The sequence below is a fragment of the Oryctolagus cuniculus genome, unplaced genomic scaffold (genome assembly GCF_964237555.1).
Source record: "Oryctolagus cuniculus unplaced genomic scaffold, mOryCun1.1 SCAFFOLD_35, whole genome shotgun sequence".
NCBI classification, from domain to species: Eukaryota; Metazoa; Chordata; class Mammalia; order Lagomorpha; family Leporidae; genus Oryctolagus; species Oryctolagus cuniculus.
This window is the reverse complement of record NW_027208301.1, coordinates 1,779,611-1,907,525: the sequence shown is the minus strand read 5'-3', so window position 1 is coordinate 1,907,525 and position 127,915 is coordinate 1,779,611. Positions and strand designations below refer to the sequence as shown.

At 42.2% G+C, this 127,915-nt stretch overlaps 1 protein-coding gene and 2 pseudogenes across 2 annotated transcripts; 2 read left to right on the top strand and 1 right to left on the bottom strand.

Annotated features, from left to right (window-relative positions):
- The first annotated feature begins 16,580 nt into the window (after positions 1-16,580).
- On the top strand, positions 16,581-18,527 carry LOC103346720 (la-related protein 4B pseudogene; annotated as a pseudogene).
- A 17,655-nt stretch (positions 18,528-36,182) lies between these two features.
- LOC127486769 (NIF3-like protein 1) lies at positions 36,183-37,300 on the top strand (annotated as a pseudogene).
- Positions 37,301-60,853: 23,553 nt separating this feature from the next.
- On the bottom strand, positions 60,854-118,712 carry LOC127485255 (zinc finger protein 585A-like). Of its 2 annotated transcripts, none has more exons than XM_070067766.1 (4): positions 118,587-118,712; positions 68,447-68,573; positions 68,110-68,202; positions 60,854-64,689 (listed from the first exon to the last, which is right to left on the bottom strand). In XM_070067766.1, the coding sequence occupies exons 1-4, from the start codon at positions 118,605-118,607 to the stop codon at positions 62,195-62,197; spliced, it is 2,736 nt and encodes a 911-aa protein (XP_069923867.1). In that variant the 5' UTR covers positions 118,608-118,712; the 3' UTR covers positions 60,854-62,194. The 2 variants fall into 2 exon arrangements, with proteins under 2 accessions (XP_069923867.1, XP_051684012.2); XM_051828052.2 differs by lacking the exon at positions 118,587-118,712 and adding an exon at positions 98,370-98,670.
- Positions 118,713-127,915: the final 9,203 nt, after the last annotated feature.

Sequence of the window (127,915 nt, the reverse complement as noted above, 5' to 3'; positions counted from 1 at the left end):
CTGGGATCTCACTCACAGAGATCTTTCATTTAGGTGTGGTGTTTTTTTTTTTTTTTTTTTTTTTTTTTTTTTTTTTTTTTTTTTTTTGCCAGAGTGTCTTGGGCTTTCCATGCCTGAAATACTCTCATGGGCTTTTCAGCCATATTGGAATGCCTTTAGGGCTGATTCTGAGGCCAGAGTGCTGTTTAGGACATCCGCCATTCTATGAGTCTGCTGAGTATCTCGCTTCCCATGTTGGATCACTCTCCCCTTTATTTATTCTATCAGTTAGTATTAGCAGGTACTAGACTTGTTTATGTGCTTCCTTTGACTCTTAGTCCTTTCATTATGATCAATTGTGAACTGAAATTGATCACTTGGACTGGTGAGATGGCATTGGTACATGCCACCTTGATGGGATTAAATTGGAGTCCCCTGGTATGTTTCTAACTCTACCATTTGGGGCAAGTCAGCTTGAGCATGTCCCAAATTGTACATTTTCAAAATTTGTATTTATTAAAGAAAAGTTTTCTAAAAACAAAATAAAATTTTGTTGTTTAATATTTGATCCATTTATCTAATGCTTCCATTTTGTTGTTTCCTTTTCCTGACTACACTTCTAGTACAATGTTGCAGAAATAGAATGGAAGGAGGTAGCTTTGTCAGAGTAAACTCCCAGGAAAAGAGCTTTCATTGTCTTATCTTAATGATACTGATTGTTATGGGCTCCTCAGAGACAATTTTGATTATAATAAAAAATTCTGATATTTTACTTCTCTTCTAACAGTTTCTTTAAAGCTTAGATGCTGAATTTAATCAAATGCTTTCTAGCAGTAAGCTTGAATATTTATGCATTTTATTCTTTTATTTTTAATGATTTATTTGAAAGGCATACTGATAGAGAACTTTCATCCATTGGTTCACATCTCACATGATGACAACAACCAAGATGGACTTAGCTGAAGCCATCAGACAGGAATACTAACTGGATCTCACACATGAGTGTCAGAGACTCAAGTATTTGGGCCATTTTCTGCTGCTTTCCCAGGTGGAACAGCAGGGAACTGGGCAAAATGTCAATTATTCAGAATTTAATCTAGCACTCTGATATGGGACTCCAGCACCACAGCTGGTGGGTTAACCCACTGTGCCACAAGGGGAGCCATTGATTTTGAGTGTTTTTCTTTTCTTTTTTTTTTTTTAGGCAGTAGCTTGATGTACTATATATATATTTACATACATACATATATATATTTGAAAGGCAGAATTACAAACACACACACAAACACACACACAGAATCTATCAGTGATGGCTAGGTCTGGGACAGATTGAAGCAGGAGGCTTGAACTCCATCTGGGTCTTCCACAAGGGTGCAGAGGCCCAAAGCCTTGGGTCATCTTTCACTGCATTCTCAGGCCTATTAGCAGGGAACTAGATCAGAAGTGCAGAAGGGGCTGGCGCTGTGGTGTAGCAGGTAAAGCCACCACCTACAGTGCCAGCATCCCATGTGGATGCCAGTTTGAGTCCTGGCTGCTCCACTTCTGTTCCTGCTCTCTGGGAAAACAGTAGAAGATGGCTCAAGTCATCAGGCAGCTACCCTTGAGTGGGAGATCCAGAGAGAGTTCCTAGCTCCTGGCTTCAGATCAGCTCAGCTCCATCCATTACAGCCATCTGGAGAGTGAATCACTGGATGGAAGACCTCTTTTTCTCTGTTTCTGCCTCTCTGTATTTCTGCCTTTCAAATAAGTAAATAAATCTTAAAAAAAAAAAAAAGAAAGAAGTGTAGCAGTTAGTACACGAAGCAGTGCCTATATAGGGTGTCATCATTTCAGACAGTGGACCCAAGATATATTTTTAATAACTGTAATGCTTGATATCTTGGGGATATTTGAATAGGTAAACACACAGGTAAATAACATACATCCCAGGGTTCATCCTTACCTTTTGGGTAGAGCTAAACATCAATGGCTCCTCAGCACTCCAATTCAGAACCACTCTCAGAGGGCTTATACACTGCACTGATGAGTAAACTTGCTTCGAGTGTCCCACAGAGAGAAATTACTGAAATGTGTCAACTGGACTCTCTAGGGAGCAATAGTGACGTGCAGTAGAACTCCAAATCCAGTGATTGGTTGGCACCTGTCTGTTGGGTCTTGTGCCTACTCATGTGGGTTAAGGGAGCACAGGAAGGCTGCAAAGACTGCAGCTGGCAAACCTGTCATTTGGAGGTTCAGAAAAGGGAGCAGCAGCATCTTTCTGTAACTTGGGGTCCCAGCAGGAAATCTTGTGATGTTTCCTCCCAGTAGCACAGAGGCTGCTTCTCTCCTCCAGGGTCAGGCCCCAGATTTCAGGTCTCTGCAAAATTGAAATGTTCTTTTGCACCCCCAGCCAGTGCTGAAGTGTTCTATGACCCCTTGCTAGCTGACAGCTGCTGTCATCTCAGCATCCCTTGTGACCTGGAGGATGGATGGGCTCTTGTGGTACAGTGTCCTGTTCAGAAACTCAGTCTCAGAGGAAACAGGTTTGGAGGAGTGGTGACTCAGTTTCTGAATATGAGGGACACTCATAACATGTTGAGGTACTGTAGAGTCTGACACATACAAACCCCTTGACAAATACTTGCCATCCCAGGAGCACTCTCAAAACATTGGGGGGGGGCACTGTTGTGACATAGTGGCTTAAGCCACTTCCAGTGATTCTAGCATCCCATGTGGGTGCCAGTTTGAGACTTGGCTGCTCCATTTCTGATCCAGTTCAATACTAGTGTGCCCTGGAAAGCATCAGAAGATGGCCCAGGGGCCAGTGCTGTGGCATAGCAGGTGAAGCCACAGCCTGCAGTGCTGGCATCCCATATAGGCACCAGTTCGAGTCCTGGAAGCTCCACTTCTGATCCAGCTCTCTGCTATGGCCTGGAAAAGCAGTGGAAAATGACCTAAGTCCTTGGGCTCCTGCACCCACATGGGAAGACCTGCAGGAAGCTCCTGGCTCCTGGCTTCAGATGGGTGCAGCTCCAGCCATTGTGGCCAACTGGGGAGTGAACCAGTGGATGGAAGACCTTTCTCTCTCTCTCTCTGCCTCTCCTTTTCTCTCTGTGTAACCCTGACTTCCAAATAAGCAAAATAAATCTTAAAAGAAGCTGGCCCAAGGACTTGGGCCCCTGCCTGCCATGTGGGAGGCCTGGATGAAGCTCCTGGCTTCTGGCTTCAGCTCGGCCCATCTCTGGATATTGGAGGCATTTGTGGAGTGAACCAGTGGAAGGAAGGTCTCTCTCTCTCTCTCTCTCTGTCTCTTCTCTCTCTCTGTAGCTCTATTTCAAATAAATAGATTTTTAAAAAGACTTAGAAAACAACCTACCAAATTCTACATGCTGGGCACAGGATCAATTCCCAGTGTCTGGGTCCCTGTTCATTGTAGTGATGTTATCACACCATTGCATTCATTGGCTAGATGATTTCAGACACAAACAGGAAGATACTCAAAGATTTATTTTTTAAAAATAGATTTATTTATTTATTTGAAAGGCAGAGGGCTGGCTTTGAGGGGTAATGGGTAAAGTTAGCACCTGTGATGCTGCCATCTTATATGTTTATGTTCTGGCTGCTCCATTTCCAGTCCAGCTCCCTGCTAATGGCCTGGGAAAAGCAACAGAGGATGGCACAAGTGTTTGAGCTCCAGCCACTCGCATGGAGACTGGAAGAATCTCCTGACTCATGGCTTTAGCCTGAACCAACACCAGCCATTGTAGCCATCTGGAGGGAGTGAACAAGCAGATGGAAGATTTCTCCCTCTGTCTCTGTCTCTTCCTCTCCCTGTGCAACTCTGACTTTCAAAAGAAACAAATAAATCTTTAAAATATAGAAGGCTGAGTGACAGAGAAGGAGAAAGATAGATAGTTGAAAGAGAGAGAGAGAGATCTTCCATCTATTAGTCTACTCTCCAAATGGCCACAATAGCTGAGGCTGAACCAGAACAAATCCAGGAGCCTGGAACTCCATTCAGGTCTCCCATGTGGGTGTAGGGGCCCAAGTACTTGGGTGATGACTCCACTGCTTTCCAACATGTATTTATAGGGTGTTGGATTGGAAGAGGAGCAGTAAGGACTCAAATGAATGCTCATACAAGATGCTGGCATTGCAGGTTGAGGCCTAATATTTGCACATAGTGCTGGCCCTGATTTTCACAGATTTCTATTGGTCACGATGGATGTCACATAGAACGCTTGTTTTCTTGGAAACAAGCAGTTAGACAGTCACTCCAAAGACACCATGCTAATCTGTCATACAGATCTGGACGTACTAGGAATCTCACATCAAGTATGCCCACTGTCACAGAATTTCAGACAATAGTAACATTTACTATGACACTACAACAGATGTTAAGCAATTTAGAGTGTAAACCAAGCTTTGAAAAGTTGATGAATGTTGGTGAAGGATAAAGATCTGGATAGTAGAAATTCCTGTAATTTTAGTATTTGTCTAAGAAAGATACATGCTTTCAACAGCTTGAATTAAAGCACCTCCCTTAGTCTTATCTTTCTGTTGAAAGGATTCTGGGATGCAACAGTGACATAACTGCTGAGGGTTTGCAATATACTTAGATTCTTGATCCACAAATCTGCACATCTCAGCTGACTGGTGTGTGACTTGTCTGTGGGCTTTTTTGTTGGGTCAGTCCATGTTGGGCTGTTTTGTGACACTGGAGTTTACCCATGTCATGCAAAACTGGAAGTGATAAGTGATATCACATGGAGGCTGCTAAGGTGGCATGTGTGGCACTTTTCCTGCACCAAGCCAAAAGCCTATGCCCTCATTTACACAGTGAGGAGAGTTAGAGACAGTGGGAGGATGTTAATAGGTGAGGAAACAAGAGCCCTTGGAACAGACAATCCAGAGAGGGGAGCACAAGGAGACTAATATGTGAAAGACCCTGAGACACTGGAACATCTAGAAGAAAAGTCAACCAAAGAAACAACCTGAGATGTGTTAAATAGCCTCCAGGAACAAGTCTGAGTGAAACCTACATTTGTTCTCAGGAAAATAAACTTTTCTCTGCCTTCTACTGCAGTTTAGTTCACAGGTTCCAATGCAAAAATGGAATAAGAAATAATCATCAAGAATATAAACATACATAAAACTCAGTTGCTGGGACTGGCATTGTGGTACAGCACATTAAACTATCACTTATGATGCCTGCACTCCCTATCACAGTGCCAACTTGAATCCTAGCTGTGTTCTTTCTGATCCAATCCTCTGAACCTGTGCCTAGGAATTAGCAGATAATGGCTCGATTACTTGACTCCTTGCCACCCACATGAAATACTCAGATGAGGTTCCTGACTGCTAGCTTCAGTCTGGCCCAGGCCCAACTGTTGCAGCCATTTAGGGGAGGGAACCAGTGAATGGAAGTCTCTCTCTCTCTCTCTGCACTCCTCCTTCATGTATGTGAATCTCCTTCCCTGTTACTCTGCCTTTCAGCAAAATAAAATCTCCCATCATGATCAAGCATTTGGGGATACTACACTTTAGGAGGAAATGGATTGATTTGGTCAGAGTACTCAAAGCAGCTTTTTTATATCGCACACTTATGTTTTTATAGCACTTATTATGGCATCAGTGTGAATTTTCATTCATTTTCTCGTATCTAGTCTGTGACCTATTAAAAAGCAGCCTTCCTGATTGTGTCTTTTTGCTGCTCCATCCCATATACTTAGAATAATGTCTAGTGCCTGATATGTAAAGAACATATGCTGAATGAGCAAACTGAGCTATTTACTAAGTGTTATGGGGGAGCTCATGTATAATCAATCCATTTATAAAATAAAGCTCAGCAGACTATGGAATGTTGATATTTTAAATAAAATATAGATGACTTTGCAGTCTGCCTTTGAACTCGGTCATAAGCATCAGCATCCTGGTCTCCTAAATTTGTTGTGGGCAGTAAGAAGACTTCTGTCTGCTCTGTTTAAAGATCCCCATGGTTCTCAGTGTTCAAAGAGCTTTTCTACTGGTGACCTTCCATGTCCACCTGGTTTCTCTTTGTACCCAAGCCTGGACTTGAGGATTGTGATTGTTGATATGGGTCCCAGCTCAAAACTCAAAATAGGGGCTGGCGCTGTGGTGTAGTGGGTAAAGCCACCACCTACACTGCTAGCTTTCCATATGGGTACCAGTTCAAGTCCCGGCTGCTCCACTTCTGATCTAGCTCTCTACTGTGGCCTGAGAAAGCAGCAGAAGTTGGCACAAGTTCTTGGACCCCTGCACCCATGTGGGAAATCTGGAAGAAGCTCCTGGCTCCTGGCTCAGGATTGCCTCAGCTCCGGCCATTGTGGCCATCTGGGGAATGACCAGCAGATGGAAGACCTGACTCTCTGCCTCTCCTTCTTTCTCTGTGTAACTCTGCCTTTCAAATAAATAAATAAATCTTTAAAAAAACCCAGAATGTACTCACTGAAATATTTTTTATTTCCTTTTTCATTTCTTCTTCAAGCCAATGGCTGACAGTGTGGATTGAGATCCACGTATGTGTGACTTTTCCAGTTTTTCTCAAATAGATTCCTATTTTTATTCCATTGGGGTTATGAAAAACAGTGGTATGACTTCAATTTTCTAAAAATTGTTGACATATTTTTTTCTGAATTAGATGATCCCACCTGGAGAATTTTTGACAGCTGTTGAGAAGAACACATGTTCTGCTGCTGTCGGGTAGAATGCTCTCTGTGTAACTGTTAGGAAAAGTTGATTTACAGTGTTCAAATCTACCACTCTCTATTGATTTCCCACCTAGATATCCTCTTTTATTTTGAAAGTGGAGTATTGGCCTCTTCTGTTTGTTCCATTGCTGTTTACCCCTTCAGACCTGTCAACATTTGCTTTACATATTGTAGTGCTCTGTGGTTGAGTATACATGTTGTTCAACCTAGAAAATTACACAGGTGGACAACTCAATATCAAGAATAATATGGGAACAAAATGAGGAATTCAAAATATACATAGAACCCTGAAGAAGACTCAATAAATTTTCAAGATGTAGAAAATGATGAATAAAAAGAAAAAAATAAAAACTTCTACTCCAAGGAAACACAACAGAAGAAATATTTTGTTATGCAGAAATGGGGTTGGGCTTGTATGATCTTCAAGCTCCGATGCTTTTCCCTGGCACAAATCCATGTCTTCTACTGAGAGCATCATCCCAGGACTTCTTCAGGGAGTGATCCATCCCACCTGTCAGTGCAAGTGGTAAGTGAGGATAGAACTAGCTCCTGCTGCAGGGGCAAGGGTCATGCTTGTTCTTCCTGCTGTGGCAGTGTTGGTGCATGAGGAGTTGGGGCTCAGGCATGCACATCTTATGAGGGAATGCACAGGCCCCAGGATTTAGCCCTGGCTGTGAACAAATGGTCTCTATGTTCATAACAAGGCACACCTGCTTCCACCTAGTGTAAGATGCCAGGGGTGACCAAATTATGTTTCCCTCAAACACAGCCAGGAGGGAGGGGATCCAGGCCTCACTCACATTGAACATGGCTTCTGCACTCTGTCATCAGTGTCCTTAGTGAGAGAAGATGGCATCTGCTGATTCCTATTAAAAAAAATCAACATAGCAGCTCATCAAAATGGAATCAGAAATGTTATTGTGGAAATGGGAAAATATAAGAGATTTTACAAAATTAGTAAGTATTAATGGCACTTCTGAGAAAGCATAACATGTTACCTTTTATGAGATGTGTATTTGCCTTTTTTTTTTTGACAGGCAGAGTGGACAGTGAGAGAGAGAGAGACAGAGAGAAAGGTCTTCCTTTGCCATTGGTTCACCCTCCAATGGCCGCCGCGGCCAGCACGCTGAAGCCGGTGCACCACGCTGATCCGATGGCAGGAGCCAGGTACTTATCCTGGTCTCCCATGGGGTGCAGGGCCCAAGCACTTGGGCCATCCTCCACTGCACTCCCAGGCCACAGCAGAGAGCTGGCCTGGAAGAGGGGCAACGGGGGTATTTGCCTTTTTTACATCAAGAGTTCTTTTTTGTTTTAAAGACAGAAGTGTCAATTTGTAAAGTCAACAACAGGAGTCACTGTGCACTTACTCCTCATGTAGGATCTCTGTCCTTAATGTGCTGTGCATTGAGATTTAATGCTATAATGAGTACTCAAACAATATATTTCACTTTGTGTTTCTATTGGGGTGCAAACTGTTGAAATCTTTACTTAATGCATACTAAACTGATCTTCTGTAAAAAAAAAAAAAAAAGAAGAAGAAATTATCAATTCCCAACTTGACTCTCACTGGGATTAAACATGAAAAAAAAAAAAGATTTGTTTATTTCAAACACAAAGTTAGAGAGGTAGAGACAGAGAGATCTTCCATCCACTGCTTCACTCCCAAAATGGCCACAATGGCCTGAGTTGGGCCAATCTGAAGCCAAGAGGCAGGGGATTCTTCCAGGTGCCCCGTGTGTGTGCCAGGGCCAAATACTTGAGATATTTCCCACTGCTTTCCTAGGCACATTAGTGAAGAGTTGGATGGAAAGTGGAGCACCCAAGACTCAAACCGGCATCCATATAGCATGTAGGCATCACAGGCTGGAGCTGTGCCATAGCTCCAGCCCCTATTTGATCACTTTTTAAATGTACTGTTAGTGTGGTACTGACAAAACAAAATACAGCTGATGAATTTTATCATTTAAGCATTTCTAAGTGTATGTTGAGTAGTGTTGAGTATAAGCACATTGCTGTGTTTGTTGAGCAATGTGGAGGATAAGCACATTGCGGTGTGACCAATATTTAGAACTGTTTTTCCTTATGAGACTGAAACTCTACCCAATGAATGAAAATTTCCTATAATTCCACTCTCCCTAACTCCCAGTAACTGCCATTCTACTTGCCATTGCCCAGGCTACAGATTCTTTAGGAGGTACAGTGATTTCTCAGGGTCACATAACTGAGCATTTAGAGGGAACCATGTTGGAACTCAGTTCTGTCTGCAAAGCTGGGTCCTGATTGTACCCAGCACTCCCTGGGGTTTTGGGATTCAGCTATGTGATTATGGACACGGCATGAGCCAGAAGGAGGATGAGACTTTGGAGAGGTCTTTCCTGCTGAGGAATCCTATGAAAGTGGATCCCAAGAAATGAAATCAATTTCTTGATGAAAGTCAACAATAGAACCTGGAACTCATCATGTCAAGCTTTCTTTGCTGAAGACCCACTGGAGAAAGCCATGTGTTCTGCTATGTCCTGACCTTCCAGGTGCCCAGACTCAAGAAATCCTGCAGATATTGGCTCAGCTCTCACTATTGATACCTCGGACATTTGGGCAGGAAGGACCCCATGGTGACATGGGTTGTCCCAAAGAAGGAAACTCTAGGCAAGGTCACCACTCTGATCCCACTTGGGCATTGCAACACTACTTCCCCTTTTGTGTCTGTTTTTTGGGAGCCTCATGTAGGGTGTTCTGTCCCATATAGGAATGCTTTATTGGAAGAGTTAAAATATGGGTCAGCCTGATAGGTCTACACTCTAGGTCATGGCAGACAGAATGGGAAGAAGAATGATGTGATGGTGCTTATCTTTTATGTGAATCCTAAGCTAGAGAAATGTTCAGACAGAAATCTGTGTTTGGCCTTACTAACAGAAAGTTACCTGGAACAGAAACAGTATTGATAGCCAGATGGGGTTATGATACCACCAGACCTACCTTTAGAACAATTGCACAGGGGCCAGCGCTGTGGCACAGTGGGTTAACACCCTGGCCTGAAGTGCTGGCATCCCATATGGATGCTGGCTCAAGTCCTGGCTGCTCCACTTCCCATCCAGCTCTCTGCTATGGCCTGGGAAAGCAGTAGAAGATGGCCAAAGTCCTTGGGCCCCTGCACCCACATGGGAGACCTGGAAGAAGCTCCTGGCTCATGGCTTTGGATCGGCGCAGCTCCAGCCATTGGGGCCAATTGGGGAGTGAACCATCAGATGGAAGACCTCTCTCTCCCTCTCTGCTTCTCCTTTCTCTGTCTAACTCTGACTTTCAAATAAATAAATAAATCTTTTTTTTAAAAAAAAAAGAACCATTGCACGAAGTTGAAAATGTACTTAACAGAGTCGTATACTTCTCCCTGGGTGAGGAGCAATTGCATCACATTGACAATGAAGCCCAATGCTGAATCACTTTGAGTGCACATGCAAAGAGATCTTCATAACCATGGCCTGGAAATGGCCAATAAGATCTCCTGCTCCTGTTCTTTAAAAAAAAAAAAAGAAATACCCAATTGTGTTGGTGAAGATACAAAGATTTTCAGCCACATGTGTGTTGTTTGTGGTAACGTAAAATGGCACAACCACCACAGAAAACAGTGTCTCTTAATTACATTAAAAATAGAATTTTTATGTGATCTAATACTCTCACTTCTGAGTATACATCTAAAAGTATTGAAAGTTCAATATAAGCAACATATAAATATTATTCACCACAGCATAATTCACTGTAGCCAAGATTTCTAGTGTGGCCTGTACTCACAGTGAAAAGTTATGCAGGCACAGAAGAAAAGGAAATCCTGTGACATGGATGAACCTTGAATATATTTTACTAAATGAAATTAGCCACAAGTATCAGTCCCCAAAGGAAAAATACTGCAATATTCTAATCATATGAAATAAATAAGGTAGTCAGAGGGACTGGCACTGTGGGGCAGTGGGTTTAAGCTCCTGCCTACAGTGCCAGCATCCCATATGGGTGCTGGTTCTAGTCCTGGCTGCTCCACTTCTGATCCAGAACTCTGATATGGCCTGGGAAAGCAGGAGAAGATGGCCCAAGTCCTTGGGCCCCTGCATCTGAGTGGGAAGCCTGGAAGAAACTCCTGGCTTCTGGTTTCAGATTGGCTCAGCTCTGGTTATCTCGGTGTTTTGGGGAGTGAACCAGTGGATGAAAGACCTCTGTCTCTGGCTCAGTTCACAGTTCAGTTCTGTGTGTGATTGGATCCTCCTTTGTAAGAAAATGGGCAGCCTCTCATCTTGGCCTGAGACTTGGAAATGCATCCAACAAATATAGTTCTAGTTTTATTTTTGTAGGACCTTTGTCCAAGTTTATCAGGCCAGAGGATGATCAATAATATCTTTCCAACATTTACATTAGCACTTCTTTCTCCATGAAGAATTTTCCTACAGAGAAAAAACATGAAAGACTGTGATTTTTCTCTTCTATGTCATGGAATTGCTAAGGAAATAATTCCCTCATTAACCATTGGAGTGATTGAAGTGAATCTAAGTGAGCGGTGCACACAGGAGATAGAGCTGAGTGAAGGCAGAAGCTCATAGTGCAGTGGGGAGGCAGACACTCCTGCAGTGAGCACAATCAGTGTTAGAGGGACTGGGAGAGGTTGAACAACATTGAGTGAGGGAGAAATGAGAAGGTTGGATAGAAGAGCAAGATGGAGTTATTCATTTGTGTTCACCAATTTAAACTTAAAAAATTTATTGGATGTATAGGAACATTTGTATAAATTCCTTTTTTCTCTTTCAACATTTCAGTTATTTTATTTGCAGTTTGTATTCAGTGCAAATCAATTCCATAACATGGGGAATTACTATGAATCAAAGCATAAGCCCACAAACATATATGCAATCCAAAATAGAGGAACAGCATTAGATATGAAGCAAACAGTCACGTTCATTCACACACACAGTGGACTCAGATCTGGTCAACCTGGTTGTTTCCAGGCAGGTTTGTAAAGATGATAAAGTGTGACTGTGGAGAATAAGATTTCTGCCAGAGCACTCTTAGTGAAGACATTTTCTTCCTAGTACACAGAGTGTGACCTCAGGTACTGATTAGGATAGCTTATGACCTACTAACAAGAAGAGCATTGAGCCCTTGTGAGAACGTAGGCTTCACAAGAACATGCAACTGCTTTTTCAGACATGCTTGTTAGGGTTTGCAACCATGACTGGGAACTACAACCAAGACCATGCTGAACAAAGAAAAAGTTTTAGGGCGAAGAACTGCCAGGAGTATCCTTAGAGGGAGAGGCGCTCTGGGCTCAGGTGTAGGGCTGGGGTTTCATAGGGAACTTTTCCCAAGGGAGGTGGGAGATAGGTGGGAGATGGATTGGAGCAGCCAAACAAATGGATGTGGCATGTGGGCTGGAGCAGCTGGAGAAGATACCTGATACCAGGAGGTACAGTATGTCTGCCTGATTTATAACTGGGGGCAGTTGTGGGAACAGTGAGGCACAGAAAGTCTCTCAGGCCTGATTTGTGGGAAAGATGAGGCTCTCCATAAGCACAGCACCTCTGTGCTTTTGCTTTCTGATGCCAAGAAAGAGTGGGGGAGATGCCTCAGGCCAGTGTGGATTCAGGACTCTCACAATGTTTATCTACTATATCTTGCTAAACGTGTTTCAGAGAATCCTTAGTTCTATGAACACATGCATGTGCTCTACAATAGGCTGTTGTAATCCTTATCAGTAAAGAAACCACACCTGGTTAGTCTGTGCACACTTTCTGGAGGAAGAGACCCCATGTCCTGTTTTTCCTTTCATTTGCACACCCCAACATGTAACCTTGGTTATCCAGACTACTGTGACCAAATTAGATATTGGAACATCTAAGCATCAGCGTGTGAGCATGCAAACTAAAGATTTCAGGGATGGTCTGGTTTTGAAAAGATTTCTGTGTGTCAAAGTAGTTGTAAAAGATTGGCTGCAGAATAAAATCGACTATTAGGCTTAAAGCTCCCTGTCACTGGTTCACTCCCCAAATATCTACATTGGTCAAGATTGTGCCAATACTAAAGGTGGTGTCAAGAACTCTATATAGGTTTCCCAAATGGGTGACAGGAACCCAGTTAGTTGAACCATCACCATTGCTTTCCAGGGTCTGCAGTAACAGGAAACTGGAGTATGGTTCTGGATGAAGATATCAAACTTATGCAGTGTAATGTAGGATTCAGGCATCTAACTACTAGACCTGCCTGCTTCTCTTATCCATATTTTTAAAATACATATAATATATGAAGAGTAATTTTATTTACTTTTAGCTGTGGATTTAAGATTTTTAAAAATAATTATTTATTTATTTGAAAGAGTTACACAGAGAAAAAAAGAGAGAGAAAGAGAGAGAGAGAGAAAGAGCAAGAGATCTTCTTTCCACTGTTTCATGCCTCAAATGGCCACAATGCTCTGGCTGGAACCAGGAGTCAGGAGTTTCTTTCAGATCCCTCACATGGGTACAGGGGCCCAAGCACATGGACCATCCTCCACTGTATTTCTGGGCATACTAGCAGGGAGATGAATTGGAATTGGAGCAGCTAGGTCTTGAACCAGCACCCACAAGGGATGATGGTGTCACAGGCAGTTTCTTTACCCACTATGCTATAATGCTGGCCCCCTAGCTGTAGATTTAAAATGCATGTAACAATAAAAAATAATGTTAAATGACAATTTTTCTAATGACTGTTGAGATGACATTAAATTGGAAATATTCTGTTTTCCATTTAGTAGATAGACTGGATTAAGAGACAAGGAGATGGGACAGGCACTATGGTATAGGAAGCTAATCCTCCTCCTGTGGTACTCATATGGGCACTGGTTGGTCTCCTGGTTGCTTCACTTCTAATCCAGCTCCATGATAATGGCCTGTAAAAGCAGTGGAAGATGGCTCAGGTGCATGGGCCCCTGCACTCACATGGGAAACCCAGAAGAGATCCTGGCTCCTGGCTTGGGATTGGCCCAGCTCTGGCCATTGTGGCCATTTGGGTAATGGACCAGATGATGGAAGAGCTGCCTCTCTCTTCTCTCTGTCTAAAACTCTGCCTCTCAAATAAGTAAATAATAATAGTAACAGATACAAGGAAAATGATAACTGATGATTGGAAACCCCAGAGAAGAGAGAAATGAGTCCTCACCACAAAAGAAATCAGGCTAAGACCATCATATTGCAGCAATTCAGGAATCTGAGCCTGTCCGGAACTGCTTCTTATTTGTGACAGTGAACACGACGGAGATAGAGGTGAAAGAGCTGCACCTGCTGAACCCCAGGTTTTGTATTTCGACTGTTCAATCTGAATAGTGCTGGTCACTGTTTCATCATCCTCTCCACCTTAACACAAACAGACATAAATCCCATTTATTATTTGCTACATAAGCAACACCATATACTTTAGCTCTTCCAGTGTTCAGTCATTTTGTGGAGTAACCTAAGATTCATATAAGAGAATAGTTCACTCATGGTCATAGTTGATATGTCAGAATCAATTCATGTTTAGCTGCCACATAATGAGTTAAGAGATGCATTTGAAACTGATAAGGAAATAGTTTTGTATTCTTAAGTTCAAAAATTTATAATCATGTATAATTTCCCACTTTACTCAGACATCTACAGGTTATTTCACAGCATAGCTGTGACACTCCCATATATTGAAATCACTGACTGTTCAGATTGTGTACCTATCCCAGTAATTGTGTGGGAAAGACATGTGGAAGGCCAGCACAGGGAAATACTTGAAGGTAATCCCAACCATGGTTTAAATTTTCTGTCCATAGAGCCACCCCCTTGGTACAGTTACGACCTTCTCTCCTAGACGTTGGTACAGATGGCCTTGGCTGAGCAAGGATGTCCATATTTTAGGAGTCACATTCAAGGATATGATTATGGATGTACCAATGAAGTTCAGGCCCTGCTTGAGACATCTGAGGGAAAGCTGTAGAGGATGTGATTCTGAAGAACATCTGCTTCATGAGTACTAAGACATATGGATTCTAATTCAACAAAGACTTTTTAGGAAAAAAATGTAGCATTCACTTATCTAACATTTTAACCCTCAGGTATTCACCTGAGGTAGTGAAAATACATAATATAAAACATTTTCCCAAATCTGCCAGTAGGCAAGGAGACAAGACCAGAGAGTCCTGGATTATATAAAGCAAAAGGTCATAAATGAGATTAAAATAAAATCAGAGAGATGTTTTTCAGATGCAGAATAGGATTGCAAATTGGGAGACAGATTCAGTTTAAGGTGAACCACGGTTCTTCTGAGGTGGAGCAGGACTGAGGCTTTTATAATAAGGAAAGGGAGGGGATGTCCAGCTTTGCATTCTTTGAATATATACAGGGTAGGGTGAGTGCACTGGTTTGAATTGATACAGGGACTAGCATGTGATTCAATAGGTCAAGCTGCTCTTCTGACATTGGCATCTCATACTGGAGTGCAGCTTTGAGTCCTGGCAACTCCTCTTCCAATCTAGATTCTTGCTAGTTGGTCTGAGATAGCAGTGGATAATGGCCCAAGCATTTCTGTCAACCATATGGAAGACCTGGATGAAGCTCCTGGCTCCTGTCTTTCATCTAATTCAGTCCTGATTGTGGTGGGCATTGTGTAGTAAGCCAACAGATGAGTGATTTCTGCTGCTTGTCTTTCTCAGTCTCTCTGATTCCCAAATAAAAACTAAATTAAAAATGAAGAAGTGGCCATTTGACATAGTGGTGTGACCACTGCTTGGGATGCCTGCATCCCATGTCAGAGAGCCTGGGCAAAGTCCCAGCTCTGCTTCTGACTCCAGCTTCATGTTGGTGTGCATTCTGAGAGACAGTGATGAGGGTTAAAGGAGTTGAGTCCATGCCACCCTTGTAGAGACCCAGATTGTGTTTCAGGTTGCTGGTTTGGGCTTGGTCCTGCCCCAGTTGTGGCATAAAGTTGGGGAGTGAACCAACAGATTTGAGATACACCCCATCTCTACTTTTCAAGTACAAAAATAAAATAATTATTTTAAAAGAGCAACAGGGTTTTCAAAACCTTTAAAATAGAAAGATCAAGCTGTTTACAAATTATCACAAATATATTCACAAAAAATGTATTGTGAATAGTATTCTATTTTTTGTGCAGTCTCCACACATGTAGATGCTTAGCAGGGGACAAGTTTTACAACTTCGGCCTAATAGGAATTGGGTAAGGTTTAGCCTTTATAGTATTTGATGCTGTCCCTGTTTTACTAACATGATGTGGATATTGTCATCTTACAATCTGGTCATTTTAAGAGTAGTTAATTTTGAAATTATTTCAAACTTACAGAAATACCATGAGTGAGTCCCATTCATTGAGAATGCCCAGTTATTATACTTTTAGCACTTTTGCCTCTGACCCACCTCAAGCTGGGCCCCTCCAGTGTTCCTTTCTGAGAAAATGTGGGCCCTGTATTCTCATCAGAAGCACTATGGTTCGATGCTGGGCTCTGCTCAGTCTCCCATCTGCTCTATGATGGATGCGATCAACTTGGTACTTAGTGAATTTCTGCCAGATTGATTCACACTCAACCTTTTAAGGATTTATTTAGGTGTGTTCTCATGTGAAGGGAAGGAATGTTGGGGATCCAGAGTCTCGAGGTTGAGACATTTTCGGTCCCAAAGAGGAAGAAGCTACTTTTGCCGCTGCACCGGCCCATGCCGGCCCTTCCTCCCTACATCCAGCCTGGCCCCGCAGCGCTGCCTCTTCCTAGTCTCCCTCCTCGGCTCTCCCTGCATGTTGCGGGGTCACCAGGCACCTGGGCTGTTGCAAGGAGCCCGCCGGAGGCCAGTCGGGCGGGGCAGGTGGCGCGGGCAACATCCTGAAGTTTACATTAAACTTCTCCGAGTGGAACCCATGACTTCTGATGAGGACGCTAAAGTTGTGGCTGAACTGCAGGCACAGCGAGGCCAAGAGGGCAAGGACAGCTCTCATCTGATGAATGGTCCTGTATCTCAAACCACTTCTCAAATTCCATCCCAGCTTTGAGTCAGGTACCAACAACTAAGGTTTCAGAGCTAAACCCTAATGCGAAAGTGTGGGGGACTCATGTTACACTTGGAAGCAAGTAGTGCAGCTGTCGGTTTGAGTGCTACATGGGAGGAGACAGCTGGCCATGGTGCAGACTGCAGCCCGCAGGGATTGGATGTCAATGGTGATGGTGACAAAAGTCATGAGAATGCAGCATTACCAGATTTACCTGAGTCAAATCAGACACGAACGCTTTGGCTCTGGATCATGCAGAATACGAATCTCTACCTGAAAATAGTGAAACAGGAGGAAATGAATCTCAACCAGAAAGCCAGGAAGACTCTCAAGAAGTACTTAAAAAAATTGGAATTCTGTTTATCTAGGGAGACTCTTGCTAGTGCCGTGTATCTTACCTCACAGATGGACAGTGAGCAGTATGCTCTAATTACAATGGTAGCTACCCTTGACTATATCAAGAAACTCAGTACTAGTGTAGATTCGATTGTTGAAGTGCTAAGATCTTTACCTTTAGTCCCGGTGGGTGAGAAGGGAGAAAAAGTAAGGCCAAATCAAAATGGTTGCATAGTAATATTGTGAGAAATATCTGAATCTACCCCTGGGAAAGAAGTAGAAGCACTATTCAAAGGAAATAATTTACTGAAATTTATTAACTGTGAATTTGCCCATAATGATAATTGATTTATTACATTTGAAGCAGAAGCTGATGCACAACAGGCTTACAAATACCTGTGAAAAGTCAAAACTTTTCAAGGAAAACCAATTAAGGTGCAGCTAAAAGAAAGGCAATAGCTATAAACCCATTTTTGCCAAAGAATGGATTTAGGTCTCGACGAACCTTTATACACAGCAGTGTTACACATCATTTATTTACCTCCAGTATACAGTCCCCAACAACAGTTTCCTCTGCACAGCCTGACTGCCCCCAGACATTGTCAACAATGCGTAGCTATTTCGATCCACCCTTGGTAACTCTATTTCCAAATACTAGATTTATACATGGGTTCACGTCTCCAACCTTCAAGCCTGCAGCCTCTCCTCTGACTTCACTCAGACAGTATCCTCCCAGAAGCAGGAAAAATTCCTTTGGCTATAGGAAGAAAAGGGAGGAGAAGTTTACAAGCAGCCAAACTCAGTCTCCAACATGACCAAAGCCTCCATCACAAACTTTGAACTGGGGCTGTCCAACTTCCCCCCATTACCTGGAGCTGCAGGCAATTTGATGACAGGACTTGTCTGAAAACAGGCCATCTAGCTCGGTAATAGGATTAGCAAAGGAAAGGAGCCTCCATGCAGATGCAAGTAGGAACACTATTCCTGTAGTGGTCCCCAGAGAGCCCTCACTGCTGGCTTCTTGTGCTGTATCAGCAACATATGAATGATCCCCCCCACCAGCCCATTTACCTGAGGATCCCAAGGTGGTAGAAAAGCAGAAGGAAACCCACAGTGTGGACAGACTCCCCCTGTCCTTACTACAACTGCGTGTAAATCGGTGCAGGTGCATGGAGCTGCCACAGAATTGCGAAAGCCCAGTTACGTGGAGATTTGTCAGAGAACGTGTAAAGAGCCACCTTCTTCCCCACTGCAACCCCCAAAAGAGCAAAAGTCAAACCCCCGCAGTTGTAGGAAGGAAGAAGAGAAGCTCACTGCACCTGTGGAGAAACAGAGGGAGCCCCTGCCCTCAAGTCCACTCCCAGAGTCTCCAAAGACAAGGGAAGGCAGCCTGGGCACTGGCTCTCACCCCCAGCTGTTGGAAAGTGTCTTCACAGAGGACAGGACACTCCCCCCAAGTCTCCTCAGTGAAAATCCTATGTCTGGGAGTGGTTGCATAGAGCTGTATTAGCCACAAGTGAAACACTTCCCACTCAGTATGAGAATGAGCCGCTGGTTAAGCACTTGCAGTGTCTGTGAGCCCCATGGAATGTCTGCAAGTTATTTTTTCTTCTGTGAGTCAGATTCTCCCCTTCTAAAAAAAAAACTTTTTCAGGATTTAATTAATATAAACCTTATTTTTGGTTGGTGCTTAACTGCAGGTGATGTGTAAGTCTGATTTTTTTCAGGATAGAAAATGCATTTATCTCAACAGATTCATGTTTTTATTAAGCCTCTGTGTGGTTCTGAATGCAAGCTATATATAGTAAATTTTTCTAAATTAAGGGAACTATGCTGCTTTATTTTTCAAAATAATATTGATCTACAAGTGCATATCTCAGATGCTCCAGCAGATGGTGACCTCGGCCTCAAGCTGGAAGGGGGTTGGCAGTGTCAGGTCGCTGACACACTGGCATGGGAGCTGTGCTTTCATCTAAACTGTTAACAAGTGAGTCCAGCATTTAAAAATACATATAAATGTACATATAGGCCTTTTTGGATCCAGTGGGCAGAAAGAACCTGCAGAGAGCACCCTAGAGAAACCTGAAAGCTTAGAGCTTTGACATCCAGCCAGCAAGTACCCAGCTTCTCCCCTCAATTGCAAGTGGCTATTAACTAAAATCAATTCAAAACATGTGAATAGAACCTAAATGAAAATATACTTTTTTGGCCACTGACATGTTGCCAGTATGTTGTATCATGAAATGGTTTTGATCCCTGTGAGCTGGCTGCTTTGGCTCTTGGCCTAGTGCACCTGTTCCATGCACATTTCTGTCCATGTTCCCCTGCCCCCAGGCACTCTCTGGGAAGGGTCCTCATCTTAACTCCATGGGGATGTCTTCCTGAACCTCTGCATCAGCACATGGATTTAAAAGTTATGTAATGGTGAGAGAATGGTGTTTGTGGTTTTCCCCACTTTGGCTGGTGGAGGACAAAAATTGTTGCTCTTTTTACCTCCAAGATGAGGGTCTCATTGATTCACTTCTAGAAGTGTTGCACTTCTGAAGAACAATATAAATTATCTTGTTTTAAAATGCCTAAAAGTATTCTCTTTTATTTATTTGACAGATAGAGGTATACAGTGAGAGAGAGACAGAGAGAAATATCTTCCTCCCATTGGTTCACCCACCAAATGGCCACCATGACCAGAGCTATGCTGATCTGAAGCCAGGAGCCAGGTGCTTCCTCCTGGTCTCCCATGCAGGTGCAGGCGCCCAAGCACCTGGGTCATCCTCCACTGCCTTCCTGGGCCACAGCAGAGAGCAGGACTGGAAGAGGAGCAACCGGGACTAGAACCCGGTACCCATATGGGGTGCCATTGCTGCAGGTGGAGGATTAACCAAGTGAGCCACGGTGCTGGCCCCCATCATTTTTCTTTAATTATTCTAAGCAACAGACATTAAAATATTTCCTGCTACATGTAACCATACAGTTTATTCCATGAAATGTTATTTAACAAGATTGAGGTTTTTTTAAAAAAATTATTTCCATCCAATATTTAAAGGCTTGAATTGCATTTAAACTTGAAAATGAATTTGCCTTAACTTTTGTATAAGACAGCTTAGTGTCACTCCCCCATTCGCGGAGGAATGACACAGGACCCTGCGCTGTTCTTTTGTCTGCTCGGCCCTTCCCGGGTTTGCTGCTGGTTCTTCCCAGGTTGTCTGCTGATCCTTCCACCTCCATGGAAGGGTGGTTCCCCCTGCCACTTTCCCCACTTCTGCGGGGAAGTGGCACACCGCCGGCCAGCTCTCTCGGGGGCTGCTCAGATGTTATCCGGATGTTCCCCTTAGATGTTCTTGGTGCATGTTGTCTCTCTCCTCCTTTATAGTCCTCCTCCACCAATCCCAACTCTGCTACCCACACGCAGAGCACGCTGCTCTCCTACAATCAGGAGCAGGATCAGCTCCTGCAGGTTATTGGTCAAACTGGAGGCAGCTGTGTAGAAGCTGTTTACTCCTCTCCCAGCGCCATATTGTGGGAGAGCAGATGCATAGAATAAGTCTTAATTCCAGTAACTTAGTCTAGTCCGAGTTGCTCCCCACAGCTTAGAGTTCATGGAGACACCCCGGGTTGGCATGAGTGGATCAGAATTACTCAGTTACTGTGTGGATATTTTGTTGCTAGTTTTACCGAGTAAGCATACCACAGTACAAGAACTAGCAGTTTTTGTAATATACCTTAAGGATCTTAAACAGTTGATCTTTTTTCTGATTGTTTAAAAATCCTGTAAATGCAAATAGTTGATACTGTATTAAATATGTGCACTTTGGGAGTGTGCTTTGCTTGTACAGTTGTAAATAATCAGAACATATTAATAAAGGCTCCCTACAGAGAAAATCTGATAAAATTACTGATGTATTATAAATGCTGATGTTGAGCTGGATGTAGATATGCTTAATGCTGTGGTTTGAATATTATTTTAATTTGTTGAGTTTTTTTTCCCCCTCTCATACTGGTGTGTTGAACTGATTTTGTCTCTTTGCTGCAAAAGGGAAATGGAAAGTTTTATTAAAAGCTGTGAGATGTTTTTATACTCTTTCAAAATATGGAAATGCATATTAGTCATATTTAATGTGAAAGAGTTCTGAAGTACAATGTAGTAAGCAGAAACTGGGAGAATCTTTAAGTCAAAATGGAAAATGATCTACTAATTCAAATCATATATGACTAAGTGTGATTTACCCTACCAGAGAAAACCTGCCTGGTGTCTCTCACTGTTTCCTTCAGAGAAGTAGTCATTATTCAAAGATGTAGAAATACACATATTGCTAATAAGTTTCAAATGCCTGATTAAGGAATGAGAGAATTAATTTCTTGGTAGCTGTCAGATCGCTGGACCGAAAACCCAGAAATAATTGACCTCTTCAAACCAAACCAAGAGATGCTGTAAACACTCGAAGGGCAAGCTCTGAGACCTGGGGCCCTTTGTGTCACTTCTTAGGAGCAGGTGCCAGGGTGTGCTCAGCCATCCCCGACCCACACACCAGTGGGCTTGTAATAGTAAGTCCTTTCTCAAACATGTGGTATTTGCAGCATGATGTGTGTGTGTGATTAGAGCCAATTGTGGTTGGTTGGTTGTAAACTAAAAGGCTAGAGCTGAAGAGCAGCATGCAGGAGGGCAGTGGGCACGTGGAGTGGTGTCAGCACAGAAAAGGGGCTGTTCTGGTGGGTTCTGCTGCCATCTGGACAAGGTCAGTGCACTGTAATTACTGCTTAGCCAGTGACCATCTGTGGCATCCAGAGCCAAAGCCTTGCTCAGATGTGATTTTTATAGTAAAGGTTATATGCCAAATAACTTTTTTAAAAAAGATTCATTTATTCAAAAGTCAAACTAACACAGAGAGAGGAGAGGCAGAGAGAGAGAGGTCTTCCATCTGATGGTTCACTCCCCAATTGGCTGTAACGGCTGGAGCTGTGCCAGTCGGAAGCCAAGAGCCAGGAGCTTCTTCTGTGTCTCACTTGTGGGTGCAGGGGTCCAAGGACTTGGGCCATCTTCTACTGCTTTCCCTGGCCATAGCAGAGAGCTGAATCACAAATGGAGCAGCCAGGTCTTGAAGTGGTGCACATCAGTGATGCTGGCACTTCAGGCCAGGGTGTTAACCCACTGCCTGATATTAAAATAGTGCACTCAGAGAATTTCATCATGACAGCCTCCATTTCGGACTACCCCTTCAGCACTGTAAGTTTCCACAGCACCAGCAGTGGTGTAGGCCATTAAGGATTCTTGCTGGGAGAGATAAGAGGGAACTTTCAGCATCAGTGATCCATGCAATAGCAAGACAGAATTTCTGCAAATAATTTAAATCCATAACCATCAGCTTTGTTCAAAGCTTTGTTTTCCATAACTGTGAAAGTGAAATTAAGGGAGAGATTTGAGACAGAATTCTTAAAGATACGTGAAAGAAGGTTACTGAGTGGTACATAAAAATTGGCAAACCCACAGCAGCAGGTTTTATATAAGGAACAGATCACCCATAAACAGCTCACTCACACCATCAGAGTGCTCAATCTTGTCTTCCTTCTCATCAGCTTCACCTCCACTATCAGCAATTTTATTCCTGCTTTAGAATTTAGGCTCTCTTTAGTTCAATTTGAAAGTATAATCAGAGGATATCACTACTCCCAATCTAGGTAATACTAGCAAGCAAAAACACAGTGTCTTCAGTGTCAAACACCGTTCAGTATTATGCCAAACTTATTAAAAAACATGATACAGGAATTTTTACAATGATGAATAAAAATCATTAGAGCAATTTATCAGGCTTATAGTACACACAAAAATTAAGTGTTGTTAGTCTGTTAAATGTAGAGCACAGTGTGCAAATTGTTGAATATTGTCAGGGAGAAGTGAAAAAATTAAGACAAATCATGCTGGGTAAAAGTATATGGGAACAAGATTTCAGCAGGCAGTGTTAAGCAGAGAAGCACCACATAGAAGTATGGAATCATTGTTTATTCAATGGATGCCCTAGTCTGGGTTCACAGCTGGGAGGTAGAAATACACTTGGAGATGCAGAGGTCCCTGATCCTCTTCATGATGACTTTTACCCAACCCAACCAAGACAGTATTCTTAGTCATTCTCACATGGAAGCAAGTGTCTTTTTGCCTTTATCTCAGCTGTGGGCTCTTTCAATTATGCTTCCGCCAGTGCTGGACTTAAGTATCCTGCAAGTGAAGCAGATTTTCTTCCCCAGCAGAGCAGCTGGAGACAACAGTGGGGAATCAGGTGTCAATGATTGTGAAAATGTAATTGACCCTACAGAGCCCTCTAGTGGTGAATAGTCACATTCCCATGATTCATGACCCATTATTATATCCCAATGAGGACCCCGGCAACACTCAGACCTCCCAGAGTTAATTAAACCAAAGATTCTCTCCAGTTAGCACACCTTCTCTCGCTTGTTATTGAGAGAGGCGCTTGAGGACTTAATCTAGGAGAGCTTCCTTGTCAGATGCTTTGACCCTCAAGAGGAGAGTTCTTGCACAGAGTAATCATAAGCCTCTCTCCCTGGTCCATGTCCTTGGATGCAGTGTGCAAGAATCATGACACAGAAAAATTAACAGAAAGAAAAAGAAAGAAAGAAAAAGAATGAACAAAATGAAATAAATTGGAAGAAACAAGAAAGAAGAAAAAGAGAAAAAAGAGAAAGGAAGGAAGAATGAAAGAAAGAAGAAAGAAAAAGGGAGAAAAAGACAGGCAGGCAGGCAGGTAGGAAGGCAGACAGGAAGGAAGGAAGGCAGGGTGGCAGGCAGGAAGGAAGGAAGGCAGGTAGGCAGGCAGGCAGGAAGGAAGGCAGGTGCTGGGTCTTAGTCCACCCAAAGGAGGATGGACTGGGTCCAAAGAAAGGTAAGTGCGCCGCTCGCCCGTTCCCCAGCCTCCCGATCCTGGAGACAGTCAGACGCAGCAGTGAGTCAAGTCAAGCAAGCAAGAACTCCATTTATTGGCACATGGCAAAGCCTTTTAACGCACAAGACCACATGATTACTGGGGCAGGGCATAAGGGCCAATTACTTAAAAGGTCATTTTAAAGGGCAACTTTTTACAGGACCAGTAATATGTCTGTACACATCATCAGTTGTCACCTCCCCTGATGCTGCGCGGCCAATCAGCTTTGGTGGTAAATGACTTTGGGCACCGCCCACCTTACTTCCTTTGGGCGCCATCTTTGAATTGCCATGTGTGCCTAATTTCCCTTCAGCCACCATCTTTGAATTGCCTCCTGTGCCTAATTTCCCCACAGGCAGGCAGGAAGGAAGGCAGGTAGGCAGGCAGGCGGGCAGGCGGGCAGGTGGGCAGGAGGGCAGGAGGGCAGGAGGGCAGGAGGGCAGGAGGGCAGGAGGGCAGGAGGGAAGGAGGGAAGGAGGGAAGGAAGAAAAAAATTGTGTTGTGCAACTCATGGGTTTACCATAAATTTAGATAAAGTGGGGGCCAGTGCATGCCACAGTCATTAAGCCTCTGCCTGTGGCTCTGCTATCCCATATAGGTGCCAGTTCATGTCTTGGCTGCTCCATTTCCAATCCAGCTCTGTGCTAATGAACTGCAAAAGCAGTGGATGGTGGCCCAAGTGCTTGGACCCCTGCACCCATGTGAGAGACCCAGAAAAATCTCCTGGCTCCTGGCTTTGGATTGGCCCAACTCTGACCATTGTGGCCATTGGGGAGTGAACCAGCAAAGGGAAGACCTCTCTGTCTCTCTCCTGACTTTGTCAAATAAGTAAGTAAATATTTAAAAAAAAATAAAGTGAAATTATTCTATATAAGTTCTGTTCTATAAAGTAAATCAGAAATTAGAGACTAAGCATAATTGGTTTTCCAATGTTCTATAAAACAAAAATTTACCTCTTGTAGATTCTGTCACTCCCCCTCTTCGTGGAGGAACGACACAGGACCCTGAGCTGTTCTTTTGTTTGCTCGGCCCTCCCCGGGTTTGCTGCTGGTTCTTCCCAGGTTGGCTGCTGATCCTTCCACCTCCATGGAAGGGCGGTTCCCCCTGCCACTTTCCCCACTTCTGCAGGGGAGTGGCACACCACTGGCTGGCTCTCTTGGGGGCTGCACAGGTGTTCCTTCAGATAATGTTCCTGGTGCATGTTGTCTCTCTCCTCCTTTATAGTCCTCTTCCACCAATCCCAACTCTGCTACCCACACGCAGAGCACGCTGCTCTCCTACAATCAGGAGCACCTCCTGCAGCTTGTCAAGTTGGTGAAAGGCAGCTGTGTAGAAGCTGTTTACTCCTCTCCCAGCGCCATATTGTGGGAGAGCAGATGCATAGAATAAGTCTTAATTCCAGTAACTTAGTCTAGTCCGAGTTGCTCCCCACAGATTCATGCACTAAAGTTTACTTTTTCAAAGAGGGACAATTTTAACAAGAGCCTTCAAAGAATTTTCTATGATGAGCCAAATTCACTATTGTCAGAAAAAAATTAGTAAATTTTAGGAAGGCCTATTAGAATAAATCAGATATGCCTTCTATTCACATGACTTTGTGAGACTGAGAGTGCTTTGTTTCAACCTTTTTTTTTTTTTTTGACAGAGTTAGAGAGAGACAGAAAGTTCTTACTTCCATTGGTTCACCCCCAAATGGCTGCTATGGCCGGTGTTGCATGGATCCAAACCAGGAGCCAGGTGCTTCCTCCTGGTCTCCCATGCGGGTGCAGGGCCCAAGCACTTGGGCCATCATCCACTGCCTTCCTGGGCCACAGCAGAAAGCTGGACTGGAAGCGGAGCAACTGGGACAGAACCAGTGCCCCAACCAGAACTAGAACCTGGGGTGCTGGTGCCACAGGTGGAGGATTAGCTTAGTGAGCTGTGGCGCTGGCCTGTTTCAACCTTTTTCTACTAGGCTGATGAATATTGTCACTTGAAATGTTTTCATTTGAAACTAAATTCTAATTACCAATAATCAATCATTCAAATTAGTACATGATAATACACATTATTTTTCTTTTAGTACATCATAGTGACAAAACTGCAGTAGTACCACATTTATAGTCTGTTCTGGAGTCCTTATTAAAATATTTATTTTTTTCTTGAATCTGTTCTGCTTTCTTAGTTTTTTTTTTTTTAATTATTGATTTACTTATCTGAAAGACTTTTCAGAAGAGAGAGAGAGGGAGAAAGAGAGAGAGGGAGTCAGGGAGAGTATAAAGTACTGTTTGAAGATTACTTTTACAGTTAATTCTCATAGTACAACACATTAAGGACAGAGGTCCTACATGGGGAGCAAGTACACAATGACTCCTCTTGTTGATTTAACAATTGACATTCTTATTTATGATGTCAGTAATCACCTGAGGCTCTTGTTATGAGCTGCCAAGGCTATGGAAGTCTCTTGAGTTCACAAACTCTGACCTTATTTAGACAAGGCCATAATCAAAGTGGAAGTTCTCTCTTCCCTTCAGAGAAAGGTACCTCCTTCTTTGATGGCCTGTTCTTTCCACTGGGATATCACTCACAGAGATTTTTCATTTAGGTCATTTTTTGCCACAGTGTCTTGGCTTTCCATGCCTGAGAAACTCTCATGGGCTTTTTAGCCAGATCTGAATGCCTTAAGGGCTGATTCTGAGGCCAGAGTGCTGTTTAGGGCATTTGTGATTCTAGGAGTCTGCTGTGTAACCTACTTCCCATGTTGGATTGTTCTCTGCTTTTTAATTCTATCAATTAATATTAGCAGGCACTGATCTTATTTATGTGATCCCTTTGACACTTAATCCTATCTTTATGATCAATTATGAGCTTAAACTGATCACTTTGACTAGTAAGATGGTATTGGTAAATGTCAACTTAATAGGATTTGGAGTCCCATGACCTATGGCAAGAGAACAAGTTTTTCAAATGCTGTTTAATTAAAAGCATATCCATGGGGTCTTGTATATTTTTTCTTATTTAATCTTTCACCTCTACTTATGGATTGAATTCTTTTTTGTTTGTTTTTTGTTTTTTGTTTTTTGACAGGCAGAGTTGACAGAGAGAGAGACAGAGAGAAAGGTCTTCCTTTGCCGTTGGTTCACCCTCCAATGGCCGCTGCGGCCAGCGCATTGCAGCTGGTGCAGCACGCTGATCTGATGGCAGGAGCCAGGTGCTTCTCCTGGTCTCCCATGGGGTGCAGGGCCCAAGGACTTGGGCCATCCTCCACTGCACTCCCTGGCCACAGCAGAGAGCTGGCCTGGAAGAGGGGCAACCAGGACAGAATCCGGTGCCCTGACTGGGACTAGAACCTGGTGTGCCGGCACTGCAAGGTGGAGGATTAGCCTAGTGAGCTGCGGCGCTGGCTGGATTGAATTCTTAATTCCATGTGAGGAGAAATGTAGGTCAAAGTTTTAGTAATATAACAAAATTGCCTTGCAAAATATAACATGGCAAGAATTTGCATTCATGTGTACTTCTTTTCAAAGCTCAGAATCATAAACATGTACATCTTTAGGGGTACATATCAGATGCAATTTTTTTTTTTTTACAGGCAGAGTGGACAATGAGAGAGAGAGACAGAGAGAAAGGTCTTCCTTTTCCATTGGTTCACCTCCTAATGGCCACTGCAGTTGGCGTGCTATGGCTGGCACACCACACTGATCTGAAGCCGGGAGCTAGGTGCTTCTCCTGGTCTCCCATGTGGGTGCAGGGCCCAAGCACTTGGGCCATCCTCCATTGTACTCCCAGGCCACAGCAGAGAGCTGGACAGGAAGAGGAGCAACCGGGACTAGAACCTGGTATGCCGGCGCCGCAGGTGGAGGATTAGCCTATTGAGCTACAGCGGCACCCAGATGCAAATTTTATCTGGAATATTACCTTCTAGCTTATTCACACTATTGTTCTATATGACTCATTTGTAGTACTGCAAGGGGATCCCCCCTCTATTGGACCCATTTCCAATAACACCAACCTCTTATTCACATTTTCCAGTTCACTGTAGTTATTCATTTAATCATACATTGAAAAAGACTCTAAATTCTCATTCACCATGTCTTCTGGTTAAGGATGTAAACTTGGTAACTCCAAACATTTGCAGATCCTGTGGCTGCATCTGACAGAGCATATGACTAGTGTATTTATATTGGTCTAAATAAACTCATCTTTACAAAATCACTTAATATGTGTATCTGTCTATATCTAAAAGTTACACAATTTTTTGTCCATGAATACTTCATATCATCATGCATAGATTGAATATTTTCACATATTCACATCACCATTCCCTGTTCATGTGGAATGGATAATATGACATAATGTCTCTACTGATGTCATAAGATTTATACATAGGGGCTGGCACTGTGGCATAGTGGGTAAACCCACTGCCTGCAGTGCCAGCATCCCATATGGGAACCAGTTCAAGTCCTGGCTGCTCCACTTCCAATTCATTTCAATAATAATTTTATTTTGCACATTGGAATCGAAGGGTGAACCCAACCACCACTCTCTCCATTCATCTTCTCTTCCAGTTATGATCATAAAGACATCTATATATTTCCAAGATCAAAGAAAATTAATTTTTCTCCAGTAAGGTGATTACTTAATTATTCTTCAGCTTATTTTCAGTTTTCTCTTATTTTTAATTCAACTTTCTGCAAACTTTTTGAAATATGCTTCTTATGTTGGTTGCTAAATAATATGAGCCTGGCACTGTGGCATAGTGGGTAAAGCCACTGCCTGCAGTGCTGGAATCCCATATAGATGCTGGTTCAAGTCCTGCCTGCTTCACTTCCCACTCAGCTTTCTGCTATGGCCTTGGAAAGCAGTGGAAGATGGCCCTAGTCCTTGAGACCCTGCAATCACGTGGGAGGCCCAGGAGAAGCTCTGGATCCTGGTTTCAGATTTTCTCAGCTCTGGCTGTTCATAGCCATTTGGGCAGTGAACAAGTGGATGAAGACTTCTCTCTCTCTCTCTCTCTCTCTCTCTCTCTCTCTCTCTCCCTCCCCCCTCCCTCTCCTTCTGCTTCTCTGTAAATCTGCCTTTCAAATAAAAAAATAAATATTAGAAAAATCCTTCGCTATTCTCATTAGAGAACATACATGAACTAAATTGAAAAAAAAATGGGGCCGGTACTGTGGCACAACCGGTAAGCCTGTTGCTGGCAGTGCTGGCATCCATATGGGCACCAGTTCAAGTCCCAGGTGCTCCACTTCCAATTCAGCTCTCTCTATGGCCTAGGAAAGCAATAGAAGATGGCCCAAGACCTTGAGCTCCTGCACCTGCTTGGGAAACCTAGAAGAAGCTCCTGGCTCCTGGCTTCAAATCAGTGCAGCTCCAGCTGTTGCAGCCAGATGGGGAGTGAACTAGCCTGTAGAAGACCCCTCTCTCTCTGCCACTCCTTCTTTCTCTGTGTAACTCTTTCATATAAATAAATAAATCTTTAAAAAAATTTAAAAATAAAAACTCAATAGTCTCATGGCTTTCTAAAGTTCTGTGCATTTTCCTTCTCTTTTTTAAATTAACATGATATCCTCCAGAAGCTAGTGTTCTGTTTTGTTTTAAATATTTATTTATTTAATAGGCAGTATTATGGAGAAGAGAGGGGAAGAGACAAGGGGGGGAATAGAGAGAGAGGGGGAGAGAGAGAGAGAGAGAGAATATTCCATCCATTGGTTCACTCACCAATGGCTGCTATGTCCAGGGCTGGGTCAAGCTGAAGCCAGAAGTCAGGATCTTCATCCAATTCTCCACATGAGTACACACTCTCAAGCACTTAGGGCATCTTTTGTTGCTTTTCCAGGCATGTTAATAAGGAGTTATCAGAAGTAAAGCAAGCCAGGACTAGAATCAGTGCCCAAATAGGATGCCAGCACTCCAGGCAGCAGTTTAACCTGCTAAGCCACATGCTGCCTCTCCATTTTCCTTCTCTCTTTCCTAAAGAGGAGAAAATATGTATTGATCTATTTTCAGTCTTAGTCTGTTTTGTGTTGTTACAAAACCAGTGTACAATGTGTAATTTATAAAGAAAAAGTGTGTCTTACAGTCATATGAGAAGTCCATGATCAAGAGGCCCCATCAGGAGAGGGCCATATTCCTGTAACTTAACTTGGCTGAAGTCATTACATGGTGAGAGAGAGTGTAAGAGATAAAACTTATCACCTCAAGGTCCTTTCAAAATTGGTGTCAATCTATTCCTGAGGGTTGAAACTATTGTCTTGGGGATTTTTTTAAGATTTTGTTTATTTGAGAGGTAGAGCTACAGACAGAGAGAGGGAGAGACAGAGAGAAAGGTCTTCCATCTGATGGTTCACTCCTCAAATGGCGACAATGGCTGGAGCTTGGCCAGTCTGAACCTAGGAGCTAGGAGCTTCCTCCAGGTCTCCTATATCAAGGTAGGGGTCAAAGCACTTGGGTCATTCTCCACTGCTTTCTCAGGTGGCAGAGAGCTAGATTGGAAGAGGATCAGCCAGGGCATGAACTGGTAACATATGGGATGCTAGCACCACAAGCAGAGGCTCAGCCCACAGTGCCACAGCACCAGTTCCAGGTATTATTAGGTTTTCCATACATCATCTGGGATGATACATGTTAAAGTCAGACCATTTTTAAAATTATATTGCATTTTTATTACTATTCCAATTTATTTGGCCTATAAGTAGAATTTTTATTGTAGTTATTCTATTTCACAGCTATTGAAATTAAATGTCAGTTTTTAATTTTTTTTAATTTAAGGTAAACAGATTTCACGTATTTCATATATACAGATTTAGGAACATAGTGATACTTCCCACCTTATCCTCTCTCCCACCCACACATCCCCTCTCATCCTTTCTCTCTAATTCCCTGTCTTATTTTTCCTTAAAGATCTATTCATTTTTTATTTGAAAGGCAAAGTTACAAAGACAAAGGAAGGAAGAGACAGAGAGAGATCTTCCATCCACTGCTTTACTCCCCACATGGCTGCGATGGCTGGAGATGGGCTGGTCCAAAGCCAGGAGCCAGGAGCTTCTTCCCAGTTTCCCACGTGGTTGCAGGGGCCCAAGCCCCTGAGTGATCTGATCTTTTCCAGGCGCATTAGCAGGGAGCTGGATTGGAAGTGGAGCCTCTGGGACTGAAACTGGGCACAGTTCTCCCCACTACACCACAGTGTCAGCCCTACTTCTCTTACTTTCTACACTGATCTACTTTCAGTGGACTTTTTACTCTTAAGATTCACCCTATACTAAGTAAAGAGTACAGCACTGTTGTTCAGCAGTAGAGACAAGGGCTGTAAACAATCATAAACTCTCAAAATATCAATTTCACTCCTATACATTCCATTTTTTGCTGCTCTATTAGTTACCACAGATCAAGGAGAACATAGGAATTTGTCTTTTTGGGATTGGCTTATTTCACTAAATTTAATGGTTTTCGATTGTATTCATTGTGTTGCAAAACAAAGGATTTCATTATATTTTATAGCTGAGTAGTTGTTTATTATATATACATATATATGTACATATATATATATATATGTATCACATTTTTTTATCCAGTCATCAGTTGATGGACATCTAGGTTGAATCCATATCTTGGCTATTGCTAATTGAGCTGCAATGAACATGAGGATACAGTTAGCTCTTTCATATGCCTATTTCTTTTTTTAAGATTTAATTTATTTGAAATACAGAGTTACAGACAGAGGTAGAGACAGAGAGAGAGGTCTTCTACCCGCTGGTTCATTCCCCAGATGACTGCAATGGCCAGAGCTGTACTGATCTGAAGCCAGAAGCCAGGAGCTTCCTTCAGGTCTCCCATGTGGTGCAGGGGCCCAAGAACTTGGGCCATCTTCCACTGCTATCCCATGCTATAGCAGAGAGCTGGATCGGAAGAGGAGCAGGCAAGACTAGAACTGGTGCTCATATGGGATGCCAGCGTTTCAGGCCAGGGCATTAACCTACTGCACACAGTGCTGGCCCCTCATGTGCCTATTTCATTTCACTTAGATTAATTCCCAGGATTAAGATTGCTGAGTCATATGGTATATCTACGTTCAAGTTTCTGAAGTGTCTCCATACGTCTTCCACAATAGCTGTGCTAGTTTATTTTCCCACCAATAGTGGATTAAGATGCCTTTTCCCCACATCCTGGCCAGCATGTGTTGATTGTTGATTTCTGTTTGAGAGCCACTCTGACAGGAGTGAGGTCAAACCTCATTGTGATTGTGATTTGCATTTCTCTGGTGACTAGTGATAGTGAGCATTTTTCACTCGCCTGTGGTTTTTAAAATTCTCTCTTTTGATAAGTGCCTGTAGAGCAGCTCACATTGGTTGCCCAGAGAACCAGCTATATCCTGTGCCTTCTTATGCAGTCACAGAGTTTCCACAGTCTCAGCACACAGGGCTCCCACTGTCAATGGGTGCAGAGGATTTGCTCCACCTTGCTAGACTGTCTCATTCACAGAGACGCAGACATTCCCAGAGCCTCGATAGTTTGAGCACTGGAGCCTGTGACATGTTGAGAGATTGGGGGGACCTCAGTAATATGTGGGTGCACAGACTCTAGTGAATTTGCCCAGCCAGACTCAAAGTCAGTGGGAAACATGGAGTTTTCCTTCTGTTAGAATCTCTGGATCTCACACATGCACAATAGCCACCAACCAAATGCTTCCTTCTCCCCATCAGTAGCAAGTTGCATGCATTCAAGCTGCTGCCACTGGTACTGGTAGTAGATGGCCTCTTGTCTCAGCCAGGTGCTGGGCACGTGCACAAGAGCTTCTGCAGCTTCTGTTTCTGTCCAAAATGGTGCCCACCTTCTCTCAACTGATATTGGGCACCATTGCTTAGTGAATGTAGTGAGAGAAACATGCCCCCTTGTTTTTTTACTGGGTCAGTGGGTACACTTTCCCCTCAGAGCTCCAGGCCAGGCTCATGTCAAAGTCTCCCTCTGTCTATATCACCAGTGGTATGGGTTGCTGCAGTCTGATCTCACCTCACTCTCCAAAGCTGGTGCTTTCTCCTCCTCTTGGCTGCTGGCATCATGTTGTGTCTGTGTTCATGCTGCATGTCTGCATCTTCCACACAGATCCATGGCATTTCTCTCCTGTAGAATTTCCACCACAGTTTTCTCTAACTCTTCCCCAATAATGTACTTCCAACATTTTTTGAAACTAGTTACCACTAGTATATGCGCATCCCCATTCCACCATCTTGGAATCCTCCAACATGCATGCTTTTTATGGAATTTTAGGTATATAAAATCTGGAGATACTCTATTGAAACATGCTAACATGGCATCCCAAGGGTGTCCCTGTATTAAGAGGAACATAGTTAATATCATTGATTTATTTTTCCATTGTTCAGTTGTTAGTGACACATGATCTTTCTTTGGAATTCTGTAATTAATTTGGGTAATAATTCTTAAAATTATATTATCTTTACTAACTTAAATTTTTTAAAAAATCAGTAGCAAATGAATGTCTTCATGAAACTAAGTTGTGTTTAATCATACCAATTAATAAATTGTGAGTGTCCTTTCAAGAATGTCTTTCCAGCCTGTAATCATGGTGAAACACTATTTTTGCAGAGGGAGGTTTATTGTTTTTGTTCTTCCAGCTTATATATCTGTTTTTCTGTATACATTTCTATCATAATCTTGTTTTGCACAGTAGAATGTAGGTACAATCCTGACCAGTTCTCTCACTACCACCTTCTTTCATTTTCTCTTCCAGGCATAGTTCTATTGACTTCCACATGTCTACATGTTTCTAAGACCAGATAAATTAATATATCTCAGTAACTTGCTTACTTCATCATTCCTCAGCTCATTTTACATTGTGCTTTAGGACTTTTATGAAAATTTGTTAATTAAAATGGAAAGGCAAACACAACATTCATCATTAGAGAATGCACATGAACAAGATAAAGTTGGCATGGTTATAAGACAATAGAGCCATGTAAGCTGAGAGCAAATTAGTATCTTGTCTTTCTCCCATCCATGTACTAATCAGGCCTGACCCATCTTAGTTTCCAAGATCAGATGAGATTGGGGGTGGGAGGTTCAGGGTTGTATGGCTTTAGACAATCTCTTGTCTTTCTGATGCTATAGCAAAAAGACATATTTGTTACATTTCAAATTAAAAATTAAGAGGAAATTTGCTAAATACCTATGAGATGTATTCTGAAACAGAACCTTTATGAGTCATAAAGATGATGTTGTGCATAGTGTTTTAGTTCAAGCCTGGAAATAAACACTCAATATGCTGCAGAGCCAAGAATTATCTAGTGTTAAAACATAAACAGGGGTCAGTGCCATGGCTTAGTCGGTTAATCCTCCACCTGTGGTGCCAGTATCTCATATGGGCACTAGAACCCATCTGGGTTCTAGTCCTGGTTTCTCCTCTTCCAGTCCAGCTTTGTGCTGTGGCCCGGGAAGGCAGTGGAGGGTGGCCCAAATGCTTGGGCCCCTGCACCTGCATGGGAGACCAGGAGGAATCAGCTGGCTCCTGGCTTCAGATCAGCACAGTGCCATCTGTAGCTGCCATTTGGGGGCTTAACCAACAAACAGAAGGAAGACCTCTCTCTCACTGTCTAACTCTACATCAAATTTTTAAAAAAAGCATAAACTGGTTATTTAGGTTATTTTGGAATTGCTAAAACAGTATGATCTTTGAGAGCTTTTTGGAGCCTGTACTTATATATAGATAAGACCAGGAATGTGTGGAGGACAGAATCTATTGTGTGGCCTTAAATAATTCTCCTTTCATTTCTCTCAGTCTATTAATGTAGGTTGCACAGACACCTTTTAATGTTATATTTTCAGGCAAATCATTCTATTATACATTTGAATTTTAACCTACTCAAATTAGGCTTAATTGAAGCCCTGAAACCCTTACCAGTAACATAAATTATAGTCAGAGCCAAAGGCTATTCTCTAATCATTGCATTAATTGAAACTTTTGTCATGTCTAAAAACTAGTTTTATCTTCAAGAGAAAGGGAGCTAGGAAGAATGAGACATATAGGTAGAGAGAACACTTTTTTGCATTAATTCATTCCTCAACACCCACAGCAGCCAGTCCTGGGCCAAGACTGAATACAAGAGCCAGAAATGTAGTCCCAGTCTCTCAGAGGTGTGATAGAAGCCTAGTTAATTGATTCTGGAAGTCACATCCAGGCACTCTAAAGTAGAACTAGGGTATCTTAATAGGCATCATAGGCTGGTGCTGTGGCTCACTAGGCTAATACTCAGCCTGCGGCACCAGTACTCTAGGTTCTAGTCCTGGTTGGGGTGCCGGTTCTGTCCCGGTTGCTCCTCTTTCAGTCCAGCTCTCTGCTGTAGCCTGGGAAGGCAGTGGATGATGGCTCAAGTGCTTGGACCCCTGTACCCATTTGGGAGACCAGGAGGAAGCACCTAGCTTCCGGCTTCAGATTGGCACAGTGTGACAGCCATAGTGGCCATTTGGGGGTGAACCAATGGGAGGAAGACCTTTCTCTGTCTCTCTCTCTCTCACTGTCTAACTCTGCCTGTCAAAAAAAAAAAAAAGCATCATAACCACTACACTAAATGCATAATGCCCATTTAAATGTTTTTCTTTGTCATATTTGAAAGTACTATATATGATTTTCCCCTGGTAATTCCTCTCTGTTTCTATCATAACTCTACTGATGGTTTCTTGTATTTTTCTCCTGAAGCCATCTGCATTCTCCTTAACATTACCCATCTAGGTATTCCCTCTAATCTCCCATTCATCCCAATCTCTGATTCTGCCTGACTGATTTTGCCATTTGTAATCAGACACTTCTCTTTCCAGTATGAACGTCTTCCATGACCTTTAGACTATAGTTCCTTCTCCATCTTGAATGCTTCTTTGTAGCTGTTCAAATAATACCTCACATTTGATGAATCTCAAATGAATCCTGCAGCATTCATTCTTCTTTTTTATTTGTATATGGTATTAGTACAGGCCAGCCATGTCTTAAATCAACATAATGGGATTTTTGTTGGACTCCTCATTTTCTATCAGGTCTAATTTCAGATCTTTCTGTTTCTTTGCCTTTAAATTTGTAAACTCATTTTTTTCATTACTCGATTTCATTTTTACACTAGGTGGACAGAAAGCAATCCTCCTTAATAAAGTTGATAATTAGCTTCACTCAGAACATTTTTAGCAATGCACGTTAAAAATTCATCTTACAAACTGTTCTGCAATCCAAATATACAACAACTTGAAAAATGATGTTTAGAAAACAAAAGCCAATGTAAAAAGACAGATTAAAGGCTATGGAGAAGTACCTGGACTCAAATTGAGTTTTGTCCAAAAATTGCTGTATGTTGTCATCTTGCTTACTCCTGGTCCCCATGACAGTCTGGTTTATGTAATCTCTGAACTGCAATTCTTCCTGTTCCTTTATGGGTCTGAAGACTCTCATTTCCTCCTTGAATGACTTTGCATCCCTGTCTTCTGCTGAGAGTTGGGACAATGTTGGATTGCTGGTGGAACCAAGCCCACCACAAACTATAAATACACTCTTCCTGACCAATGACTTGACTGAGCAGGTGATGGAGGAGGCTCTGCATAAGAAGGCAGATCTCATCTTTTCCTGCCTTCCACCTATCTTCCTACACATAAAGCATATTACCTGGATGTCCTGAAAGGAGCGCCCGGTGTTCTGGGCTTTGGAGAACAGAGTTGGCATCTACTCTCTTCACACAGCCTATGATGCTGCACCCCAGGGATTGAAAAACTGGTTTTCCAAAGGGCTTGGAGCCTACACATCCAGGCATATATATCCTTCCAAAGCTCATGGCTATCCTATAGAGGGAACCACTGAGTACAATTCAACATTAAGCATACCCAAGATATGGACAAAGTTGTGTCTGCAGTGAGAGAAGTTGAAGGTGCTCCTGTCACTTCTTTTTCTGCTAGGATTGATGAGAAGAAAAACAAGGATCAGCCTGAATTGTACTGAGAAGTCTTTGATACAGGTGGTGGCTCAGCTCTCTCAAAACAGATAACTTTACCAGAGAACTGAAATTGTGTCACTGCAGAAGCCTTTGCTCTACATACTGGAATAGGTTGATCATGCACCCTGGATGAATCTGTTGCCCTGGCAACCATGATTGAGTGAATCAAAAGACACCTCAAACTAACTCATATTAGCTCTTGGGGTAGGAAGGACCTTAGCATCATGAGTCAAAGCTGTGGCCCTGTGTGCTGGTTCTGGGAGCAGAATCCTGCAGGATGTGGAAGCAGACCTGTACCTCATGGGTGGGATGTCCCATTATGATGGTCTGGATGCTACTTCCTAAGGAATAAATGCCATCCTCTGTGAACACAGTAACACTGAATGAGGCTTTCTTTCTGACCTTTGTGATATTCTGGGTGCCCACTTGGAGAACAAGATTAATATTATCTTGTCAGAGACAGACAGGGATCTTCTTTGTGTGGTATGAGGCATACAGAAACATCAAGATGATACAACCTACAGATTGCATCTCCACTCCTGTGGATGTGTAACATGAGTCAGTGGAGTTGATGTATCATTCTGGAAGAGTATCTTAAGATGTATGAGGATGCTTCAAAAAGTTCATGGAAATGTTTATTTTGAGAAAACTGCATAGATTAAAAAATTCACAAAATAAACAACTTTTAAGTCCTTTTTCTGCAAACCTTTTGAACTGCCCTTATATTATCTTTTCTAGTTTATCTGGTTCAACAAATGTTTTCTAGTTCATAAGGAAATAACTGAACTACCATAATGAAGAGCAAATATTAAGAAAGATCAACTAAAATCAGTTTACTAAAGATTCTTGGGAAGTAACCAAGTAATTCTCTCCTTAGTTTAATTATAGTTGGGATATGTTAATCTAGGTGTCTCTGCCATTGATTAGTTTTAAAATGTCCTTTAAAACTTGGAATTGAACACCAATTTTTAGGCAGTAGCCAGTTTGGGATGATATGGTCTGTCTCTGTGTCCAGTTCTGTAGATCCACCTAAATTCCAGTCTTTCACCTCGGTTTCAGAATCAACATGAGATTTATTAGGAGGAATTTTTAAAAATATGATTGCTATTCATATTACTATGTCTTTACTGCTTTTCATTCTATAAAAATAAACCAAATTAATAACATTAGTTCAAGCCCTAATCCTTACCCTGGCCCCAGCCCTAGCCTTAGTCCTAACCCTAACCCTAAACCTAATCCTAGATCTAAACCAATTCTGAAGCCTAATACTAGGTCTATCCCTAGACAAAGCATTAACCCTAAATTTGGCCCTCATCTTAACCATAACCATACCTTAACTCTATAGTTAGCCAAAATCCTAATTGTATCCCAACATGGTGCTTTAACCCGATCTAAACTCTAATTCCATCCCTAACTTTAGCCTTAATAACTCAAGTATTAACCTTAATCCTAATATGAGCCCCAACTCTAACCCTAACACTAATACCAAAACTTAAACTTAACCCTGCCTTAACCCTAACCCTAACCCTGGCCTAAAACCTATCCATAGTCCTAACTTTAACTATCACATGAGCTCTAACCATATTCCTAACTCTGGCTCTAACTCTAAAATTTACCATAGAACTAAATATAACCCTAATCTTAAACTAATTTTAAATCTCTCCCCAACACTAATCCTATCCTTCTGCTTAGGCCTAACCCTAAAACAAACTAGCATTCAGTGTGAACTTGAACATAGTCCTGAAGCTAATTTTAATGCTATATCTAACACTAGCCTTAAACTAACCATCATGCTAACCAAAGACTAAGCTTCATCCTAGTGATGATGACCCTAACTTCAACTATAACTGTATATTATATATAACAGCTCTCACTCTATATTATACATAGATATATAACCATTTATAACCATATACATTTATAACCATATATAAATATATATATTATATATATATATAATGTATATAAAACCACAGCTCTAACTCTATCCCTAACCCTACACCTAAACTTATCCCTAATCCTAGCTCTATCCCTAGGCCTAACAATAGTCTTAACCCTATCTATAACTCTAGTCACAAATCTAATCCTAAATATAACACTAGTCCTAGACCTAATCCTTATTCTAACCCTAAAGCTAAACATAACTCTATGTGTAGCCCTAACCCTAAGCCTAGCCCTAATCATAACCCTAACCATGGCTTTTAATCTAACCTAGACCTAAGCCTAGACTTAACAGAACCCTAATCCTAAAACTAGCCCCGACTCTTGCCATAAGCCTAATACTAACACTGACACTAAACATAAACCTAGCTCTAAATCTTACCCTAACCCCAACCCTAACAATAGCCTTAATAATAGCACTCATTCTAAACCTTAACACCAATCCTAGCTCTCACCCTAGTCCTAATACTAACCCTAACACTCATCCTGTATCTAGTCCTACACTTACTTCTAACCCTAAATGACAGAATTTGCATTCACATGAACTGTCAGGGTTTATATACACTTGAGTAACTGAAATGGTCAGAGAAACAGAAAGAGAGCCCAAGCCCTTTTGTGTTTGAATGGTGCCATCATTAGTCACCAATTCTGAAAACACCCCATTTTCAAGCAAATTGTTGTTAAACTTCTAGGTGTCACTGTGGTGATACCTATGGGAAGGCTTGTGGCTTAGGATGAGGAAAAACTGCAACTTGGCAAAAAAAATTCAGAAAACATCAGTCAGTTATTGAAGTCTAATAGAGGCTTTATGAGTAACTGCCATGGATTGGCCCTCCAGTCCTAGTGTAAAATTTGTAGCAGGAGGAAAGCAAACAAAATGCTGAAAATGTATCATTTGAAACATACTAAGTGGAAAAATCAAATATAGAAGGCAGATCAAATGAATTTTATTGTCTACAGATAAAAAAAATGAGCTGAATGCCAACAGTGGCTGTGCTCTATGATGCAAGATAATATCTGAGTAGTACTTGTGAAAATAAACTGCACCCTCTCAGGGAGGCCGGGAAAAGTGATGCTCACAGTCAAGCACGTAGATGTAATGGCTAAAACACTCCACAGAAAAAGAAAACCTTGAATTTGATCCCAAGTCCGGCTCTAAATAACTCTTTTTTTTTTTTTTTTTTGACAGGCAGAGTGGATAGTGAGAGAGAGAGAGAGACAGAGAGAGAGAGAGAGACAGAGAGAAAGGTCTTCCTTTTGCCGTTGGTTCACCCTCCAATGGCCGCTGTGGCTGGCGCACTGTGGCCAGCACACCACGCTGATCCAATGGCAGGAGCCAGGTGCTTCTCCTGGTCTCCCATGGGGTGTAGGGCCCAAGCACTTGGGCCATCCTCCACTGCATTCCGGGCCACAGCAGAGAGCTGGACTGGAAGAGGGGCAACTGGTACAGAATTCGGCACCCCGACTGGGACTAGAATCTGGTGTGCCAGCACTGCAAGGTGGAGGATTAGCCTAGTGAGCCACAGCGCCAGCCCTAAATAACTCTTCAAACCACAAAAGAGAAAACAGGCATTTTGCATTTTTCCCCATCAGAATAGCGGCAAAATATGCAGTCATGGGAGCAGAGAGGAAGGGGAGGACTGAGAAACAATGAGCAAACCTAAATCTGTTTGTGATTTAATGGTGCTGTGACTTTGCACCTGTTCTCAAAACTGCCCATTTTAAAATAACTTTATCTTTTTATCTTCTTGTGGTGCATTGGCTTTGGGAAGTGGGTTGGCATGGGGACACAGGAAGTCACCTGGACCATTGGCCACCTTGTGGGCTGCCTTAGATGCTGGAACTGAAGGCATCAAGATCAGCAATGGGGTCCAGCTCTGAGATTAGACCCAAGAACTCTAGGGCTGGCCAAGGTATCTCAGCTTCCCAGCAGGTCCTGGAGGCTGGGGTGCCTCAGCTTGCCAGGCTCTGCCAGATTTCCCCAGGTGCCAAAGTCTGTGCTGCAGGACAGGGTGCTGATGCGTCCCTGCCCCCACTCCTGGCTTGCTCCCACCACTTGCCTCATAGCAAGCAGCCCTGGTTTCTTGAATGGATTCAATATTGTGTACATGGCAGTTTAATTTTCTGACTTTGTGTTGACTCTGAAACCAGATGCTATGGAATTATAGAGATTTACTGTATTTACCCAGAGTAACTGAAATGCTGTTTGTAAAAATTCACCTGAGTATTTATTTTAAATACGTAATTCAAGGTTTAGATGGTTTCATTTTTAGATGCTTAATTTTGGTAGCAACCACAATATTTTGACAAAACTATTTGTACAGAGTTCTTTCAACCATGAATTCATATAATATAAATTGGGTGTTGTGACTGATGTTATCATTTGCTGCTGACACTGTAAGCTCATGAAAACCGAGGAACTCAAAAGCAAAACCTGCCCAGTTCAGTAAGAGGTGGAGCTCGCTGTGCTTTTCATTCCTTTCCAGCAGATGTCTCCCAGACTTGTTTCCATTACAGAAAAGATCCCTTTTTTGCAACATTTTATGTTTTCAGGTGGGAATGCTGCTTTCATTTTATAACCACAATGCTCTTCACAAGTGCCAGTAGTGGAGGATTGAATAAATGCTGAGATCCCTTTCAATGCCAGCTCAGTAAAGTAGAATGAACAGGAAATCAGATGTCATTTAAGGAATTTTTCCCAAATGTACAAGGTTTTATATATATAATGTATTTTATTATATTTATATAATTATATTATATTTATTATATTATTATATTAATATGTTTTGTAATATTTATTTTATTATATATATAATAAAAGAACAAGCACTTGCCAAAAACAAATACAGTGCCAATCTTAAGTGATTTGGAGTGCTAGTTTATTGTGTTTTATATCTCAGCATATCAATTATATTCTTTTGTATGCATCAAATATTACATAAGAATGTAAAATAGTCTTTACAAAAGAGAAGTAAATATAAGAAAAGTAAATATTACTAATATGCAGCAGTACATATTTATTATTTGCAAATGGTTCAAAGATTACAAGGCCCATTATTAGTAACAACACATGTGAATCATGACTTAGCAACATAGAGTGTAAAGGAAGTTACATATTTATATTAAAATACACATGCAAATGTATTCCAGTCTCTCTCAAGCACTCAGCATACACTGCTTCAGAAGCAGGAGGCATGAAGCTGTAGCAGTTTGAATATACACAGCATACTGAAATCTCTCAAGCATAAAAACTGCACCTAATTTGCCATAATAGTTTCTTTCTTCAAGTATTTGGATCTGAACTCAAGCAAAGAAAATAATGAACACCAATGATTTTCATACTATGAAAATAGAAACAGGTTAACAGTTGTAAAAATCTTGAAAAATATGGAGCTTATGAGAATGAGAAATGCATTTCATAAAGAAGGCCATAGTGGATCTATTTCATTGGGGCTGTATTTTTTTTTTTTAATTTAAGATCTCTGTCTCTTTTTCTTCCCCCTCCCTCTTTGTAACTCTGCCTTTCAATTAAGTAAGTAAACCAATCTTTAAAAAAAGATGGACAGATATGGCTGCACATACCCAAAGGAATAGATACACAAAGGGAGAATGTTGGATACATGTAGTCTCCAAGTGCAGGATTTGACTGGTACTGAACAATCCGTGGTAGGATGACAGCTGCACTGCAGTTATTTTCAGATCAGTGGCAACCCTCAATTCCACAATCCAACTTGAAAAAGTTAGAATTTAAAACTCTCTTTTCCCACTCAGGGATTACCTGAGCCACATGTACTGAAAAGGAACTAAGAGGGAGGATCTTCAAGCACATGTAGTCATCATTCAATTTCAAAGTCAGAGCTTTAAATGCTAAGGTTAGTCTGAAAGATATCAGGCCCTTTTAGCTTCTTAGGGAACACACACTATATCTTTATTTTTTAAGAAAGCTTTTATTTAAGAAATATAAATTTCATAGGTACAACTTTTGGAATATAGCAGTTCTTCCCCCCATACCCACCCTCCCAACCCTAGGTCATCCCACCTCCTACTGCTTCTCCCATCCCATTCATCATTAAGATTAATTTTTAATTATCTTTATATACAGAAGATCAACTTCATACTAAGTAAAGATTTTACCAGTTTGCACCCACACAGACACACAAAGTACAAAGTAATGTTTGAAGACAAGTTTTACTATTAATTCTCATAGTACAATTCATTAAGGACAGAGGTTCTACATGTGGAGCAAGTGCACAGTGACTCCTGTTGTTGATTGAACAATTGACACTCTTATTTATGATGTCAGTGATCACCTGAGGCTCTTGTCATGCGCTGCCAAGGCTACGGAAGCATTTTGAGTCCACAAACCCCGTCAGTATTTAGACAAGGTCATAAGCAAAGTGGAAGTTCTCTCCTCCCTTAAGAGAAAAGTACATCCTTCTTCGATGGCCCCTTCTTTCTACTGGGATCTCACTCACAGAGATTCTTCATGTAGATCATTTTTTGCCACAGTGTCTTTGCTTTCCATGCCTGAAATGCTCTCATTGGGTGTTCAGCAGCTCTATGTTTTTAAGAATTATAATTCTTGGGCCAGCGCTGTGGTGCAGTGGGTTAATTCCCTGGCCTGAAGCGCCGGCAGCCCATATGGGTGCCGATTCAGGTCTCGGCTGCTCCACTTCCTATCCAGCTCTCTGCTGTGGCCTGGGAAAGCAGTAGAAGATGGCCCAAGTCCTTGGGTTCCCGCACCCATTGGCAGACCAGAGGAAGCTCCTGGCTCCTGGCTTCAGATCGGCACAGCTCCAGCTGCAGTGGCCATCTAGGGGGTGAACCAGTGGATGGAAGACCTTTCTTCTCTGTTTCTCCTTCTCACTGTCTGTAACTCTAACTCTCAAATAAATAAATAAAATTTTTAAAAAATGAATTATAATTCTCTATACAAAGCTGCAAGTAAAGCTAGAACAAACCTGTGACAACATCTGAGAACATTTGTACTATGAGGTTCCTGAGTTAAAGGGATTTAAGTAAATAGATGTGGTTGATTTCCAATGAATCTTTATTCACAAAAAGAGGTGAATCTTGTTTTTTTCAGAATATCTTGCATGCATGTTATTACCCATTTTACGGATACCAATGTGTACCACACCACATTTTTCAAGTGAAACTTCAAATAAAACTTTCAAATCTTTAATTACAAAATAAGGTTTCTTTCTGCTTTTTTCTATCATTTTTAAGTAATTCAAAATTTAAATATGATTAAGAAATTTTATATTTGACTAGGGTAGAATTACCAAGTCTTTAAGATTTTCAAACATTTTATGGTATCTACAAATCTAAGCAAGATGATAAATAGTATACATAATACATATTTGGGAATTTTGAAGAAGTCATTTTATTCTTTCACTTTAGATGTGTATCATTTAGTACCTTGATCTGCTTGTTACTCATAATTTAAAAGCTTTGAAGTATTGCCAATATAATTTGTAACTGTTATTTAAGGATTAGAAAACTCAGATAAAGTAAAATTAGATTGTGTATGATTACATCACTCAGCAATGATGACTGTGAAAGGACTGTCTTTACGCATTGTCTCAAATATCCTTTTCCTTTACTCCTTAACTCATTCCAGTAATTTCCACTCCCCTGACCATTCAAAATTTGTTCTCTCCAGGTTGACAGTTATTTTTATAAAATTAGAGGTCATTTCTTCAATGTCATTTAATATAACCTGTCAGTAGTATTGTTCTCAACAGAAAACTCTTCTCCAAAATAGCTTCCTCATTTGTCTTCCAAAATATTTGCATCTAGGGAGTGATTTTAGCTCATTTGTCAAATGTTAGTTGGTTGTCAATGTGTGTGTTCATTTCTGGGGTTTCTATTCTGTCCCATTTGTTTACATGTCTATTTTTGTTCCAGTCCTAGGCTGGTTTGATTACAGCAGACCTCCATTATGTCTTGGAATCTGGTATTCTGATGCCTCCAGCTTCGTTTCTGCTTAAAATTGAGTAATTGGGGTCTTATTTTTTTCCATATGAACTTTAAAATCAGTTTTTTCCATAATTGTGAAGAATGTCCTTGGTATTTTGATTAGGATTGCTTTGACTCAATCAATTACTTGGGGTAGTATGAACATTTTGATGATATTACTTTTTCCGTTCTATGACCATGAGAGATTTTTCCCATTTTTATGTCTTTTGTTTCTTTAATTAAGGTTTTATAATTTTCATTGTAGAGATCTTTCACATTCTTGATTAAATTTATCCCAAGGATCTTTTTTTTTTCTACTGTGAGTGGGCCTAATCTTACAGTTCTTTCTCAGGCAGAGACTTGTTCATGTATAAGAATGACACTGGTTTTTTGTGTGTTGATCTACATCCTGAAAATTTTCTTAATTCTATCATGAGTTCTAATAGTCTCTTAGTGGAGTCTTTTGGTTCCTGTATATAAAGGATTGTATTATCTGCAAACAGGGATAATTGGAATTCCTCCTTTCCAAATTGTATCATTTTTTTTTCTTAATGCCTGACTAAAAACTTTCAGAAGTCTACTGAAAAAATAATAATGAAAATGGTCATCTTTGGTTCCAGACTTAGTGAAATTCCTCACAGCTTTTCCTCATTCAATATGATGCTGCCTGTGGTTTCGTCATATATTGCTTTGTGTCAATGTATGCTTCTTCTATCCCGAATTTTAAGAGTTTTTATTATGAAAGGATGTCATTTTATCAAATGGTTCTCTGCATCTATCGAGAAAATCAAATGACTTTATCTTTCATTTTATTGATTTTAAATAACATATTTATTTATTTGCATATGTTGAACTACCCCTGAATCACTTGAATAAATTCTACTTGGGGTCTTATTGATGTATTATTGATGATTTTATTTGAATCTATGTCCATTATGGATATTGGTATGTAGTTCTTATTTATTGCATCTCTGTGCTTTTGTAATTGAGCAAATTCTTGTCTCAAAGAATAGATTTGGATTGATTTTATCCCTTTCAATTGTTTTGAATAATTTAAGAATGGGGATCAGTTCTTCCTTCAAAGTTTGATAAAATTCAGCTGCTTCTGGGCTGGCTCTGGGGCATAGAATGTCAAGCTTCCACCTGCAGTTTCTGCATCCCATCTGGGTGCTGGTTCAAGCCTCAGATGCTCCATTTCCAATCCACCTTTGTTCTAATGCACCTTGGGTCCCTGCGCCCATGTGAGAGACCCAGAAGGAGCTCTGTGCTTCTGGATTTTACCTGGCCCAGCCCTGACCATTGCAGCCATTTGGGGAGAGAAACAGCAGACTGAAAATCACTTTCTCTGTCTCTCTATCTCTCCCCCACCCTGTATCTCTGTCTTTTAAATAAATAAATAAATAAATATTTTAGAAATGAATTCTGTCTCTTCCATAAATGATGTTTGGAAAGTTGGATTTCCACTGCTGTAGTTCAAAATCAAACCTATGTCTTACTCCCTATACAAGAATCACAATGGATCAAGGATCTAAACCCAGTACCTGAAACCATCACATTACTGATGAACAACATAGGGGAAAGGCTATTGGCCTAAGCAGTGAATTCTTGAATAAGATAGCAGAAGCACAAGTAATAAAACAAACACCAATAGACTAATGTGATTACATCAATCTAAGAAATTGTTTCACAAAAAAGAAAATAATTAACAAAGTGAAGAGGTAATCAAAACAATGAGAGAAAATATTTGAAAACTATGCATCCAATAAAGGATTAATATCTAGAATATATAAGGAGTTCCAGAAACTCAACAACAACAAAATAATCCAGTTAAAAATGTGCCAAGGCAGGAACCAGCATTTTCAAAGGATGAAATAAAAAGGGCCAACATAGGGCCAGTACTGTGGCATAGCAGGTAAAGCCACCTCCTGCAATACCTGTATTCCATATGAGTGCTGGTTCAAGTCCTGGCTGCTCCACTTCTGATCTGGCTCTCTGCTATGGCCCAGGAAAGCAGTAGAAGATGTCCCAAGTCCTTGGGCCCCTGCACCCACATGGGAGACCCAGAAGAAGCTCCTCGCTCCTGGCTCCGGACTGGTTCAGCTCTGGCTATTGCAGCCATTTGGGGAGCAAACCAGTGGTTGGAAGCCCCCCCTTCTCTCTGTGTGTAACTCTGACTTTGAAATAAATAAATAAATCTTAAAAAAAAAAAAGGCCAATAGACAGATGAAAAAACTCCAGGATCACTGCCATCAGGGAAATGCAAATACAAATTACAGTGTGAGTCCCCTCACCCCAGTTAGAACAGCTGTCATTCAAAAATCAAAAATGAAAAATGCTGTCATTATCACTCATAAACATTCTGAAATAAGCATTAAAACTATCACTCACCTAGTTTTCCTATTGCTTTTCTAGTGTATCCATAATGGCCTGTTTCTTTTGATTTTTTTCTCATCTCCTCCTTTTTAAACAGAAGTGCTGTAGAGCTCAATCTTTGATATTCTTTCTAATGACTTTTACATCCTTGTTTGTACTAATGGTTTCCAAATTTGTATCTCCAGCCCAGGAACCCCTCCTTAATTTCAGATCGGTATATCACACTGCCTACTTGAGACCTCTCTTTGATTATCTATTGTGTATTTAAATCCCAACAGGTCCAAAATATTATTAATGTTATTCTTTCTCATACCTGTCCCTTAGGTAGTTTTCCCTATGTGAGTTAATGGCAACTTCTGCAGTTGCTGTGCTGAGATCCACAGTGCAATTATTTATTTATTTATTTATTTGCCAGGCAGAGTAGACAGAGAAAGAGAGACAGAGAGAGAGAGTTATAGACAGTGTGAGAGAGAGACAGAGAGAAAGGTCTCCCTTCCATTGGTTCACCCCCCAAATGGCCACTACAGCTGGCATGCAGCACTGATCCGAAGCCAGGAGCCAGGTGCTTCCTCCTGGTCTCCCATGCGGATGCAGGGCCCAAGCACTTGGGCCATCCTCCACTGCACTCCTGGGCCACAGCGAAGAGCTGGACTGGAAAAGGAGCAACCGGGACAGAATCCAGTGCCCCAACTGGGACTAGAACCTGGGCTGCCTGCGCTGCAGGCAGAGGATTAGCCTAGTGAGCCACAGCACTGGCTCACAGTGCAATTCTTGATTAATCTCTCTTTCACAACCCCTCTCTTATCTGTAAACAAATCCTATCAAGTTTACCTCAAAAATGTTTCCAGAGGCGAGAAATATCTACCTTTAGTTCACCAACAGATGCAGTCTATATTAGTAGGCTAATTGCTTTTCTTCATTGTTTTTTTAAATGAAATACTCAGTTAATTGATTTTAATACAGGAGTCTGCTACAAGTGAATGATGAAAACTGTTTATGTGATCAGGATTAAAAAAAGGTAAACTAAATTTGTCATTTTCTTTTGCAAAAATGTTAGCAGTGACAACTTTTCTGGAAATAAAATGGGACTGTATCTTCCCTGGGTCATAGCAAGAAAATATTTCACTATATCAATGACCTTGAATGCTTTACAGGTAGCTGATAATTGAATTTGTTAAGGAACCATTTCAACAGATGGTTGCTATAGAATTTTGACTGACATGGTTAAGTTCAGAGAACTTAAAACAGTTTTACTAAGAAAGGCAATAGAAAAGTTGGTGATAGTTGAGGAATGTGGAATTCTAAGAAGTTTTCTTTTAAAAATTAATCAATTACAATATGTTTTTACAGTGCTTTAAGTGATCTGGTAGAGAAGGCTGTGTTTATTCTATATACTTTTGTTTGCATGTGTAGGAGTACAAATCTTGAAACATATTTTATAAATTTACTGTGACAAAATATACATATGTTAGCAAAATTGAGACTTTAAAATGTGCATATTGTTTACTGCCCTTGTCTATACTCTTGAAGAACAGTGGTTTTCTTACTTGATATCTATTGAATTCTTTACTTAGTGGAGTTTTAAAAGCATGTCATTGTAAAAATTAAAAGAAAAATTAAGAAGAGAAGGAAGAGGGAAGATGGGAGCAAGGGCAAGAGTGAGAGTTGGTGGGAAGTATTACTATGCTCCTAAATCTGTACATATGAAATGCATGGGATTTGTTCACCTTATAAAAAATTGAAAAAGAATTCTGTTTATAACTTCAATTGCTTTATAGTTCATGGTTAGATGTGATTCTTTATTAAATGGCTCAGAAATAGAATTACTGTCATTTTTTAAATTTGGAAGGCATAGAGACAAAGAGATAGGAATGTAATGAAAGAGCTAAACTCTTCATGTCCACTCCATGAGTGCCTAAACACTTGGGGTTAGGTCAGCAGAAAAGGCACTCAATCAAGGTCTCCTAGGTGGGTAGCAAGAGCAGTTATCTGTCTCCCAGGGTCTGGATTATCAGGAAGCTTGAGCCAGGTTCTAGAGCCAGAAATGAAACCCAGGGACTCTGACATGGGATGCAGGCATCTTAACTGCTAGGTACATACCTGCTCCACAAATGAAATATTCTAGCACAACTGAACACTGAAATGCTGAACTGAAAGTTGACCTATCATAAATTTATGTGATAATAAACAGAAACACTAAGGACATTCTGAATATAATTTAGCCATTTCTTTCCCTCCCTAGGACTCCTGGAAAAGATGACATGAGGCAGCTGTGGGAATCTCTTTGGTCTAGACACTTGAAAATTAAGTTTTTTTTTTTATTGGAAAGATAATACTGGGTTATGCTGCAAATTTGGGCTTTAGGTTTTGTAATTCACTTTCATGAAATTAATTTTATTTTCCATTTAGAGTTCTGATGGTTTCTTGTAGTAATAATTATTCCTTTTTATGCAGAAGTGTAAGTTTACCTACTTAGAGCTTTCAATGTAATAAATAATCCAAAGGAGATAGCTGCTGTTGAGAGCACTGCATTTCTAGTAATAATGTCTATTACTGTATGAGTGTCTCTAGAGTAGTTGCCACAGACTTGGTGTTCTTTTCCTTTTGAGAATTACCCTAACAGTTGCCTTGGAAACCCCAGGAGGCCAATGAAGTGATCCTAACCACCCCCAAACTTAGAGAAAGCAAATGAGGACATTGATTTCATCCTGGAAGGTCTTTATTTGTGGTGAAGAAATAAGCATAACTCATCATACATTTTGGTTATTAACATCAGTTTTGTTTAGATAATTCTGATTTCCTAAGCTGGGAATTTGTACAACTGTTGCATGTGCATGTATATTTTGCTGCATCAAAGTGGCTGCTATATGTTATTCAGATTTGATTTTTTTATATTCTCAGAGTTATATTGTAGGATTTGTGTCTAGTAAAATCTAATTCTTGCCTACGTGCATTTGGGATTGTCTTTTTTTTTTTTTTTTGACAGGAAGAGTGGACAGTGAGAGAGACAGAGAGAAAGCTCTTCCTTTGCCATTGGTTCACCCTCCAATGGCCACTGCTCTTAATAAAGAAATAAGAATTTTAATTACTGTTTTCTGAAGGCCAAATTCATATGTATTTAAATTTCATAGTAGCTCTGCAAAGTCGGTGTTTTATCTCTGCAGATGAGGAGACAGATGCTGAGGAGCAAGATAATTGGCTCTAAGTCTTGTGACAGACTAACATGTTGTAGGACCTGGATTGGAACCAAGACTGGTGAGTTAAGTACATGTTGTCTCTACTACTCAAATCTGAATTACACACTTCTCCATATTTCTTTTTATTGTGCCTTGTCTTCACTCAAGTTTAGCTTACCAGTCTCTCTGGTCCATCCAGCTACAGAAGCTGGGGATGTTGAAGTAGGGCTTGGGGATAGGGTATAGGCTTCAGTGCTGCTGACCAGGGTAGGGGCCAGCCAATGAATGATGATGGCTACAGTTCAGCTGGCATCTGTTTGATGGCCGACATTACCAAGAAGGCACCAGACCCTGGACAGATGCTTCATGAGGTGGAGAACATACTTCAAGCATCAAGTTGAAAAATGTGTTTCTCTTCTTGTCTCATTGGAGTCAGCCTAACTGGATTCTTTAGCTGTCTTTTCTTCCTGGGGCATCTCAGTTTCTGGGAAGCTTGTTTCTGAATTTTGGAAAGCAAGAATTTTTGGTGTGGACCATCACTCTTTCAGCTAGGGTTGGCTTTTGCTGGTTCAGAGCTTGCACTCTTGTCCAAACTCTTTTCTTCCTCAAACTGCCAGCTGCCTCCATGAAAAAAGGAAAAAATAGCAGCACCCTAAGTTCATTTTCTTATTCATTCCATGATGCTATGTTATCTCTTTGTACTAACATAGTAAGTAGCTGAACTAATAATCTAACAAATTTTAATTGGCTAACACAAATGTGTTAGAGGAAGACCTGACCTTTTTTTTTAACTTTTATTTAATGAATATAAATTTCCAAAGTACAGCTTATGGATTATAATGGCTTCCCCCCCATAACATCCCTCCCACCTGCAACCCTCCCATCTCCCACTCCCTCTCCCCTTCCATTCACATCAAGATTCATTTTTGATTCTCTTTATATACAGAAGATCAGTTTAGCATACATTAAGTAAAGATTTCAACAGTTTGCTCCCACACAGAAACATAAAGTGAAAAATACTGTTTGAGTACGAGTTATATCATTAAATCACAATGTACAGCACACTTAGGAAAGAGATCCTACATGAGGAGTAAGTGCACAGTGACTCCTGTTGTTGACTTAACAAATTGACACTCTTGTTTATGGCCTCATTAATCACCCTAGGCTCTTGTCATGAGCTGCCAAGGCTATGGAAGCCCCCTGAGTTCACTGACTCTGATCATATTTAGACAAGGCCATGGTCAAAGTGGAAGTTCTCTCCTCCCTTCAGAGAAAGGTACCTCCTTCTTTGATGATCCGTTCTTTCCACTGGGATATCACTTGCGGAGATCTTTCATTTAGGTTTTTTTTTTCCCCCAGAGTGTCTTGGCTTTCCATGCCTGAAATACTCTCATGGGCTTTTCAGCTGGATCTGTGTGCCTTAAGGGCTGATTCTGAGGCCAGAGCTGAATCATAAGTTGAGTAACTGGTACACAAACTGGTGCATATATGGGACGCTTGTACTCTAGGCAGAAGCTTTACCCACTATGCCACAGAGCTGGTCTCATAGTATATTTTTCAAGGATTTTTTTTGCTTTGACTTTCATTCTTTAAACAACATTTAGAAAAGAAGTTTTTGGGGCCATGCTATGGCATAGTGGGTAAAGCTGCTGCCTGTAGTGCTGGCATTCCATATGGATATGACTTTGAGTCCTGGCTGCTCCACTTCTGATCAAGCTCACTGCTATAGCCAGGGAAAGCAGTAGAAGATGGCCCAAGTGCTTGGGTTCCTGTACCCACATGGGAAATTCAGAAGAATCTATTGGCTCCTGACTTCAGATCAGCCCAGCTCTGGTCATTGTGGCCATCAGGGGAGTGAACCAGCAGATGGAAGATCTCTCTCTCTCTGCATCTGCCACTCTGTAATTCTGCCTTTCAAATAAATAAGTCTTGAAGAAAAGAAGTTTTAGACTTTGATTAAGTGCAAATTATCCCTGTACTCAATTATAGATTTTAATTTTTTCTTGTATCTAGGAAATCTTTGCCTAACTTAAAGTAAAAAAAAAAATTTCTTCTATGATTTTTTTTTTCTGGAAGTATTGTAGTTTTCAGAACTACAGTTAGATCTGTGGCATATTTTCAATTTTGTAAATAGAAGCTATTTTATTGGAAATTAGTATCTCATTGTGCTAACACCAAGTGTTGAAAATGCTATACTTTCTCCCCTGCACTGCAATAGTGCCTCTGTAGAAAACCTGTTCACTGTTTGTGTTTGGATCTTCTCTGGAACCTCTTTTGTGTTCCAGTCATCTGGCTTTCTGTATGACAACAGCACACTTTAGATTAGTATAAATTTATAACACTTAAAAATCATCCCTTTGATTTTATTATTTTTTCAGAGTTATTTTGGCTATCCTAGATTCTTTGCATTTTCATATGCACTTATATCAGCTTGTTACTTTAAAAATAACCAGGTTGCTAAATGAAAGATCTCTGTGAGTGAGATCCCAGCAGAAAGAATGGGCCATCAAAGGAGATACCATTCTCTGAAGGGAGGAGAGAACTTCCACTATGATTATGGCCTTATCTAAATAAGACCAGAATTTGTGAACTCAAGAGGATTCCATAGCCTTGGCAGCTTGAGATAAGAGCCTTGGGTGATTACTGACATCATAAATAAGACTGTCAATTGTTAAATCAACAATGGGAATCACTGTGCACCTGCTTCCCATGTAGAATCTCTGTCCTCAATGTGTTGTACTATGTGAATTAATGGTAAAACTACTACTCAGGCTGGTGCCATGGCTCACTGGGCTGATCCTCTGCCTGTGGCACCAGCACACTGGGTTCTAGTCTCAGGTGGGGTGCTGGTTCTGTCCCAGTTGCTCCTCTTCCAGTCCAGCTCTCTGCTGTGTCCCAGGAAGGCAGTGGAGGATGCCCAGGTGCTTGGGCCCTGCACCCGCATGGGAGACCAGGAGGAAGCACCTGGCTCCTGGCTTTGGATTGCAGCAGTGCACTGGCTGTAGTGGTCATTTGGGGGGTAAACCAATGGAAGGAAGTCCTTTCTCTCTGTCTCTCTCTTTCTCACTGTCTTACTCTGCCTGTCCAAAATCAGGCAGACTTTATCGTGTTTTTTTTTTTAAAGATTTTATTTATTTATTTGACAGGTAGAGTTACAGACAGAGAAAAAGAGAGACAGATAGAAAGATCTTCCATCTGCTGGTCACTCCCCAGATGGCCAGAACTGGGCCAATCCAAAGCCAGGAACTTCTTTCCGAGTCTCCCACCTGGGTGCAGGGGCCCAAGGACTTGGGCCATCTTCCACTGCTTTCCCAGGCCAAAGGAGAGAGCTGGATGAGAAGTGCAGCAGCAGGGACTCAAACTGGAGCCCACATGGGATTACAGCACTGTAGGCAGAGGCTTAGGCCACTACACCACAGTGCCAGGTCCCAGACTTTATCTTGAAACTTAACTTTACTCTGACTGAAGTTATCCCATCTCACAGATATTCATCTGCATGTTCAGGCTGTTGAAACAAGATGTCGTGTAAAATGCTAATGGACCACGTGATTTGTGAGCTCATTTCCTTTAGCAATAAAATTTTTGTATGATATGTTATGCCCACTTAGATTGTCCCCAAAGACCACCAAGGGGCCTATACCATTGTAAAACACATGAGTTTTATTGCAGGTCTGGGCTTGGGCGATCAACTATCACTGATGCCATGGGTCTGGTTGAAAGTCCCAACTTTAGTGAAGGGGGTTTTTATAGGGTTTTCAGAGACAATCTATACATTCTAGCACCATTCAGCAAATCATCTCATTCCACGGGAAATTCAAAGAACATCTCATAAAATTTATTAGTGCATCCAGTGGCAGGAATGGACCTATTAAAGGTGGTGGGTGGCTTTTGGGGTTGATGCCTTTTAAAATGATTGGCTGAAGTATAGGGTCTGAGCCACTAGGGTATATGTGCCAAACTGCAGGGTCTCAGGATGTTATCAATTACCTTAAGTGCCTGAAAAGACACCTGAAACTTTAGGTATCTCCCTGCTATCTGATGATTGGCTGTTTCTAGGCGGGGTTTATTGCAAGGGGAGTTCATTTATTTTTTCTTTCATGAGCTTCAGGGTTCAGGGCTGGTCAGGCCTGAGTTACAAGATGGAGGCCTATTCTAAAATAGCTGCACCTTGATCCAGGCTCAGGTTTCTCAGAGATACAACACAGTTTACTCGTACATTCACCTATTGAAGAATATCCTGTTTCAAAATTTAGTTTGATTTTTATATTATTGCTCATGTGGAAATTTGATTTCTTCAATCATTGCAGTTGGATAATGTTTGCATTTTGGATTAGTCCAGATGTATTCTTCCTCTTAGTCTTTTGAAAACTGTGTAGAATTACATTGGTTTTTCCCACTTTTTCTCTAGTTTTATTGATGTCTTCATCCTGTCACAATGAAATTGATTATGAAAACAGGCTGGTGTTCAGACATCAGGACAGACAAGTGCTTTTGGGAGCTTGGCTCAGGGGCAGTGGTGTGGCTTCTTTATGTTGACACTATCCTTGCTGACAGAGGCCATGCCATGCACTGAGCAGTGCTGTGGGGCCTGCTTGGCCATGTCTGAGATTAATTTTAGGCAGCCAAGGCATGAGCCACGTTTTGCATGGAGCTAAGGCCTCACAGCCAGCATGATTCATGTAGTAACCAGTCCTGAAGTGAGCAATCCTTTGCCAGCAACAGGAAGTCCACCAGAGGCACACTCACTGTCCTCTGTGAGACATGGGGAACTCCTGGCCACACTGCCATGGGTCCTTGCCCCTTGTAGAGACTCCAGCTCCAGGCTCCACCTCTGTCACTGTGGGACTGTCCTTGTTCTCTGCAGTGATGCTGGCAACCCAGTTTCCTGTAACAGAGAATGGGGAGCCATGCCGGGGTCATGCTGAGGTCAAGGTGGTCAAAGTCAGAGGGGCCTCTGGGTCCATGCAGGAGGTGCTGCAGATCCTCAGGCTAAGTTTTACTGATTTTCAAGTACAAATGATCTATGACCTGACCAGAGTCACTCCATTTTGTCCCTGATTGTCCTGTATTTTTTTCTAACCAGTCCCACAACTGCTAGCTACTCAAAAACTAATCTTCTGAGAGGTTTTCTGTAAGTTTATTTACATTAAGTACTGGGAAACTTGTTGATATCCCCAAGATAAGCATAATGTTGCTTGCTCTAGCTCCTGTAACAAATGCTTGGCTTTGTAATTAACTTCAACAAGATATGTTTTTGGCCTTTAGAAGCTTAACCTTGAGCTCCTTCAGGGCAGTATGATTTGGAGAGCACACGCCCCTGTGCAGCCACTGGCTTTTAGAAATAAAATACTCCATAATTAGGCCCTGAGACTTCAGCACTTATTAATATTTCTGAAATTAATAATCTGTGTGGGTTCTTGCCATGAATTCAGAGACAAATTCTGAATACTGGCTCAAATAGACCAGATGATATGCTGAGTTTTTAAGCTTTTATTCAGTGAGAGAAACACATAGGAGAGTGAGGGCTCTATCTAAAGGAGAAAGGAAAGTCTGGAAATTAAGTAGGGGCCATACCAAGCAGGGAGCAGGCCAAGAGCTGTGGACTTGTCCTGTGAGGCCCACACCATTGGGGAGGGTGAGGCAATGGTGTTCTTCCACAGGAAGCACCAGGGACAGGCTTCAGTGAACATGTCCACCTTTATTAATGACCATGTACACTTTCAAAGGGCAGGCAGAAGGGGCATAACTAATTCAGGGCAACCCTAACTCTATAGGATAGAACCAACACTGGCACCAATATGCATCTCCAATTAGCTTGAAGGTCTCATAGTTAGGGTAGCTTTCCAGGTGGGCCTGGAGCACCCCCAGCAACAGTTTACCTAATTGGCAGAAGGTGGGGGTGGGAGAAAATGTGCCTGAGGCTCCCACCTCCCACCATCAGTCAGGCTAGCCACATGGGCTAGGCAGAAAGTCTCACAGGATCACCCACATCTCCCCCCTTTGTTTTAGGGCAAGTGTGACTGCTTAGTGTGGCACAGCAACAAGCCGCAGCCCACAATAAGCTTTAAATTAAATTGAAGAATGCCTAGCATGGGGATTAAGGGCAGGGAGGAAAAGAAGGGCAAAGGGAAAAAGGCCAGGCCCACCATGTTTCAGGCCTTTGTAATTGGCAGGCGGTGCACAGGTATGGGAAAGCAGGGGCATGAGATCACATGGGGGCTGGGTACAGTGTGATGAAGGCATAGCCTTCCAGTTCTCAAGTCTAATGATATATGACTGCCTGCATCATCCCCCCTTCAGAGACTCCATTCCCTTAATCCTAGGGATGTTGAAGGGTGTAGAATCATCACATCTTCTATAGCTGCTTCCTGTTTATGAGGGATGTAGTGCAGGCCCTGCCTGTCCTCAGTCTGGAAGTCTCTGCCTATCTCATCTAACAAATTCTCTTTGTGAGCTGGAGCAATCTTGGTCACCACCAATGTCTGTGTCCCCTGCATGGTCAGTGACTCCCAGAAGTTGTTGAGTTCTGCAACATATAAGTTTGTAAATACATATGAGCAAAACTGGAACATGACCAATTGTAACTGGAGTACCCCTTTAAGATGAAAAGACCACATCCTACAGACTCCCAGATAGTGGGTGGTGATACATTATAAACACATTTAGCTTGAGTATAGAGAATTATATTAGAAGAACACATTAGGAGTTTTATTGTTGATAACAGAGAGAATCAAAGAGGCAGGTACACCATGCCTGCCTTCAGGCACAGCACTCTTGATGTGAGGAAAGCAAAGGCTTTACTTTTCTTTTTGCTTAAGATCTCTGGCTTACAGGAATAATCAGGCATGTCTTTTGAGTACACCTGTGAGGACTTGAGAGGTAGACATTAATCTTAATTTTACTGAGGTAGTCATGTTCAGTAGCACCTGGTAAGGTCCCTTCCATTTAAGCTGTAGCCCATCTGAAGAGGATCTTTCTATGAAAGGCTTGTTCAGGGAAAGGTGCTGAAGTTGTTTTGTAGAGGGTCAGCTTTCAGAGACTGGGTCCAGGGTTTGGCATTTCAGGTTGCTATCCACACAGGCTGCAGAGTGATCTCTGGAAAGCACAAGCAAAACCTTTGCCCATCATTATGAGAGGATCAGGCCCCTTCCATTGTTGGGTGGTTGGGTCCCTCCATCAAACCAGAGGCAATTGGGTTGCACCTGTGAAAGGTCTCCAGTGTTTCACTGCTGGTGGCTCTCCAGGGGGTGAGACCTGTAAGAACTTTACGGTGAAAGGAGCAAAGTTAATACACTCATAGTGGGGGTACCGTACTCTCCCCTCTGTTTTTTAAGCATAGTCTTATGGTCCTGCATGGGAAGTTAATGCACAGTGACTCCTATGGTTAATTTCACAATTCACACTCTTTTGTGTGCTGTCAGTGATCACCCAAGGCTCTTGACATGAACTGTCTAGGCTATGGAAGCCTTCTGAATCCACAAAATCCATCAATATTTAGAGAAGGCCATAAGCAAAGTGAAAGTTCTCCCTTTGAAGAGAGTACATCCTTCTTTGATGACCACTTCTTTCCACAGGAGTCTCACCCAGGGAGACTCTCCATGTAGGCACACCTTTTTGCACAAGTGTCCTGACTTTCCATGCCTGAAATGCTCTTGTGGGCTTTTTAGCCAGACCAGAATGCCTTTAGGGATGACTCTGAGGTCATTGAGCGTTACTTAGAGCAATTGCCATTCTATGAGTCTGCTGTATGGACTGCTTCCCATGTTCAAGCATTTACTACTCTTTAATTCTGTTGATATGATCACTTTAACAGTGCCTCCTACATGATCAACTTAAAACTTAATGCAATCAAATACAGTCACTTTTAAACTTAAACATATATATATATATATAAATATGTTAAAACTTAAGATGTCACTTTCACCATCTAGCCCAAGGGTCAGATTTGATCAAATCATAACTCCTTTAAAACTCAGTTGTTTTAAAGAATTAGAACTTAAGAGGCATTAAGAGAACATAGTAGATTACTTTAAAATAACACAGAATCTGTCCCTTTGGTTGTTGAAAAGTCAGAAATAAAACCTTAAATTTAAGGCCTGGTGCATTGAATCAAATCCCATAATTTGGAACAGTTTTAAGAGTCAGAACTAGGGAAGAAAGAATAGCACCCGCATGGGAGACCAGGAGGAAGCACCTGGCTCCTGGTTTCAGATCAGCGCAGCATGCTGGCTGCAGTGCACCAGCCGTAGTGGCCATTTGGGGGGTGAACCAATGGAAGGAAGACTTTCTCTCTGTCTCTGTCTCTCTCTCTCTCACTGCCTAACTCTGCCTGTCAAAAAAAAAAAAAAATCAACAAATGACAAAACTGATGAGGATGTGGAAAAGTTACGCTGGTCCACTGCTGGTGGGAATGTAAACTGATGCAAGCCACTGTGAAAAACTGTATGGAGATATCTTACAATTCTGATTATAGGCCTACCATTTGATCTAGCCATCCCACTCCATGGAATTTACCTAAACGAAATTAGCATATGCAAGAGTTATCTATAACCCCATGTTCATTGCAGCACAATTCACAATAGCTGAGATCTGGGAACAATCCAGATATCAATTGTTGACTTGATAAGAAAATTATGGTATATACACACTATGGCGTACTATGCAGTTATTAAAAAAGAAAGAAAGAAAAAGAAACCCTGTCTTTTGCAACAAGATAGATGAAGCTGGAAACCATTATACTTAGTAAAATAAACAAGTCTCCAAAAGACAGATATCCTATATTTTCCCTGATCTGAGGTAGCTAATAGAGTACCTAAAATGTAATGTATTGGAGTTAGATACACATTTTGAGATTTGATGATTGTTTAGAGTCCTTGTCTCTTCCATTGAGTAACAGTGATTTTTTTAAATTCATTTTTTTTCTTCATACTATTTGCTGACTTGTTGAACTCTTACTTAGTGTAGGGTTAACTATACAATCATTAAGTAAACTGAAAACAGATTTTGTAAAAGTTAAGTGGGAATGTGAGAGGGAAGAGGAGAAAGGGTTGGACTGTGTGTGGGAGGGAGGGTATCAGGGGAAGTGTCACTTACATTCATTAGTCTGTATATATGAAATATATCAAACTTATCTTAAATAAAATTTTAAAAGGAAGTAAATATTTAAAATTCAAAATATTTATACCAGTAACAAGGAGAATTTTAAAGGTGTTTATATATATAATATATATGTGTGTGTGTTTACTTTATGACAATATAAATGTACATATATATAATTTGTAATATAAATATATAGAGCAACCTTTTGAAATTTTTATAATGTATTTATCATCAGAAAAGAATAGCTCAGCTTTCTGTAATAATCCAGTTTCTGATCATTACAAGAATGAAGAGTAAGCCACCAAGTTGTAGCTCATAATCTCTGTTTCTCTGTGTCTCCAAGTCTACCAACCTCTAAAATTAAATAAACATACCTAATTCAGGGATAAAAATCACATTAAGATCCCACTATTTTCCCGCATAATTTTCAGGAAATATACTAGTATCTAGACACACAGTGGCAAATTTATCTATGTATAAAATATATATATGTTATATATGTTACATATATTCATATATATATATATATATATATATTACATTGAGGAGAAAGAATTATTACTCTTGGCTAAAATGGCCCTGAGACACTGTGTACCTCATAGTTTCCAGGGCAACTTACAGAATGTTGGGGATGATGATGATCTTACAATAAAAGTGAAATCACCATGGCCATGGTACATGACTTTTCTATGCACATATGTTTTCTCATTTTGGAGTCTCTTCATGTGAATTGATTAATGGCAGAAAAATTTTTTCACATTCATTAAATTGACATTTTACTGTATGAATTCTCTGATGTTAGTTGATGTTTAATTTCTTGTTTTTTTTTTTTAAATATTTTTATTTATTTGACAGGTAGAGTTACAGACAGTGAGAGGGACAGAGATAAAGGTCTTCCTTCTGTTGTTTCACTCCTCAAATGGCCGCAATGGCCAGACTGCACTGATCTGAAGCCAGGAGCCAGGTGCTTCTTCCTGGTCTTCCATGTGGGTGCAGAGGCCCAAGCACTTGGGCTGTCTTCTACTGCTTTCCCAGGCCACAGTAAAGAGCTGGATTGAAGACGGGCAGCTGGGACTAGAACTGGCACCTATATGGATGCCAGCATAGGTGGAGGATCAACCTATTGCTCCATGGTGCCAGCCTGATGTTTAATTTCTGGCTATGGTTTTTTGAGATCTGTTGCACTTGAAGGATATCACCTTTTTTGAGTTGCATATTTATGCAAGCCTGAATTCTATGAAAATATACTTCCACATTCATTACACTGCTAAGAAACCCCTTGGGTGAATTTTCTGATGTATAATGCCATTTCTGACAAATGGCTTTTTGTCACACTAATAATATTTCTGAACTTCTTTTTTTAACAATTTATTTTTTTTATTTGAAAGACAGAGTTAGAGAGAGACAGAGAAGCAGAAAGAGGTCTTCCATCTGCTACTTCACTCCCCAGATGGATGCAATGGCTGGAGCTGCAGCGATCCAAAGCCAGGAGTCAGGAGCTTCTTCTGGGTCTCCCATGTGGGTGCAGGGCCATCTTCTACTGCTTTCCCAGGCCATAGCAGAGAGCTGGATCAGAAGAGGAGCAACCAGGACTAGAACCAGTGCCCACATGGTATGCCAGCATTTCAGGCCAGGGCTTTAACCTACTGTGCCACAGCGCTGGCCCCAACCTTTCTTCCTTATGGGAGTGCCTATTGTATGGGATGTAATTTCCAGCAAAAGGCTCTGTCACATGGTTATGTTGATTTTACAAAAAGTCCTTCATATTTACTATATTCTTAAGTTCTCTCCCTTGTTTGATCTACATGTTATGAGGTATTCCTTCTGACAAAAGGCTTTCCCACATTTATTACAAGATTTCCACCATGTAATAAATTCTCTGATGTTATATTGTGTGATTTTGGCAGAGTTTTCCAACATTCATTCCATTCATAAGGTTTCTCCCCCATGTGAATTCTGATGTTTTATGAGGTGTTACTTATGGATAAAGGCATTTCCATATGCATTATACCCAAAGTGTTTTCCCCCATATGAATTAGATGATGTGCAATGAGGGCTGAATTATGGGGAAAAGCTTTCCAAGTCATTATGTCCAAAAGGTTTCTCTTCATGTGCATTTTCTGATGCATTCTGAGATGTGACTTATTGCCAAGGGCTCTTCCACAGTCATTGCATTCATGAAGTTTCTCCCTGGTGTGAATTCTCTGGTGTGATATGAGCTATGATTAATAACATATAATTTATAAAGGCTTTTCCACACTTACTAGATTCATAAGGTTTCTGCCCTGTGTGAACTGTTTTGATATGAGTATAACTTATAGAAAAAGGCTTTTCTGCAGTCATTACATTTATAAGGTTATTTCCCTGTGTGAATCCTCTGAAGAATTTGGAGTTGGAGATTAAGTTTTTCCACAGTCATTACACTCATGAAATTTCAATACTGTGTGCATTCTCTGGTGCATTCAGGTTTGACTTTTGTCCAAAGGCTTTTCCAGTCATTACATTCATAAGGTTTCTGCCCTGTATGAATTCTCTGATGCATGATGAAGGTTGACTTATGGCTAAATGCTTTCCACAGTTATTACAATCGAGTTTTCTACCCTGTGTGCATTCTCTGGTGCATTCAGGTTTGACTTTTGTCCAAAGGCTTTTCCACAGTCATTACATTCATGAAGTTTCTGCCCTGTGTGAATTCTCTAATGTAATATGAGGCATGACTTGTGTCCAAAGGCTGTTCTACAGTCATTACATTTATGAGGTTTCTCCCCTGTGTGAATTTGCTGGTGTATGAGGAGGTCTGACTTTTGTCCAAAGGCTTTTCCACAGTCATTACATTTATAAGGTTTCTCCCCTGTGTGAATTTGCTGATGCATGATGAGGTTTGACTTTTGTCCAAAGGCTTTTCCACAGTCATTACATTTATAAGGTTTCTCCCCTGTGTGAATTCGCTGGTGCACGATGAGGTGTGTCTTTTGTCCAAAGGCTTTTCCACAGTCATTACATTTATGAGGTTTATGAGGTTTCTCTCCTGTGTGAATTCGCTGATGTTTCCTGAGGCCTGATTTGTGTCCAAAGGCTTTTCCACAGTCATTACATTTATAAGGTTTCTCCCCTGTGTGAATTTGCTGGTGTATGATGAGGTGTGACTTTCGTCCAAAAGCTTTTCCACAGTCATTACATTCATGAGGTTTCTCCCCTGTGTGAGTTCGCTGGTGTATGAGGAGCTTTGACTTTTGTCCAAAGGTTTTTCCACAGTCATTACATTTATGAGGTTTCTCCCCTGTGTGAATTCGCTGATGCTTGATGAGGTTTGACTTTTGTGTAAAGGCTTTTCCACAGTCACTACATTCATGAGGTTTCTCCCCTGTATGAATTCGCTGGTGTATGAGGAGCTCTGACTTTTGTCCAAAGGCTTTTCCACAGTCATTACATTTATGAGGTTTCTCCCCTGTGTGAATTCGCTGATGTTTCCTGAGGCCTGACTTGTGTCCAAAGGCTTTTTCACAGTCATTACATTTATAAGGCTTCTCCCCTGTGTGAATTTGCTGGTGTATGATGAGGTGTGACTTTTGTCCAAAAGCTTTTCCACAGTCATTACATTCATGAGGTTTCTCCCCTGTGTGAATTCGCTGGTGTATGATGAGGTTTGACTTTTCTCCAAAGGCTTTTCCACAGTCATTACATTTATGAAGTTTCTCTCCTGTGTGATTTCGCCGATGTATGAGGAGGTGTGTCTTTTGTCCAAAGGCTTTTCCACAGTCATTACATTTATGAGGTTTCTCCCCTGTGTGAATTCGCTGGTGTTTCATGAGGTCTGACTTTTGTCCAAAGGCTTTTCCACAGTCATTACATTTATGAGGTTTCTCTCCTGTGTGAATTCGCTGATGTTTCCTGAGGCCTGACTTTTGTCCAAAGGCTTTTCCACAGTCATTACATTTATGAGGTTTCTCTCCTGTGTGAATTCGCTGATGTTTCCTGAGGCCTGACTTGTGTCCAAAGGCTTTTCCACAGTCATTACATTTATAAGGTTTCTCCCCTGTGTGAATTTGCTGGTGTATGATGAGGATTGACTTTCGTCCAAAAGCTTTTCCACAGTCATTACATTCATGAGGTTTCTCCCCTGTGTGAATTCGCTGATGTATGAGGAGGGATGACTTTCGTGCAAAGGCTTTTCCACAGTCATTACATTTATGAGGTTTCTCCCCTGTGTGAATTCTCTGGTGTTCTATGAGGTCTGACTTCCACAGAAAGCCTTTTCCACATTCAAGGCATTTATAAAGTTTCTCTCCTGTGTGAATTCGCTGATGGTTTATGAGGTATGACTTTTGTGTAAAGGCTTTTCCACAGTCACTACATTCATGAGGTTTCTCCCCTGTGTGAATTTGCTGATGTTTCCTGAGGACTGACTTTTGTCTAAAGGCTTTTCCACAGTCACTACACTCATGAGGTTTCTCCCCTGTGTGAATTTGCTGATGTTTCCTGAGGACTGACTTTTGTCTAAAGGCTTTTCCACAGTCATTACATTCAGAAGGTGAATTAAAACTGAGTGATTTTCCACAAGGTTTACATGTGTAAAGTTTTTCCCTTGTATTTAGTCTCTGGTTTATTGCAAGATGTGACTGGTGAATGACAGGTTCAACATACATAATGTACTTATAAAATTTCTTTCTTGTGTGAGTTTGTTGATGCATATTGAGGCTAGAATTTTCATGGATAGCTTTTTCTATTTGCGTTGCTTTTCCAAAAGTGACAGTTGACTTATTACAGTTTTCTGCCATATGAACCCTCTCAGATTTACAGAACATCTTTCTTGTGAAGACTTTTGCTTGTCCAGTGGGTCCAAATGGCTGCTTCATGATGTGAATATTGTCAAGCTGGCTAAGAGGCTCACAGAACTGGAGAGATTTTCCAGGTATCTTAGTGTTATCAAATTTCTCTCCAGCCTGTAGTTGATCAGGCCCACTTGGGGGATACACAGTGTGACATTTATTGCATTCCTCAGGCTTCAATCCTGAATAGATTCCCTTTTTAATAATCAGTGTTGGAACATGGCTTGAATTTAAACTAAGTGTTTTTCTTAATTCAATTCCCTTGAGAGCTAATGTCTTGTTATTTTTCATAAAATCCTGATTCAGATTTTTGTCCTGACTTTCCTGGTTGATCCTAATCAGGTCATCCCTTTTCATGACCACTGAAATGAGAAAAAAGCAATCATGTCACTGAATCACATGTAACTGTTTCTCCTGACATACTCATGTAAAGGGAATGAAGTTACTTGTAATCCAAGTGGCATAAGATGTTCACAAAATCAGTATGAGGTACTTATTTGTGACCATTATATGGTTTTCCTCCTTAATACATTAATATACCATGAGGTTTCCCAATGTTCAAACATGATCCTTTTTACTATGGGAATTTGTCAAGGATGGTAGAATGACTTTTGTGCTATGATGTGTGGGATGCCTGCATCTCAAAACAGTGTCGGTTTGAGCCCTGGCTACTCTGCTTTCAGTACAGCTCTCTGCCTATGTAAACTGGAAGGAACCAGATAATGGTTCATGTGCCTGGGAACCTGTGAGAAACCAGGGAAGACTAGAGGGATTCTAGAGTTTTGGCTTCAGACTAGTTAGACCTAAGTGTTGCAGGCATCTGGGAAGTGAGCTAATAGAGGACCTCTTTCTCTCTCTCTCTTCTCTCACTATCACTCTGCCTTTCACAAAGATGAAATAGCTATAAAATATTTTAAAGAATGGGCAAATATTTAATAAAAATATTCACCCACTACCTAGCAACCATTTTTTCCCTGTGCTTTTTCTCCAGTTTATTTTTATAAAAATTGTGTGCTTTTTGCTTCTCTGATATCTCAACCATAAACATGAAAAGGTTGTACTGATCATTTACTTGCAGGTGGAGAAGAGTGAAATGTGCCTGTACTTTAAGCAGGACAACATTTAAGGAGTAGGATTTGAATCTATGAGTGTCTCATGCTCAGTCTTCCTAGGTAAACATCATTTGTGGGATTTTTCAAATGAAAAACGACTTTGTCTCTACTCTATGACAGCTTCCCCAAATTCCTAAGGACACCCAACACCTTCAGCTTCTCAGAAGTACAACAGGTACAGAAAATTCCCAATATACCACTTTAGTTAAACACTCCCAATCAATTTGAAGAATTTGTTTCTGCAAACCGGAATGTGCTCATCTTCTTTGAAAAGTGTTTTCTAACACATTCTGAAATCATCAGTACTGGTTACCTCCTTTAAATTCTTTCTAGAAATATTCCTGTGTGATAATTTGAATTTCTGGAGGCTTTTGATCAGTTGCCTCCTATTTTCACTGAAAGCTTCATTTCCTATGCTTTTCTTATCTTTTTATTGGCTTATTTTCAATGATACTGAAAATAAGAGAGAAATCATACTTCAAACTCCACCCTTAAAGAAATCTGGCTACTTGACCTTGGGTCTCAAAATCTCATTATTTTCTTGGTGAGTCCAGGATCACTTATTTTCATGTTTTATGTAAGTTAATGCTTAGTTTAGGATTTCTTTTTTTCAAAGATTTACTTTATTTGAAAGCTAGAATTATAGAGAGAGAGACAGAGAGAAGTCTTCCATCTGCTGGTTCACTACCCATATGGGCACAACAACCAATGCTGGGCCAAAATGAAGTTAGGAGCCAGAGTGTCTTTCTTGTCTCCCACATGGGTACAGGGGGCCAAAGACTTGGGCCAACCTCTGCTCTTTTCTCAGGTGCATTAGCAGAGAGCTGGATTAGAAGGGGGCCAGCTGGGACTTGAACTGGCACCCATATGCAATGCTAGTGTTGCAGGCTGGAGCTTTAACACACTGCACCACAGTGTCATTCCTAGCTTCATAATTTCTGATGTCACAGCACAGAGGCTTACTCATGACCATCTTTTATTTTTAAAGATTTATTTATTTATTTATTTATTTGAAAGTCAGAGTTACACAGAGAGAGGAGAGGCAAAGAGAGAGTAAGGTCTTCCAACCAATGGTTCACTCCCCAGTTGGCCACAATGGCCAGAACTGTGCTGATCTGGAGCCAGGAGCCAGGAGCTGCTTCTGGGTCTCCCTCAGGTGCAGGGGACCAAGGACTTGGACCATCTTCTACTGCTTTCCCAGGCCATAGCCAAGAGCTAGATCAGAAGTGGAGCAACTGGGTCCCAAACTGCTGCCCATATAGGATGCTGGTGCTTCATGCTGGGGTGTTAATTCACTGTGCCACAGCGCCAGACACATGACCATCTTTTAGCATTTACTTATTTACTTACTTGAGAGTCAGAGAGACAGAATGAGAGATAAAGACAGACTGAAACAGAGGTTTGCCAACTGTAGGCTCACTCTTCAAATGTTTCCAACAGACTATAAGTTTCTTATTTATTTGAGAGGCACAGAGGAAAAAAAAGAAAGAGACTAAGAAAGAGAGAGTTCACATTTATTGATTCAGTCCTGAGCAAGTTCGATGCCTGGGCAAAATCATGAGGGGGAACGCAATCTGAGCAATGAGTTAGAAATAAGTTTCTGGGGGCTGGCATTGTGGCATAGCAGGTAAAGCCACCACCTGCAGTGCCAACATCACTTATGGGCACCAGTTTAAGTCCTAGGTGCTCCACTTCTGATCCAGCACTCTGCTATGGCCTGGGAAAGCAGTAGAAGATGGCCCAAGTCCTTGGACACCTATACTCATATGGGAGACCTGGAAGAAGCTCCTGGCTCCTAGCTTCAGATCAGTACAGCTCCAGCCATGACAGCCAATTGGGAAGTGAACCAGTGGATGGAAGACCTCTCTTTCTCTCTCTGCCTCTCCTTCTTCTCTCTCTCTGACTTTCAAATAAATAAATAAATCTTAAAAAAAACCAGAAACAGGCTGGTGTGGCAGCTCAATAGGCTAATCCTCTGCCTGCGGCACCAGCACACCAGGTTCTAGTCTCGGTCGGGGTGCTGGATTTTGTCCCAGTTGCCCCTCTTCCAGGCCAGCTCTCTGCTGTGGCCCAGGAGTGCAGTGGAGGATGGCCCAGGTCCTTGGGCCCTGCATCCGCATGGGAGACCAGGAGAAGCACCTGGCTCCTGGCTTTGGATCAGCGTGGTGTGCCAGCCACAGCACACTGGCCATGGTGGCCATTGGAGGGTGAACCAATGGCAAAAGTAAGACCTTTCTCTCTGTCTCTTTCTTTCACTGTCCACTCTGCCTGTCAAAAAAAAAAAAAAAAAAAAAAACAGAAAAATTAATCTTAAAAAAAATTAGTTTCTGTATGTTACCTAATTAACAAGCACTGAAGGAACTAATAAGTGCATGAAGGGAAAGGTATGAAAGTGTAGAGAAGGACAAGTTAGAATTGGGGGAATGTATCAAACCTAGATAAAAGCCTTAGTAACATCAGAAAATGACTGGATTTTTTTTTTTTTAATCAAAGAACATCTTCACTAAGAACAAAAGTTAGGAAGATACTGGTATCTCTAAATGCCTGTGTCTGATGCACAAAAGCAGCTGTCATCAGGAGTAAGGCTTGAGAAAATTTCATGGAAAGAACACCAGTCAACATCTGCACACTTTCTGCCTTGGCCTCCCTGTCTCTTATGTGCAGACTGACCTGAAAGGCTCTGATTCAAGCATTCATCCACCATCCATGGCTCTTCTCCTCGCTCCAACTTGAAGATCAAGTCAGGTTTGGTAATGCAGTGCCCTATTAATGGAAACAGAGTGAGACTTTGTAAAATCACTATCTTGGATTATTTAAAGGACTACAGCTTGGTTCAGGAGCTATGCAACAAATGTTCCAATCTGAATCTTTTGTTAGATGGTAGATATTCAGATTATTCATGGACTCAATTTCTAATCCTGCCCAATATTAAACATTATAAAGTGTTCCCTTATTTGTCAAATAGCAAGAAAATGTTATCACTGGGCATGTGATGGGTGTCACTCACCCAAGGAGAACAGGCTGCTGTAGGTCTCCAGCATCACATCTCTGTACAGGATTTTCTGAGCATTGTTCATTTTCTGCCATTCCTCCCATGTAAAGTACACAGCCAGGTCTTCAAATGCTGTCATCACCTATAATAATATACTTCCAGTCAACATGTTAACTCTGTCACAAAATAAACACTGACAGTTGTGTATGGATATGAAGGAAAAAAGGAAGGATATGGTTTCACATTAGACTTGTGGAGTGTTTAGAAAGCCACACGGAGCATTCAACAGAGTCAAACCCATGATCTACTGGCTGTGAGAAATGCCCATGCTGGAGGGAAACAGGAGGTTCAAATCACAAAGGCCACATCTGTCAAGGGGAATTGCACAGCAGGCTAGAAGGGGGGCAATACTGACTCTTGACTGGGCAATGTTAAGGAGAAGTATGTAGAAGCATTGAGAAAAAAGGCAAGAAACCATCAGTGAAACTACGATGGGAATGAACAGAAAACAATTTCCAGGAAAACACCATGCATATCATTTCCAATATGTCAGAGAAAAAATATATTAAAAGACAGGGCAGACATTTAGCTTAGTGTTATTTATGATGCCACCTCAGAGTGTCTGTGATTTCCAATGCCAGCTCTAGTTTCTAGCTCCCAGATAATGCAAACCTGGGGAAGCAATGGTGATCTCACCAATGAAGGAGGCCTAGACTCCATTCCTCAATCCTGGCTTCAGTCCTGCCCCACCTGTTTGGTATGGTTATCTAGGAAGTGAATTAACGTGTCAAAGCTCTCTATCTCTCAGTCCATCAACTTTTTTCTCTATCAAGCTAATAAATATTTTTAAGTAAGAGAGAAAATACAGGTAAGACAAAGAATACAAATTAGCTTTTGCCCTTGTCTATGATTATTCTACTGATAAACAATTGAAATAACATTATACCTAATTAAAGTGAAAGCAATGGAAATACTTGCCCAAAACATTCAAATGATAAACATTTGAAATGACATTATACATAATTAAGTGAAAGCAATGGAATTATTTGCCCAAAAAGAGAACCTGGGAATGTCTGCAGTACAATCTGCATTTGTGACTCACTGAGAAAAATGCTTAGAGATTTGTTTCAGAACCTGCAATAGTCACCAGAATTGTGATCCAGCAGGCTAAGCCTCCACCATCAATGCTGGCATCCCATGTAAACAGAGGACTTGAGTCCTTGCTATTCCACTTCCAATCTAGTTCCCTGCTAACCTGATTGAAAGAACAGTGAAAATGGCCTGAGTATTTGGACCCTTCCACCAATGTGGGAGACCCATGGAGTCCCAGGCTCCTGGCTTTGGCCTGGCCCAGTCCCAGCCATTGTGGGCATTTGGTGAATGAAACAGTAGATAGAATATATCTCCTTTTGTCTCCCTGTCTCTCCCAATCTCTGCAAGTCCACCTTTCAAATAAATAATCTTAAAAAAATAAATGAGCCTCCAGTAGATTCTTTTCTCCACACATTCCTTATCCTATTCCAGAATCCAATTCAACTTCTCAAAGGTATTAAGAACTCCATTACTCTAACAATTTGAAAACAAACTTAACTGATTTGTGTTCCAGCACTAGGTAACTCTTCCTCTTGCAGAATGCTAAGTGTTTACTTCATAGGTAGCACTAAAACACTGTTCAGTACATCATCTATGTGTAGAATGTTTCAGACATGACCCCAAAAAGGTAGCATATTGTGCTTAGTTTCAACTCAATTCATGTAACAAATATATATTTTGCTATAGCAACAGAAAGACAAGAGACCAAACTGCATTATTATAGATGACAGTAATGTTTCATAATCATGCCAAATTCATAATTCATTTCTGTATATTCTGTGATAACAAATTTTATGTTTATTTTTCTATTTTAAAATTTTGTAAAGATTTATTTATTTATTTGAAAGCCAGAGATACACAGAGAGAGGAGAGGCAGAGAGAGAGAGAGAGGTCTTCCATCTGCTGGTTCAGTCCCCAGTTGGCTGCAATGGCTGGAACTGTACCAATCTGAAGCCACGAACTAGGAGCTTCTTCTGGGTCTCCCACATGGGTGCAGGGGCCCAAGGACCTGGGCCATCTTCCACTGCTTTCCCAGGCCATAGTAGAGAGCTGGAGCAGAAGTGGAGCAGCCGGGTCTCAAACCGGTGCCTATATGGGAAGTTGATGCTTTAGACCAGGGCATTAACCCACTGAGCCACAGAGCCAGCCCCATATTTTCCATTTTAATTAACTAGTATACTGGGACTGGCACTGTGGCTAGCAGGTAAAGCCACTGCCTTCAGTGCTGGCATCCCATATTGGTGCCAGTTCAAGTCCCAGTGGCTTCACTTCCAATCCAGCTCTATGCTATGGCCTGGGGATTCAGTAGAAGATGGCCTAAGTCCTTGGGCCCCTGAACCTATGTGGGAGACCCAGAAGAAGCTCTTCACTTCTAGCTTTGGACCAGTGCAACTTCGGCCATTGTGGCAAACTGGGGAGTGCACCAGCAGATGGAAGACTCTCTCTCTCCCCCTCTGCCTCTCTGTAACTCTGACTTTCAAATAAATAAAAAAAATCTAAAAAAATAAATAAACTAGCATTAAACACCTAAAATGAGTACTGACAAGCTGGGGAATAATTAAAAAAAAAAAAACACTTACAGGTGATATATTAATTTTCTTTCCTCTTAGAAACATGTGGAGGACCCAGAATCATACCCGGGAGAGAAGGTGAATGGCAGGAGTTCAAAGAAAACTCGGGAGGCCAACGCTGTGGCATAATGGGTAAAGCTGCTGCCTTCAGTGCCAGCATTCCATATGGGTCCTGGTTCAAGTCCTGCCTGCTCAACATACAATCTAGCTTTCTGCTATGTCCTGAGAAAGCAGTGGAACATGGTCCAAGTCCTGCGGCCACTGCACCTGCATGGGAGACCCAGAAGCTCTTGGGTCTTGGCTTTGGATCGGCTGAGCTCCGGCCTTTGCAGTAATTTGGAGGGTGAGCCAGCAGATAGAAGACTTTCTCTCTCTGCAACTCTTTCAATAAATAAATTAAATCTTAAAAAAAAAAAAAAAACCCTCTGGTTTCCTTCTGCACTGAACAGTGGGGAAAAAAGGATATAATAGAATGAATAAAGAATAATAAATACATTAACCAAGAAAACATCAGCTTCACTGTGGAGGAATAAACCTCTAAAAATAGAAATACATAGGAAAATGCACCCACCTATATTAAGTGGCAGAGATTAAACAGAAGTTATCATTGGTTTAACGAAAGCATTATCTACAAATTTTGTAAAATAATAATGTAAAAGTAAAAAGAAAAGTTGAGTGTTCAAATGAATAAGGTTATCAGAGATAAACATTATGTTGTTATTAAAGTTTATACTAAAGAAAGTTAACAAATACACATAATGTATATTTAATGCAGTGCACTTTACCAGTAATGATTCCAAGTAGCACCTTTCGCTGTATTCATCCCTTCACAAAACCCTGGATTGGGGCTGGCACTGTGGCCTAGTGGGTAAAACTGCCACCTGCAGACTGGCATCCCATATAGGCACTGGTTTGATTCCCAGCTGCCCCACTTCTGATCCAGCTTTCTGCTATGGCCTGGGAAAGCAGTAGAAGATGGCCCAAGTCCTTGGGCCCCTGTACCCATGTGGAAGACCCAGAAGAATCTCCTGGACCCTGGCTTTGGATTGGCACAACTCTGGCCATTGCAGCCAACTGGGGAGTGAACCAGCAGATGGAAGAGCTCTCTATCTCTCTCTGCCTCTCCCTCTCTCTGTGTGTAACTCTTTCAAATGAATAAATAAATCTTTTTGAAAAAGACCCTGAATTTCACCATTTCAATTGATTTACCCCATGAGATACCAGTAAATGTGATAGAAATAGACAATTTGTTAAAATATTTATTTATATGAAAGAGTTACACAAAGAGAGAAGGAGAGGCAGAGAAAAGAGAGAGAGAGAGAGAGAGAGAGAGAGAAGGAGGAGTAAAGAGAGGTCTTCGAACTGCAGGTTCACTCCCCAGATGGCTGCAATGGCTGGAGCTGTGTAGATCCAAAGATATGAACCAGGAGCTTCTTTCAGGTCTCCCACAAGGGAGCAGGGGCCAAAGGACTTGGGCCATCTTCTACTGTTTTTCCTGGCTGTAGCAAGAGCTGGATCAGAAGTGGAGCAGCTGAGTCATGAACTGACACCCATATGAGATGCTGGCACTGCAGGCGGTGTCTTTACTTGCTATGTCACAGAACCAGCCCCAGAAATAGACAATTTGTAAAGTATTTGCCTTCTCAGCTTTTCTTTTTCTGACAGTTATCTTCTGAAAAACCCTGGGGCCTGCCTGTTGAAGAGATAGTATGTAGGCTGGCGCCGTGGCTCACTAGGTTAATCCTCCACCCGTGGCACTGGTATTCCAGGTGACAGTCCCAGTTGGGGTGCTGGTTCTGACCCAGTTGCTCCTATTCCACTCCAGTTCTCGGCTGTGGCCTGGGAAGGCAGTGGAGGATGGCCCAAGTGCTTGGGCCCTGCACCCACATGGGAGACCAGGAGGAAGTGCCTGTCTCCTAGCTTTGGATCAGCACAGCATGCTGGCCATAGCAGCCATTTGGGGGGTGAACCAATGGAAGGAAGGCATTTCTCTCTGTCTCTCTCTCTCTCACTAACTCTGCCTGTCAAAAAAAGAAAAAAAGAGATAATATATAGCCAAGATTCACCACAACCCCAGACACTTAAGTGAAGCCTCAATCAGTTCCCCAGATGACTAAACTCTCATTTCTGCTCCTGGACTGATCATAGGAACTGCCCAGCTGAGTACAGCCCATAACTCAGAGTCAGAACTGCAAATCAAATGGCTATTTGTTAAGCCATTGTGTTTTCTGATTTGTCCTACATCAAATGCTGATATATATCAGTAAGTATGGCAGAAAGTTGAATTACATGCAAACTACAATGCATACAACTTCAAAATTTCATTTCGAAGTTCCCATAAAACAGGGCCAGCATTGTCACATAGCAAGTAAACCTGCCGTCTGCAAGACAAGCACCCCATATGAGCACTGGGTCATGTTCTGGCTGTTCTGCTTTTGATCTAGCTTCCTGCTGATGGCCTGAGAAAAGCAATGGAAGATGATCCAAATATTTGGGCAAATGCTACCAATGTGGGAGATCCAGGTGAAGATCTTGGTTCCTGACCTCATTCTTTCCTGGCACTGCTCAATGCAGCCATCTGTGATGTGAACAAGCAGAAGGGAGATCTCTCTGGGTCTCTCCTCTATATACAATACTTTCAAATAATTTTTTTTAAAAAACTTAGAAAAAAGCTCCTATAAACAGAATCTTTGCCTATCAATTAGACCTTAGAGGTTTCACCTCACCCTGGTTAGAATGGCTCACATACAGAAATCTACCAACAACAGATGCTGGCGAGGATGTGGGGAAAAAGGGACACTAACCCACTGTTGGTGGGAATGCAAACTGGTCAAGCCACTATGGAAGTCAGCCTGGAGATTCCTCAGAATCCTGAATATAACCCTACCATTCAACCCAGCCATCCCACTCCTTGGAATTTACTCAAAGGAAATTAAATTGGCAAATAATAAAGATGTCTGCACCATAATGTTTATTGCAGCTCAATTCACAATAGCTAAGACCTGGAATCAACCCAAATGCCCATCAACAGTAGACTGGATAAAGAAATTATGGGACATGTACTCTATAGAATACTACACAGCAGTCAAAAACAATGAAATCTGGTCATTTGCAACAAAATGGAGGAATCTGGAAAACATCATGCTGAGTGAATTAAGCCAGTCCCAAAGGGACAAATATCATATGTTCTCCCTGATCTGTGACAACTAACCAAGCACCTAAAAGGAAGCCTGTTGAAGTGAAACAGACACTTTGAGAAACAGTGACTTGATCACCCCTTTTCCTAACTATTGATGAACAACTTAATACTTTATCCCTTTTAGTACTTTTTTGTTCTACTTAATACTTTGGTTGAACTCTTTAATTAACACACAATTATTCTTAGGTGTTTAACTTTAACTGAAAAGTGGTCCTTGTTAAATATAAAAGTGTGAATAAGAGAGGGAGGAGATGTACAATCTGGGACATGCTCAATCAGACTTGCCCCAAATGGTAGAGTTAAAAACGTACCAGGGGATTCCAATTCAATTCCATCAAGGTGGCATGTACCAATGCCATGTCACTAGTCAAAGTGATCAATTTCAGTTCACAATTGATCATAATGATAGGATTAAGTGTCAAAGGGATCACATAAGCAAGACTAGTATCTGCTAATATTAACTGATAGAATTAAAAAGGAGAGAACTATCCAACATGGGAAGCGGGATACACAGCAGGCTCATAGAATGGCAGATGTCCTAAACAGCACTCTAGCCTCAGAATCAGCCCTTCAGGCATTTGGATCTGGCTGAAGAGCCCATGAGAGTATTTTAGGCATGAAAAACCAAGACACACTGGAAAAAAAAATTAAAAAAATAAGAAATAAAAGCCTAAATAAAAGATCCCTGTGAGTGATATCTCAATGAATAGAACAGGCCTTCAAAGAAGGAGCTACCTTTCTCTGAAGGCAGGAGAGAACTTCCACTTTGACTATGACCTTGTCTAAGTAAGATCGGAGTCGGTGAACTCAAAAGGCTTCCACAGCCTTGGCAACACATGACAAGAGCCTAGGGTGATTACTGATGCCATAAACAAGACTGTCAATAGTTAAATCAACAACAGGAGTCACCGTGCACTTACTCACCATGTAGGATTTCTGTACTTAATATGTTGTTCAATGTGAATTAATGCTATAACTAGTACTCAAACAGTACTTTACACTTTGTGTTTCTGTGTGGGTGCAAACTGTTGAAATCTTTACTTAATATATGCTAAATTGATCTTCTGTATATAGAGATAATTGAAAATGAATCTTGATGTGAATGGAATGGGAGAAGGAGCCAGAGATGGGAGGGCTGCAGGTGGGAGGGAAGTTATGGGGGGGGAAGCCATTGTAATCCAAAAGCTGTACTTTGGAAATTTATATTTATTAAATAAAAGTTAAAGAGAAAAAGAATACAGTGCGCAGAAGCATAGCCCAGGTACCAAGTATATAACAGACTAGATTTTAAAATGATGCTTGATCTTACCTATTAAAATAATTTGTGGACCATCAATGGATTATATTTTACAGTAAAATAGTAATAATTTGGTGCATTAATATGGCTGGAAAACAGGGTGAATGCCTTGTAAAGTCTTTGTGAATATTTAAAACTGCACTATCTAGAAATTCTTTACCCAAAACATCCTGAATTCATCTATCCATCACATCCAGTTATCTGTATATTTTTAACAAAGCTATATTTAAAAAAAAAAAACTGCACTTAAGTAGTGGTTTCTGACACAAATTAGGCAAGAGACAAATATTAGGGTATCATGGAGCTCCTGCTTTTACTCCTCTTCTAGTCTAAATGAGAATTGCCATGAAATTATAGACAAACTCTTAAGGATTTGAGTGATGGTCTCATGGGCCATTGACTGTTGGCCCACAGCTACTGGTCATTTTTTCTATGTATAGTGTATGAATTGTGCCTTGCAAATGCCTGTATCAGCACTTATCTGGTAATTGCCTTTCAGTGACTTCATTCTGCAAATTGAAGGACCTCAGTCTTGAACTTCAATCTTACATAACTTCACCTCAGACCCAGAATAAAATTATTACTTAGTTCCCAGCATCATACAATGTAAACAGAAAATGAAGTTGTAGGCATCAAACAAGAATAGTATCATGAAATAGTGAATTCCCTTGTCCTTTCTAAAAATTATTGCTCCCCACAGTGGTAGCCACACACTTCTGACAGCAGGAGTTGCTGATTTTAGAATTATGCTGGAAAATTCTGTGGGGATTCCTGAGAAGAAAGTGGGAAGGCAGCATGCAACACTCAATTGTTGTTGATTGATCTTTTACAATTCATTTTCTCTCACTGATTTTAAATACACCTTTGTTTTTATTTGACAGGTAGAGTTACAGACAGAGAGAGACAGAAAGGTCTTCCTTGTGTTGGTTCACTCCCCAAATGGCCGCTGTCACCAGTGCTGCATTGATCCAAAGCCAGGAGCCAGGTGCATCTTCCTGGTCTCTCATGGGGGTGCAGGGGTCCACGCACTTGGGCCATCCTCCACTGCCTTCCCTGGCCACAGCACAGAGCTGGACTGGAAGAGGAGTAACCAGGACTAGAACCTGGTGCCCATATGGGACGCCAGTGCCACAGGTGGAGGATTAACCAAGTGAGCCATGGCACCAAACCCTAAATACACCTTCTGACCAGCATTTATAATTTCAAGCACTTAGAAATAGGAGCTCTAACACTTGATTTTACTGAATCAATAATGAAAAATATAGTCCCTAAGATATAAAGAGAGTGAGGATCACAGACTGAAACTAATTCAGGATCCTACAAGGACTAAATTTGAGGTCAAGCTTGAGCTACTTATCACTAATAGAAGCAACCAGTGTTATCTGATCAAGTTTTACTAGATGGGAATGGTATCCCATAGTTGTGCCAGTTTGTGTCCCAGTCTCTCCACTCCTGATCCAGCTCCCTGCTATTGAACCTGGGAAAATAGCAGCAAAAGATGGCCCAAGTGTGTGGGCCTCTGCCCACACCAAGTGCCAGCCCTAAGAAGTCTTAAAAACCTAAAGAAAGAAAATGTATAATATAAAGTACATTTCATCCTTTTTGTCGTCTAAAACTTATTTGTAATTATATAATTTAAAAAAGATAAAAAGACATTGATTCTTATGTCTCTTCAACATAAGACATCAACTTTTCCAGGTTCTAGATGCACTTATTCACAGATTTTCATAGAAGTAATCAGTAATTTGGCTCAAATAACAGTCTTACCCAGGGAATCCCCCTAAATTTAAACAGGGTGCTCAATACCATTTTAGAAAAGTTCCAAAATATGTATCAGAAGAAAAAAATTATTTATTTGGTACATCTCATTTTAATTATAGTATTACCTAAATTTCCAATAGTCAGTTGTACTCAAAAATTCCCACAGGTGGGAGAGATGGCCTAACACAGCAAGTAATTATTAAAATACAAATGTTAAGCTACAACTTAACTAGGGAAAATAACACTCCACAGGTCCCAAACTAAAATAATTAAGATGACATAATAAAAGGAAACTCAATGTCTTCATGCATTAAAATGTATTACATTAAACTTAATAAACAAAAAGGTGATTATTCCAGCTGTTTCCCACTTGGCAGCCCAATTTTACCTGTTGAATCTGGAAAAAAGTAAATGGCATCTCATGGTAGATTACTAAAATCTTAATGCTATATGCCATCGATTATGTCCACCATACTTTATATCTAATATTAACATATCTGATGCCTCTTAGTAGATAAATGACCTGTCTTAACTATTACAAAAGTGGCAAATGTGTTTTTGCTCAAAGCTTTTCCAACAGCTCCTCAGTCTAGTTTGCCTTCACTTTGGAAAGACACTTTTTCTAGGGTATACATGAGCATCTCATTGACTTGGCCATCAAACATAATTTTTGCAAAGAATTTAACTGTACCCAGCTTTTATCAGGAGCACAAGAATATATCACATTGATGACTTCCTCCCTTCATGAGACTATTTGACACACTTGTGAAGAACATACAATGCTAATACCTTTTAGTCCTTCCTGGGTTTTGGTGCAATGCATGTCTCATTTAAAAAATTAATTGTCATGGATGCTACAAATCAGTCCAGCTTATATGGCCCCCCTTCCAATGAAAAGTCAAATTGAATTCTGTAGGCACTATCCTTAGTGCTCTCAGTGACTTCTTCACTCGTGGAGCTCATATGCCTTCTAAATTCTCTGGATCATTTGTGATATCCACTGCTTCTCAAGGGCTATGATGCAAGGAATAACCTCTCTTGGAACCTTGCTATGTGCCAGTAAAATTAAATTAGATTTCTATTAATTGTGCTATACTGGAAAAACAGTCACCTACACACCTTGAGCCTGTGATTCTCCAAACCTTGTTATCTAGTAGGACTTTGGCCATGGATATAGAACAGTAAAACATGAGAATGGCTACTAAGGCCTCCTTAATAGATGATGGACCCAAACTTGGCATACTCCATTTGGCAAAGGGGATGGCTTCCAATGTCTGCTGTCTATGTCCAGATGCCAGGGTACAGCAGGAGGTCACTATTCTAACAATAATAAAGAAAAACCATTTAAGTTCAGCTGGACACCATTCTGCTGACTGTTGATTTCATTACTATTAATCTGGATGCCTTCACTGGTGACAATCCAGAGACCCAAAGTAGTCACAGCATAATCTGCTAACAAAAGCTTAAACCAGGAGTTATGGATTAATATCTGTTATAACACGATTCCTCAGAACCCATCTAGTCCAAACCTTGAGAGTTGGAAGCTGTTATACTTGGCCCACCCATATATAGGACGTAAATTGTGCCAGATGGGCTCTATATCCTTGTACTGCAAGGAAGATGTCATAGATATTGATGCTCCAAACTTATCCAGCTCCCTGCTAATGTGTCTGGGAAAGCAGCAAAGGCTTGCCCAAATGCTTGGGCCCCTGAACCCATGTGATATCTGGAAGAAGCTCCTATCTCATGAGATCAGCCTGGTCTAGCCCCAGTCATTGCAGCCACTTTGGAGAACAAACCAGAAGGAAGATCAGTCTCTCCCTTTCTCACTCTAACACTGCCTTTCAAATATATAAATAAATCTTTTAAAATGTAATCATTTCAATAGATTCCTCAGTGCTCAATCATGATGACTTTTACTATCTTAAGGACATTTTCATTTCTTTTTTAAAGATTTGTTTATTTGAAAGGCAGAGAGGAGGACGGTGTGCTGCAGTATGCAAAGCTGCCATCTGTTATACTGGCATCCTATATAGGCACCAGTTCAAGTCACACTTGTTCCACTTCTGATTTAGCTTCATGCTAATGGCCTGATAGAGTGGAAGATGGCCCAAGGACTTGGGCTCCTGCCACCCCCATGGGTGACTCAAAAGATGCTCCTGGTTTCAACCTGGCCCTACACCGGCCATTGGAGAAACCAGGGGTGTGAAACAGATGATGGAAGATCTCTCTCTGTCTCTCTGTCTCTCTCTCTCTCTCTCTCTGTGACTTTCAAATAAAGAAGTAAATAACTTTTAAAAGGATTTTAGAAAGGGCAGAGAAACACACAGAAAGTGGGTGAAGAGAGAGAGGAAGAGAGGTCTTGCATATGTTGGTTCACTCTCTAAATGTCTGCAACAGCTATGGCTGGACCAGGCTCTCAGGTCCCCTAATAAGTAGTAGATCTTGCATTTAGGTGAAAGGAACTTAAGAATTTGAGCCACTACCCCATGCTTCTCAGAGATATTAAGCAGGAAACTAGTTTGGAAGTGAAACACTGAAAACTTAGATTAGCACTGCAATATAGAATGTGGGCATCACATGCAATGACCAACAAATTAGAAAACCTGGAAGAAATCAAGACACATGCTAGGTAAAAAAATTGAGCCATGAAGACATATAGAAAACCTAAACAAACCAAAAACCAAAACAGATATTGAATCAGTAACAAAAACCCTCCAAAGAAAAGCCCAAGACCAGAAAGCTTCACTGCTAAATTCTACCAGACTTTTAAAAATAGAACTAATTGGCCAGCGCCGTGGCTCAATAGGCTAATCCTCTGCCTTGTGGCACCGGCACAACGGGTTCTAGTCCCAGTTGGGGTGCCGGATTCTGTCCCAGTTGCCCCTCTTCCAGGCCAGCTCTCTTCTATGGCCCGGGAGTGCAGTGGAGGATGGCCCATGTGCTTGGGCCCTGCACCCCATGGGAAACCAGAAGAGGCACCTGGCTGTCGCTCCCCCTCTTTGTGGAGGAACGACACTGAACCCTGCCTAGGCTTCATATCCTAGTCACGGCACCATTATGTCGCTCCCCCTCTTCGTGGAGGAGCAACACAGGACCCTGCGCTGTTCTTTCGTCTGCTCGGCCCTCCCCGGGTTTGCTGCTGGTTCTTCCCGGGTTGGCTACTATCCCTTCCACCTCCGTGGAAGGGCAGTTCCCCCTGGCCGCATTCCCCACTTCCGCAGGGGAGCGGCACACCGCCGGCCGGCTTTCTCGGGGGCTGCACGGGTTCCCTTAGATGTTCCCCATAGATGTTCCTGGTGCATGCCGTCTCTCTCCTCCTTTACAGTCCTCCTCCGCCAATCCTAACTCGGCTGCCCACACGCCGAGTACGCTGCTCTCCAATCAGGAGCAAGTCCTACAGTTTATTGGTTGAACTGGAGGCAGCTGTGCGGAAGCTGTTTACTTCTCTCCCAGTGCCATATTGTGGGAGAGCAGATGCATAGAATAAGTCTTAATTCCAGTAACAGTATAGTCCGAATTGCTCCCCACACCTGGCTCCCAGCTTCAGCATGCCAGCTGCGGCGGCCATTGGAGGGTGAACGAATGGCAAAGGAAGACCTTTCTCTCTGTCTCTCTCTCACTGTCCATGCTACCTGTCCAAAAAAAAAAAAAAAAAAAAAGACTAATTCCAATTCTCCTTAAGCTATTCAAAGCAATTGAAAGAGAAGAGTATTCCCAAACTCCTTCTGTTTGATAAGTGTCACCTTATTTTCTAAACCAGAAAATGATACAATAGAGAAAGAGAATTAAAGAACAATATCTCTGATAACCACAGATCCCAAAATTCTCAACAAAATACTAGCTAATAAAATCCAACAACAGATCATAAAGATAATTTACCTGGACCAAGTGGAATGTACCTATGGTATGCAGGGATAGTTCAACATATGCAAATCAATAAATGTGATATGTGACACTGGCAAACTAAAGAATAAAAACCACATGATGATCAATAGATGAAGAGAAAGTATTTGATAAAAAACAGCCTTTCATTATAAAAACCTTAAGCAAGTTGGGAATAGAAGGAACATTCCTTATCACAATCAAGGCAATATATGACAAATCTTCAACCAACATCATATTGAATGGGAAATCGTGGAAGCATTTCCACTAAGATCTGAAACCAAAGTTGCTCTCCCTCACTACTGCTGTTCAATACACTACTGACAGTTTTAGCCATGGCAATAATGCAAGAAAAAGAAATCAAAGGAAAACAAATTAGAAAGGAGAAAGTCCAATAATTTGTTTGCAGATGGCATGATCCTAAATATTGGGAAACCAAAAGACTCCACCAAGAGATTATTGAAACTCACAAGAAAGTTTGGCAAAGTTGTAAAATATGAAATCAACACACAAAAATCAATAACCTTTATATACACAAAAATGCCATGGCTGAAAAATAACTTATCAGATCAGTGCCATTCTCGATAACCATAAAATTTTTTATTACCTTGGAATAAAATTTAGTCAAGGGTGTGAAAGATCTCTATAAGAAAAATTACAAAACATTAAAGAAAAAAAGAAAACACAAAAAAAGGAAAAATCTTTGATGTTCATAAATTGGAAGAACAAATATCATCAAAATTCCCATTCTACCAATAGAAATTATTTTTAATTTTACTTTTACTATCATTTATTTATTTGAGAAGAAGTTATAGACAGAGAGACGGAGAGACAAAAAGCGATGCCTTCTAACTGTTGGTTAATTCTCCAAATAGCTGTAATGGCTGGTGCTGGGCTGATCTGAACCCAGGAGCTAGGAGCTTCCTCCTCATCTCCTATGTGGATACAGGAGCCCAAGCACTTGGGCCATCTTCCACTGCCTTCCTAGGCCACAAGCAGAGAGCTGGATCAGAGGACCAGCTGGGACCCAAACTGGCATCCATATGAGATGCCAATGCCACAGACAGAGGCTCAAACTACTATTCCACAGTGCCAGCCCCTCAAAAGCAATTTACAGATTCAACATGATCTCAATCAAAATACCAACAACATTCAGAAGGAAGACCTTTTTCTCTCTCTCTCTCTCTGCCTATAACTCTGTCAAAATAAAAAAATAAAATAAAAAAATTTAAAAAATAAAAGAACATACAGCATCACCTGATGGTTCAGGAGCATGACAAGTAGGGCCCTGTGGTGGCCTATTACTGAATAGTTGCTCAAGAATTGATCTAAGGGTGTTTGTTGTCAGCCATTGTTTGATCATTATGTATTTCACCAAGGGGGTCATTTATATGCCATGCAAACTAGAATGAAGATTCATAATAAAACTCATGAGTGTCATAAATTTTTTATCAAAATTAACAGGTCAGTTAGGAGCTCTTAATAAATAGTTGGGGGGCTGGCACTGTGGTGCAGCAGGTTAAAGCCCTGGCCTACAGTGCTGACACACCATATGTGCTCCAGTTCAAGTCCCAGCTGCTCACTTCTGACTCAGCTCTCTGCTCTGGCCTGGGAAAGAAGTAGAAAGATGGCCCAAGTCCTTAGGCCCCTGCACACATGTGGGAGACCTGGAAGAATTTCCTGGCTCCTGGCTTCAGATCAGCACAGCTCTGGCCACTGTGGCCATTTGGGGAGTGAACTAGCGAATGGCAGAGGCCGACTCTCTTTCTGTTAGACCGAACTTGGATGGGACTCAATTATCCCAATGAGAGACTTCAATGATGCAAAAGCAAAGAGGTTTATTGTTCTAGCTTGATCTAGGGTCCACTCCAATCATCACAGTGGTCATCTGATGAGGACCCATCCCATATACTTTGTGGGGTTTATATAGAGTTTTCAGAAACATTCTACATATTATAGCACCATTCAGTAAATCATCTCATTCTGCGGGAATTTAAAGAACATCTCTTAAAATTGATTAGTAAATCCAGTGGTGGGAATAGACCTAGTAAAGGTGGTTAGATGGCTTTGGGGGTGATGCTTTTTAAAATGATTGGCTAAAGTGTAGGGTCCAAACTGCTAAGGTGTATGTTCCAAACTACAGAGTTTTGGGATGTTATCAATCGCCTTAATGGCCTAAAAAGACACCTGAAAAAGATTCAGATTCCTTTTGAAGCATTCATCAGTAGCCTCAACCAGTTTTTATTGTCCATTTAATGGCTCCAATAATTTATGGGTACATAGGGCTGATGTTGGCAAGATCCTAAAAACACCCTTTGAACCCTGCTTCAGCAAATGAAAATACAGAAAATATATATTGGAAATAAGCTTTATTAATTTACATACATGAAGAGAAGTTTTTAAAAGGCATACTATTTGGACAGATCATATTACTTTGCTGTAAAACTCTAAATCTAATGAAAGAGTCCAGAATTGTCTAGATTAGAGATTATCTTTTTGTTTTCCTTAAGGCTTATAAAACAAATACAAATGTCCTAAAGTGCTAGATTAACCTGAAAAAATTATGTTCAAAACACAATTTTTATTCATTAGAGTTTAACACTGACAGAAGGGAAAGTCATTCAGTAAAGAGGTAGAAATGCTTTCAGACTTAATATTAAGAATGTTGGTTTCCCAAATGCTTTTTCTTATCCATTCAGCTTAAGGTGAATTGGTATTTGCTGCATCAGCAGTCTGACTGCATGTCTTAGGGAATGAAAAATAGAGGTCTGTAGAGATGCCTGAAGAGTTGGTGCTTTTAAGTTAAGATTCTTCTCAGCTGCTGAGGAGTACGTTCCATCGAGTGCATAACTATGAATAATTCAGAAGATTTATAAGACTTAAGATACTCAGTTGTTAACTTTATGAATTCTGTGGGAAATTATGGACTTACTGTGTCACCTGAGTTTCCTGTGTTAAAAAATAAATACAAAGATTCTTTTTAAATAAAACTTAAAAAAAGTATAGGCTTGTATTGAACAAGGTGTATCTAAACTTCATAAAATGCTGTTATTTTAATACAAAATATACATAAGCATATGTTTTAAACATAAATAATTGATTATAAAAGCTTGTGTTTCTACTCAAATACACTTGTGAAAAGAAATTACAATTTATCCCCAAAATAATCTAGAATTTCTAACAGTATCTAACTTAAATAATGAAGGAAAACATCCTAAAACATCTTTTGTTTGTGTGAACTTAATTACAGTACCTTAAATTAGCATTCTCCATCCCAAAGGCTATTAAAAGTTTTGAAAGGGAGATAAACTCCATGAGTTTGGTAGATTTTCTGTTCTAAATTCTTCATGTACTTGGGGCTGGTGATGCGGTGCAGAGGTTAATCCTCTGCCTGTGGTGCCAGCATCCAGTATGAGTACCAGTTCTAGTCCCAGCTGCCGCTCTTCCAGTCCAGTTCTCTGCTATGGCCTGGGAAAGCAGTGGAAGATGGCCCAAGTGCTTGGGCCCCTGCACCTGCATGGGAGACCAGGAAGAAGCAGCTGGCTCCTGGCTTTAGATCCATGTAGCTCTGGCCATTGCAGCCATCTGGGGAGTGAACCAATGGAAGGAAGACCTTTCTCTCTGTCTCTCATTCTCCCTCTGTCTGTAATTCTACCCCTCAAATTAATAAATAAAATCTTAAAAAATATATTCTTTAAATATTCATATTAATTACAACCTCTTATTTTAGAAAAATGAGGGTTAATAGTTTATGACTTCTGCTAGTCTGTGATTACTACAAAGTAAAACTCTAGTCAAGGTATGAATTTGTAAATTCCTTATTGGCAATCAAATTATTATAACAAAAATTGTCATACTGAGTTAATAGTCTTTAAATAAATACAAATTAGGAGAATATTCAGCAACTTAAAAACACCTGGCGGCTGGCGCCACGGCTCACTAGGATAATCCTCCACCTTGCGGCACTGGCACACTGGGTTCTAGTCCCGGTCGGGGCACCGGATTCCGTCCCGGTTGCCCCTCTTCCAGGCCAGCTCTCTGCTGTGGCCAGGGAGTGCAGTGGAGGATGGCCCAAGTGCTTGGGCCCTGCACCCCATGGGAGACCAGGAGAAGCACCTGGCTCCTGCCATTGGATCACCATGGTGCGCCAGCTGCTGCATGCCAGCTGCGGCGGCCATTGGATGGTGAACCAATGGCAAAAGGAAGACCTTTCTCTCTGTCTCTGTCTCTCACTCATTGCCCACTCTGCCTGTCCAAAAAAAAAAAAAAAAAAAAAAAAAAAAAAAAAAAAAAAAAAACCACACCTGGCTATCAAAATTATTCAGATGCAGACAAGATAAGACTCCTTGTGGGGTAACCACATGCTGAATATCTGCTTTTTTATTTACATGTCACTGTCACAGGCTGAACAGCAACAGAACACAGTATGAGAATGATGAGCGCTCCTCTAATTCTAGAGACATATGTGCCTTGTCAGGACTTCATTGGCCTAGCTCATCAAAAGACTCAGGAATAAATGTTTCTGTTTTGAAGAGAATTGTGGGGCCGGTGCCATGGCACAGTAGGTTAATCTTCCACCTGTGGCACTGGCATCCCATATAGGCACTGGTTCTAGTCCCAGCTACTCCTCTTTCACTACAGCTCTCTGCTATGGCCTGGGAAAGCAGTAAAATGTGGCCCAAGTGCTTGGGCCCCTGCACCCATGGGCAACTAGGAAGAGGCACTGGCTCCTGGCATTGGATCAAGCAGCTCTGGCTGTTGTGGCCATTTGGGGAGTGAACCAGTGGATGGAAGACCTTTCTCTCTGTCTCTACCTCTCACTGTCTGTAACTCTGCCTCTCAAAGAAATAAACAAAATCCTTCAAAAAGTCTGTTAAAGTGAATTACAACCACCATTGTATGTTTTCTTTCACAACTTCAAGTGGACATAGCTCATAAAATAAAATAAATCATAGGCTGATGCCATGGCTCACTTGGCTAATCCTTCACTTGTGGCACCAGCACCCCAGGTTCTAGTCCCAGTTGGGGTGCTGGGTACTAGTCCCATTTGCTCCTCTTCCTGGGCCCAGGAGGGCAGTGGAGGGTGGCCCAAGTGCTTGGTTCTCTGCACCTGCACAGGATAACTGGAGGAAGTACTTGACTTTGGCCCTGGATCGGCAGAGCACTGGCCATAGTGGCCATTAGGGGAGTGAACCAACGGAAGGAAGACCCTTCTCTGTCTCTCTCACTGTCTATAACTCTCTCAAATATAAATAAATAAACAAATAAATAAATAAATCATTGTTTCATAAACACTAAAGCTTAGACAATTGGTACCAATGAATAGCTTCTTTCATAGTCTCTCTTTATAAATAATTAATAAACCAATTATTTTCTTCCTACTCTGCAAAGCCAGTCAATGTAATTGATTTCAAATTTAGAGTTTCCAAATCACCCAGAAATGCACAATGTTAATGCTTTTGCAGCGTTATAAGAGTATAAAATAATAGCAATTTTTAATTCTTGCACTTTTTAACATTAGAGAGTTCTAAGACATTAAATGGCATTTTTTTCTAACCCATGTAAGACTAACAATGTGCAGAAAAACATGAGGATTTTTGTTATGCAGATAAATAACTGTGCTTTGCCTAGAATCATGCTTCAACTGTGGTTATTTTTCCCCTCCACTGAAGCCAGGAAGAAGAGAGTCCTGTGAAACTAATGAAATGCCCCTGGTGTTCTTAAATGATTACTTTTTGGCAGGAACTTCCAAGGAACAACACCACAGTCATAGTGAACTTCTTCTATGGTTGGAATCTTCTCTTTGCTTCCAGGAGACTAAGAGAAGCCACCTGGAGATCTCAGGGGAAGGTCACGTGGGAATGGAGAGTCATTCATCTCCTCTGGAAGCAGTTGTGTCTGTGAAATTTTTTGCTCATAGTAAATTTGACAGGTCTCTATCCAGTGATAAAGAAGAGACTCATCATAAAAATTAGTATTACAGAAAAAAAAAATCATTGAAATCTCATTTTTTTCTGCCACAGGCAAGTGCAACAACATCTCTCACAGTAAAACAGACTGTAAAGAGTCTATCCAATATCTCTGGCTCTCCTCACATTCTAAGGCCAGACCTCGGAGAACTTCCAGCTGCCTCTTCCAGAAAGGTAAATCAATACATAAATTGTTAATAAAAAGAAAAAGGAAGTAACTTTTTTCTGTATTTCTGGATAGGATTCCTGTCTTTGAATCAGTATGTCATGATTTTTATTCATTTTTCCTTCTTTGGAATTGGGGTAGGAGTAGGCAAAAACATGCATGAAAGAAGGGGGAAAAAAGCTTAAAGTACTAGATTATAAAGTAAGAACAAATGGACAGGAAGGCTGGAGGTGAAGGGGTAAAGACTAGGTTAGGGAAAAAAAGCCAGCTTATTAAATCCTTAAAAAGAGAAAGGAAGAAAGGAGGGGGCAATAGAGAAGTATGGTTATGTTCTTCTGGAATTACCATCTTATGCAATCTGTTCTCTTTGTATTAATAAAAATAAAAATGTTTAACAACTGAAAGTTCATTCCTTTATTGCATCATTACTGCCTCATTCCAACACTCTATAAAAGCAGAAACCAAAGGCAGGCATGGGTTGCAGGGTGGAAGTGACAGTGCTAGCTTTATTTCTGTAATGTCAACCTCTGCACCCCAACTTCTGATCCAGCAAAGTTCTATACAGTACCCAGAATCAGCTTCATAAAATAAACCACTTAGGGCAAAAGCTCAGAAAAAATCAATGTCCCCATTATTCTTTGCCTATGAAGCACTCATAAAAATTAGCATGCTGCTAAAGAAAATGAGATTGTGGCCCAGCTATGTATAAAGAATGTAGGGATGTAAAGTCAGGAGGCAGTTTGGTGTTTTATGAGCACCCAAAGTGAACTGCAGATGATGGAAGGGGGTGCATTACAGAATGGGAGCTGAGTAGGCAGCACAGCCAGTAGTGACCACCAAGCCTTTAACCTGAGATTTGTGAGTATTTGTGAAGTGTACAAATGAGTTCTACCTATAACAACAGTAATTACTTTTGCCTTAGGACACAAGGCAAAGCACACTTTTTCCAATTTTTATCTGTTTTTCATTTTATTTGAAAGGTAGAGGGAGATGGAGAGGGAGAGAGATTTCTTCCATTTTCTGGTACACACCCAAATGCTCACAACAGCAGGCAATGTTCAGCCTGAAGCCAGGATCCCAGAACTCCATGCAGGCCTGGGTGAGTTCAGTTGATTCTGAGGACACACAGTCTTCAGTGACACCTGTCTTTATAAAGACACATCTCAATACAAAATAAAACTCCCTACTCAGGACTCTTGAGATCCAAGAGAAAACTCAAATATTTTCCAGATGAATGCAAAACAGAAATCTGGAGCCAACAAGTTCCCTGCCTACCTGAGAATCAGCCTGGTCACCAGGGAGATCTAGGGAAGAGGACCAAGCAAAGCCACTTGGGACCTGTGCCCAGAGTCTTATCTCTTGAGTGAGCATAAAGGCAGCATTGGGCACTGGCAGTTTTGGACCACCTTAATCCTGAAGTGGCTACACAAACTAGTCAACTCCAGTTTGGGCTGAGTTATCAGACTGGCAGTCTGGCCAAAGATTGTCACCCATTAAGGAATCTGGACACAGGAATGGCCAAAAAAGAACCATCAGGAGATGCGCACATTAGCAGTCAGAGTACTAAGTGGGTAATAAATGCACAGATCCTAGACCAAGGCAACAGGCAATGCCAACCTTCTCTTTTGTTGCAAAGTTTTCTTATTTTATCTTAAAGGCCTTGAGAAACAGATCTGTAGACATCTCATGTGTAAGACAAACATGCATCATTCCTAATTGGCCTATAAATATTAGCATTCTTGGCCTGATCAATCAGCCTCAGGAACTAGCTCAGGGAGGGGCAAGTAAAGGGAATCACTTCTGTCTCATTTCTAGGGAAGTACACTTCCTCCATGAACTGCTTCTTACAAAATATTTCTCCAATTTTCCAGGAGAAATACATCAACTCTGAAGAGGCTACTTTTTTTTTTCCATAGAGCCCAACACCTGTCTTGGGAATCACCTGTGATGCCTGGTAGATGGATAAGAAAGCCAATTGGAATCATCTACTAGAAGACAAGATACTTTACCCAAATCACTATATTTTACTCTACAGAAAAATGCAAACTGAATCACAAAGAACTCCAGTTGATCAATCCCCTGGTTTAAGCAAAGGGCATATTTGCATTACTCCAGATATGCAGGCCTCTCTTTCTGCTGTACCTTCATGTGGACTATCTGCATAGGGATACAGAGTGAGGGGGAGGCTGCAGCAGTAAAAATCATCAATGTGTCAATTATGAAACTGATTTTTAATTATCTCAAATTCAGTCATAAAAATTCTGCTCTAAGCAAGACACACATAAAGCCAAGCGCATCCCTTTCTCAACAAAAATTTAATGCTAACTGCATATTTAGGAGTGTACTATTGCATTTAATTCCAGTACTTCTCTACATCTTATTTTTTAAGATTTTATTTATTTGAGAGGTTGAATTATAGACAGTGAGAGGAAGAGACAGAGATAAAAGTCTTCCATCTGCTGGTTCATTCCCCAAATGACTATAACTGATGGAGCTGCACTGATCTGAAACCAGGAGCCAGGAGCTTCTTCTCTGTTCCTCCTTGGGTACAGGGGCCTAAGCACTTGAGCCATCTTCTACTACTTTCCCATGTGATAGCAGAGAGCTGGATCAGAAGAGGAGAATCTGGGACTAGAATGGTGCCCATATAGGATGCCAGTGCCACAGGCAGAGGATTAAACTACAAAGCCACAGTACCAGCCCCTCTACATCTTATAAGCACATCTTATCTGTAAGAAGAAAACTGAAAAGTGAGTCCAATATATCACAAATTATGTTAGAAATTATCTCTAATTTAAAAAAAAAAAAAAAAGGAAAACCCTATAATAGAAACCTGCACAAATGACCTGTGTCCTATTACTTTATCCTTTGGAATACTTTTCAAGATTTCTTCTGGCCTTCCCATCTTCCCTTGTTCCTCACACCCTTTCAATATCACTGCCTCTCTGTCCCTGCTGCTCTCTCCCTTTGGAAGCAGTCTTGTGGACTGTCAATCATTATTTCAAAATGTTTTGTAGGGAGGGCCTGAATGGCCTTCTAACATCCCTTAAATACATATTTCCATAAAACAGATGATAGAGGGGCTGGTACTGTGTCCCAGCAGGGAAAGCTGCTGCCTGCACTGCTGGCATCCCATGTGGGCGCTGCTTTGAGTCTCAGCTGCTCCATTTCTGATCCAGCTCTCTTCTAAGGTCTGGGGAAGCAGAAGATGACCCAAGACCTTGGGCCCCTGCACCCATGTGGGATAACTGGAAGAGGCTCCTGGCTCTTGGCTTCAGTTCAGGGTAGCTCCAGCCATTGCAGCCATCTGGGAGTAAACAAGAAGATGGAAGGCCTTTCTCCCTCTCTCTCTCTCTCAAATAATAATAATAATAATAATAATAAACAGACAGTAGAGCATAGTGGGAAAGCTGTTGCCTGTGATGCTGGTATTTCATGTTGTGCACGAGTTCATGTCCCAGCTGCTCTACTTCTGATCCAGCTCTCTCATGTGCCTAGGAAAGCTACAAAGTTTGCTGCCTATGCTCCTACTCCCACATGGGAAATGTGGAAGAAGATACTGGCTCCTGACTTTAATCCAGTTCCAACCCCAGGTGCTGTGGCCATTAAGGGTGTGAAACAGTGGATAAATGATTTACATCTCTCTTTCTCTCTTTGTAACTCTGCCTTTCAAATAAATGAATATTTTTAATTTTTTAAAAAATTTAACAAATGGCCCTAAATATTCTGACTCATCTTGACATGTAACAAGAGCCAAGAAAGTCACTGCTGACTTTATGTAGTGCCTCCTCAATCCATTCTATAAGGAAAAAAACATGTATTTCTTTTGCTCTCCAAGCACTCAAATCCAAAAGAAATAATACTACCCAGTACGGCTCTCTTTAAGGCTGCTCTTGCACTGAAGAAAAGTAAAGGAGCAAGGGACCCAAACCCTGTGTGGCAGGCTGGCAGTCCCCTCCTCACTCTGCATCTGAGTTTCTGGTTAGAGATGGAGACAAAGGCAACTCCAGATGCTGCAGTGGTTCACAAACAGCCTCAATCACAGACATGACTTGTGTGTGTGCATCAGAAGGAGAGCACAGAGCACTATGTAAGGGAGGAATACAATGATCAAAAAGGAAAGGATGTGAATGGACATAGCCAAGAATTTCCCCACTCTGCTGATCATGATCTCGAGGATGTCCAGGCCAGAATTCCATTTCACTTTGGAAAACCCACTCCTTGAAGTTTTCTCCTCCTAGGTGTATTCTTCTGTGAGGACTCTGTCCTCCTGTGAGAGAGGGCACCACCACAAATTGAAAACCAGTCAAAAAGCAGAGTGATGGCTTTAATTCTCAGAGGTGAATGGACAACCACATCTATGAATTCTGCATTAAAAAATAAGCTTCCTTCTGCTCTAGGAATCTGATGTAGGTTTGGGCTAAAATGAGAAACACAGAGACCAGCTGGGTCTGTTAGGTGGGAAGAAAGGAAGCTTGATTTCCAGTTGTTACTTGTAGCATGTTAGTTTTGAGAGGATTTCATTTTCCACTTCTACTTGAAGAAATGGAAAGGTAGAATCAGTGCCAGCCTAACACACAGCAGCTTTAGCCACTGATGACATCACAGCTTGCTCCCCAAAAGTGGCAGCCAAAATAAACTCAACAAATGAGAACCAAAATAAAACAGAAGAGTCTACCATAATACCAACAGTTGTTCAGCAGATATTACCCAGATCTTGACACACAAGTCACCAGGATAAAGGGTAGGGCTGGCTTTGTGGCACAGTGGATTAAACCACCACCAAATAAAATGCTGGGATCCAATATGTGTGTCCATCCTTTAAAAAAGATTTATTTATTTGAAAGTCAGAGTTTTGGGGGCCAGTGCTGTGGCACAGCTGGTTGAGATACTGGCCTGCATCCCATATGGTCCCTGGTTCAGGTCTTGGCTGCTCCACTTCCAATCCAGCTGCCTGCTAATGTGCTTGGGAAAGTGGCACAGTATGGCCCAAGTCCTTGGTCCCCTATATCCATGTGGGAAATCCAGAAGAAGCTACTGGCTCCTGGTTTCAGATCAGCTCAGATCTGGTCACTGTGGCCATTTGGGGAGTGAACCAGCAGACTAAAGACCTCTCTATCTGTCTCTATCTCTATCAGTAACTCTGTCAAATAAATAAAATAAATCTTAAAAAAATGTCAGAGTTATGGAGAGGAGGGAGAGTCAGATGGGATGGCATTGTGGACTAGCAGGTAAAGCTGCTGCCTGCAGTGCTGGCATCTGGTATAGGCACCAGTTCATGTCCTGGCTGCTCCACTTCTGATCCAGTTCTCTGCTAGTGGCCCTGGAAAAGTAGAAGATGGCCCAATACCTGGGTCCTTGACAGCCAAGTGGGAGACCTGGATGAAGCTCTTGGTGCCTGGCTTGGGCCTGGCCCAGTCTTGGCCATTGCAGCCATCTAGGAAGTAGACCAGCAGATGGAAAATCTCTTTCTCATTCTCTCCCTTTCTCTATCTCTGCCTTGTAAATAAATAAATAAATGCTAAAAAAGAGAGAGATCTTCCATCTGAGATGGCTGCCATGGCCAGGGCTGAAGCACACAGAAACCAGGAGCCAGGCACTTCATCTGGGTCTCCCACATGGGTTACAATGGCCCCAACACTTGAGTCATCTGCTGCTGCTTTTCTCAGACCATCAGCAGGGAGCTAGGTTAGAAGTGGAGCAACTGGGACATGAACGGCTGTTCATCTGGGAAGCTAGCATTGCAGATGGTAGCTTTCCCCATTGTGCCACAATGCCAGCCCCATGAGTGCCAGTTTAAGTCACAGCTGTTCCACTTCTGATCCAGCTCCCTGTAATGCAACTAGGGAAGCAGAAACAGATGGCACAAGTACTTGGGTCCTTGCACCAATGTGGGACACTGGGTTGGACTTCCAGGCTGGGCCAGCATTATTCATTGCAGTCTCTTGAGTGAACCAGCAGATGCAAGATCCCCATCCTTCTGTCTCTGCCTCTTTCTCTGTAACTCTGCTTTAAAATAAAATTTTTAAATCTTAATAAAATAGAGAGGGTGAGAGAGTAGCCACAGTAAAGCAACAGAGCAAAGCTACAGTTGTGCTGTCCCTCAGCAGCCTTCTGCCTTAAGTGGGAAGTCTCCGGCTTACAGACACTGACATAAAAGACACATTCACAACACATTCCAAAACAAGAGATGAGAGGTTTACAAGGCATATTGATTTTATGATGACTTTCATTCATTAGGTACACTGGGTTTAGATATATGCCTTTTGTGCAGCCAAGTTAACCCAGGGTCTAATTCAAAGAGACGTACTGAGGAAGATGTGCTGCCAGGGGAGAGAGCTGCAATATCCCACTGCTCTTGTAACATCATAAAGAGAAGGAAAAGAAACGGCGCCATGGCTCACTAGGCTAATCCTCCACCTTGCGGCACCGGAACACTGGGTTCTAGTCCCGGTCGGGGTGTCGGATTCTATCCCTGTTGCCCCTCTTCCAGGCCAGGTCTCTGCTGTGGCCCAGGAGTGCAGTGGAGGATGGCCCAAGTGCTTGGGCCCTGCACCCCATGGGAGACCAGAAGCACCTGCCTCCTGCCTTTGGATCAGCGTGGTGTGCCGGCCACGGTGGCCACTGGAGGGTGAAGCAATGGCAAAGGAAGACCTTTCTCTCTGTCTCTTTCTCACTGTCCACTCTGCCTGTTTAAAAAAAAAAAAGAGAGAGAGAGAGAGAGAGAAGGAAAAGGGCTACTTATGTCCATGCTTGTAAGGAGGACAGAAGCACAAACATTTCAGAAAGGGGGAGCAAATTACAAATATAGTAATTTTAGGAAAATAAAAGGAAGTAAATTTCAGAATATAATGTGGGGTAGAAACACACCATCAGCTCATCAATTCTCACAGGGATCCAGGAAAACTGCCCTGCCTACCCACAGACCAAATGTTTCAAAACACATTTTTTGATTAAATTCAGGAGATTACGGGACTCAGCACTCTGGGTGTTCAAATGCCAAATTAAGTTTTAGTTTCCACTATGGGCAGATGTAGCCAATCACTCAGATCATGAGAAAAACTTTTCCATAAGAAGGAACATGAAATATTCAGTCACACAGAATAACTGTGCTTAGTGTTCAAAGTGAACCCCAAGATAAGCACCCAGAAAACCTGTTAGGTCTTGGGGCCAGCACAGTGGTGTAGCATGTAAATATTTATTTATTTATTTAAAAGGCAGAGTTACAGAGAGGCAGAGGCACAGAGAGAGGTCTTTCATGCACTGATTCACTCCCCAAATGGCTGCAATGGCCAGAGCTGGATCTATCTGAAGTCAGGAGCCAGAAGCTTCTGTCAGATCTCCCATGCGGTGCAGAACCCAAGAACTTGGGCCATCTTCCACTGCTTTCCCAGGCCATGGCAGGAAGCTGGATCTCAAACAAGCACCCATACGGGATGCCAGCACTGTAGGTGGCAGCCTCACCTGCCATGCCACAGTGCCAGTCCTCAAAATAAACCTATTTTAAAAAGCATTTTAAATGAGGGATGGGAGAGTTTGTTTATCCAAAGCAAGGATAGCATAAGATAACTACTACACAGAAGAAGCTCCTGGCTCCTGGCTTTGGATCGGCACAGCTCCGACCACTGTAGCCAACTGGGGAGTGAACCAGCAGATGGAAGACTTCTCTCTCTCTGCCTTTCCTCTCTGTAACTCTGACTTTCAAGTAAAATAAATAAATATTTAAAAAAAAATAACTACTAGTACTCATTAACTTCAAAAATATAGAAATTTAATGAAACTCAAAATATAACCAAAATCATCATCTACTACACATTATAATCTTTATTTTGAGAGTCCTATTAGAAAAAAATTAACCCCTCCCCCATTGAAGAAATGCACATGGGACTGATATAGTAAGTTAAGCAGACCCTGGCAGTGCCAGCACCCCACATGGGCACTGGTTCAAGACCTGGCTGCTCCATTTCCAATATAGCTCCCTACTAATTCACCTGGGAAAGCAGAGGATGATGGCCCAAGTGTTTGGGCCCCTGAAATCAAGTGTGAGAACCAGAAGAAGCTTCTAGCTCCTGGGTTCACCTGGCCCAGCCCAAGTCATTGTGGCCATTTGAGGAGTGAACCAAGGGATGGAAGACCTCTCTGTGTCTCTCTGTAAATCTGCCTTTTAAGAAAATAAAATGCATTAAAAAAAACCCTATATAATGTAGTATTTTGGTGATTCCCTCATACAAGGAAAGCTCAGATAAACTGTAGAGGAATCCTCCTGGCTTCATGCAATTCAGAAGGAGGATTGCTTCTGTCACCCTGTGGTAGACATCAATGAGAGTTATTAATGGGAAGATGAATGGACACATCAGACTGCTTCCTCACATGGCACCTTTTCTTAAAGACATCACTGCTGCATTACCAGATTATGTCTCTCATGTGAAATATGTCTCTCCTAAAAATTTTAAAGAACTTGCCAGAAACTTATTGCAGAGCAGGGAATGATGTGCCAAGGACAGTGAGTTAGCCTGAGTAGTCCAGGAATCCTGTTCTTGGCTGTTTTCAAGTTCGTATTAATGTACACACAACACAGTTGCTGAGAAAGTGTCTTACAGTTGTTTCCTGGGTATGAAGCAGCTCTTCTCAGCAGAAACACATAACTGCTTGCCCACTCACAAGCACTGTGATAGGGAGTACATGCGAGAAAAGGTCAAAACACACTGGGTTTCAGAGGAAGAATGCTGTCACCCTAGCAACCTCTATCCAGGATTCCCTTTCTATTCTTACTTCCTAGGTAACCTTACTATGCTAAATGAGTTTCACAGATTAGTAATCTGGTGACAACAGGACTCTAACAGAGTCTATGAATCACTCAGTTAATCAAGTGAAAACTTCATTACACTGAAAGTTAGTCTATAGCAATAGTTTTCAGGGCCACATTTCTCTTTTTTTAAAACATGTTTATTTGAGAGGTAGAATTACAGACAGTGAGATGGATAGACAGACAGAAAGGTCTTCCTTCTGCTGGTTCACTCCCCAGGTGGTCAAAATGGCCAGAAGAGATGCACTGATCTAAAGCCAGGAGCCAGGAACTTCTTCTGGGTCTCCCACATGGGTGCAGAGGCCCAAGCACTTGGGCCATCTTCTACTGCCTTCCCAGGCCATAGCAGAGAGCTGGATCAGAGGAGCAGCTGGGACTCGAACTGGTTCCCATATGGGATGCTGGCACCACAGGCAGAGGATTAACCTACTGAGCCACAGTGCCAGCCCAAAGCCACATCTTTTACCATACTGTGTGGGCATCTCTGTGGGGGAGAGGGGCACATTTTCTCTTTGCTTCCTTACCCTCTTCACATTAACACCTTGTACAAAGGCTTCCACAGACCAGTCATTTTGAAAATCTATCACTAATATCCTCCCATGTTGAAAATGTCATGGGGTTAAACTCAGAACCCAGAATAAGAAAAGTAACTTGAAGCTGGTGTTGTGGCTGAGCGGGTAAAACTATATGGGTGCTGGTTCAAGACCTGGCTGCTCCACTTCTGATCCAGCTCTCTGCTATGGCCTGGGAAAGCAGTGGAAGATGGCCCAAGTGCTTGGTCCCCTGTACCTGTGTGGGAGACCTGGAAGAAGGTTCTGGCCTCTGGCTTCAGATCCATGCAGTTCTCGCCATTGTGACCATCTGGGGAGTGAACCAGCAGATGGGAGCTCTCTCTCTCTCTCTCTCTCTGTGTGTGTGTGTGTGTGTGTGTGTCTTTGCTTCTCTGTAACTCTGCCTTTAAAATAAATAAATAATTTTTTTTTTAAAGTAACTGGCCGACACCGTGGCTCACTTGGTTAATCCTCTGCCTGCAGTGCCGGCATCCCATATGCACACTGGATTCTGTCCCATTTGCTCCTCTTCCAGTCCAGTTCTCTACTGTGGCCCAAGTGCTTGGGCCCCTGCACCTACGTGGGAGACCAGGAGGAAGCACCTGGCTCCTGGCTTCAGATCAGCACAGTGCGCCAGCCATAGTGGCCATTTGGGGGGTGACCACCAGAAGGAAGACCTTCCTCTCTAACTCTGCCTGTCAAATTAAAAAAAAAAAGTAACTGGCCCCCTTAATTAAAACCGTATGGACTGTAAGATAATCAGCTTGGTGGAGCATTGAGTGACTGTAAAGAACTAGACAAGAAAAACTGATACTTTTCTGTATTTATGTTTTTGTAGCTCTCCACTATGAAAATCCAGCTTGAAGTAGCTCATTATTAACTCACACGGTAGACTTGCATTAATTTCAGTTCACTTCTCACTTTGCAAAGGGATTAGCAGCAGGTAATAAAAGTTCACATCCCTAATAACATGAGAAGAAAGAAGGGTTGAAGACAGAAATCGAAACACAGGAAAATAAATCAGCTACATTTCCATGGCCTCAAGCTCCAGATTGAAAAAGAGTCTGTTAATTAAACACGGAGGAGCGATCAATCCACAAAGCTACTGCACAAGCTTCACGTGCTGCTGGGAAAGTCAGCCAAACACACAGCGCCCCAGCTGAAAATGTGTCCGCGGGGTCCAGCATGGGGGCCAGGAGCCAGAGCCTACTCTGATCTGCCATCTCCACCTCTCCACTGCCTCAGGCTCTGGCTGAGGGCCACTGAGCCCCGCCCAGCTGGAACTACCAGGGGATATAGCCGGAGGCCCAGCCACAAGGCATTCTCTGACCCACCCAAGTGAGAACTGGGCTTATTTAAATCTAGGGACTCCTTCCTTCAGTGTGCTCTCAACTGCCCTGCTGGTGCCGTTCCTCGTCCAGTGTACTTTAAGGAGAATTTGAGCGAGGCAGCCCATGGGACCGGCCGTGCATCGGGAGACTGGGAAGTGGTGGTGGGAGACACAACACCTGGGCCCCAGACTTGACTCGGCCGGAGAAGCTCCCAGCATCACTGAGAAGCAAGTGATCGAGGTCTGGGAGCCGCCACCCGCCACCCTCCCCTCTCCCACACACACATCTGTGCCCCTCCTGTTCTCCATACTTGCTGTGGAAACTCTCGGGAGCACGTCCCCTTCCTTCAGGACACACAGGGAGCAAAGCGGAGAGTGTGGGACAGGAGAAGTCGCTGGAACTTGGGGCCCACGGTGGCAGATGCAGAGGCACAGAAGCAGCGGGCGGCAGGTCTGGGGTGTGTGCTCCCGAACCGCCTGCAATTGCACTTGCACAGCAAGTCTCCCCAGTGAATGTGGGAGAAGGAGCAGCGCGGCCTCTCAGGGACCTCTCTGATCAGTAAAAGAACTTCTGTTCCCAGCCCCGAGCCACAGGGAAAGGCACGCATGCGCACGTTCTCCCACATGCACACGCACAGGCATTCAGAGCAGGAAACGTTAGAGCACCGGGTGACTCTGGGAAATGGAGTCCAGGCCAGGGCATTCCTAGATAGACTTACTGGCCCTCTCCTAGGGCTTCAGTGCGGGGTGGGTGGAGACAGGCTGGGAACCAGAGAGCGTTTGCTTTTGTTTCCATCCCTCCTTCCCTTCCTTCCCACCCCAGATCTCAAGGGTCAGCTGCTGTTCTTCCTTTCTTGAACAAAATATTAAAAAGTGACAGCCACTGCTGCTGAGTCCCAAATCCCAGTTCCCTCACACACGCTGTTTCCCTCAGGAAAATCCCCTGCTGCTTTATTCCTGGACAGCTTCTCTCAAGTAACGAATGACAAGGATTTCAATGTAACTCTCAGCACAGGTGTACGCAGCATAGTTTAACATCTAGATTTGAGAATATGATTTTTACTTCTGTCTTTTATTTGTGGTTCTTTTCAAAGTATTTTACACCACCCTCTAATTCACCAAGTACAAAAAAAAAAAAAAAAGGAAGAAAAAAAGAGAACTGGATACAGGACTAACATTGCCAAGTATCTTCTAGAGTCCAGATTAACAGAGTAAATGCCTTACTTTGTATCAATTATACCTTGGGTTAATTCTGGAGACCATATTCTCAATTTACAAAGAGAAAGCTGAGGTGAAAAGAGATTAGAATTGAATTTGCCCATGGAAGTATGGTAAAAAAAAAAAAAAAAGTCTAGCTTAAAGGCCAACCAACATGAAATATTGGTTTAAGAAGTCTTTCGGGACCAGCACTGTGGCATAGTGGGCTAAGCCTCCGCCTTCAGCACCGACATTCTATATGGGGGCTAGTTCAAGTCCCTGCTGCTCCGCTTCCAATACAGCTTTCTGCTGTAGCCTGGGAAAGCAGCAGAAGATGGCCCAAATGCCTGGGACCCTGCATCCACATCAGAGACGCAGAATTTCCTGGCTCCTGGCTTTGGATCTGCTTAACTATGGCTATTGCAGCCATTTGGGGAGTGAACCAGTGCATGGAAGACTTCTCTCTCTCTTGCTCTCTCTCTCTCTCTCTCCCTCTGCCTCTCTGTAACTCTGCCTTTCAAATAAAAAAAAAATCTTCTTTTAAAAAAAGAAATATTTCTTTTATCTTGGAGCTCAGTTTCTAAAACCCCAGATTTCTCATTTCTAAAATAAAAAGTGAGGGAGAGGAAGAGTATCTACAATCCTAATCTTCACTGTAGAGAAACACATAGTATTATAACTTATCTAAAAAAGAAAGGAGGTTCAAAATTGCTATTGCTGTATGGTTATTTTTCTCATGCTTAATATCAAGATAGCATATAAATATTATGCATTCTTAGGTATATTTGTGGTGTTTGAATTTTAAGATTTTAAGTAGAAATGTAAATGGAAGCAGGATGACATGGAGTTCTGTTTGTGATTACTTCTGTCAATTATAATTCATGGGATTAGAATTGCTGGATTAGGAATGCTTAAATGTATCCATTCATTTCACACTAATGTTTATTATGTCAGGTGATATTCTTTGTGTAGACTGCTTTTTCTTGCAGATTGAAAATTCAGGAGGGCAAGAAACATGTTTGCTTTGACATTGAAACTCAGCATCTTGATAGAGTCATTCTTTTAGTTCAATGAATAAATGAGGCTATAAAAATTAAAAAAATACAATTTCTGATCCCCAATAACTACCTAGTTGAAGAGATAATGAAATAGATATCTATTTGATAACACACACAATTAGATGAATGTATAATTTGTTGCTCAGAGACAACTTTGATAATAAAAGAGACATATTCATAATGACACAGGGTTGAAATGTATAAACAGAAACCATCGAGGACCAAGCAGGTTAAATGTTCACCCTAGCTTTGTAAGGCATTCCATTCATTATTTAGTAAGCATTTACTGAGCATTCTTTTGTGTGGTGTGTTGAAAGAACTACCAGCCACATGATTTTCCTAGATATTGGAGTAAGAGAACCTGAGCAATCAGAAAAATGTTTGGATGAACTAAGAGGCTTTACACAAAGGTAAGAAAAACAAAAAGCAGAGAGGTCAATTAAAAAGTATATCAAAGGTAATTTAGTAGGACCTGAACCAAGGTATGGTGGTAGTGGGAATGAAGAAGAGGCAACAGATTACAGGGAGATCCAAAAGGCAGAAACAACAGGATTTCAATGGTAGATGAAGGCAGGAGGGAACTCGTGTGTAAATCTTCATTTGGATTTTATTATTTAATGGATAAGGAGTTCTCAGTACATTCATGTTCATCAGTAATTAAAGGCTACCTCCAACTGACATAAACTTCCCCTAAATCCAAGACACAATCTCATGGGTAGCTACTATCTATAAGCCTTATGTTGATCATCAAGCCAAATATTTTTCACTGCTACAATCTACAATGGTCCTCATTATGATGCAGTTACTTAGAAACTAAAAGACATAATCCATTTCTATAAGAAAGGTCTAAATAAAAAAGTAAAATTCAGGGGCTGACGCTGTGGTGCAGCAGGTTAACACCCAGGCCTGAAGTACCGGCATCCCATATGGGCCCCTGTTCAAGACCTGGCTGCTCCACTTTCAATCCAGCTCTCTGCTATGGCCTGGGAAAGCAGTAGAGGATACTTGGTCCCCTGCACCCACATGGGAGACCTGGAGGAAGCTCCTGGCTGCTGGCTTTGAATCAGCACACTTCTGGCAATTGTGGCCAATTGGAGAGTGAACCATCAGATAGAAGACCTCTCTCTCTCTCTCTCTCTCTCTGCCTCCCCTCTCTCTGTGTAACTCTGATTTTGAAATAAATAAGCTAATAAATATTTTTTAAAAGGAGTAGTAATGCTCAATATTTATAAAAAGGCCAGCACCGTGGCTCAATAGGCTAATCCTCCAACTTGTGGCGCCGGCACATCGGATTCTAGTCCCGGTCGCGGCGCCAGATTCTGTCCTGGTTGCCCCTCTTCCAGGCCAGCTCTCTGCTGTAGCCTGGGAGTGCAGTGGAGGATGGCCCAAGTGCCTGGGCCCTGCACCCCATGGGAGACCATGAGAAGCACCTGGCTCCTGCCTTCGGATCAGTGCAGTGCGCCGGCCGAAGCACGCTGGCCTCCGCGGCCATGGGAGGGTTTAACCAATGGTAAAAGGAAGACCTTTCTCTCTATCTCTCTCTCTCACTGTCCACTCTGCCTGTCAAAAAAAAAATTTATAAAAAAAAAGTTAAGTTAAAAAACCCACAAAATCATATATTTCAAAGCTAAATTTGGAATACCTCACTAATTCACAATTTATAGATTCATCAACCTTAGGTAACTAAAGCACAATTAAGCAGGAAAGAAGTAAAAAAAATTCCTTGGGGAGGGGCCAGCACTATGGCATTGTGGGTAAAGCTGCCACCTGCAGTGTGGCATCCCATATGGGCATCGGTTCAAGTCCTGGCTGCTCCACTTCTGATCCAGCTCTCTGCTATGGCCTGGGAAAGCAGTAGAAGATGACCCAAGGCCTTGGGCCCCTGCACCCATGTGGGAAACCTGGAAGAGGCTCCTGGCTCCTGGCTTCAGATTGACACAGCTCCGACCATAGCAGCCAATTGGGAATGAACCAACGGATGGAGGACCTTTCCCTCTCTTCCTCTCCTTCTCTCTCTGTGTAACTATTTCAAATAAATAAATAAATCTTTAAAAAAACAATTTCCTGGAACAGCCAAAATGCACATTATAAAGTCCAAGTAAGGTGTCTAGCCACTGGCTACCATCATGACTCATAAAAACTCACTGTCCTGGCTATTCTGATATGAGTGGATGGACACAAAGCAGAAAAGAAAGCAATAGGTTTGAGCAGTGAATAAATGGAAAGGGCTCCAACAACAATGCTGCAGAGCTCTGTGGCTCCTAACTGAATGGGATATGCAGGCAGGCATCTCCTTAATTCCTGCGATGTCCTCAGTTGTCATAGGACCATAGAACTGAGCACAAGAATCGGAGCTTCCAAGGCCAACATCCACAATTCACTTAGTGATAGTGGAGCTCTGTAGCTTCGCTTCATGAGTACAACTAAACCTCCACACTTGATATGTCATCCTGTTAGGATCCACTGGAACTGGAGAGCGTATGGGGTCAGAGGGAGTAGAGGAGCATGGTGTATGGGTCTCATGGTGGTGGTAGCTGTGCAGAGGGAGGGGTGGAGGAGGAGAAGAGCAAGAGCCCCTAGCACTGTGGGAACGAGGAGCAAAGGAGGAAGGGAGACAGGGGTGACTTGTCTGCATTATGCCTGGTACTCTCCTGGGTATGATTGATGCAATACGAATACTGTGAATATCATGATTACCCTAAAGGTGATTTCAGTCCTGGTGGACAAATGACAAGGACATAGATAATTAAAAACAATGTGACAAAAGTTGTGGGTGCAGAATACAGTCACCTACATCATTTGTGGATGCCATGCCCATCAGGTAGGAACCCACCAGGTTAAGGTCAGATCTCAGGCTGGCATTGTGGTGTAGAGGGTAAAGCTACCCCCAACAGTGCCAGCATCCCATATGGGCACTGGTTCAATTCCCAGCTGCTCCACTTCTGATCCAGAACTCTGCGGTGGACTGGGAAAGCAGATGGCACAAGCCCTTGGGCCCCTGCACCCTCATGGGAAGACCTGGAGGAATCTCCTGGCTCCTGGGTTCTGAGCAGTGCAGCTCCAGCTATTCCAGCCACCAACTGTGAAGTGAACCAGTGTATGGAAGACCTCTTCTCTCTCTGCCTCTCCTTCTATCTCTGTGTAACTCTGACTTTCAAATAAATAAATAAATCTTTTTTTAAAAAAGAGTCAGATCTCAGAGGTAGCAGAGCCCAGAAATGACACCGTTGTATGAAATGAAAATAGGCAGATGGTAGGTAGAAGCTTGGTAACTAAAGCTGGGATCAGCACATGGATCTTGACTGGCAGGCTGTCAAACCAATCATCAACTTGGACTAGGCTGGGATCTCCCAACTTGTATCCTAGTGCCCATGTCTTGGCAGAGAGGCATAACCAAGAAAGAGAAAATCATCTCTGGCCTTGGCTGAGGGGACTGTGGGAGCTCCCCACATTTGAAGCCAGAATCTTTTTAACCCTGAGATTCCCTCTTTCATAGGAAGGCTCATTCCTGACCTTGTCTTCTTAGCATAAACCTCTCAAGCCACCAGACCTCTGTTAGCCCCACATCACCGGGCACATGTGAATGTGAATGGCTGAATGAAGAGAATCTTGAGGTATCATGTAAATGGAAGACTCATGAATCTATTCTCACCTTATGGGTGTACTTGAAGGTGAGAAAACTGAGGCAGGGGACTTTGGTCATGTTCAACCATAGAGTCCTCCTTACAAAGCAAAAAAAAAAAAAAAAAAAAAAAGAAAGAAAGAAAACAAAACAAAACACAGAAAATCCTGTTCACACTTCAGAAGTGCCCAGCCATCCACCCCTGAGTACATGCTCCTGGAACAATGACAAATCCCCTAAGACCAGAGTTGGGCAGGCACTGTCTTGACAGTGTAGAAAACAGTTGGGGAGGAAAGGCCCTGCCCCTCTAGAGCCCATTGGTTAAAGGATCCAGCAAAAGACTCAGAGGCTTGCCACATCACACATCTGCCCACAGAATAGGATGGTCACAGATGTGCTGTGAGCTGTGGCCTCGTGGTACTGGCTGCAGCTGTTGACACATCAGGGATGACTGGTGGCAGTGGTTTGAGCTAATCCTGCCTCTGGCCAGCATTGCAGTATGCATGGAGCAAGTCTGCTCCTGGAGTGCCTGATGAGGCCAAGGGATGTGTGTAGACCTACAGGCAGAGGAAGTATGCAGCACTGGCCTCAAGGTTGGAAAGTTGCCATAGCAACAATATTTTCAGAAGGTGATGTGGCAGGGGTAGCCCTGCAAGGCAGGGTGGACTCCTGACTACATGTCCATCCCCTTATGCTGCTCTGAACTTAGAGGAGCCTGAATTGAGTACAACAAGCTGGGTGGGTGATATTGAGAGACCACCAGATGAGATTCTGGTTAATGTATGCAGGTTATGGGTCATAATGACAACTTGATGTGCAATGTTGGGTGCTGTCCCATGTGTTTACTCACATGCCTGATATGAATGAGGGTCAGACAGAGGGAGAGTGGGCAATGGGATTTTCTTTTCTTTCTTCCTTCCTTCCTTCCTTCCTTCCTTCCTTCCTTCCTCCCTCCCTCCCTCCCTCCCTCCCTCCCTCCCTCCCTCCCTTTCTTTCTTTCTTTCTTTCTTTCTTTCTTTCTTTCTTTCTTTCTTTCTTTTTTGACAGGCAGAGTGGGCAGTGAGAGAGAGACAGAGAGAAAGGTCTTCCTTTTGCTGTTGATTCACCCTTCAATGGCCACCGCGGCCAGCGCGCTGTGGCCGGCACACCACGCTGATCCGATGGCAGGAGCCAGGTGCTTCTCCTGGTCTCCCATGGGGTGCAGGGCCCAAGCACTTAGGCCATCCTCCACTGCACTCCCTGGCCACAGCAGAGAGCTGGCCTGGAAGAGGGGCAACCGGGACAGAATCCGGTGCCCAGACCGGGACTAGAATCCAGTGTGCCAGCGCCACAAGGCGGAGGATTAGCCTAGTGAGCTATGGCACCGCCCGCGCCATGGGATTTTCAAGAAGAACCTATGAGCAAGTGAAGCAGGCTGATTTCTTGCCTGGGGCTACTAGAGAAGAAGAAAGGTTTGCAGGCTAGAAAATGAGCAAAGACAGGAAACACAGCATCTCCTTTGCCCCTTCCCCAAGATGCACACCCAAGGTTAGCAATTGCCTTCCTCTTAAATCTGAATTGGTGCCAGTAACGATGTTGGAACTTGTGAATAAAGGGCCTAATGTGGCTAATATTCTGCTTATCTTTCCTACACATGGCCGAACAAATGATATTTGCTTAAAACAAATATAGGCATGCACATAGCTTGAGACTTGACTGAGAGTTCTTGCAAAATGTAAGTACTCCTTGCTGACTTGAAAGATGCTAAATGTGTGGCTCCATATTGGGATTGGGAGTTCTGTCATTAGAGCTGGATTTTGCCATTGGTGATGCACATCATTTTCTCAACTAGGTCTCTGACAACTCCTATGGCATTCACCCTTGCTAGACATTTCCTCAGGTTCCCAGCTGAAAGGCAGCCAAACATGAATCCCATTATCTAAAGACTGGCATCTGTGGTCTCTTTGCGTGAGACCCTCAGCTGTCCGGCTGGAAGAGCAACAGCATCTCTCCACAAGAAACACTGGAGACAGGCCTGATGAGCCTGTCTGTTTTTTAGCAATCAGGCTCAGAATTTATAGGGGAAGAGGGGAAGAAAAAACCTTGGGTGGCAACAGCAAGTCTATAGAGCAGAAGGGGCAACATGCCAAAAGACCTCCAACTAATTGACTTCTAGGTCACTTAGCACACATAGGCCCCTGGGCTCCTTTGTGCAACCAGCCCATGTCTGGGAGTTGCTTATCAGCTCTCTGTTTATGAACCACAAAAGCATAGCCACAAGGCTTCCAACAGGAAGAGGGGATGGAGGAAATGGGCCTGGAGCTCCTGCCACTTGCCAGCAGCCAGGCTGTGGGGTCCCTCCTGGGAGGCATAGCACACCATGCCCTCTCAACCTCCTGCATGGGCAGGGCAGGCAGTCCCATGGGATCACCCACAGAAATCTATCCGAACTGCAAAAGATTGTGATTGGCTAAATTTTATTATAGAATTTATATCAGAAATTTCCCACCAAAGTCTGCTTTATTCTGACTTTGTCAAACACAGTGATGGAGAAAGGACAAAAATCCTTATGTCCATGTTGATCTCTCACCTACACAACAAGCAGTCCCCTGTTTCTCTGACTTGCTAATACAGCCTCTCCCCCCCACCCCGCCTTGACCAGCCTTGCTCTGCCTCAACTTTTGGACACAACACTATGTGAAAACTCTGCTATCAGCCTGAGATCTCCCCCACTCCTCCCAAGCTGTCTCCCTCTATCTCAGTGCTCAGCCTCAGAGCCCAGCCTCAGCCCAAACCCCTCCCAGCTCACACTGTGACCTCAAAGGACCTTTAAATCTAGCCCAAGCTCTTCTCTATCTCAGCAGCCCTGCTTTAGCTCAGACCTCCAAGCTCCTTCCCAGCACTTTGTGCTATATAAAGCACCAGTCTGTAAGACAGAGGGTTCTCTCTTTGCTGTGTTTGCTGGGAACTCTCTGCCACGCATTCACCTTGGAGTGAATCAACCTTCTGAATAAACCTGGTCTGCCTGTGGCTCCATGCTCTGTCTCCTCTTTCTTGGCACACAGCTTGTCTTGTTTTGTGGACTTGTGCATGGAGATTTAAGATTACTACCCCAATCCCTGACCATTTGAAAGCTAATTTATAGACATGGACTTGGCATGTGGCTCCATTAATGTGTGTCTGTGGTCTTAGAAGTTCTTTTGGCTGCTTTTATTGGGAGGTGACTGTCAGGAAATAAACTGCTAGGAAGAGATTGATGAGATTTCCTTTGAATTCTGTGGTGCTTCACTGAAACTTGGAACACTTTGGTGATCTAAGATGAAAAGCTCATTAACAATTCTTGCTCAAAGATGCTAAAAATAATCAGCTATCTAGATCATAGACCTTGGATAAATGTTCTCTCCAACTTGAAATTTCTTCTTTTCTTTTCTTTTCTTTTCTTTTCTTTTCTTTTCTTTTCTTTTCTTTTCTTTTCTTTGTTATTTGACAGGTAGAGTTACAGACAGTGAGAGAGAGAGAGAGAGAGAGACAGAGAGAAAGGTGTTCCTTCTGTTGGTTCACTCCCCAAATGGCCACAATGGCTGGAGCTGCACCAATCTGCAGCCAGGAGCCAGGTGCTTCTTCCTGGTCTCCCATGCAGGTTCAGGGGCCCAACCACTTGGGTCATCCTCCACTGCCCTCCTGGGCCACAGCAGAGCTGGACTGGGAGGGGAGCAGCTGGGACTAGAACCTGGTGCCCATAGGGGATGCCAGCACCGCAGACAGAGCATTAACCAAGTGAAATTTCTAGAGAAGACTTCACCTAAATGTTTTCAGCATTGATGTTTTCAGAAAGGAAATACAAAGAGCTACCCTTTTCCTTTGACTTAGCTGAACTTAGTTGTGGGAAGGAAGGGGAATGTGGAACCCAGTGACTGGTGATGTCTGGAGACCTAAGCTCCTAATGGCTACTTCCATGATTTCCTACAGCTTTTAAATCTGAGTGAAATCAGGTGAGAAACTCTAGTGTGCAAGCAAAGCACTCTGACAATCAATATGTGGTACACAGTAGAGACTAGGGTACCTGAGGAGTCAAATAGTCATTTTTCAACATGGTGATTGCCTTAGAGCCATGAGCTTCAGCCCCCTGGGTGTAAGAAATTCCCAATTTTTGGTCCCCCAAATCCAGAGAGGATTCCGTACAGCTCATGACAAGAGAAGTTTTGACCAAACATGTGAAGCCCTTTTTGCATTCTTGATAGGATTTCTCAGGATCAAGGTTCTAAGCATTTTGACCTTGAGATTTCTAGCTGGACCCTTGGATATGTCAATGGATAATTTTGTATTTTCTAAAAACACTTGAAATCAGTTTAGCAGAAAATATTCTTAAATACAGATCTTAGGCTACTTTAGACACTAATTTCCAGAATGCTGCAGGAAAGAAAAAAACTAAATATCCCATTAAACTGCTAGTAGAGGGGCCAGTGCTGTGGCACAGTGGGTTAAAGCCCTGGCTTGACACTCCAGCATTCCATATGGGCACCAGTTTGAGTCCTGGGAGCTCCACTGTTGATCCAGCTCCCTATTCATGTTCCTGAGAAAGCAACAGAGGATGGCTCAGGTCCTCGGGCCTCTACATCCACATGGGAGACCCAGAAGAAGCTCCTGGATCCTAGCTTCAGATTAGCTCAGCTCCAACTGTTTCAGCCACTTGGGGAGTGAACCAGCAAATGCAAGTGCTCTCTCTCTCTCTGTGTCTCTGTCTCTCTCTGTAACTGTCTTTCAAATACACAGAATTAGTTACATGAGATTGAATTAATCATATTTATGGATTTCTATGCTTTTATTTAAATGTTTTTGGTTCTGCATTTCAGTGTTTCATCTAGATTCAGGAAGATTTCTACAATTTCTATTGGTTACTATACTTTAGTATAGTTTTATAAATAGATGGAAATGTTTACCTTTCCACCTACTTAATTCCTCTAAAATGCAAAACTTTTTTGGTTTCTTGTGGCAACGTTATTGTATGAGCTCAGTAAGAATCCATTATCAGGGCCGGCACTGTGGCATAGCAAGCAAAGTCGCTACCTGCAGTGCTGGCATCCCATATGGGCAATGATTCAGGTCCCGACTGCTCCACTTCTGATCTGGCTCTCTGCTATGGCCTGGGAAAGCAATGGAAGATGGCTCAAGCCCTTGGGCCCCTGCACCAGTGTGGGAGAACCAGAAGAAGCTCGTGGCTTCAGATCAGCCCAGCTCTGGCCATTGTGGCCATTTGGAAGAGTGAACAAGCAGATGGAAGACATCTTTCTCCCCTCTTGCCTCTGCCTCTTTGTAATTCTGGCTTTCAAGTAAAAATGAATAAATTTAAAAAAAGAAGAATCTATTATCATCATACCACAATATCCTTGAAAACGTTAGCATATACAAAAATTATGCACAGAATATCTGGCATCATGAACTCCTACCCTTGCAATTAGTGAATAGAGTTTTCACTTCTTGGTGAACCCCAAAACTTGAAAATACCAGATATTGCTGGTAAAAAAGAAAATATAAGCCTGTCTTGGATTCAATTTTTAACTTTCAGAATTTTTGGATCAGACATTATACATATTTAATGTAAGTAGTTAGCACACTGTAATACTCCTTCTTTCAGATCACAACTCTGTTCATTGTTTTTGTTTTATTTCAAAGATTTAGTTTTTCATTTATTTGAAAGGCAGAATTACAGACAAAGAGGGAGAGACAGAGAAAGAGAGGTCTTCCATCCATGGTATACTCCACAAATGGCTGCAATAGATGGAATGGGGCAAGGCTGAAGCCAGGAATCAGGAACTTCATCTGAGTCTTCCCCATGGGTGACAGGGGTCCAAGCACTTATGTCATCTTCTACTGCTTTCCCAGGTCCATTAGCATGGAGCCAAATAAGAAGTGACTCAAATTGGCACTCGTATGGGATGTAGGCATCAAAGATGGCAGCTGAACCACTGGGCCACAATACCAGCCCATGTTCATGGGCCTGAAAACTTTCACTGAGGTTAATAAGCATTTCCTGTGTACTTATATGATGTTAATTATGGTATTCTGCTATTCGCTTGTAACCTTGTTCATTGTTTTCACATATAACTTCTGTATAGCTTATATGCATAGATGTAACTCAATTTGTTATCATCTTGTTGGTTTTGTTAAACACTTTTATTTTGAACTTTGGGCCTATTGAATGGCATACTTCTGCAGAAGTACAATTCCCAGCAAAATAATCCTGGCTAGGTACTTCAGGGCAACGACTTCTGTATACAGAACAGATAGATCTAAGTTTAGCAATGGACTACAGATAAAGTTAGCCTGATGACCACTCCTAAATCTTCCTTGTTAATCAAATGTGACTAAAAACATATTTACACTGACTTCTTCTCATCAAATGTTTCTATCTTGACATGGGTCTGCATGAAAAACCAGGTCAAATACAACTTTGCAACAAGAGACAGATGGAACATGATTGATCAGCTGTGATTTCAGAACTAGATCTTCATCATAAGGAAGAAACAAAAGTCAAGATGTAGTGAGTCACTGGTGTGAACTCTAAAGCAAATTAGATAAAGCAAAGAAGTTATAAAGATTTTTAATGAATGATGGATAGTAACTGGCACAAAAAGACTCTGCTAGAACTACAATCTCTAGAGTGCCCTCCCATTTTGAAAAAGAGATGAGAACTAGATATGATACTTAATATTCTCACACCTAATGCTACATCTATATGCTATTTAAAATGATTGTCATTCTATGAGTCTGCTGTGTGGACTGCTTCCCAACTCAACATGTCTTAGAATGCAATGTCTGGCCTCATTCTAAGTCCTTTTTTATTTTTGCTAAATATTTATTTATTTATTTGAAAGATAGCCTTACAAAGAGAGAGAGGGAGAGACACAGAGATCTTCCATCTGCTGGTTCACTCCCCAAATTGCTGCAACAGCCAGAGACGGGCCCACCCAAGTCAAGAGCCAAGAGCTTCTTCCAGGTCTCCCAAGTGGTTGCAGGAGCCCAGGACTTGGGCCATCCTCTGCTCATTTCCCAGGTGCATTATCAAAGATGGATCAGAAGTGGAGCATCTGGGACTCAAACCCATGTCCGTATGATGCTGCCAAGGCAGGCGGTGGCTTTATCCTCTACACTAAAGTGGAAGCCCCATGCACACAAAGTCTTAATCAGTGACTCTTCCTGGCTTTAAACTGAAAGTTTTCAGGCAGAAAAATCACTAATTTCTCTGGTTTCATTTGAGGTACAGAAATAAAAAGCATGTTGCTTTTATTACTGCTGTAGAATGGTGATGCACCTGCAAGATAAAGCTATGCAGAAACTGGCTGTGTAAACCTTCTATTTATGCAGAAGATCACTACAGCTAAACCCAGAACTAGGGAGTTTTTTCTTAAAGAAACACCTACAGCAGCTGCTGTTGTGGTGTAACAGGTAAAATGCCAACTATGACTCTAGCATCCTATATGAGTACTGATTTTAGTCTTGGCTGCTGCACTTCCAATCCAACACTTTGCTAATGGCCTTTCAAAACCAGTGGAAGATGACCCAAGTACTTGTGCCCTGGCTGCCCAGGCTGGAGACCATGAAGAAGCTCCTGACTCCTGGATTTGGCATGATTAAGCCCTGGCTGATGCCACCATCTGGGGAAGTGAAACAGCAGGTGGAAGATCTCTCCCTCTCTCTCTCCCTGTTAATTAATAAGTAAGCAAATAAAGAAATTAAAGAAATGCCTACAACCTCCTCTCTTTTCATCCTTAAAATACCCTCACATTACCTCATAAATTTCATGAAGCACTCTAGGCTCTCAATGTTATCTGGATAATTTCTCTTCAAATGCAAAAAGAATTGGTTGACTTTTCCAAACACTTTGTATTGAAGAGACTACTTATTTTTCTTCATCTGTTCTAGACACCGTAAAAGTCAATTAACTGGCCAGCTCCGCAGCTCAATAGACTAATGCTCTGCCTGTGGCAACAGCACACTGGGTTCTAGTCCCGATCAGGGTGCTGGATTCTGTCCCAGTTGCTCCTCTTCCAGTCCAGCTCTCTGCTGTGTCCCAGGAAGGCAGTGGAGGATGGCCCAAGTGCTTGGGCCCTGCATCCACATGGGAGACCAGGAGAAGCACCTGGCTTCAGATCAACGCGGTGCGCTGGCCGCAGCGGCCATTGGAGTGTGAACCAATAGAAGGAAGACCTTTCTCTCTGTCCACTCTGCCTGTCCAAAAAAAAAAAAAAAGTCAATTGACTATGGGTTAATGACTTGTTCTCTATTCTGCCCCATTGCTTAATGTATGTGCTTTAATGCCAGTGATATGCTATTTTGATTACTATAGCTTTGTAAAATATATTAAGTAGTGTGACCATTCCAGCTTTCTTCTTTTACTTCAATATTGACTTGACTATTCATTATCCTTCACAGTTCTGTACAATTCTGGGGACTTTAAAATATTTTGCTAAAGAGGGGCTGGTTGGCACTGTGGTTTAGTGGGTAAAACCACCACCTGCAGTACCAGCATCCCATTAGCGTGCCAGTTCAAGTACCGACTACTCCACTTATGATTCAGCTCTCTGCTATGGTCTAGGATAGCAGTGGAAGATGGCCCAAGTCCTTGGAGACCTGGAAGAAATCCTGCTTCTTGGCTTTGGATTAGCACCCTGCCACAGCCTTTGTGGCCATCTGTGGAGTGAACCAGTGGATGGAACACTTGATTCTCTGTCTCTGTCTCTCTGCAATTCTTTCAAATAAATAAATCTTTTAAAAAGTTTTGTTAAAGAATAGCATTGAAACTTTGCAATTGCACTGAGTCTGTATATTGCTTTGGATAGTAAGAATATCCTAATACTATTCTAACTTATGAACTTGAGTAATGTTTCAATTATTTCTGTTGTATTCAATTTCTTCACCAACATTTTAAAATATTCAGCATTCAGGTAATTATCTTCCTAGATTAAATTCACTCATATATATTTATTTTTTTCTGCTAGAATTTGTTTTTCAAAAAAATGGTTCTTAGGTTATATAAATTCTCTTAATTTTGTATTCTATAACAGCTGCAAAGAAAAAAAGCATCTGGCAAAACAAACCCAGATTCATTATTTAAAAATTTCAAGAGAGAGGGCCAGGGGCTGATGCTGTGGTGCAGCAGATTAAAGCCCTGGCCTAAAGCGGCAGCATCCCATATGGGTGCCAGTTCTAGAACCAGCTGCTCCACTTCCAATCCAGCTCTCTGTTGATGGCCTGGGAAAGCAGTAGAAGATGGCCCAAGTCCTTGGGCCCCTGCACCCAAGTGAGGACCTGGAAGAAGCTCCTGGCTGTTGCGGCCATCTGGGGAGTGAACCATTGGATGGAAGACCTCTCTCTCTCTCTCTCTCTCTCTCTCTCGCCATCTGGGGAGTGAACCACTGGATGGAAGACCTCTTTCTCTGTTTCTCTCTCCCTCTTTCTCTCTCTCTCTCTGCCTCTCTTCTCTCTGTGTAACTCTATTAAATAAATAAATCTTTAAAAAAGAGAGAGAGAGAGAGAGACAAGGCCAGTGTTGCAGTACAGATGGTTAGGCCACTGTCTACAGCACCAGCATCCCACATGGTCACTGATTCAAGTCCCAGCTGCTCCACTTCTGATCCAGGTCTCTGCTACTGTGCCAGGGAAAGCAGCAGTGGATGGCCCAACTGCTTGCACCTATGTTGGAGACTTGGATGAAGCTCCTGGCTCCTGGCTTTGACCTGGCCCATCCCTGCCATCAGTTGGGCATTCATTTGGGGAGTTGAACTAGTGAATGGAAGATCTCTGCCTCTGCTCTCTCTTTGTAACTCTGACTTTCAAATACTAAATAAATCTTTTAAAAAAAGAAATGCATCTCAATAAAATAAAGGCCATAAATGACAAGCTCACAGCTAACACCACAGTCAACAGTGAAAATTTGAAAACTTTTCCTCTTAGGCAGACATCGTGGAATACTGGGTAAAGTCACCATCTAATGCCAACCTCTCATATGGCATTGTTTGTGTCCCAGATGCTCCACTTCTGATGAAACTCCCTTTTAATGACCAGGAAATGTCAAAAGAACATTCTCCAAATGCTTGGGCCCTTGTAACCCATGTGAGCCCCAAAAGAAGCCCCTGTCTTTCGGCTGGCCCAAGGCTGGCCATTGCAGCCATCAGGAATGAACCAGAGCATGGAAGATTTCTCTCTGTCTCTCCTGACTCCTTGAAAATATAAACATTTCCAGGGCCAGCGCTTGGTGCAGTGGATTAAGCCCTGGCCTGAAGTGTCGGCATCCCATATGGGTACTGGTTCTAGTCCAGCTGTTTCTCTTCTGATCCAACTCTGCTGTGGCCTGAGAAAGCAGTAGAAGATGGCCCAAGTCTTTGGGCCCCTGCACCCATGTGGGAGACCTGGAGGAAGCTCCTGGCTCCTGGCCTCTGATGGCATAGCTCTAGCTGTTGCAGCCATCTGGGGAGTGAACCAGCAGATGGAAGACCCCTCTATCTCTCTCTGCCTTTCCTCTTTCTGTGTAACTCTAACTTTGAAATAAATAAATAAATCTTAAAAAAAGAAAAGAAAAACATTTCCTATAACAACAAAGAATACAAGGATGTCTACTCTCATCACCTCAATTGTGTATAGGACTGAAACATCTAGTGGGAGCAATTAGTGAGAAAAAGAAATAAAACTGGACCTTAGCTATTTAGAAAACCCTAATGATTCCATGAGAGGCTATTCATTGTCCTGAATTGTGCAGCATGTCAAGCCATTGTTTGTGCTGCCAGCATTCCCTAACAGAGCCCCAGCTCTAATCCCAGCTACTTTGCTTCTGATCCAGTTTCTTGCTAATATGCCTGGGAAAGCAGCAGAGGATGGTCCAAGCCTTATGTGCCTGTTACCCAATGTAAGAGACAATGATGGCTGCTGGCTTCAGCCTGCCAAAGATCTGCCTGTTGTAGCCATTCAAGAAATAAACTGTCATTCTTACTCTCTCTCCCCATCTGTCTCTGCCTATCTCAGAGTCTCCTGCTTTTAAGACAAATAGGGACCAGCACTGTGGCAGAGGAGGTTAAGTGGCCTCCTGTAATAACAGCATCTCATAGGGATACCAGTGTGGGTTCCATCTGATCAACTTCCATTCCAGTTCTCAGGTAATACACCTGGGTCCAAGGTTCAAGTGCCTGGGCCCCTGCAACCACATGGGAGACCTGGAAAGAAGCTCCTGGCTCCTGGCTTTGGCCTGTCCCAGCCCTGGTTATTGCAGAAGTGAACCAGCAGATGGAAAAACTGATTCTCTCTCTCTTTCTCTGTAACTGCCTTTCAAGTAAATAAATATTATAGCAAGCAAACATAGCAAATAAATATTTTTCAAGATTTCTTTCATTTATTTGAAAGGCAGAGTTACAGGGAGATAGAGAGATCTTTGATCTTGGTTCACTGCCCACATGTCTACAGTGGCATGGCTGGGGAGCCAGAAACATAGGTTGCAGAGGCCCAAGCACCTGAACCATCTTTCCCTGATTTTCCAGTGCATTAGCAAGAAGCTGGATAGGAAGTAGAAGAGCCAGGACTCTAATCAGTGCACACGTGGTATAGCGGAATGGCATGTGGTTGCTGGACTAAAATAGATAGATCTTTAAAAAGGAAAATTTAAAAAACTATTAAATCCAAAAATGCATTCCATAAAGTTGCAGGATACAGAATCAACCAGGTTGTAGTAATTGTGCTACATCAAAAATGTTTGAAGCAATGTAGATTTATCTTGGAGAAGGACAGACTGAAAGATTAATACCAACCGGCGCCGCAGCTCAATAGGCTAATCCTCCACCTGCGGCACCGGTACACCAGGTTCTAGTCCTGGTCAGGGTACCGGATTCTGTCCCAGTTGCCCCTCTTCCAGGCCAGCTCTCTGCTGTGGCCTGGGAGTGCAGTGGAGGATGGCCCAAGTGCTTGGGCCCTGCACCCCATGGGAGACCAGGAGAAGCACCTGGCTCCTGCCATTGGATCAGCGCGGTGCACCGGCCACAGTGCACCAGCTGCAGCGGCCATTGGAGGGTGAACCAATGGTAAAAGGAAGACCTTTCTCTCTGTCTCTCTCTCTCACTGTCCACTTTACCTATAAAAAAAATTAATGCCTTGCTAGTGAATAAATGTGGAATCTGATGTCACAGAGTAAAAGATGTAAGCATTGTGAATGTGTATTGTTTCCTAGGCTGCCATAAAATCATGACAAAATAGGTGACTTAAAACAACTAAAATGGGATAGGCATATAAAAATGTGGAATAAATATATATTCTTTTTCTGTTCTTGAGGCCGGAAATCTGATATCAGGGTGTCGGCAGGGCCATGTTCCTTCTAATGGCTCTAGAGAAGAATGCCTCCTTGCCTTTACCTAGCTTTTGATGATTGCCTGCAATCATTGACATTCAGTGGCTGGAAGCTGTATCTCTCTAATTTCTGCCCCTGTTGTCATGACATCTCCTTTCTCTGTATCTTTATATGGCTTTCTTTTTTTAATATTTTATTTTTTTGACAGGTAGAGTTACAGACAGTGAGAAGCAGAGACAGAGAGAAAGATCTTCCATCTGCTGGTTGACTCCCCAAATGGTGGCAACAGCTGGAGCTGGGCTGATCCAAAGCCATGAGTCAGGAGCTTCCTCCAAGTCTCCCACATGGGTGCAGGGGCCCAAGGACTTGGGCCATCTTCTACTGCTTTCCCAGGCCATCAGCAGAGAGCTGGATTGGAAGAGGAGCAGCCAGGACTAGAACTGGTGCCCATATGGGATGCCGGTGCCACAGGTGGAGATTAAACTTCTGTGCCACAGCACTGGCCCCTGTGTGATCTGCTTATAAAAACAATACATATTGGGGGCCAGCACTGTGGTGTAGCAGGTAGGGCTTCCACCTGCAGTGCCAGTATCCCTTATGAGCACCACTTTGAGTGCCAGCTGCTCCACTTTTGATCCAGCTCTCTGCTGTGGCCTGGGAAATCAGTAGAAAATGACCCAAGTCCTTGGGCCCCTGCCCCCACATGGGAGACCTGGAAGAAGCTCTTGGCTCCTGGTTTTGGATTGGCACAGCTCCGGCCATTGCAGCCAATTGGCGAGGGAACCAGTGGATGGAAGATCTCTCTCTGCCTCTCCTTCTCTCTCTCTGTGTAACTCTGACTTTCAAATAAATAAATAAATAAATGTTCAAAAGCAAAAAAAGTAGAGAATGAGATTTTGACAAAACATAAAATGTCTTTTCCTCATTTAATAATCAGAAATGTAAAATATTCTCTTGTAGTCTGTTTATTTTAACAAGCTGCTGAACCAGATAACTTGGAAATCAAACCTGATGATAAAGTACTAAAATTTAATTAGAAATTAGAATAATGTTGTTTCCAAAGGCTTGGACTCTGTCCCAAGTGTGGGGAGTGGGTCCCTGTGGGGAGCAGGGCCCATCTCCTGCAACATGGTGAAATAAGTACTGAGACTACCAAGACTAGACTAGACTACTGAGACTATTGAGACTAACTCTATGCGCCTGATCTCCCACCATATGGCGCTCTGAGGAAGTAAACAAATCTTACACAGCTGCTTCGTCAATTAGCTGATTCCTGATCCAACCTCTGATTGGAGGAGAACAGCATGCTCAGTGCGTGGGCAGCAGAGCACGGATTGGTGGAAGAGGACTATAAAGGCAAGATAGAAGCAGCATGGAGGGATTCGCTTATGCGCCACAGACATCTCACAAAATGCACCGAAAGAATAACAAGAATGCGGACACACACCAAGTGGAATGCGGTTAGAATGCAGTTAGCACAGGAGCAAACTTGAGCACACAACGCAGAGTCATTCGCTTAAACAACAGTGTCCAGTCTGGTGTAGCTCCCCCCACCCCCATGAGCCCGCTGGAGAGCGACAAGTGGTTTCGTGACTCAGATACAGATGGGGGGAAAAAGCCACGGGGAGCGAGAGACAAAAAGCCGCCGGCGAAAAATAGAGAGAAATAAGAAAGCTGGAGAAAGGAAAATAAGAAAAAGCCGCAGGAAGAAAACCGCAGGGAGAGAAAGAAAGCTGAGGGGAAAAAAGCTGCGGGGGGGATAAGAGAGCCGGGAAATAGAAAAAAAAAATAAGAAAGTCTCCCCACAACATGGCGATGAGAGGGCTTGGATTCGGACTGCCTAGGGTGATAAGCACCTGTGGGCAACTCTAGCAGAGCAGAGTATGTGCCGCGGGGCACCGAAGACAGGTGTGTATGAACACCACAAAGAATAAAAAGAAGGGGGAGCTGTGGGGAGCAGGGCCCTGTGGGGAGCAGGGCCCATCTCCCCACAGCAGGTGCCAATTAAAATAATGAGGACATGGTTTTGGAGAGAATAAAACAGAGCAGTTAATCCTTTGCAAACGAGGACACAGAAGTCTATCAAATCTCAATGATAGTTACCAAATAATCAGGCCCTTGCTGCTTGCTGCTCAGATGGTCAATTCATCAGAGTGTTGGTAAAAGGAAAGGGTTAATTTAAAAAATCCAGTACTCTTGGGGGAAAGAGATCCCCCAATCCAAAGTGAGCTCTTTCCCAACAAGCCAACAGGACAGTTGCAGAGTGAGGTTGGAAATAGAACAATGAGTCTATTTGATTAACAATTATGCAGATTTTCATGCTTTGTTCTGATGAGGGTCCTACCTTGGCAGAGGAGTGTAGCATGGATCCCTCAGCTGGCAGTTCTTGATACGGAGCTCAACATCAGTTGGGAGAGCTCAACATCAGTTGGGAGGAGACTTTCTGTAGCTGGGTCAAAAGTCTGCCATTCCAAATCATCCCCTTTCAGTGGACTCCTAAAATTCTTATGAAAACAATATTCACAAGACTAGGGTTAGAGTAGATGCCTTCAGGAAGGTAAAATGTGGGAAGGGAAGGTGCCTTTATTATGGCTAATAATTCCTCACTGTCAAGTTTTCTGATCCATATGTATGGAATAGGCTACTTTCTGCTGAATGAAAGTAATGTAGGGGAATTTTTGGAATGGAAAATTGACATTGTTTTGACCCTTGCTTTCTCCCTTTGAAGAGAGATAAAAGCAAGAACATTTGTTTAGCTTCTGGCTCATACATTCATTTGTAAAGTTTCTGTAACATAGTGACTTTAAACCCTAAGTAAATTCCCAATAACATTATTAGAATGTTAGTCCTCATTTAAAATTCCTCCTAAAATAGACCTGGTTCCAGATGGTATCCAGGAAATGAATTTGAAAGCCAGTCTCTACCTCCTTGGGAAAGGGGAGCCACACAGGTAGTTTCCGCATGTTTTACCTTGCAGGTGCCTTATCATTTCACAGTAATAATAAAAGCAACAACATATTAACATTACTCTACCTAAACAGCAAATCATAAAACTGTTGGCAGCTTTCACTAAGAATTTTTAACCTCAAGTAAGTAAAGCCATTGACTAGGGCTCAGTTTGTAGGTCAGACATAGTATTAAACTGGATGGGCATGTTAGCTAGGAAAATGATCCCAGAGCTATTGGGATTTTATACACAATATCTTGTTTTGATGGGGGCACAAATTTCTTCTTTGGATGGCCATGAGGGTGTTTCAAGCCATTTGGCTTTGGGGGATTGCCTTCCTCAGTAGGGAAATTTAAGCTCAGTTATCTCTCCTTCACCATCCAATAGGCACCTGCATAATAAGAAAAAGCATAGTTCCTACCACTTTCTCTCTATATAACCCTGCTATTTAAATAAAGAAAATCAATCTTTTAAAAAAAATGAATTCCAGATCCAAATTTCTAAAGGGGATGTCAATCACATACAGGCTTGCTGGACTATAGTGTTCCAAGCATCCATGCACATGTCCCTCGGAAGGCTTTAGAAGAAAGGTGGCTGACACTCATCATTTTTAGATTAATGAGCAGGTCGTGTGACTGTGAGCTGGGAACCTCCCTGTTGTTTATGAGGTTGCAATGGTGAGATGGGCTGTCTAAGAGTGAACTGCTCTGCCTCTCCATAGTACATCATCAGTGGCTGTTATTCTTACATGCATTAGGCAGTCTTGGCTAGCAATGTCCAGATTTTTAAATATTTAAATTTTTAAATTTGAGTCAGTATTCTGAGTCCTAGTTCTTGCTTCTTGATTACCAAGAATTCCAAAACCTATCTCAGATCTGAAAACCCCAGTATGGGTGCTGTATATAGATTCTAGCATAATGTGAGAGTATAAGATGAGAGAACTCCAAACATTGTATTTAGTTAGCATACCTTAGAAATAGTGGCAGTCTGTAGAGGTTGCAAATCTACCTACCAGGGTGGTGAGACATTTAAGGGATTTTAATAATTCTCCAAAAATTATTAAAAGGAAAAACAGCAACATGATAAAGGCTGGCTTCCCATGAGTCCTAACCCTATTCATCTTCCTGCACTATACACCCTCACCCATCCGTGATCCATACCCACCCTACATAGCTTGTCTGGGCCGCAGCTGACAGAAATTTGATGGGGAGCTGATGACAAATGACCTAAACAGCATATTGATATAGGAATCACCCCGTAAGAACTTTGGATCTAGCTGAAAAGCCCATGACATCATTTCAGTCACGAAAAGCTAAGACACTGTGGAAAAAAAAAAAAAACACTACATGAAGAATCTCTGTGAGTTAGACCTCAGTGGAAAGAAGGGGCCATCAAAGGAGGTACCTTTCTCTGAAGGGAGAAGAGAACTTCCACTTTGCTTATGGCCCTGTCTGAATACCGACAGTTTGTGGACTCAAAAAGCTTCCACAGCCTTGGCAGCACATGAGAAGAGCCTCAGGTGATCACTGACTTCATAATTAAGAGTGTCAATTGTTAAATCAACAACAGGAGTCACTGTGCACTTGCTTACCATGTAGGACCTCTGTCCTTAATGAATTGTACTATGAGAATTAATGGTAAAACTTGTCATCTTCAAAAGTACTTTATACATTGTGTGTCTGTGTACGAGCAAACTGTTGAAATCTTTACTTAGTGTAGAGTTGGTCTTTGGTATATAAAGATAATTAAAAATGAATCTTTATGAAGAATGGGATAGGAGAGGGAGTAGAAGGTGGGACAGGGAGAAGTGGGGGTGGGAGGGTGGGTATGGGAGGAAGAACTGCTGTATTCCTAAAACTGTATCCATGAAATTTGTATTCATTAAGTAAATGCTTTATAAAAGGAAAGGAGAGGAGAGGAGAGGAGAGGAGAGGAGAGGAGAGGAGAGGAGAGGAGAGGGGAGGGGAGGGGAGGGGAGGAAAGAAAAGAGCCAAGAATGGGACAAATATCCCTAAAGCTCCTGCATTTTCTAAATTGACAAGGACTCCTCACTGTCTCCTTGGGCATCAACAGCCACAGACACAGTTGCTGGATGGTTTAAGGGATTTAAATGATTACTCCATCGCATTTACCAGATCTCTCACAAAATCTCTACTATAGGAAATCCACTTAACAGGGGCTGATGCTGTGGCATATTGGGTAAAGCAGCCACCTGCAGTGCCAGCATCACATTTGGGTGCCAGTTAGGGCCACCCCCTGCTGCTTCAGTTGTGATCCAGCTCTCTGCTGTGGCCTGGGAGAAGAGTGGAGGATGGCTCAGGTGCTTGGGGCTGCATCCAGGGTGGAGGGAGTCTGGGAGGAATCTCCTGACTCCTAGATTCAGATCAGCCCAGCTCTTGCCATTGCAGCTACCTGGGAAGTGAACCAGTGGATGGAGGACCTCTCTCTCTCTCTCTCTCTCTCTCTCTGCCTCTGCTTCTCTGTAACTCTGCCTTTCAAATAAAATAAACATTTTTAAAAATCCACTTAACAGCCAACTTCTCTTAAATTTAACACACATACAGGACATGCAGTATTACAATAGAACACCACTTTCTTCTTAGTAAGAAGAAAGTAAGTAAGTAAGTAAGCCACAATGCAACTCAAGGTGATTTTGGATGGAAATTAAATTGAACCACTCGTATTTCACCAAATGAATACTCTTCCAAATTGGTGTGTGTGAACCTCTGGATCTCCTCACATCCGGAGCTGAAGAGGCAGCTCGCTACTCTGCATGGAGCAGGTAGTGGCACAAGCCAACCTTCAGAGCTGTCCCTGAGCTGTAACCCCACTGTCTGTGTGAGTGTGTGTGTGTGCATGGGCCCAGTGTGTGCAAACCTCTGGATCTCCTCGCATGTGGAGCTGAAGCACCAGCTCCCTAGCCCCCTTGCTAAGTGACACAAGGTGACTACAAGATGCTCCAGCCAAGATGCCGCCTCACCACCTTGTCTGGAGTCCCTATCAGCCTACTGCCAGAGTAGACCACACAGGCAGACCAGGCCTCTGAGCAGGGGACCTCTCCAACTTCTCTTCACCTTCCACTGCAGTTTAGTTCACAGGTTCCAGAGCAAAGAAACAACCTGATATGTGTTAAATATCCTCCAGGAACAAATCTGAGTGAAACCTACATTTGTTCTCAGGAAAATAGACTTTTCTTCACCTTCTACTGTGGTTTAGTTCACAGGTTCCAGTGCAAATATGGAATAGGAAATAATCATCAGGAACATGAACATAAAACTCACTTGCTGGGACTGGCATTGTGGTACAGCACATTAAACTATCACTTATGATGCCTGCATCTCCTATCAGAGTGCCAACTTGAATCCTAGCTGTGCTCTTTCTGATCCAATCTCCTAACTGTGCCTAGGAATTAGCAGATAATGGCCTGATTACTTGACTCCTTGCCACCCACATGAAATACTCAGATGAGGTTCCTGACTCCTGGCTTCAGTCTGGCTCAGGCCCAACTGTTGCAGCCATTTAGGGGAGGGAACCAGTGAATGGAAATCTCTCTCTCTCTCTTTATTCCTCCCCTATGTGTGTGTATCTCCTTCCCTCTCACTCTGCCTTTCAGCAAAATAAATAAATCTCTAAAAAATCTCCCTTCAGGATCAAGCATCTGGGGGTTACTACACTTTAGGAGGAAATGGATTGATTTGTTCAGAGTACTCAAAGCAGCTTCTGTATATATCTCAGTTCTTTCTCTGTCCACACTTATAGCACTTATGACAGCATCAGTGTGAGTTTTCATTCATTTTCTCATATCTGGTGTGTGACCTATTACAAAGCAACCTTCCTGATTGTATGTCTTTTGCTTCTCCATCCCAAATACTTAGAATAGTGTCTTGTGCCTGACACGTGAAGATCATTTGTTGAATGAACAAACTGAACTATTTACTAAATGTTAATGAAGGAGCTTATGTTCAATCAGTCCATTTATAAAATAAAGCTCAGCTGACTATGAAATGTTTATATTGTATATAAAATATATATGAATTTGCTATCTGCCTTTGAACTCGGTCATGAGCATCAGTATCCTTGTCTCCTTAATTGTTGTGGGCAGTAAGAAGACTTCTGTCTGCTCTGTTTAAAGATCCCCATGGTTCTCAGTGTTCAGAGAGCTTTTCTGCTGGTGACCTTCCATGTCCACCTGGTTTCTCTTTGTACCAAGCCTGGACTTGAGGATTGTGATTGTGGCTATGGATCCCAGTTCAAAACTCAAAATGTACCCACTGAAATATTTTCTGATTTCCTCTTCAATCCAATGGCTGTTTGACACAGTGTGGATCGACATCCACATACGTGTGACTTTTCCCATTTTTCTGGAATTGATTTCTATTTTAATTCCATTGGAGTCATGAAAGCAATGATATGACTCCAATTTTCTAAAAATTGTTGACACATATTTTCTGAAATAACAGATGATCCCACCTGGAGAATTGTTGACAGCTGTTGAGAAGAACACATGTTCTGCTGTCAGGTAGAATGCTCTCTGTCTAACTGTTAGGAAAAGTTGATTTATAATATTGCTCAAATCTACCACTCTTGAAAGTGGAGTAGTAATACATTCTGTTTGTTCCATTGCTGTTTATCCCTTCAGAGCTGTCAACATTTGCTTATATATTCTGGTGTTCTGAGGTTGCGTATGCATGTTGTTCAACCTCAAAAAGTACACAGAGGAACACTCAAGAATATCAATAATAATATAGGAACAAAATGAGGAATTCAAAAAACACATAGAACAATGAAGAAGAATCAATCAATTTTCAAGATGTAGAAAATGGTGAATAAAAAGAAATAAAAATAAATAGAAAAGTTCTACTCCAAAGAAACACACAATAGAAAAAACATTTTGTTATGTAGAAATGGGATTGGACTTGCATGATCCTCAAACTCTGATGCTTTTCCCTGGCACAAGTCCATGTCTTCTACTGAGAGCATCATCCAATGATTTCTTCAGAGTGATCCATCCCACCTGTCAGTGCAAGTGTTAAGTTGTTGCTCCCCCATTCGCGGAGGAACGACACTAGACCCTGTGCTGTTTTTTGTCTGCTCGGCCCTTCCTGGGTTTGCTGCTGGTCCTTCCCAGGTTGGCTGCCGACCCCTCCACCTCCGTGGAGGGGCGGCTCCCTCTGCCACTTTCCCCGCTTCCGCGGAGGAGCGGCACACCACTGGCCGGCTCTCTCGGGGGCTGCTCAGGTGTTCCTTCAGATGTTCCTGGTGCATGTTGTCTCTCTCCTTCTTTATAGTCCTCTTCCACCAATCCCAACTCTGCTACCCACACGCCGAGAATACTGCTCTCCTCCAATCAGGAGCAGGATCAGCTCCTGCAGCTTATCAGACTGATGAGGCAGCTGCGTAGTTGTTTGCTCCCTCAGCGCCATATTGTGGGACAGCAGATGCATAGAATAAGTCTTAATTCCAGTAATTTAGTCTAGTCTCAGTTGCTCCCCACATTAAGTGACCATAAAACTAGCTCCTGCTGCAGGGGCAAGGGTCATGCTTGTTCTTCCTGCTGTGGCAGTGTTGGTGCATGAGGAGTTGGGGCTCAGGTGTGCACATTTTGAGGGAATGCACAGGCCCCAGGATTTAGCCCTGGCTGTGGACACAACACCTCTCTGTTCAGCACAAGGTACACCTGCTTCCACCTAGTGTAAGATGCCCAGGGATGACCAAATTATGTCTCCCCCAAACACTGCCAGAAGGCAGGGAACCCAGGCCACACCCACACTGAACACGGCTTCTGCACTCTGTCATCAGTGTCTTTAGTGAGAGAGGATGGCATCGGATTCCTATTTCAAAAAAAAAATTGATGACATAAAACTCAACAAAATGGAATCAGGAAAGTTATTGTGAAAATGGGCAAATATAAGAGATTGTACAAAATTAGTAAGTATTAACTGCACTTCTGAGAAAATATGTTAATTTTTATGAGATGTGTATTTGGCCACTTTTTTCATATCCACTCTTTTTTTTTTTTCAAAAAGATCTGTGTTATTTATTTGAAAGGCAGAGTTAGAGAAAGACAGGTCGAGACAGAGAGAAATTTCAATTGGTTGGTTCACTCCCCAAATGTCCACAATGGGCCAAGCCGGGCCAATCTGAATGCAGGAGCCAGGAGTTTCTTCCAGGTCCCCAATGTGGGTGCAGATATCCAAGTATTTGGGCCATCATCTACTGCTTTTCCAGGCACATTTGCAGAAAGTTGGATGGGAAGTGGAGCACCCAGGACTTGAACCGGCACCCTTGTTGGATGCTGACATTACAGGCCAGGGTTTTAACCTGCTGTGCCACAGGTCTAGCTCCTATTTGACTGCTTTTAAAATGTACTATTATTGTGGTTCTGAGAAAACAAAATATAGCTGATGAATTTTATCATCTTAAGCATTTTGAAGTGTATAGTCGAGTAGTGTTGAGGATATGCACATTGTTGTGGGACGAATATTCGGAACTGTTTTTCCTTATGAGACTGAAACTCTCTACCCATTGAAGGAAAGTTTTTACAATTCCACCACCACCAACTCCCAGTAACTGCCATTCTACTTGCCATTGCCCAGACTATGGAGTCTTTAGGAGGTATGGTGATATTTCAGGGTCACATAACTGAGAGGGTAGAGGGAACCCTCTTGGAACTCAGTTTGTCTGCAAAGCTGGGTCCTGATTGTACCCAGGCACTCCCTGGGGTTTTCAGATTGAGCTATGTGTCATAAATGTGTGTGATTATTGACATGGCATGAGGCAGATGGAGGATGAGTCTTTGGAGAGGTCCTTTCTGCTGAGGAATCCCAGGAAAGAGAATCCCAAGAAATGAAATCAATTTCTTGATGAAAGTCTACAATAGAACCTGGAACTCAGGGTGTCTAAGCTTTCTTTGCTGAAGCCCCACTGGAGAAAGCCATCTGTTCTGTTCTGTCCTGACTTTCTAGGGGCCCAGACTCAAGAAATCTAGGATGTGAATACTTTATAACTTTGCAGATATTGACTCAACTCTTGCTTTTGATACCTCAGGCATTTGGGCAGGAAGGACTCCATGGTGACATGGGTTGTCCCAAAGAAGGAAACTCTAGGCAAGGTCACCACGCTGATCCTACTTGGGCATTGCAACACTACTTCCCCTTTTGTGGGTATTTTTGGGAGCTTCATGTAGGCTGTCCTGTCCCATGTAGGAACAATTTATTGGAAGAGTTAAAATCTGGGTTAGCCTGTTAGGTCTATCTCTAGGTCATGGCAGGCAGAATGGGTAGAGGAATGTTGTGCTGGCACTCATCTTTTATGTGAATCCCAAGCTAGAGAAATGTTCAGACAGAAATCTGTGCTTGACCTTGCTAACAGAAAGTTACCTGGAACAGAAACAGTATTGAAAGCCAGATGACATTATGATACCTATAGACCTGGCTTTAGAACCACCGCAGGAAGTTGAAAATGTACTTAATAGTCATACACTTCTCCCTGGGTGATGGGCAATTTCACCACACTGACAATGAAGCCCAATGCTGATTCACCTTGGGTGCAAGTACAGAGGGATCTTCATAACTGTGCAGAGGGATCTTCATAACCATGGCCAGTAATGGCCAACGCGACCTCCTGCTCCTGTTCTTTAGAAACAAACAAACAAAAAACCCAGGTGCATAATTTGTTGAAGATATATATTTTCAGCTACATGCACAGTGTCAGTGGTAATGTAAAATGATGCAACCACCACAGAAAACAGTATGAGTGTTCTTCATTACATTGAAAATAAAATTTTTATATGATCTGATAATCTCAGTTCTTATTAAATATCTAAAAGCATTGAAAGTTCAATATAAATAAAGTATTAGCACTGTTTGCCACAGCATAATTCACTGTAGCCAAGACTTTTAGTGTGGCCTGCACTCACAGTGCAAAGTTATGCAGGCACAGAGAAAAGAAAATCCTGTGCCATGGATGAACAGTAAGGTTATTTTCCTAAGTGAAATTAACCACAAGTATCAGTCCCCAAAGACAAATAATGTAAGAATCCAACATATTAAGTATTTAAAATATTCAGAGGGGTCAGCGCTGTAGTGCAGTGGTTTAAAGCCCCACCTGCAGTGTCGGCAATCCATATGGGTGCCTCTTCAATTCCTGGCTACTCCACTTCTGACCCAGCTCTCTGTTATGGCCTGGAAAAGCAGTAGAAGATGGCCCAAGTCTTTAGGCTCCTGCACCTCTGTGGGAGATCTGGAAGAAGCTCATGGCTCCTGGCTTCAGATTGGCTCAGCTCTGGCCGTTGTGGTCATTTGGGGAGTGAACCAGTGGATGGAAGATCTTTCTCTGGCTCTACCTATCTCTGTAACTCTTTCAATTAAATAAATCTATTTTAAAAAATAGAATACGAGGATCCAGCACTGTGGCTCAGCAGGTTAACACCCTGGCCTGAAGCGTCGGCATCCCATATGGGCATCAGTTCTAGTCCCGGCTGCTCCCCTTTTGATACAACTCTCTGCTATGGCCTGGAAAAGCAGTAGAAGATGGCTCAAGCCCTTGTGCCCCTGTACCCATGTGGGAGATTCAGAGTAAGCTCCTGGCTTTTGGCTTTGGGCTGATGCAGTTCTGGCCATTGCAGCCAAATGGGGGGTGAACCATCAGATAGAAGACCTCTCTTTCTCTTTTCCTCTCTTCTCTCTGCGTAACTCTGACTTTCAAATAAAATAAATAAATCTTTA

Excerpts from the sequence above, each read along its gene's own strand:
- LOC127485255 (XM_070067766.1), bottom strand. The coding sequence starts at position 118,607 with ATGCTACACTCCTCTGCCAAG. Across the intron at positions 68,203-68,446 it reads CAGCAGCCTGTTCTCCTTGG|GGCACTGCATTACCAAACCT; the intron begins GTGAGTGACACC and ends TTCCATTAATAG. Across the intron at positions 64,690-68,109 it reads CTTGAATCAGAGCCTTTCAG|TGGTCATGAAAAGGGATGAC; the intron begins GTCAGTCTGCAC and ends TTCTCATTTCAG.